Below are 139,022 nucleotides of genomic sequence, written 5' to 3' on the forward strand. Positions count from 1 at the left end.
GAATCACTTCCCTGGGACCCGACGCACTCACATCCTGGGGCCTCACTGCCGACCCCCCTGCTCCGCCCCGCCCGTGACCTTCCCCCGCTGCGCACCCCGCGCTGGATGGGATGCCTCCCAGCTGAGCCTGCTTCTGGGTGACCCCGCCAGCCTGTCGGGGGCTGGACACGTCCTCCCCAGCGGCACCGTCCGACTGTGGGGGCCGCCTGCTCCTCGAGGCCCCCCACAGGGACCCTGCGTCCATCTCCAGCGCCTCGGCCACACTGCCCTCCCACCACGAGTGTCCTTCCCGCTCGGTCACCCGGGCGGGGCTCCCGTGGCCATGACCCGGGCCTTCCCAGCGCCCCTTCCAGCTCAGACCTCCAGGCTCTGCACAGGCTGTTCTTCTGCGAGAATGCCCTTCCTCCTGTGACCCACCTCTCCAGCTCCGACACCCAAGGCACTTCCCGTGGCAAAGTCGCTGCCACACGGGGAGGGCCCTTTTAGGATCCCTGCGCCACCCGTTTCTGTAGCCCTAGCTCCTGGCCGAGCCTGGTACGCGCAGGCACTCAGTAAATGCACACAGGACTAATTAAGTGAACTGTCCTGGGCGTACAGGAGCCCCAGCCTATGCACCCAGTAGGGGCCTTGGTACCAGCCGCTCAGCCCAAATGATCCGGAGACCTAGCAGTCAGAGAGGGGTCCTCCCTCACTGCAGCTCCACGGCTGTGTATCTGGACGGTCTGCCTGTGAGGTAGTGAGCACCCGGTCACGGGAGGTGTGCAAATCGGGGCTCAGAGCGGGTAAGGGCCCTCAGGCTGCCTTGGCTCTGGAGTTTGTGTAGGGGTACGCATGGTGCCCCAGGAGACAGGCCCCGGGGTGAGGGGCCCAGGGGCGTGGATGTGGTTCCCGCAGCCTCGTGTTGGGGGAGGCCCAGAGCAGGCCCAGCCATTTCAGGTGCCAACAGCCCTCCCACCCCTCAGAGCTCGTTTCCCAAACAGCACCTCCTCCCCTCCCAGCTGGGCCACCAGGGTTTAGCAGGCCACAGTGCAGCCCAGACGGGCGGGGGCTCGCCCAGCCCTGAGGGGTGGGCCCCTCTGAGCGACCCACCGCCTCGTCCCGGCGCGGCCAGGGCCTCCTGCCTGGGTGACAGTGCTCGAAAAGCCACCAAGGAGCAGACCGCCACTCGGGCGAGCTCTCCGCCGGGGCCTCTGAAGTCCCAGGATTCGAGGCGTTTGCTGCGCAGACCTCGTGGGCCGCTCCACTCCTGGTGTCCCCCCCGGCTCCAGGCAGAGAGGAGCTGGGAGAACACAGGTGGTGGTGGGTTTGGAAGAGGCCAAGGAGCCCTTCAGGGGGAGGCTCAGAGCCTGGGGAGGACGGGGCCCAAGGCCCCTGAGCCCTGGTTCTGACGGGGAGACCGGGCAGGGGCCGAGACCTGTGGGGAGCAGACTGGCCGCCATGCTGTGCGCTCCCCAGCAAGGCGGAGCCCCCAGATGGCCCCGGCCCCACCAGCCCCCACCACAGACTCGACCTAACATACCACGCACGCCTGTGGCTTTAAGCCGCCTGGCTGTCCCCTGCAAACTGCTCATTCCACATTCTTGGGGTGGTGGGGTGGGTGGGGCTCCCGGGACGCATATAAGGCACAGGGCGGCCGGGAGGGGAGCTGGGGCCTCGCCACCGCCGGCCTCACGGCCCTGCTGCTCCTGGGGCTCTGGGGGCTCCTCCGCACCTGCACCCACACCCCCTCCCCGGCCCCCCGCTGGCCCCCGGGGCCGTGCCCGCTGCCCCTCGTCAGGCCTACATTTGCTGCGTGTGGCACAGCAGGACCAGTCGCTGATGGAGGCGGGTCAGGGCAGGCACGTGCTCGGCTGGGCTCTGCGCCTGGGCCCCTGCCGGCCCTGAAGGCACCCCAGCCCCAATTTCCAGGACCCCCGTGGGGTGGGAGGTCCGTGCCCAGGGGACACAGGAGGCCCAAGTGCCCGCGTCGCCTCGGGGAAGAGAAAGACATTCCACCCCACAGGGAAACGGATGGGCGGACCAAGGAGCAGGGGGCCAGAAGTGGCAGGCCCGGAGCGCTCACTGGAGAAGGCAGCTTCTGATGAGTGCCTGCAGGAGGACCAGGTTTGGGGGGGCCTCGTGGGACGCCTGCTGGGTGTGGCTCCTCCCACCGGGGCTGGAGGCTGAACACCCTCGCCCACCTCGAGCTGGCTGACCCGCTGAAGCAGAGGCACAGGCCTGGCCCCGCCCTCGGGGATCACCCAGCCCACTGCCCCCTCCACTGAGCTCCAGCTCCCATGATCACTTGGCTGGGGTGCCTCCAGGACCCAACCACGAGGCTGCCTTGTGGCCCCCAGGCCCTGCAGGCGGGTGGGGAGCCGCGATGACCCGTGAAGTCAGCCTGCAGGCACCAGGGTTCTCAGGCCCTGTGCCCAGTGCCGGGCCCTGGAGGCCACTGTCTGCACGGCGGTGGCAGAGCGGGCAGTGGCCAGGAGTGGCGGGCCCTGCTGCCTCCGTGTGATCCACGGCAACTCACTTCCCACCCCCAGGCCTGTTTCCCCATCTGTAAAGTGGGGAGACAACAGCCCTCCCGTCCCAGGCAGGGGTGCCGGGAGGACAGAAGGGAGGGGCCCACACAGAGGCCCAGGGGCCTCTCTGAGTCCTCCACATATGGTGGGCGGGGCCTGAGGGGCTCCCAGGGGAGCTGGGGGTGGGGCCGCAGGCTGATCCCTGCCTGTCCCCACAGCTCGCGGAACAGTACGGGCCGGTGTTCGCTGTCCATCTGGGGCGCCAGAAGACGACGGTGCTGACCGGCTACGAGGCGGTGAGGGAGGCCCTGGTGGGCACCGGACAGGAGCTGGCCGGCCGGCCCCCCATCGCCATCTTCCAGCTCATCCAGGGAGGTGGGGGTAGGTGTGTGGCGGGGTGAGGGAGCTTCCACCAGGCAGAGAGGGGCCAAGGAGAAGGGTCGGTCCCCCTACCTGCGGCAGCTGGGGGAGCGCTCCCAGTGTGGCCCAGGGGGAGCGCCAGGGTGTCCACGCGGCAAGCTGGGCCCCCCGGGGACCAGGGAACACCAGAAAGGGCTGGGCCAGCCGAGGCCAGCTCCAGGGGCCAGACTTGGGGGAGGGAGTGAGGCCCCAGCCAGGCCCCCACCCCGTCGGTCAGCCCCCCGTTGCTCCCTCCTGCATCACCCGGGCCGCTCACGGGGGTGTCCGGCCCGCAGGCGTCGTCTTCTCCTCCGGGGAGTGCTGGAGGGCCACCCGCCAGCTCACCGTGCGCACCCTCCGCGGCCTGGGCGTGGGGAGGGCGCCCATGGCCGACAAGGTCCTGCAGGAGCTGAGGTGCCTCACGGCGCAGCTAGACAGCTACGGAGGTGAGTGGAGGCCAGCGCGCCCCCTTCCCGGGGGCCCCTCAGCTCTAAGGCCTCTCTCCGCCCCCAGGCCGGCCCTTCCCGCTGGCCCTGCTCGGCTGGGCTCCCTCCAACATCACCTTCATGCTCCTCTTTGGCCAGCGGTTCGACTACCGGGATCCCGTGTTCGTGTCCCTGCTGGGCCTCATCGACGAGGTCATGGTCCTCTTGGGGATGCCCGGCCTGCAGGTGAGAGGTCGCTGCTCCCCGCTTGCTGGGTGGGGGCAGGGAGAGCCGAGCTGCCGCCTCGGGAAGCAGCACAGCAGGCCCCAGGCGCGCTTCCACCGGCCACGCGACCCCAGGCCAGTCCCCCGTGCTCCTGGGAAACGAGGGGCAGGGGTCCTCGCCGCCTCCTCCACACCTTCCGTCAGCAATAGAGGCATCTGCTCAGAGGTGCGGGTGGGACCCGGGCATTTCTTCCCCGGATATGGGGCTCGATGTCCCCCAGGCCCCCAGCCCTTGAACCGGGGGTCCTCCCTCAGCCTCAGGAATCCCAGGGATCCATCCTGGCTCTCAGAACCCCCGGGGCTACGCCATTTCACTTTCCAGAAGGTAACTGTTGTCATCTGTAGCCCCCGTTACCAGTTTTAACCATAACGTGCTCAGGCACGCACGTTGAGGCAGGGTACGCACGTATGCTGGCACGTGGCTCACGTGTACTTTTCAGCCCCGTCTCTCCGGGACCCGAGCCCGTGAGCGTGGGGCGGGCACTCATGGCTTGGGTCCTGATTCTAAGTCATCCCTTGCGGCTGGAGGAGGCTCGGACGGGCAGGAAGATGTGGCCTCCGCCCGAGAGTAGCCTGGCCGAGTCCCGCCAGGGAGCCCCAGGAGGATGGAGGCCAGAGGGTCGGGGGCTCCAGGGAGACAGAATGTTCCGTGGCCTCCCGTGCCTGTGCCCCGTGTGATGGCTCGCATTCTGGGGGACACGGCGGTGCGAGTGTAGTCAGAGGGCGGCTGACAACCGTGTCAGACAGGCTGTGCCGTGAGCCCCGTTTCACGACGTCGTGAGCTGAAACTCTGAAGTTTGCAAGTCCCCGTTTTTCTAATGACCCAGCACATTCAAAGTTACTTCCACAGCGGCAGCCCTCGCCCTTCTCCGTCTTCCCCGCTTTGGTGGGTGGGGGAACGGGGGGGCCATGATGGCAGGCTCCTGCTGTGACTTGCACGGACCCCCAGTGGTGTTACCTGTCAAGCGGCCCCTCCTTCCTGCACTCAGGTAGACGACTTCATCAGAGCCCCTGCGGCTGCTGGTCCCACTGGGAGGGTGAGAGAGGGGCCCCGTGAGCAGGGAGCAGGTGCCCCCTTGTGGCACCTCTACCTGGGGTCTGGGGCTGCGCCAGGGGACCCCGGACAGGTGAGCACAGCTGCTGGAGCACGGATCCGCCCCTCACCAGGTGGGGCTGTGGCGCCTGTGCCCTCACCCCCCAACCACGCCGTCTTGCCCCCTGCCCCCAGGTGTTCAACATCTACCCTTGGCTCGGGGCCCTCCTCCAGCTGCACCGGCCCGTCCTGCGGAAGGTGGAGGCGGTGCGGGCCATCCTGAGGAACCTCCTGGAGGCACGGCGGCCCCCCGCGCCTGGGCGAGGGCCCGTGCGGAGCTACCTGGACGCCCTGATCCAGCAGGGCCAGGTGTGGGCAAAACCCACCCCGCCACCCAGGAGACCTGGGGGGCCTGCCGGGGCCCCACCCAGGAGGAGAGGGGCTGGGGAGGCAGCCATGCTGGCCCCACGCCATACTGCTCCACCTCCTGGTGGGGGGCCTGCTGGGGCCCCCCCCAGGAGGAGAGGGGCTGGGGAGGGAACCATGCTGGCCCCACGCCATACTGTTCCACCTCCTGGTGCGGAGCCTCTCTAAGCCTCAGTCTCCCCATCTGTGAAATGGGGCGGTTGTAAGGCCGCGGGGAACCCAGAATGCCGTAGGTGCTCGGTGGATCCTGGCGCTATCCTTCCCGCCAGGCCTCTGTCTTCTATGCCTTTTTTGAGCCTGGGGCTGGGGGGGGCGGTCCATGGAGCCAGCCTCCAGCTGAGCCCAGCCCCACCCACCTCTGCAGGGGAAAGACCCCGAGGGCCTGTTTGCCGAGGCCAACGTGGTGGCCCGTGCCCTGGACATGGTCATGGCTGGCACGGAGACCACGTCCGCCACGCTGCAGTGGGCCGCCCTCCTGATGGGCAAGCACCCGGCGTGCAGGGTGAGCCCGTGAGCCCGTTCCCGCAGGGCCCAGGACCGAGGGGCAGAGGCTCCCCGGGACGCTCGCGCCCACCCTCTTGCCCGCAGGCCGGGTGCAGGAGGATCCGGACCGAGTGCTGGGGCCCGGGCGGCCCCCCCGGCTGGAGGACCAGCGCTCCCTGCCCTACACCAACGCCGTGCTGCATGAGGTCCAGTGCTTCATCACCCTCCTGCCCCACGTGCCGCGGTGCACAGCCTCCGACACCCAGCTGGGCGGCTACCTGCTCCCCAAGGTGGGAGGGCCAGGCCCCCCACCCCGGACCTGTTCCTCTCGTTCACGGCAGATGGGGCTGGGGGTCTCAGGGACTCAGGTGCCTGATGCCAGGGCTCCCCATAGGAGGCAGGAGACGGGTGGTTCATCGGGGGGCAGCCCTCGGCCGCACAGCCCCTCACAGCAGACCCGGGGCCACACCACAGGGGTCCCCTGGGGCTAAGCACGAACCCCCAGCAGATCCCTGCCAGGCCCCGCCCCGCCTTCCCACCCCCCTCAGGGCCCCCTCCCTGTGCTCCCCGCCTGGGGCCACCTGGGTGGACGGGGCGTCCATCTGCCCACCTGCCGCCCCTCACAGGGAACGCCTGTGGTGCCCCTCCTGAGCTCCGTGCTCCTGGACAAGACGCAGTGGGAGACCCCCCCGCCAGTTCAACCCGGGCCACTTCCTGGACGCCGACGGGCGCTTCGTGAAGCGGGCGGCTTTCCTGCCTTTTTCTGCAGGTACCACAGCCCCGCGGGCGGCGGCCTGGTCCCCGGGGCCTCGAGAGCTCAGGGTCCCAAGCCCGCAGGGCTCCCCCCGCCCCGCCACGGCCTCCGGCACCCACCCCGCACCCTGCGTCCCCCGCAGGCTGCCGCATCTGCGTCGGGGAGAGCCTAGCCAGGTCGCAGCTGTTCCTGCTGTTCTCAGGCCTCCTGCAGAGGTACCGCCTGCTGTCCCCACCCGGCCTCAGCACCGCCACCCTGGGCACCATGCCCGCCCTGGCCTTTACCACGCGGCCGCAGGCCCAGGCCCTGTGTGCGGTGCCCAGGCTGCAGGGGCGCTGACCACGAGAGGCCTGGCCTGACTATGGGACAAAGTCCCAGGGCCGGGGAGGGTCTGAGTCACTCCCAGCTTGGGGTGCTCGGCAGGTGATGGAGACAGGACGGAAGGACGGATGGCTCCCCCCACTGGGCTCTCTGCCGTGGCCACCACAGGCTGCGTATCCCAACCCCGGCCTGAGAGCCCCACCCAGGCCTGACCCCGTTCTGCCTCTCCCAGGCCCTACACCACAGGGCAGAGCTGGGTTCCCTCCTCCCTCCATCCCTACACCCTAGGACATCGCTGCTGCCTGTCTGCACCTGGGCCCCCTGCAGACCCTCCAGGGCGCCCCCCCACGGGTGCAGCAGATCCTCACAGGCCTCCCCGCAGCTCCCCGCTGCTCCCTCCTGCATCCCCCTCCACACTGTCCCCATCTGGTTCCCCAGCAGGGCCAGTGTCGCCAGATAACACCTGCCAGGCACAGAGGTGCCACCCACCTGCAGCTGGGGATGCAGGCAGATGGCAGGGGCTGCTGGGCCCCGGGATGACGTCCACCCAGAGGCCAGCCTCAGACCAGCGTTCCCGCTTGCTCTGTGCCGTGCCCGGCCCTGCCCCGGGTCCAGCGGGTTGCCTGCAGACCCCACCCCGTTCTCAGGGGTCCTGGGCACCGTGCTCAGGCAGCACTCTGCCCCTGGAGCCAGGCCCCTGAGCCCTGGGGCCACCACAGAGACGCCCTTAGCAGAAGACAAGCTAGTTGAGGGGCAGCAGCCACCCAGAGGGCGACGGCGGGGCTCAGGTGGGAAGGATGAGTAGGAGTTTGCAGGGAGGCCGCCTCCACAAGCCTCTTCTCTGGTCCACTCTGACCCCCCACTCCTCTTCCACATCTGCCCCCAGACCCTCCCCATGAACCGGCTCCTTGTGTCTGCGTGGAGGTCACCTCTCCGAGGAAGAGCACAGAGGGGCCAGCTGGCGGTGGGTGGAGGGCCGGGCCCGGGACGTGGCAGGAGGCTAGCGATGCTGGCGGATTCTGCACAAGGTGCTGAGATCACACCGATGCCTTCCCAACACCTTGTCCGTGAGCTGGACGGGGGCAAACAAGCCGTGGCTTCCACCCTCCTGGAGCTCGGAGCTTGCCGCCTGGACCAGAGGGAGGCACAGGGCTCGGGGCACACAGGAAAAGCCTCTGTTCCCTGCTGGGCACCAGAGGGCCTTCCTGGAGAGCTGACACTGGGGAGTGTCAGATGAGTGCAAATTGAAAAGCCTGGGACCGCGCTAAGTCGCAGTGACCACGTGGGGAGGCTACCCTTGGGATGTGAACTGGTGAGCAGGGTGGGCTGGGAGAGCGAGGCCCAGGGCTTCCAGTGCCAGCCACCCTGTGACCCTCCAGGGGCTTCACATGGAACGACCCAGGACGCACCAGTCAGCACGCAGATCTTGGGGCAGGGGGTGGGGTGTGGGGAGGGGAAGCTTCCTAATAGTGAAGGGCAGGGCTGTGGCCACGATACGTCACAGTGGGCCCGGGAAGGGGAGGGTGGTCCCCACATCCCTGGAGGGGGATGGGGCAGGGCAGCGAGGGTTCACTGTCCTTCTCTTCTTGTCGGTTTGGAACACCTGGCGTTGAACGCGGGGCGCAGGGAGCCCGCCTCACCCAGGGCACAGCCGAGGTACCAAGCTTCGTTCCGGAGGCCACAGAACTGGCCCAAAGCTGCTGTGGGAAGAGACTCAGCTTTCTGGCAGCGGGCCCTGGTGGGATGAGGTGGGTACGGCTGTAAGGAGGGAAAATGCTAACATCGCCATCGCAAGACCCCTGCTCCCTGCCGTGGACCCAGAGCAGGAACCGTGGTCGCGGCACCTCCCGGGACATCCCACTGGGCCCAGGTGCAGGACCCAGAAGCTAAGGCGCTTATTTTCTAACTTACAAGAATAGGTGACAAGACGAACCACTTTCAAAGGTGATGTTAAGTTTTCTCAAAAGAACCTGGTTGGTTGGTTGACGGTTTACGGCAGTTATTTTAATTTGCCAAAAACAAATTTGAAAAGCCGTCCTGCTGGGTTGGAAGGGGTAGATCCTGGCAGAAAAGGATTTAAAGATGTGCTGCTCCGACTTCCCTGCTGGCGCAGTGGTTGAGAATCCGCCTGCCAAGGCAGGGCACACGGGTTCGAGCCCTGGTCTGGGAGGATCCCACACGCCAGAGAGCAACTAGGTCCATGCGCCACAGCTACTGAGCCTGCGCCCTAGAGCCCGTGCTCCCCAACAAGAGAGGCCACCCAATGAGAAGCCCGCGCACCGCAACGAAGAGTAGCCCCCGCTCGCCGCAACTAGAGACAGCCTGCGCGCAGCAACGGAGACCCAACGCAGCCAAAAATAAATAAAATAAACTTTTAAAAAATAAATAAATAAAAATACAAACGCGCTGCTGCTCGGGGCAGCCCGGCCCCACAGGTGGCCTCGGCGGCTCGAACGCAGCTGAGGGGGCGGGGCGCCGGCGGGCAGAGACACAGCGACACAGCTGCGAACAACGGTGACCCCGGGGTGTCCGTGCATGGCGTTGGGAGTTGGGGAACCCTGTTTCTGGGCCGAGGCTCTGGCGAGGATGGGGCTTCACTGGGGGACGCGCCTGGGACGTCAGGCGGGGGCTCGGCGCCCTCAGGCGGTGGGCTGCTCGTCACCTGCCCCAGAGCATCTCCGCCTCCCACCCCAGGGGGCAGTCAATCCAGTCCACATGCACATCTGTGGGGCACTGGGCAGAGGGCTGGTGTGAGCGAGACCCTCGTCCCCCCCAGTCCAGGGCTTGGGCCCCACCCTCTCTCGGCAGGGGACCCAGGCCTCCATTCTCAGGCTCCCCTTGCCCCCGCCTTGAAATGGCCAGAGCCGGACCAGCTGGCTGGGGCCCAGGAGAGCCGAGAGCACCTGGCCTCTGGGGAAACCGATCCCTTCCCCCTGCTTTATGTCGACACGAACGCAGCACGTTTTGCCAAGTTTGACGTCTGTCGTCTGACCCATGAAACCAACCCCTGGACCCGCCTGCCGGACTCAAACAGTCTGAAAGCTTCTTCAGCTCCTCAGCGAGGGAGGTGGGACTAGGAACTGGGGACAGTGGACATCTGCCTGGCCCCTGGGGCTGCCCCCGACCCCTGCCGAAAGGCAGAAGCCCTCCCCCCTACCCAGTGTGCAGATCGACCCCTGGGTGGGAGCTGACGGGTCAGTCATCTCACATTCTAGTTGGTTTTGTTGGTTTTGTTTTTCTTTTTTTTTGCGGTATGCGGGCCTCTCACCGTTACGGCCTCTCCCGCTGCAGAGCACAGGCTCCGGACGCGCAGGCTCACCCGCCATGGCTCACGGGCCCAGCCGCTCCGCGGCATGTGGGATCTTCCCGGACCGGGGCACGAACCCGCGTCCCCTGCATCGGCAGGCGGACTCTCAACCACTGTGCCACCAGGGAAGCCCTGTTTCATTTTTTGAAGTATTTTTCTTACTGTGGTAAAACAGAGAGAACACACAATTTACCGTCCTACCCGCTTCTCAGTGTCCAGTTCAGGAACGTCTCGCTCGTTCACGCTGTTGAGCAACCGTCACCACCATCCACACACAGAACATTCTCGTCTTTCCAAACTGAGACTCTGTCCCATTAAACACCAGCTCCTCTCCCCCTCCCGCAGCCCTGGGCCCCACCGCCTACTTTCTGTCTCTCCAGGGACCCGCAGAAGTGGAATCACACAGTGTTTGTCCTTCTGTAAGGGTTTGTCTCACTGAGCATCATGTCCTCAAGGCCCATCGCGATGCGTCCGTTCCCTCCCCCTAAAGGCTCAGCCACGGCCCATCCTACGGATGAAGCGCCTTGTAACTGCTCACCCTTCGTCGGACACGCCAAGCTTTAGATCCTGCTTCTCGCTGGCTGTGCGGCTTTTGGGAGAAGCGTCCGCGGGCAGACGTCCATCAAGGGCCCCCGGGCATCGTGGGTCAGGAGGGGGCAGGTGGGCTGGACGTGAGGACTGGGCTCACGTGGGTTGGTCAGTCCCTGGACAGTCTGTTCCCAAGGCTGCAGTGCCCCAGCCTCTTGAGGGGGAACCTCTGGGGGCCGGCGGGTGGCTCTTGGTCCAGACCTGCCTTTGGTTCCAGGGCTGGCCCCTGCCACACCGCATCAGCCCTAAAGTACAAGCGAACCCTCCAGAACAGACATACAGGCTGCGGTCTCAGCTCCCGGGCCTGCGGGGGCTTTGACTGGAGACGTTCTTCTGTGAGTCCAGAACCCAACAGTGTTGCGTGGCCGCCACCCACCTCGCAGGGCAAACCCGTGGTGGGGGAGAGCACACTGGGGGCAGGGGTCCCGGCTCGGGCGTCTAACTTCCCGAGGCCCCTCCGTTCCAGCTTCCTTCCCGCCGTGCAGGGACACTCTGGCTGGTCACTGTATCCTTACAGGACCGACGGGACACACTCAACACCAGTTTACCCAAAGTGGACGCGAACCTCCTGGGGGTGCAGAAGCAGCTGAGTCCCCACATCCCACAGGCGAGGCCAACAGGAAACACCTGCTTCTCAGCCATAACCTTACAACTACTGGCTCCGGGGCGGTGGCTTCCTCGGAGGGCCAGCGTGCGGGGGGCTGAGGCTCTGACAGGCCAGTGAGCCTGGCCGCACCTCAGAAAAAGCCCCGCCAGCTCCATCCTGATCCCTCGGGGTGCCGTGGCCGCTGACCTGACGGACGCCCGGGACGCCCCCCACAACAGGTGGGGGAGCTCCACCTGCCCCCTCAGGGAGATGCTCCTCAGCCCACGGACGGACAAGGCGGCCGGCGAGCCTACTACCCTCGTGCAGCCACCAGGCTCAGTCCCTCCACATCAATTGACCCCTGGGGCCATCAGAGTGCCACCTATGACCACACAGGGACCCCAGGAACCGCCTGCACCCTGAGCTTGGTCCCACACCAAGCGATGCATCACCTCCCCTGTGCCTTCTGCCGGGGGGACGCCGCAGAGGACGGCACTGCACACCCTACGGGAGCCGCCTAAGTCGGTGTCCAAGAGCCTCTGTGCACAAGGGGAGCGCCTGGCTCTCCTGGGCCATTTCCCATTAACAGCAGATGAGGACCTGGTACCACCACGTTTCCCTTTTCGATTTGGCTGCCAGGAAACCCAGAGCTATGTTCTTGATCACTCAACCCGGATCCCTTAAGGAGAACCTGCCCCTTCCCTGTGTCCTGTGGACCTTCCTTTACTGTACGTCTATGCCTCAGCCCGGATCTCTTAAAGAGAACCTGCCCCTTCCCTGTGTCCTGTGGACCTTCCTTTACTGTACGTCTATTTCTCAGCCCGGATCTCTTAAAGAGAACCTGCCCCTTCCCTGTGTCCTGTGGACCTTCCTTTACTGTACGTCTATGCCTCAGCCCGGATCCCTTAAAGAGAACCTGCCCCTTCCCTGTGTCCTGTGGACCTTCCTTTATTGTATGTCTATTTCTCGTGTTTTTAAAATGCCTCAAAGCTTAGGGACAGTGAGGCTGGCACCCGGGCGGCGGCATCATCCACAGGTTACCTGCAGAACCGCGATGGCTCGTCGTCACAGGGTGCTTTCCCGTCGGGGACCTCACCTCACCTGAGGGCCTCCAGGAGGGCTGGGCCTCCTCACTCCGTCTCCAAGGTCTGCAAGGCCAAAGGAGGTGCCTGGCCAGTGGCTCCCACCCAGAACTGGACGTGTGTGCGTGTGTGCCCAGCGGGCGGGGGCAGGCCAGAGGCCCCTCAGGGAGCAGCACAGCAGCCCCTCATGGGGGGGGAGCAGATGAGACATCGGCGTGGACGAGACTCGCCACGTGGGGTGGCGTGACCCTGAGTCCGGGGTCACAGGTGAGAAGAGGGAAAGGCCCCAAGTGGTCAGCGAGGGACCTGCCCGGGCCCTCGAGACGTGTGGCCCTCCTGGGCTCGGGTCACCCCCCCTCGGGCCACCACCCCCACCTCCGCCATTCAGACACTGAATTGAACTGAACTGAACTGGGGATGCTGCTCTGAGGCGAGATCCCCGAGGGCCACGGTCGGGGCCCAGCCAAGCCAGGAGTGGCCACAGGAAGGCCCGGGACCTCATTCTGGAATAAAGGGCCCCCGTTACTCACGGGCTGTCAGCATGGAATTCACGACAGAGCTGCCCACGTGACGCAATCTCTCGGACTCTGCTTTCCTACTGCCCCCTGGTTACGTGGCTCACAAACCCGCAACCGGAGCAGGACTCCGGGCTCGGGCCCCTCTGCTTCACTCGGGGTCACCTGGGGCGGCTCCCCCCACCCCATCACGGGAGCCTCGAAGCCACGTGGTGCCCATGCGTCTCCCAGGCTGGAAGCTGACCACGCCGAGGGGCAGAGCATCACAGACTCGGTGGAGAGTTTCAAAACTGCACAGTCACCCGCCACCACGTCTGACTGTCTGTGGAGACGGCCTGGCCGCACGCGCTCCTCCGGGGATGGGGGACAGAGCAGGTGCTTCCCGGCTGGGCAGGTGCGGGAGGGCAGCGCGTGTCCCCTGCCGACACCTGGAAACATGGCCTGAAGAGCAGGGGTCAGCCTGCAGCCAGAAGACTACACGAGGGGCTCGCTGGGACGCCGTCCCGGGAGGCCACGGAGCCCACGCCCCACAGGCAGGGAACGAGTCACGCGACAAGAGCCACAGCCTCCAGAGGCCGGTTTTTATTGAAAATACACCCGGGTTTTCCCTGGAAGTGGCCAGCGGAGCCGTGGCTGCCTGAGGGGGGAGGCGACACGGATGAGCCACAGCGCGGGCCCCTAGGTGAGCGCAGGCAGGTGGCCAGGCGGCCGGCGCCGAGGGGCCGCCAGACCCGTGGGGGCCAAGCCCCCACACGGGTGGACCACAGCGGGCGTCTAAGACACCCCTGGGCAAAAACGGGCATTTCCCTTAATAAGCAACTTCCTTGGGGGCCTGAGGGCCACTGGGAGGGCAGCTTATTTCAGAGTGACTGCGTTCTGCTGTGAAGGGGTTAAAACTGTCATCCCCTATAAACAATTTCTGGCCAAGGAATCAGGAGAGAGCAGTGGTCCCTGCAAGGGTCAGGGGCCAGGAGGGCCAGGGACCCCACCCCCGCACCCCCGCGCCGCCCGCTAGGAGAGCAGCTGCAGCACCTGCCGGACGCGCTGGGTTCTCCCCGGCAGTGGGGCGTCGGCGCTTGCACCCGCTTCGTCCAGCTCCCGCATCAGCACCTCTGCCTTCCGCACCGTCAGCTCGCGGGCCTGGCCCCTGAGCCCCTCCAGGTAGGCCAGCAAGGTGGAGAAGTGCTCGTCGGGGACCTGGACGGGGCAGAGAACACTCGTCAGGGCTGGGCGGGTGGCGCGTGGAGATGCAGGATGTCCACACTGCGGGCCCCGGGCCTGCGAGGGGACCGTCCAGCCCTCAGCATCCTCAGGCCGGGCCCCGAGGAGTTGCTCCAGGACGACGGGCTGGGGGAGGTGGAAAGGGCGGCCAGCCCGCTGTCCTCTGCTGGCCCCCGCTCTTCTCCCCACACACTCCGGCTTGCGTTCCAGAGGCTGGCAGACGTCAGTTTTCACGCCCTCCTGAAATGCCACTAAATCAACAGTAAGCAGATACATTTTTAAAGAGATAAATCAGGCTTCCCTGGTGGTGCAGTGGTTAAGAATCCGCCTGCCAATGCAGGGGACATGGGTCCAAGCCCTGGTCCGGGAAGATCCCACATGCCGTGGAGCAACTAAGCCCACGCACCACAACTACTGAGCCTGCGCTCTAGAGCCCGTGGGCCACAACTCCTGAGCCCGTGAGCCACAACTACTGAGCCCGTGTGCCACAACTACTGAAGCCCACGTGCCTAGAGCCTGTGCTCCACAACAAGAGAAGCCACCGCAATGAGAAGCCCTCGCACCGCAACGAACGGTAGCCCCCGCTTGCCACAACTAGAGAAAGCCCGTGTGCAGCAACAAAGACCCAATGCAGCCAAAAATAAAAAAATATAAATAAATTTATTTAAAAAATAATAAAAAATAACAGATAAATCTCTTAGAACAGAGAGAGCAGAGGAAAGATAAGAGTGACAACGTTCTGGGGCTGGAGATGAATGACGGTGACTCAGCAGATCTGACGAAGGTGAAGCTCAAGCTGAGAAACGCCAATCGCGCTGCAGACCATCCCCGCCCCCAAGCCCGGGACTCCACAACTGGCTGTGTGGGCGCTGCTGGAAGCGAGAGTTAAAGGATGGGGCTAAAAACAGGGGCGACTGCAAGTCCACTTCGAAAGCAGCAAGTGACTCACACTGACTTCAAAAGCTGAGGGCCACAGGGAGGAGGGACAGGTGCCCTGAGCTGGCCCAGTGGGGAGTGGGCGTGGGGCTGTGCAGGAGTGGGGGGTGGTCCTGGGGAAGGAGGCCCAGGCAGCATCCCCCAGCCTGGGGCTCCGATTCCTGCGGCATCGCTGGCTTGGCCCGGCCCAGGCTTTGCACCCCGCTGTCCCCCACCCGCCCAACAGCCACGGCCTGACTTCAGAACTCAGCTCACAGGTGCCTCCTCCACGGAGGGTCCCCCACCCCCCATCAAGTGCACACAGGGCCGAGTCCGCCCTCAACTTCCCCGCCGGGGAGCCACTTAACCATCATAATGAAAGCTACACAATCGTCACAGATGGTGACAGCGGCCCCAGATAAATGGATTACAAGCCACTGAATAAAACAGCACAGTCCACGCTGAAGCGGGAAGCCACAGTCCACTGGAGCGGGGTGGCGAAGCTCCTCCTTATCGGAGACGGGATGAAGGGAACAGAAGAGCCCCAGACAGGGCCACAGCGGGCTAGTGAGAGTGACGAGAGACGGGCAGCCCCCAAAGACACGTGCCTGTTACTGAAAGAATCAGTAACTCTGTAGGAACAAACCCGACAGCCACCACCTGCGTCACGTGATCAACATCGACACCAAGCCACCACGGACCAGCTACGAGGAGAACGAACACATACGTTTCTTTCCCCGAGTCCGGGTGGGGACCTAACCAACCACGCCGGCCACGCCCTGCCACACGACTGCCCTTGCAAGCACGTCAGGGTCACGAGGGTAAGATGAGGGACGTGCCAGACACCGGGTGAGCGCGGTTCTCGACAGGCCCCCGCCCAAGGATGCCACCAAGAACGTGTAGTAGTGACGTGACGTGGAGCCCTGACTCAGGCTGGGATGTTGTCCCGTAGGACGCCCTGACGTGTAGCAGGCGCACACTGGAGTGTCTGGGGGTGACGGCAGCTCCCAGCCTCAGCCTGATAGCCACACCCCACGAGGATCCACAGGGGAGGGTGGAACTTCCAAGCACGCGGACGGTGGCCCTCCTGGAACCGCAGCCGCCTCCTGCAGCTGGGAGCCTGGAGCTCCACGATGAGTCCGGCCGCTGGGCAAACCTGGCAGGGGTTCTGGCTCCCTGACACTGAGCGGGTCCCTCCCTGAGCCCGGGTTTCATCTCTGTAAAACGAAGGGCTGGACGGGTGCTCCCACAGGGCACCCCCCCCGCACCGAGTGTGCACCCACCTGGTCACGGTCGTACATATGCAGCAGCAGCCAGGTCTGCCTCGTCTTCTGAAACCTCCAGTTCTCGTGCTGCTGGGCCCAGCTGGGGAGGCAAGGACACGACGTCTCAGGTACTGCACAGGAGGAGCCGGAAGGCCTGCACCCAGTGGCCTGGGTGGCCTTTCCTTGGCTGGGGGGGCGGGACATCTGCAGAGGACCCTCCCAGCGCGAGGGCGGGAGGGGGCTCTCAGGGTTCTGCACCAGGAGGACCGTCGCCCCTGCACGCCTGCCGGGGGCCCTCGGCCAGGACGGCAGGACCAGGGGGCACAAGGACACTTTCTTTCAGCCCTGCACGGCCATCGTTCCACGACCCTAACGTGAACACTCTGAATTTCACAAACTCAGTCCTTCTTCCAGAAACGTTTATCGTGCAGGACGGCAGGACCGCCGACTGGAGCAGGCGTGGCCTTCACGCCACGAGCTGGGCATCAGGGAGGAGCCAGGAGCCCTGACCCCAAGGGCCACGCAGGGGTCCCATTGGCCCAGCCTGCACGTCACCACCCAAGGGCCTCAGACGCACCGGGCCCCCAGATGATGAGGACGCTGCGGCAAAGCGCGGCTGGTCCCGTGAAGCCCAGGCTGAAGGGGCCCGAGGTGGAGGAAGCAGGCCACGTTGGGAGCTAGTGCCCAGGGGAGACCCGAACGCTGGGGCAGAGGCCCCGAGACGGACAGAGGTCTGTGTCTGGGACCCGGGCGCTGGCGGCGTGGAGTGGGCAGAGTGCGGGCTCTGGGGCTGCAGGACGGCAGGAGGGTCGGCCTCCCTAATCGCCCAGCCGGTTCACTCTCTCAGGACAAGCAGCCCCGTGGCTGGCGGGGCTGAGGCAGAAGCACACGCTTCACGCCTGTGGAGTTTCCCACATGCCGTGTCACGTGATGGCACGACCACCCAGGCCCCGCCCCACATCTGCCCGGGGACCATGGGCACTTCGCGTGGCAGCCACCGATGAGCCGGACCTGGCCACAGCTCCTGGGGGACCAACACCCTGCCTGTGCCTGGAGTCCCGCCTCCAGCGCTTAGTGGCAAGGCCGGGGCAATGTGTGTGCCCACGACAGGGCCCAGCTCAGTCTTCTGCACCCGCAGGGGCGCCTCACCAAGAGGAGGGGGAAGGGAGGGAGGTGGGCGACTCGAGGGAGGGAAGAAAGGGAGAGAGGAAGGGCCACCAGGCTGGGGAGTCAGCGGCCCCTGGCCATCTCCTCAGGCTCCTCTGCTGGCCCGACTGGGAGGGCACGCTCTGTGTGGGCCGCCGCCACCAGTGGGACCGCTCCCTGCTGCCAGTAATGACGTAACTGTCTCTCGGCTCCAAACCCACCGCTCATCCTCTGCCTGCGAAAGTGGAGATGGGCCCTTCAAGATGCTTCCTTCCCAGACGGAACGAAGTTACCCAGAAGATGCTGGACACACGCGGTGGGGAGGAGGGAGCTTCCTTCCGAGCGTGGGCAAGCAGCCCTCTCTGGTGTCCACGTCCACGGGGCCCCCCGTGGTTCTGCAGTGCACCGCTTCCCCGCAAGTGTGCTGGCGCAGCTCCTGTGACCTCCCTGCTGCCCGTGAGCCCCTACGCTCCCTGGGCTCGGCCCGGCCCCTCACATCTGCTCCTCTGCAGTCTCCACAGGGCTCTCGCTCTCGCTCCAGTTAAGCAGTCTTTATAATAAAGAATGCCCCCGCACTGGCCCCAGTTCAGCTACTGTGTCGTTCCACCTGCATCGCGCCCTGGCCAACTCATCTGCCCTGGAAGACCTCGCTCTTCCCAGGGTCTCAAGGTCCCTCCTGAGCTGCCAGAGGGTTTGGGAGGGAAGGACCACCTCAGGCCTGGCTCCCTCACTGCTGCATTGGTGACGCAGAGGAGCTGGGCATCGGCCTGAAGCACTCCCTCCTCCCTGACCCCAGGGCTGTGACCAGGGTCACCTCAACCCTGTGGTCCGCCGGGCCCCAGAAGCGGCTCGGGTGTCTGGAGCATCGGACTGGCTTCAGATGGGCTGTCCGGGCCCTCGGGGAGCAAAGGGCACCCGGCTGGAGGCCTGGGGGTGGTGCGGCCCCACGGAAATCCACAATGGACAGAGGAGGCTCCCAGACACACCAGGACCATGTGAATGATGACCGAGTGACCACGGGGGCCCCCAGCCCCGCCCAAAAATACCTCCCCAGAAGGCAGGGACCCACAGATGGAGCATCTGCGTGACTTTGGTGAGCAGGGGAAGTGAGAGGTCAGAGGTCAGCAGGGAGGGAGCACGGGCCCCGGGGGTGAGGGCCGAGCCCGACCCTCTCAAGGGGGTGCTGCACCGCGAGCAGCTCCCATGAGGACGCGGCTCTCAGCACCGTGAGGTCAGGGCCGAAGGATGTTCTTACGACCCAGAGGGGTGAGAGGCAGGTACGTGCGCTGCCTGCGGTGCAGGACCCAGATGTGACGGCTGCTCTGAAGCCACAGCACCCCACAGCTTCTGGTCCCCTGGGGAGCGCTGGGCAGGGCCGTCTGAGCTGCTGAGTGGGTCCGCTGTCCCCTCCCCAGGACCACCGTCTTCAGAGCAGTCCCCCGAGTGACAGCGGAGCCTGCAGGTGCCTCTCTTGGCTGCCTTGTACGGCCGTGCTCACCACGGAAAATATCACCTAAGCTGCAGGTGAAAGGTGCCGGGACAGGACCAGGTGTCAACGAGGGGCCTGCTGGCCATCCCCGTACCCCCCACCCCCTGAACACAGCCCAGGGTCAGGCCCAGGGTCAGGGGAGGCTGCCGGGCAGCTCCCTCCGCCGGTGCGCAGGCTGGGCCTCCCCTCCCGCTGGGCTCCACGTGGCCCCTGCAGTGCGAGGAAGGCACCCGGACTTCCCTGGGCGGGGAGGGAGGCACTGAATCGAAGGCGTGTTTCCTACAGGGAGGCGGGCAGACCTTAACGGGAGCAGGCCCCCACGAAGAAGGGACAGCGCGCGCGGAGATTCCAGCAGAGCCGAAGAAGGGCTGCTCCCGGGGGCTCAAGCAGGCCCAGCACAAGGCCCGAGGCTCCCCAGGGCACCCGTCCCGGTTACGGCCTGTGCCCCCTTTGCGCCAGAGCAGGCTCCGGCTGGGGGAATGGCAAGCCCCAGTCCATCCAGCAGGTGGGCGCCCTGCCCGGGCCCAGCGGGGGCCCAGGCTTGGGAGAGACGCGGGGTAGCGTCTACTGCTCTGCCGCAACCTCCCGGGCTTCAGAGACGGCAGGGGGAGCGGGGGGGGACGGGGGCACGGAGGAGGCGGAGGCCTGGACCCTGGGCTGCCTGTGCAGCTGACTCACCGGTGCTCAGCCCGGTCCAGGAATCGGGAAGATTCCGCTTCATACAGAGCCAGGGCGGCCGGGCAGCTCCTCCTTCTTGGAAGACAGGGCTCTGAAACGCCCCCTCCCAGCCTATCGCTGGGTTCACACACGTCCTCAGGCCCCCCTGCCCTCCCAGAATCATCTGCAGGGCCCCCAGGAACTCTGTTCTTGAACCGGCTCCAAGCCACCAACCCCAACCCTTGGCTGGGTCTCGAGGACTCCACGAAAGAACACAGGTTCCTGGAGGGAGATGTGGGGTGTGTGCGACCTGTGACGAGAGTGATGGTGGAGACAGCAACAATGCTGATGGCGGCAATGACGATGGGGTGGTGACGTGGATGGTGATGGTGGGGGGGTGACGTGACTGGTGGTGGTGGTGACGTGAATGGTGACAGTGGTGACGTGGGTGCGGGTGGTGATGTAGGTGGGGTGACAAGGTTGACAGTGGCGGTGCGATGCCATCCTCAGCACAGGGCCCGTGAGTCTTCCATGGTGGCTCCAAGGCCATTATTTTGTCAGGTTGTCACAACACTATGAGGGGCAGGTGAGTGAGACTCTTCACCTGCATTTTGTTGATCTGAGGTGGAGGCTGAGGGGTAGCCTTGCCCAAGCGCCCGCAACTACTGACCTGTCACCGCTGACCCCGACGGCTGAAGCTGCGCTTCCGGGCGCCAGACGCCCAGGCGGGGAGCAGGCGGCTCCCCTGGCCCCAGACACAGCCGCGGAGGCTGCGACCACCCGCCCCCCCCGGGGGCCCTGAGCCCCCAGCCCGTGTCGGTCTGCCTGCATCCCTCCGGGGCCGCGCACCTGCACAGGTAGTCCAAGGCCAGCGCGGCCCCCGAGCGCCTGGCTGCTGGGCTCTGGGCCACGGAGATGCCCGCTTCCTGCAGCCGCCTCCGGGCTTCTTTCTTCCTCTCCTTCTTCAGCTTCCTCTCCAGGACCCTCTGCTCCTCCGGGGACGCGGCTCCCTGGAAGCAAGGGCACCACCATCAGGGCTTCGGGAGCAGGTGCCACCGCGGCTCCCTGGACCCCGTGGCCCACGCTGGGCCGCTCGTCCCGGGATCCCGGGGGCAGTCCTGCAGGGTGGGACAGGTGCTGCACGCACCCGCCAAGGACCCCCCCCCCCCAGGCTCCAAGGGCGGCAGGAGGTGCCTGGGAGAGTCTCTCGGGGGCTGAGCAGGAAGGAGGCGCTGGGACCTGTGATGCGATCCCCTACCCCACAAACCAAACAAGAGCGGAGTCCAAGGTCTCCTGATCACCCCGGAGGCCAGACCCAGCGAGTTCACTGTGATGCAGGCCGGAAGCCCTGGGGACCCGGCCACGGCTCCAGCACTTCCAGGGAGGCCTCTGGCGCTGGCCCCGCACACCCAGCGTCCACAGCCCCCATCCCGGAGAGCAAGGCCCAGTGGGGACCCTCTCATGCCCCGGCAGGCAGGCCGTCACAAATGCCAATCCCTGACCACCTTTGTGTTCCCACTCCACTCCCGCTCCTTCCGGAATCTTCTCAAACAAAAGAGCTGCTTTCCCCAGCTCCTCCTCCTCTGTGAACCATCTGGGATTTACCTGCCGTGGAGCTTCAGGGCTGCACCGGGTGACTCCTGGCAGCCCTGACACGGGATGCACAGCCCACCTGCCCAGGAGGCGCCTCCGTATGGGGCTCAGGGCTCCTCTCCCGGGGAGGAGTGGCGACCCGCCGCCTCGCATGGATGCTCCACGCAGACCCGACCCACACTGCACTGCAGCCGGGCGGGGGGAGGGGGAGGGGAGGGGAGGGGAGGGGAGGGGAGGGGGAGGGGAGAGGGAGAGGAGGGGAGAGGGAGGGGAGGGGAGGGGAGAGGGAGGGGAGGGGAGGGGAGAGGGAGGGGAGGGGAGGGGGAGAGGGAGGGGAGGGGGAGGGGGAGGGGGAGGGGAGGGGGAGAGGCAGGGGGCAGGGAGGGGGAGGGAGGGGCCAGTGAGGAGAGGGAGAGGGAGGGGGGAGAAGCAGGGAGACAGTGAGGGGGAGAGGGAGGGGGAGAGGCAGGAGGCTGGAACACCCTGGAGGACAGGGCAGCAGGGGCTCTGACCACACAGCTGCCCGAAGGGTGTGTGTTTGCTTTAAAAATCACAACCATGCCTGAAACACCAACGCCAGTATCAGCCAGACTTCCGCTGACAGGGAATAAAATCAGATTTTTAAAACAAGGTATTCTTCACTGGAGTAACACTGGCTCATAACGTTATATAAATTTCTACTTCTGCGGAGGCAACAGTGTGCTCACAACCAAACCTTTAGTTTCCATCTGTCACCCTGGGGTTGAGCCTCTAACTTGCCCCGCCCTCCCCCGTCCCTCCCCTCTGGTAGCCACCACACTGATCTCTGCATCTTTGGTTTGCCTCCTTGTGTTTTAGATTCCACGTGAGTGAAATCATACTTATTCCAGCACTACTACACCCTCCAGGCCCTTCCACGTTGTCACAAATCCGAAGTGGGGTGCACTGGGGTCTAGGAGACACACCCGCTGGCTCACAGGGAAGCTGGCACTAAAAGCAGCAGGCCAGCCCTGCCCCTCTGAGCCACACAGGGGGGCACTGCACCGGCCAAGAGGCCCTAAGTCCCAGGGAAGGGTCAGGGCTGGGGATTGGCCAACACTGACTCCCGAGGGAGGCCAGCAGGTTGGGCAGGTCTGGGAAGGGAATGGAAGGGTCAGAGGCATCTGCCCCCAGGGTGGATGCAACTCCCCCCATGGCTCCCACTTGTCACTAGGACACGGTGGTGTCCTCCAAATCCAGGTCCAGGCCCCTGCTGCCCAAGCCCCTCTGACCCTATGGGGTGCTGGCTGCTTCCCCGAGGCTAAGCCTGGTCACACAAGAGACGGGAGCCAGGTCCCACTCCCTGAGGGCTCTTGGGGTACTCTGCAGGCCCAGTGATGGCCCGAGGTGCCACTGTCCCCACGGAAGGGCACAGGAGGGAGGCTGGAGGGGAACATGGCCAGGGCTCTAGTGTGGGCCTGGGAGGGAGGGGACGTGGACCCTGGCAGTCCCATGGAGGGGGGCACCTGAAGGGTCCAACTGCCTCTCCTGGGGCTGCTGGCACGTCCAGCGTTAAGGATCTAGGTCTTGTGTTAGGCACGGACTCTGGAAACTACGAAAAGAGCTTCTTTCAATCACTCTCGCTTTGGCCGGTGGTGCCCCTGACGTGGCAGTGGGGGGAGCCCACACTCCGTGGCCCCCGAGAGGAGCTGTTCAGAGCCATGAGGCCCAGGGGCCAGGCAAGACACAGGGGCGCAGCAGCCAGGGGAGCTGGGGGCCCGGGGCAAACGTTGAGCTAACTGGACTCTCAAGAAAAGCTAGAAACACATGTTTACAGGTGAATCTCCTAAACTTTAAATGCTGGCTATTCCAAGTAAACAACGTAGGCTACCGGGCCAAACCCTGGTGTGGACCACGTGAGGAAGCCAGCACCTCTGAGCCCCTGGGCTCTGCACACCTGCCCAAGCCCCAGGGACGGTCCCCCTGTGGGACCTGTGTCCTTTTCCTAAACCCACTCAGGCCTGGGGGCCCCCGCCCCTCCCGCTGGTACTGCTGGCGGGGGGACAGCCCACGAAAACACCAAGACCATCTGGAAGGAACGCAGGAGTCCACAACCGCAGCCTGTGAGGGCCCTTCTGGGGACCAAGTTTCAGGGAAAGGAGAAGCCTCACCCCCAGAAAGCCCTGCGGACCACAGCCACCCCGGGACTCCCCACAGGCCAGGCCCACTCCTGGGGAAGGCCTGGGGGCAGCAGGGTCAGTGCTGTTAACACGACTGCTCTCTGGAACACAGACCCCATCTCCCCAACTTAGCACAACCATGGGGAACTGACCGCTGGGGTCTCCTCGGAAGCACCACGCCGCGCTGCTGCTCCAGACGAAACACAGGCCCCCCACGAAGTGCGGTGAGAGCTTAAGCTTCAGCACGTAGTCCCCTCTCCAATTAGAGCTCTTCAGGCTATGTCTCAAAGGGCACAAAAACAAGCCAACCCGCGTGCAAGGCCTCTGGCAGATGTGCACCCAAGCTGGTGAGCCACGGCCACCCTGGAGGGCCCCGAGGGACCCTGGAGGACCGCGGTGGAGCCTGGAGGGCCCTGGAGTCCAGGCACAAATTGCATCCACACTGAATGTCTGCACGCGCCGTATTAAGTAACGCAGCACACGGGTGATCAGAGGTGCATTTAGCACTTAAATCCTCACCGGCCTCCGGGCAACACAGGCACTGAGTACGTCCAGGAAATGCACTAAATAAACAACAAAACAAAAGGAAACGTGCTGACTTCTTACGGGAATAGCGACACAGAGAAAACACAACTACATGAAGGAAGCATCCAGCCCCGTGACTCTGGGCAAGAGACACAGAGCAGAAACGGCATGACCTCGATCTGGAAGGTTTCCACGGGCTCACTTCAGGCAGAGAGCCCTCTGCTTTGAAGAAGGACAGGCTCGGGTCCTTCAGGCCAGGAGGCCCATCAGCCCTTGTCCACAAGCAGGGCGCCTGGACCCCTGGCGGGCCTCGTGCTCTGGCCACCGGCCCTGCCCTGCCCCCGAGACAGGCAGTGTCGCCGGTCACACCCCAGCCAGAACCAGAAAGTGAAAACCCACAACCCTGCCCCTATAGGAGGACCCCGGGGAGCCCAGGGGGTCCTGCAACTTCAAGGCACTGGAAGCACCAGCAGAATGTGCAGGGGGAACCCCTCTCCCTCCGTGATCCCTTGAAGCGAGGCTGGCACCGACCACTGGCGCCACAGACTGGACTTCAGTCTCCAGTTCCTTCGTTGAGGACTGGCCAGGAATGCAGATGAAAACGGGACACTCTGGAAGGACGGTCACCGTGGGACCGCTGCCACCACGGGAGGACCCCTTGCCTCGCACCTCCCCAGCCACTTCCGTGATGGGGACAGGCCTGCCCTGCCCCTGCCGGTGACACTACGGGGGTGGGGGGCTGGGGCCAAGATTCAGGGAGTAGCACCACAGCCTCAGTCTCTGGCCTGTGGGCGCGGGGCCATCAGGAGACACTGACAGGGCAGGCGTCCTGCAACGCTCCATCGACCGGGCACAAGTGGCCCCCCGTCCCCACTGCCTTGTGAGGGTGTCCCAGGTTACAAACGGGCCTCTCTTCCAGCCACCTTTTTCCTTCCCTCCAGTCTCAGGGAGCAAAGTCTTCCTCTATGAACCAAGGCTGACCCGGGAGGGTGGGGCAGGCCCGGCACAGGCCCGGGAGGGCACAGAGGGGCCCATCTACTAGATGGGTCGGTTCTCCTTCTCTGGGGTCCTCCTGCACCCCGACCACGTGTCAGGCTTTCTCGAGTTGTGTGTGCATTTGGAGGCGGGCGGTCCTGGGGACCCTTCTGTCCCACTGTGGTTCCCCCCAGGGCCTTTCAGGCCCCACTCTGGGAGGGGCGCCTAGACCACCACGACCTCCCCGACCTCCCGCGTGGGCTCCCACTGGCCCGCATCGGACCCTCTAATCAGCTCCTGCCCAGGGTTCTGAACTGGATTCTCCCGGAGGCCCCAACACACAGGAAGGGGTGGGGGTCTGGCTCTCCACACTGGGGGTCACGGGTCTGTGGGGGAGCCAAGGAAGGAAAGGTCAGCTGGGGTGGCCTGAGACGGGCCATGTTTGGGGGGCCCCTGCTGCCTCGTGCTCACAGGTTACACTACACAGCTGCGGGGGACAGTGTAGCCCGGGAGAGGGTCTCCTGCCTGCAGACCCTCTGGTCCCCCACCAGCTCAGGAGGAGAAGCGCGGGGAGCCAGGCAGTTCTGAGCCCCGTGCTGCCGGGGCTCCGTGCAGGGGCCGTTCTCTCCGCCTCCGAGCTCAGGCCCAGAGCCAGGTCCTGCTCAGCTGGGAGGCAGGGGGGGGGAAGGGGACGACTGACAACGGGATCTCTGATCCTGATGCCAGCAGAGCTGGGGGAGCCCCAGGGGCGTGGGCTCAGAGGGGCCAACACGGTGGGGAGAAGGCAGTGCCCGTCACCCACGTGTTCCTCAGAAGCCTCCTACTTCAAAGAGCATCAGACTCAGCGTCGGGGCCCAGCTTCCCTTCTATCACCCGGCAAGTACCGCTGGGCAGTGGTGGCCGCGGACGTGCTTGAGGAGGGGGCTGCACTTGGCTGGAGCCAGCAGTGCAGGGACCACCCCCCGGTGGGACTTCCCGGCCGGGGTCGGGGGGGGCTGCTCCTTGCTGACCACTGACACACGGGGACAGGGTCATCGGCCAGCCTGCTGACAGCAGAGGCCGGGGTGGGGCCCCTAACCCACCCACTCCGTCCAGGCGAAACCCATCAACCACAGAATTAGGGGACTAGAAAGGTGTGCGTTAAAAATCCTTGCCAATGAAACATAAGCCTGAACCAGGGATGAGCTGTAAGGCGTGACCTGACCCCAGTGGGAGGGCAGGGTTTAGGTTCAAAGTGACCCTGAGGTGGCAGGGGCAGGGGCCCGGGCAGCACAAGCAGTCCAGCCACTCGGCTCAGCTGTCTGTCCACAGGCCAGACAGCGTCCCCAAGGGCACGGCGACTCTCCAGAGGTGGTCAGAGCGCAGGTCCCCGCCAGGCGCCCCCCCCAGAGTGATCCTTAACCACAGGTCTCCGTCCAAACACCGCTGAGGCCAGAAGCACCGGCTTCTCTCCCGGAAGTCCCATGGAGCCGGCTGAACCTTGAAGCGACGGGAGCTCAGGGGTGGAAGGGAGGGCACCTAAGAGGAAACTGGTCCCAGACTTGGCGCCTCCCCAGGCCACACAGCCCCCTCTTCCTTCCGCTTCTGAAGCCAGGCATCCGCGGGCAGGACGCCCAGTCCCCGCCTGCAGCTCCTTTGAGACACCGCTTCAGCTTGAAAACTGAACCTTAATCAGGAGCATTACTGCAATTATTAAAAGTCAAAAGGGAAACTCATGGTAGCCAATCAATTCCTTTTTCCTTTCCTGAAAACGATGAAGAACAAAAGAGAGAGTGTTTCCTATAATATTTAAGTAAAACTTTGTGTTTTGAAATAATTAGACGCAACTTGAAGGGCAACACAGACGCCATGAGCCTTCCCCCCCACAGCTTCCCTGCAGAACAAGAGCAGAAACACACAGGAGACACTAAGATTTTAGTTACAAATTGTTAGATTCTTTAAACGCTCATTCCCCCAACCTGTGAGCGATGCTGAGTTTCCTCTGCTGATTCAGAAATAGAAACAGTGATATGTACCCTCCTCATTTTATTTGCAGTACTCTGATTAAAACTAGACCAATTCCAGGGAGTTCCCTGGTGGCCTAGCGGTTAGGATTCCGGGCTTTCACTGCTGCGGCCCGGGTTCAATCCCCGGTCAGGGGACTGAGATCCCACAAGCCTCGCAGCTCCGCCAAAAAAAACCAACCCAATTCCAAACAACTTCAGAAAGCATGCACACAACGCAGGACGCTGCTCTGATCAACCCAGCGAGCGGCTGGGCCGGGCAAGCAGGGACGCTGCGAGCACTGTGGGCCGTGGGTGACGGGCCCGGTGCCCTGCAGAGCTGCCGCTGCTGCTGCCGGTGCCGGTGCTGAGGCAGACACGGGCTCTGGCCTCAAGGAGCGCACGGCCGGAGGTAAGTGAGCTCCTGGAGGACAGGGACAGCGGCTGCCCCGGGCTGAGCGGCCGTTCAGAGCAGGGCACAGCTCCTCCATCCAGATGCTGCAGACACCAGACGTTTCCAAATGCCTGAACCAGGATACACAAGCACAGGGGCCCACGCTGAAACAGATACCAGATCACAAAATACAGCCTCCGCGCTTCATTACCGTCCCCAGGGCAGATCCACGTGAGGTGACGCTGTGAGAGGTCCCCGTACAGTACATGAGAGCCTGGCCCCGCCCCCGCCCGCCAGGGCCACCGTGGTCTGCTGTCAACACGCACAGCACAAGGAAACGCTCAACCCCAGTGGGTCCCAGAATCAGTGAGATGGAGCCCCCAAGAATCCTGCCCAGCGCCGCCCCGCCTGCAGCCCTGGGCTCTACCACCACACAGCACCTGGGAGGAAGGGCGTCCTTTCCCTGGCCCACGTCTCTCCCCTTCCCAGCCCATCACCCCCTGGTCCCCTTCCACGTGGGTCTTGGACATTATGACGAAACCGTCAGACGCTCTTGGCCAGAAACACACGCGGACCCCGCTGGAGCCCAGCTCCTGGGTTACAGAGGAAGAGGTGAGGGTTTCGAGGGGTGGGGGGGTCGCCACGGCCACGGCCCAGGCGGGGGGCTGTGCCACCGAGGGACGGTGGCCCTTGCGGACAGGCCAGGGCTCTGGGAAAGGTCTTCCACATCAACCGTTTCAAAGCCTGTGGCCTTGGCTGCCGGCAGGACCTGCTCCCCACCTGGGCTGGAGACACTGGCCCTTGTCAGAGACCAGCTTCAGAACAAAAAACTCTGAGCACGGCTGCACGCTCAGCGGGCCGGGGGCATCGGTGACCAGAAGACTTAACTTCTATTCTGCTCCTCTCGTAACCCAAGGATTCAAATGAACGTGTGTTATGTGCCACCGTGCACTTGAAAAGCCAAAAGACACACGAAACACAGATTGGGGTGCCAAAGCCAGGGAGCAGATGACCACCCAGCGCTTCAGCCTGGATGACGGCAGGACTCCTGGCTCTCCCGAGGCCGTGCTGTGATGACCAGCCTATAAAACCCTCTCAAGGTCCCCCAGAACCTCAGCCTGGATGACGGCAGGACTCCTGGCTCTCCCGAGGCCGTGCTGTGATCAGCTTCTCATCTCCTCTGGACGGGGGTCACGGCCAGCAAGGACAGCCTCTCTGCAAGGCCCACACCTGCAAGAGGAGGGGGGGCGGGCAGGACCCCCTCTGGCCTGTAGACAGCAGGAGGCCTGGTTTAACTGCCCTGCGACAGGAACCGTGTTTACAGAGGTCAAATTCGTTTCTGGAAGCAGAAAGTCCTGAGATATTTACTCATTTTACCTTTTCACAGGCTGTCCATCCGTTCCTGCCCTTGGATGGACAATGGAGCAAAGCCAGGCTACAGCTTCAGGGGAGAGCCAGGATGGGGGAGATCCCTCGGCTCCCTTCAGAGGCTGCGGTCTAGGGAGGAGCCGGGGGGAGAGGCCGCAGGGACACGTGGTCAAAGGAGAGCCAAAGCCAGTAGGTGCACGGGCAGGTCAGCACCAGCACGCGAGGCCCAGGGCCTGGACGCGGGAACCTGGTGCACCCAGCACCTCCCCCACCAGGCACCGTGTCCGACAAGCCCGGGCCTGGGGCCTCGGGGGACACAGGCTGAGCTGTGGCCGAGCTGCCGCAGGCCTGTGGGGGAAGGGTGAGGAGCACCCGGCTCAGGTGTAACAGGGGCACCACAGGCTGGGGTCGGGGTGGTCACGTGCTGCTGAGGTGCAGCACGGGGACCTCAGGGCCACTGAGGTCTTAGCTGAGACCCCAGACCCCACGGCAGAGGGGGCAGGAGAACAGAGAAGATGCAGCACATTCCATCAGGGAGAGCTCCAGCCCAGCAGGAACGAAGCTGGTAGGAGGGCCACACGACCTACCCCTCCCCTGGCAGCACTTCCATTTCCAGAGCAGCTACCCTGCTTCCCCATGAGCCCCGGGGCGGGGGTGGGCTGAGGAGGTCCACCGACTCTTCTTACCAGGCATTTATGGGGGGTGGCTTTCGTTGGCTGACTGTTAGCAGGAACCTGGCTCCTACACACCCAGTCTTTAAGGCCTCCTGAGGACAGGAAGAGACTGTCACCCACCCCCACTGCCCACTGGAGACCTTCATTCACAGCCCCAAGGTCTCCCACCAGCAGGCCCAGGACCCCACACCCCCTCCTAGCTGCAGACGGCACAGGCCTTCGTGGCCCCCAGATCCCAAGGGCCACCTGCTCTCACTGCTTCCCAGAATCTCGGCTAAGCTTTTGGGTTGATCTCGCCCATATGCAGGGAGCAAACGGGCCCTGGCTGGTTGGCCTCTGCAGGAGCTCTGATGTCCACGCGCAGCAGGACCAGCCCACGGGCCCTCCTTGGTTCTAGGCAGGAGGATGACGTACAACCCTCCCCATCGCTGTCGCTGCTGAGAGGCCAACACAGGCTTGGGGCCCAGCTGCGCTCTGCACGGTCAACAGCCTAATGTGGACTGTCCCGTTATCGGAAGGCAAAGATCACACAGGGTCTGCTTCGTGTATTCAGAGAAGCTGCCCCCGGCTCTGCAGGCCCCGGCCACGCCCACCTCCTCCCTGCAAGAAGCTGCTTTCCTTCCATCTTTGGAAACGTGTGACTGACCAGGAGTTCAGGCTGCATTTTGTGTGTAACCTGGAAATGCAGTTCCGGGAGATGGACAGCCAGCGTGGGCGGAGCGGAGCGGAACATCAAGCGAACGAGCTGCGAGTCTAGACATAACATTTAACACACAGAGAGCGTAACTTCTAGCAACTTCTGAAAGACTAGCAGACAGTCGTTCCTAATCTGACAGTACTGATCTTGCCATTTTAATGAAAAGCATACCACAAGACCACAAAGACCTCTCTCTCCCCCATACTCGAGGTGGGCCTGGGGCGCCAGGCTTCCCACAGCGTCCGACGCTGCTTCCCTCAAAGCAAAAACAATCCCACTTTTGCTCAAGATTTTCAATTACGTTTTCACCCCGTGTCAACCCAGCAGACTCTGGACTGCCTTCCCCAGCGGCTTCTGCGCCTTGCGTCCTTGGGAGAGAAAACTGCACGGCCGGGCACAGAGTGGATATACCCGTTTGGGGCCGCGTCCTAACCCACCTCCACCGCGGGCCTTACAGGGGCCCAGCTGCCCTCCAGCCCCACAGGCACCAGGCTGCAGGCTCTTCAGGCAACAAAACGAAACAAAACATGTTAGTGGCTCCAAAAGAAGGAAACAGGAAAATCCAAAGGCTTCGTTAAACGTGCATGCAGCGCCGCACGCTGTCAGCTCCATCCGCTGTTAAGTGTAACTTCCAAAGTCATTTCATCACACTAGGAAAATACCCCCACACTTTGTAAGAATTCCTGAGCGTAACAGTGAATTAAAAAACTAAACACTCACATTGCCAAGCAAAGAGCTACGCACACCCAGGGAACTTCCCAAGCAAAATGGTAGATGCCCTGGTGGGTTCCGCCCCCAAGCCCTGACACTCAATGCGCTCTGTGGCGGAGGACCTTGCAGGGCTAAGGCCTCCGGCTATAAAGGCCCCGAAGGCGGGTCGCCAACGGTGATGACAGCCCAGCCTGGGGGAGGGGGCAGCGACGTGGTCCAGACCGCTCCCCGTTCTTACAGAGAGAAGGTGGGGCCGGCAGAGTCCAGGGAACTGGCGTGGGTCCCGGGATGGAAGAAGCAGCCCACGGTCGGCGGGCACCCAAGGCCTCGACCGGGGAGAGGGAGGCGCGTCGAGTCGCGTCTCAGAGCCCCGGCCCCACGCAGCCTGTCCGCGGTTCAGGACCCCGGGCCCGGAAGGCGGGGCGCTCCGGACCCTCTCGTCTGGAAGCGGGACTAGGCGGGCCGGGCCCCTCCTCCTCCCCGCCCCCACCCCGGTTTCGGGTCTCCAGGGCGCCGCCGAGACCCCGCCCCGCCCTGCAGCACGGACCCCCGCGCCCCCCAGCCCCCACGGCCCGCTCCCGGCCCGGCGCACTGACCTCCGCGTCCCAGGCCGCCAGGTGTGCCCGGGAGCGCGGCACCTCCCGGCCGCCGCAGCCCCCGCGCACTGCGCATGTCAGGCCGGCTAGGCTCGGCTGGAACCAGATCCAGCCGGCTGGGCGGTGACGCAAGCACGCGGCTGGGCGTGTGGGCGGGACTCCTGGCGGGGCGGGGTCAGGAGGTGGGCGGGGTCGGCCCCGCACGGGGGTTGGGGGGCGAGGACCACCCCTCCCCTCCAGGCCGAGTGGTCGGCGGCTGCTGCGCGGCCCCGGGCGGGGGAGGGGGAGGGGAGGAGGAGGGCCCTCCGGGCCAGGGGAAGGCCCAGCCCAGGGCTCCGGGCGCTTCCCGGCCCACAGCTCGGCCGCCGAGTGGCAGACGCTGAGCCCCCGCCCAGGGGTCTGCCTGTGGCTCTCCTCACGGCGCGGCTCCCTGGCAGGTCCCCACAGGGGAGGCAGGAAAACCACGCGGTGCAGTTAACACGGACGCGTCTGCCGACCACAGGCTCGGTCCCCACCCCCCATCTCCACCCCCTGCAGCCGGGTAACCTGGCCTGCTGTCGCCTCCCAGGGCGTCTGCGCATGCGCTTCCCCTGACTGGAGCGCTCACTTCCAGCGCCTGTCAACCCTCAGCTTCGGGGAAGCCTTCTCTGCCTCACCCGCTGAACCCGCTGTGTAAAGCCCCTAGAGCTCCACGCCCCCAAACTGAGCTCCACAAGCGTAAGGCCGGGTCTGCCCACCGCAGACCCACCCAGCAAAAAGCAGGTGCTCAGTAAAGGCTCACGGAGCAAATGAATGAAGGTGTCCTTCTCCTAAGACAATACTGCAAATCAATTTTTATAGTCCGAGGAAAACCACGCTCCCGCAGCCGGAGCCTGCTGAACCCGCCCAAGGCCTGCAGCAGGCTCTGGAGGCGGGGCTGGTTTCGGGGGGCTGCTCCGGCACCCTGGCGTGAGGACACGCTGTCCCCTGGGTGCTGAGGCCGTGCGCTGGCTGGCGGGTGTGGGTGTCCCAGCTTCCCAGCCCGATGAGGACCTCCCAAGGTCCCAGAGTCATAGAGGATCTGCGTGCTGATTTCCCAGTGCATTTCCTGTGTCAGCCCTGCAACCCAAGAACCCCCAATCTGGTTTCTTCACGGTACTATTCTGGTGACTCTAATGGGCCACCGTGGGAGGCTGGACAAAGGAGAGAGCCGGAGGGGAAGAGCTGGCCTGGGGCAGGGTGAGGGGCGGACACCGCACACAGGGACACGCAGCGCAGAGGGAGCTTCGTGCCCGCTCGTCTCACACTCCCAGCTGCCCTGTTACCTACGCTGTGCAGACGACGTAAAGGGTGTGAAACGGGCCGGGTCTGCCGCTCCCGACCCAGCTCCTTCCCAGGCCCTTCTCTGCCCAGGGACCTGCCTGCAGGACACACTCTGTCCCCGCAAGCCCTCACACAGAGGCAGGTGGGGCTCACCCCCAGAAGGTGCTGCTGGGCTGTGCTACCCCCTGGTTGTCTGTTTCTGGCCTGTGTCAGCAGCAGGCACAGGGCCACTCCGTGCACCCTGGGGCTACCTGTAGGGACCCCAAGAGAAAGGGCGCTCGGTCCAGCCCCGAGGGCCTTCGTGGCCAGAGTCCAGCTGGTGGAGCGGGACAGTGTGGCTGAGAGGCCTGCCTGCCGTGTGGCCCCGGCCGCAGCACACTGGGTCTACCTCTGAGGGGCCACCGAGGCCCTAGAACCCCATGCAACTCGGCCCAGCAGCTCCCGGCCAGGAAGCATGGGTACATAACAGACCTGGCTGCATTCCACATACATTCGTTAAGCAACACCTTCACATGAGATGTTCTTCTAAGTGCTAAGCTTACTGTGGGGAACGCCTGCTACCACAAACCATGTTCCAGTGCCCCCACAACTCCTATATCATAATGCTACCGCCCACCCCGCGATGGCACTAGGAGGTGGGGCCTTTGGGAGGTAAGTACATCCCGAGGATGGGGGCCTCGTGAAGGGGATCAGTACCTTCATAAGGGAGGGCACTGGCTGTCACTAAGAGAGCTAGCTCCTCACCCCTCCACCACGTGAGGACACAGCAAGGAGATCAGGGAAGAGAACCCACCGGACACCAAAACGGCCAGTGCCTTGGTCTTGGGCTTCCAGCCTCCAGAACCGTGAGAAAGGCATCGGTTTCTTATAAGCCACCCAGCCTACAGCATTTTGTGATAGCAGCCTGAACTAAGACCCCCCTGCCATAGTTAGACTGCCCTGAAAGGCTATAATACTAAGGAGGAAATAGGGACAACAGACAGAGAGTCGGTTGACTTACATTTTGTCATTTTAAATGGCTGGAGGAGGACGGAGGTCAAGGAGACAGCGTCAGGACAGTGACACCTGAGACCCAGAGGTGAGGGCACGGCCGTGGATATTTGGGAGAGAGGTGGTCCAGGCAAAGGGAGCAGGCAGCCACATCCCGGGGAGGGGGCACAGAGGCCCACGTGAAGCAGAGGAGAAGCCAGGATGGCTGGAGGTGTGGGGGGCAGAGTGGAACACCTCTGCTGAGCTGGTGCTCCAGAAGCATGAAGTTGCCACCAAAGCCTCCCCCAAGGCAGGAAGAACAAGCTCTCGAAACCAGCACCCCAAGATCACGGGGATCATTCGGAGTCATTCAGCAAAGAACAAATATGTCCCACGCAGACATTATCAGCCAGAACGTCCGGCCCATCAGCAAGCACAGTGTTCCCGGGCTTGGCACCTCCCGAGAACCAACCACTGGTGAAATCACAGGAGATGCTGCAGGGGGTTTGGAACACCCGCCTGGATGCCCGCATCTGCTCGCAGCCCCCAGAGCTCCCGCACACACCCCTTCCCTCACACGTGGCCCCGCCAGCGGGTCAGGCCCTGCTTGGAAGCATTTGGCGGGTGGAAATCGTGAGTGCGCGTGTGAGTATGGGGGGAGCCCCCGCCCCGGGGGAGCAGGGTCCGCCGTCGGCCACAACAAGAGGAAGCAAAGTGCTGCTCAAGGTCTTGGTGCAGCCGGCCCGCCAGCCCCTCCAGGGACGGCCATCGCAGGGCCTGGCTGTCACTAAAGCTATCGCAGGCCTGACTCCAGAACCTTGTGTCCAAGCCCAGATGGTTTCGCTGGAATTCTATCAAACACTTAAAGAGGAATTAACACCAATTTTATATAAGCTCTTCCAGAAAACGGAAGCAAAGGAACCATTTCCCAGTTTGCTCTGGGAGGCCAGTGTTACCTTGCCACCAAAGCCAGACAAAAATAGTACCAAAGGAAAAAGAATGAAAGAGAAAGTGAAATATAGACCAAAATCTCTCATAGATGTAAATGCAAAAATCCTACTCAGCAACACATTAAAAAAACTATACACCATGACCAAGCAGAGTTTATTCCACAGACGCAAGGCTGCGTCAGTTTTCAAGAATCAATCTAATAAACCCATCATATCAACGGGCTGAAGAACAAATATCACATGATCATATTAACTGATGCAGAAAAAGCGTGTGGCAAAATTCAAAACTCATTTATGATGTACATTCTCAGAAAACTAATCATAGAGGAGAGCTTCCTCAACTCGGTATGTAACATGTAAAACTGCCCCTCCCCCCACCAGCTTGGGAACAAGGTGAGGAGACCCACCCTCACCACTGCCATTCAACACAGCACTACATGTTCCAGCCAGGGCAAGAAAGCAAGAAAGTGCAAGCGAAGGCACTCGGATTGGAAAGGAAGAAATACAGCTGTCTATATTTACAGATGGCATGACGGTCAACATAGAAGAGCCCAAGGAATCAACACACTTTTCCCCTGTGTATGTCTTATTACTGCAGCACGGTTTGTTGAAAAGACTCGCCACTGAATTACTTTTACACCTCTGCCGAAAATCAAGGTGCGGATGTGGGACAGTTTCTGGGGTCTCTATTCAGATCCGTGTCTCTCCCTCCATTAATACCACACTGTCTGTTTTTGCTTACCATTAATAAACAGAGATTTATTTGGAAATTTCTAAACCTGCCATAAGTGGCGCTTGCCAAGCCCTAGGCCCACCCTCCTTACCAAGCTCCGAGGAGCAACAGTCCTTCCCCCCTCTCCCCTTCACCTCCCCCTGCCTTCCACCAAGCACGCCCACCCACACCTCAGGCCACGGCAGAGAACTAGAGTGCGGTCTCCCTCTAGGAGGCATTACCCCTGGGCCCAAGAGCCTGGGTGACAGCCCTCCGGCATCCCAGGAGATGATGGCGGCCAGAGGTGCTTGCATAGGGTTAGGAAAGAGAATAAGGAAGGAGGCACCTGAAAAACCCCAACTTACCCCTGAACAAAAGCTCCTGCGTGGAAAAACCTGCTCCACGAAGAGTGCAAATGCCCAAAGGGTACGGAAAACCAGCAGCAAGGCTGGGCTGGTAGGAATGGTACCACACTGCCATGTTAAATTCAGTTTCAGCATTCATAGCGAACGCACAGAAATACGGTTGACTTCTGTATGTTGATCTTGCGTCCTGAAATCTACTGCACGTCTCAGTGATGGCCATCCGTCCAAGGCAGAGGGAGCAAGGCCATGGGTGGGGAACCAGCCTGCACGAATGTCCAGCGTCTAGCCTCGGCCCTGAGCCCACGCTTTTCTGTATTGGGGAGCCTGCCAGACCCAGCCCCCATCATTTCCACAGGTCACGTGGGGTAAAACCCCCGACCCCCACCCGCCCTCCTCTGAGTCCTCGGGCAGGATCCTGGCACGGGGCAGACTGCCTTCCCCACATGGCTCGGCCAGACCTGGGCCTGGGACCCTTCACTGTAGTGGGGATGGTGCCCTGGCTTCTGGGGCCACGCCTGAATGGCAGGTGGCCAGCAGACTCCGGGATGCCCCCGGCGCGGGCTGCTGAGAGGAAACCCCGGGCCATGCACCCCTCCAGCGACCCTGCTCCTGCTCTCCAGGAAGCACTGTGTCACGTGCACTATTTTTTTAAATTAAGTAATTAATTAGCTTAATTTATTTTTGGCTGTGTTGGGTCTTCATTGCTGCACGTGGGCTTTCTCTAGTTGCCGCGAGCAGGGGCTACTCTTCATTGCGGCGCGCGTGCTTCTCATTGCGGTGGCTTCTCTTGTTGCAGAGCACGGGCTCTAGACGCGTGGGCGTCAGTAGTTGTGGCGCCCGGGCTTAGCTGCTCCGCGGCATGTGGGATCTTCCCGGACCAGGGCTCGAACCCGTGTCCCCTGCATCAGCAGGCGGATTCTTAACCACTGTGCCACCAGGGAAGCCCCACGGGCACTATTTTTAATGTCGATTAAAGGTTTGCGAAGAGAAAAAATAAACTCCCAGAATAAAAACTCTGGTTCTTTCCCCTCCTAACCCCAGATTCGAGGTGCGTGCCTGCGAGGTCCTACCCGGCAGCAGCAGCAGCAGTGCTCAGTCTGGCAGCGATCGACGGGCTCCCTCGAGGGACAGGGCATGACAGAGGCTCCCCGCCAACCGTCAGCAAGACAGCGAGTCCTGCTTTGTGAACCCCCTCCTGCAGGAGGAGTGGAGGGGTGAGCGCACATGGGGCAGGACGCAGGTCCCAGCAGGCGGCCCCGGGACGTGCTCAGGCCCACCACCCTCCCTCTTTTCTCCTCTTTCTGTTATTAAGGGAAGTGTGGTGACCCCCTGTGTCCAACGGTGTGGCCCATCTCCCCGTCCGCCCCTCACTCCCAGACATCTCATCATTTCTTCACACGCACCTGGAACACTTCAGTGTGCGGCTCTGATGTGATCCGTGTGTTTTATACCACACGCACACACACGCAGTTCACACAAATAAAAGCACACATAACTACAGCGGAGCAGCTTTTTCTAAGTAACGGAATATCGTCATTGATTGCGTTATTTGGAAGCCGGACCGTGAGCTCTTCTTGGCTAAAAGTGTGGCAGAAAAGTTTCGTCAGCAGAGCTGGGTGACGTGCTCCCCGACTCTGGGGAGCGCTGACTTGACTCCTTGGGAAGGAGCCTCTGAGGCTGCACCGCGGAGGCCGGCCTCCCAAAGTCAGACGACGACTGGGCGTCGCACGGGCTCCCACCATCAACTTCCTCCACGTCCTCGGCTCCGAGGGAAGATCCAGCTTCGAGAAAACCACCGAGCGGACGTGGCCCTGTAGCCACGCTGGCTCTTCCCCTCCAGGACCGCTCAGACGGCCCCGGGGAAACCCGCCCTATCCAAGCGGGGGAGCAGCCTGGGGCCCACGGGCGGGGCTGCACAAAGGCTGAGGCGCTGCGCCCACCGCAGACGACGGACAGGGAGCACGAGGGGCCACCAAAGCCCACCGACCTGGTACTGACCTGGGCTCCAGCCCACGAGCGTGGCAGGACCCTGTGTAGGTCAGTTCCTCTCGGGGCCTTGGTCTTCCCACCTGCAAAGCGGAGCTGCCGAAGCATCCCCGGGAGCTGGGAGGCGCTCTGACGAGGCTGCCGGGCCGCACGGAGCCCCAGCTGTCTACTCTGGCCAGGGGTCTGTTATCCCCTGGACCCCGGCCTCTCTAAACCGGGCCTGGTGGCCACCGGGAATCCCACTCAAGTGCAGGAAATCACTCCGTAAAGACTGTGGCACAAGGCCAGCCATCGGGGCCCCTTCCCAGGTCCCGCGGGCACCGCGGGCGACCTCGCCCACGACTACCCGCTCGCCCTGCACCCTCGTGTGGTGCAGAGAATAAGCAGGCTCAGCGCCTGTTTCTCTTGGACACAAGAGCCGACGTGGCTGAACAGCCGGGGCCGCGACGAACCTCAGTTAAGCACACCGTGGGTTAACCTACAATCCCCGCAACGATCCGCGCTGCTGCTGCTGGGGGAGGCGCCCAGGTGCGGAGCCCCCACGTGCCCGTGCTCCCCCTGCATGCGCGTGCCCCGTAGCGGGGGTGGGGGCGTGCCCTCGTCTCCCCACCCGCGGCTGGAGCGGCCGTGCGAGAGCCGGGGCAGCTGAGCTGGCGAGGGCTGCAGAGCAGCGGCAGCGCGGGGCAGTGCGGCGCCGGAATCGGAGTGGGCAGCGGGGCCCGTGCGGCGCGTCCGTAGGGCGGCGTCCTCGCCACAGCCGCCGGCTCGGACACGGAAGAGACACAGCCAGGCTCGTGGCCCACCACCGTGGGTCGGTGGTCCCTCGCACATGGAGGCCAGGATGAGAAGACGGCCACGGGGCAGGGGAGGGCAGGCCGCTGTCGGGCGAGCGTCGGGACACCTGAGAGCCGGAGGGGCCGCCCTATTGCCTAGCCGGCTGCCGTCAGGCAGCCGCCCAGGGGCTCTCGGGAGGGGCCACATTTTCCAGACCTAAGAAGCACCACGAAGGCCGTGCCAGGGCTGCTAGGTGTGCGGGGCGCTCGTCGGCCTCAGGCTAGACGGAGCACCGGGACCAGGCCTCAGCCTCGGTGGCCCTCCTCCAGGCTGGCCCAGCCGCACCCCTGCCGACTGCCGGCGTCCCTGGTGCTCGCCGTCGGGGACCAGAGCCCCGGCTCACGGCCTGCCTCGCGCCGGCCTGGGGCTCCTGGAGGGCGGGCCCCGTCAGCGTGCTGACCTCTCAGAGCCACTGGTCTCCCCCAGGCCAGGAAAGGCGCAGCTCGGGCAGGGCTGACACCGGGTGCCGCTCCACTGCCCTCCTGGAGTCTGGGTGGTCCCCGTGCCAGGCCCTGCACGCTGAGGGCAGGGACCCTGTCACACACCCACCCCGGGCACCTCTCACATTAATAATGGGGAGGATCTGCTTCCACGGAGGACAGAAGAGGTCCCGCAGAGGCCGAGTAGGGTGGGATTTAGAAAGGAGGGGGAGGCAGTGAGGCAACTGCGCTGACAAGGGTGACGACCCAGGACGACCACACAGAAACCACGGGCCCAGCTGTCAACTGACGTCCACCCCCGGCCCCTCCAGGGTGGGACTCGGGTTCTCACCAGACCCTCACGCTTCCTTACCAAAGTCAACTACCGGGGCCTGAGCAACACGACTTATAGTAACAGAGCCACAGAGACATCAAAACACATAACCTCACTACAAGAACTAATAAGGGAACTTTAAACGTTCCTTGCCCTTGACCCACGTTTCACATAGAATCACATTTCCTCGTAGGTGTGAAACTCCTAAAAAGGTGCATCTCCTAAACGTGCAGAACTCCTGAAAAGAAGGGCCCACCTGCCTTGTCGGTGAGGGCAGCCGTCACCCTCCCCGCCCCTGAGGGAAGGACCAAGTGCGGCCCCCGCAGCAGGTGACCCTCGAGTCCCTGACCAGCAGTCCAGAGTCCCCGGAGTGGGATCGACTGCCGCTCGAGGACAACCGGGGAAGACGAGTCTCAAGACTGGTGAGCAGTCTCCATCCACGGAGAGTCATGTCCGTGACCCCAGCAGAGCACGGGCCGGAGTCTCTGCTGCACAGTGTGGCGCACAGTTAGGGCACCAGCCTTGTGAACACGGCGTGTGCAGCTACAAAGGTAGAGGCCTGGGGCCTGGGAGCACCTGACTGCTCCTTGGGGGCCTCAACCAGAGAGCAGGGGAGGCCAACTCCTCGCGGTTTTCAAGTCAACACCAGACGATGCAGTTGGAAACCCAGGAACCAGGACCAGCTTCCCACACCTCCCACCCCCAGGACGGTACAGCTGTCCCTGCAGACACCTGGGTCTTGCCCAGGAGTTGGCCTGAACTCTGGGAGCAGCTAGCAGCAGGCCACAGAGCTGGGGCCCCACGGAGCGTGTGTACATTCCCCAGCTAGGGAACGCTGATCTGGGCTCAGCTGGAGGGTGGGTCCTCTTTGAAGATCCCCCGACACACACAGACTCTGCCATTCTCCCTGGCCGGGGCCTGCTTGGTGGAGGAAGTCTTTCTCTGCAGATAAGGCAATGGGGTGACCCGAGGGCTGAGGGGCTGGGACAGGGCTGAACGCCTGCTTTTCCCAGTTACGATCAGCAGCTCACCAGGCGTGGGCACCCGTGGGCAGACCTTGTTGAGCCTGGCATTCCAGGGACTCTGACCAGGAATTCTGGGGTCCTAGGGCTTTCAAAAAAGTAGACGACAACACGTCTTAGGCAGATCGCTAGGACGACGCAAAGTCCCAGGCCCTGATCGAGAAAGCAGAGACCACCTGAGGGCAAATTCCGGCTCCACTCTGCTGCAGGACCCCGGCGCGCTGCTCAAGTTTTCTGAACCTCAGTACAATTTAAAATGAGCAGGGCGCCGCACTCCGTTGATGGTAAGGCGCATTTCCTCACTTTGACGACCCTAAGAGCAGCAGGCTTCTCACAGCAGACAGCGTCCGACTGTTTTCTTGTAGCGGTCCATAACGTTTTGGCGTGCGCAGCGCGCACGGAGTCTCCGACTTGATGAAACATGGCGCATATACCTTGAAAGGCTGCTCTGAGGGCCCAGAACAGAAGCTGGCACACAGCCCGTAGTCCCTCGCTGCTGGATGTCAGTGCCGGCTGACGGGACTAGCCTTCCCACGGCTGGATGCCTGCCTGCTGCCACAAAGACCTGGTGTTGGCATGGCGAGCAAGTTACGGTAATGACAACGGGGCCAAGGGGAGGGTGGGGGCCCCAGGGGTCTGTACATGACCCTGACAGAGAGCGAGAGGCAGTCTGGTCCCCCAGCTGACCCCCAACTTCCCTCTCCGATCCCTTGGTCAGGAAGCTGTCCTGTCAAGCAGGATGGCCCAAGGTGGAGCCCTGAGCCCAGCCGGCAGGACCATGACACCCAGGGCCAGCCTTGGTTACTATTCCCATCATTCCTGTTCCGTCCACCCCTGGTCACACAGCACACGTGGATTTTCAGAAATGTTCTTAGCTCTGGAGCCAGATCGCGTTGCCAGGAGCACTATTACAGCACAAGCCTTAGAGCAGAGAAAACGACCTTGTTCTGTAACTTTCCCAACACCCAACTAGAACAGCAGCTACGGAATTAATGAGGCTGCAAACGCTGCACTGTCTCTTTAAATGGTTTTCCTGCGGCCAGTTGTTTACAAAGAAATTCCTCAGGCCAGGAAGTAGGAGGTGAACCTGGAGCCAGCAACCACACTTGGGGAAGAGGAGCAGGTGCGCCTGGCAGGCCCCGATTACAACCTCCGAGGGCGGGGTGTCTGTCCCCTGCGGATTAGAGCGCGTTCTGACTCAGCAATCTGGCCCGCCCAGGACCTCGGCCCGGCCACCGGCGCGCCCCCGGGGGCGGGGCGGACTCCCGGGGCGGGGCGGGGCGGGGCGGGAGCGGCGCGGTCACGTGTGTACACAGGCCCGCGCGGCGTGCGCGCCGTCAGCCCCGCCGCCTCTCTCGGAGCCCCGAGCTGCCCCACTCGCGGCGACTGCGCGGTCCGCGGCCCAGCGAGCCGGTGAGTGGGCGCCGAACGCGGGGCGGGGGCGGATGGGCACACGCGGGGTCTCGGCCCGCGCGGCAGTAGCACGGGACGCAGCGGCCCGGGGCCGGTGCTCCGCTCTGAGCTCTGACTTTCGGGTCCCCTCGGCCCCGCCCGGGCACTGTCCCCCGGCGGGTGGGAGCGCTGTCCCCGCCCGTGGCTGCCCTCCAGCCGTGCAGAGCCCAGCCGGCCGGGGCCGCTGCCCTGCGGTCATTCACCTGTCCGGGGCAGCTGAGAGCTGCTGGCCGCGTAGGAGGCTCAGCAACACCGCCGGCTCCTCACATGTCCTGCCGGGGACCGACCGCCTGCTCCCGGGTCACCGTGGTTGTAACTTTCGTCCCCTTTTATGATTACAAAATCTTAGGAACTTCTGGAGCAACGTCTAAATGGAAATATCAAGTGTCGTTAATGGTCTAGGACACTTGATAAAAAGATAAAACCCCCTGGGCATAAGGCTCCTTCAAAACTTGAGAAGAAGGCAGTGCCCCAGCCTCTGAGCGCCCATCTACCCAGGACCAGAAACCCAACACCAAGTTAATGACATGAACACGGTAGCCGGGTTCATGGTCTCAGTGGGGCCCTGGTCTCAGTGTCGCAGTCTGTCCGGGCTTTGGGGAGACAGAGGGTGCGTCTGGACCTGACAGACTGTTCCCCCATCGCTGGATGTGCGCTCACTTGGCAGCCCCAGGCCACCTGCCGACAACCAGCTCCGTGCCTCCGCGAGCAGCGGCCCCCTCCTCCCCGCTCTGTTTGCAGCATCTAGCGGGGCTGGCCTCCAGTCACCCGGGGGCGAGCAGCCTGCTTTCCAGGCCTCTGCACACGCGAGAGTGTGAACACGAAGACTCTGACCATGCTCCAGGCCGCCCACGCGTAAGGGGGACCAGACACTAACACTACCGTCGCAACTGGCTCCCCACCAGGGCGCCACTGAGAGGGAAAAGAGGCCCTATTGAAAATTATGCTGAGGGGACGGCCACACACTCCATGACCCGCTGCAGGGTCCAGCTCCCCACACCGGAACCCCTAGTATCTTCCTAAATGAAGAAGTCCTCTCTAAGATAACAGGCTTTGAAAAACCATAGCTTCATCTGGTGAGTGCGTACTGTGCCGAGTCACGGAGAGGAAGCTGGGGGGGCCCTGCCCTTGACCACTGCTGTCCTGCCTCCCTGGGGGGTAGGGAAACACCCTGAGACGAGCACAGCATTAGTTCTGCACTGACTTGGGGTCCCTGGAACTCAGAAGCCCCTGGCAGGCAGGTGACGGGAGAAAGGCACGCAGAGCCGCCGGATGTGGGCGTGTGGGGTTTTAGGTTAGAACGGAGAGCTGCTTATACCTATTATATAACGAAAAAGTGACATGCTTGCAAAGATCCCTGCCAGGAAGCACGCGTGCATGATTGCCGGTGGGAAGACGGACCGGCCGCTTTCCGGGGCGGGGAGGGGAAGGTGCTCCTTGGGCAAGCTGCATCCATCCTCCAGGCCCTAGCATGTCATCTGGACCCTGAAAATACAACCTGCCGCCGGCAGGTTGCACCCCAGGGCTTGTCTGGGGTGAGGGCTGCTGTGCTCTGCGCAGGACACACCCAGGCTGCTCCCTCCTTCGGCAGAGCGCCCAGCTACCTCCCCCTGCTCGCCGCCGGCTCCTCAGCGCTCTATGGCTCAAGCCTCTTGCACGACTGGGCCACACCAGGCTGCGTCTGTCCACGGGGTCTCACAGGCCCGGGACCCCAGAACACCAGCCAGGCATCAAAGAGCAGAAGGGACTCAGTGTAGGGAGGAAAAGCAAACTTTCTAATTTGAGAAGCTAGAACATGATGCTGCCAAGGGGCCGAGTTCGGCCCCCAAGACCTGCCAACAGAACACCCCTTGAGTAGCGGAGGGACAGGGGGGCACGGGCCGCCTGTCCCATGCGACCCCGCGGGTCCCCTTCCTCCCACACACGTGGTGGGAGGGCGGAGCGCACCTAGGAGGTTCCCAGTTTTAATGAGAACCGAGGAAGGCTATTACACCAAGTGTAATGGGCGTTCCTCCCTTGGAAAGAACCACGGGCAGCGATAAGATCTGTGGCTCCGAGCACCCCCCAGGTAAGAGCACACCAGGGAGAGGCAGGGCGGGGTGGGGGAGCCCAGCAGGGTGCCGGGCTGCGGAGCCTGAGCGGAGGCCCGGTCTGTTCTCCGTGTGGCCATTGAATTTCTGAGCGAGTCTTCCTGGTTCTGTTTTCCCCTGGTTGAGATTACCTGGAAGGAGCACTAGCCTCAAACCAAGGTAGTCAGTGGACAAGAAAAAGGCAAGAAACCAGAGCTCCACAAACAAGAGAACACGTGTCCCATATTCTCCCAGGGTGAAGAGCCTGGGAGCCCGGGCGGGCGTCCCGGGCCGTTGGTCCCCGTTCCTGCAGCCCTTCCCGAGCGGCGGACGTGCCGTTCTCTCCCACGGAGAGCCAGAGGCAGCTCGGTTTATGCCTGAGGCAGGCTGCCTGGTTCACACTCACCACTCTTCGGTTCAGAACCTTAAAAAGCAACAGGCTACAAAAATCAGGACACCCCGTCTACATAATGGACCGTTTCTTATCACAGCCAGGAAGGCGCAGCGTCTGTGACAGGAATCAGAGGCGTAAGCTCTCTACATTGAAGACCTATGAAAACATCAGCCTTTCCGGAGCGTCTGGCTCCTACCAGCTGCATGTTAATTGTAGCTAGAGCCTCTGTCCACTGTTACAAAAGGAAATAAACATTCAGGAGTCGTTTTCAAAGCATTTTGAGGGCTCCAGAGCATTCAGCTGAAGTCCAGGTATTACCGTGCGCGCGGGTCTCCAGGACTAAAGCCAGGCCGAGCCGCAATGCCCAGGCACTTTGGGGAAAAGCCTGTGACACCATCTCAGGCCTCCTCTTCCTGGACACAGCCAGCCAGGCTGCAGGGCACGGATCAAGGAATGCTCCCCCTTCAGGGAGCTCTCGGCAGGTGGGAACAGACGAGTGCAGTGGGACAAGTTCAGCGACCTCGGACGGGAGTTAGCTGGTTCTGCGGGCTGTGTGCGCGCACACGCTCACTCAGGACCCCCTGCCCACCACAGCCGCCCGCTCCCCGCCCCCTGCCAGGTTGCTGCTCTGACGTGCTCCTGGCATCCTCCAATTTCCACAGAGATCACCGTGCACTGTAGCCCTGAATTTGAGCAAGGTTTTTAGTTACCTGTGGACATTCGCTTTTCAAGGGTTGGTTTATACCGTTCTGGGTTCTTTTTTAAAAAAAAAAAAATCATGGAAGAAAGACGCTGACATCGGGCCTCAAAACACTTCCAGCAGCTAGCCCAACTGACGTGCAGTCCTTGCCAGCAGAGAATGAAAGAAGGGACGGCGGAGCATCTGTAGGCAGGGGTGCCACTGGGGTGGAGACCAGCCCCATGGGGCTGGGACCCCAGCTCAGCGAGCGCAGCCCCAGAGACTCGCCGCCTGTGTTGTTCCCGAGGCCCTAGTGGGGTCCCAGGGACTCTGAGCTGTGATGTGGGGTCTGATGGGGCCCGCAGCCTCTCCCCGTGAGAACTCGCGCTCAGCCTGCGCCCGCGCTCAAGCCCTCTGTCCTCTCTCCGCCAGCTTCCTCTCCCCACGTGTCAGCTGGCAGAGAGTCTGAGCGAGAGTTCACGCAGCAGCTTCCTCTGCAGTAACGGACCGCGGGGGAGGATGAGGAACTGCAGCCCGCTGCGCACGCCGGGGGCTGGCCAGGCTCATCCGCTGACCGCACGTACTCCACCCTCGCGACAACCTCCTGACCCAGGGACCAAAGCCAGGCAGCTGTGAGCAGGGTGCCCAGGGAGCCCGGTCCTCAGCCATGTGGAGTCCCGGTCTCGGCCCCTCGGCCCAGTTCACAGGCCACTGCTTGGTTCCCTCGCAGCCCTCGGGCAAGAGCTCTCAGCAGGCAGTGTGGGTCCCTCCGAGGGGAGGACTGAGTCAGGCAGGGGGCGCACCCGAGCTGCCTTCTCTAAGTATAAAAGCAGGGCCCTCGGTGCAGCAGGGCTTGGACGTGCGCCCCGTGGCCCCAGGTCCCCAGGTGGGCACCGCTTCACAGCTGCCCCGGCTGTTCCGCTCCATTGACCAGGCCTGTGGCCAGTCCCCCGCCAGGGCCCCGCAGTCACCGATCATTGGGAGGGAGCTGCTGCCTCACTGCGCTGCCCCCACGCCCTGGACACCGCGGCCCCTCCTGGGCTTCAGGGCTTCCTGGGCCGCTGAGCAGAGGCTGGCCTGTCAGCTCACTTTCCCTGAGGCCTAGCCACACCCACCTAGAGCGGGCCTCCACACTAAGCCCGCAAGACCCTCTCGGCCCACATGTGACTCCAGTACCCACCCAGGCCACAGGGCCATCCGACGGCCTCCTGGGTGCCAGAGAGAGCGGCAGACATCCTGGAAGTGCCTGCTCAGGGCCCAGAGCAGAGCAGGGACCATCTTCTCCAGAACTGAAGACAGCAGGAGAGCTGCCCTGGGGTGCTCGGCCAGCGCCGCACACTCTGCGCTCATGTCAGCATGCACCTTGGAGCCCGGCGGCCGTGGGTTTTCCTCTCGTGGTGTCTCCGCTCCTCCCCGCCCGAGCCTGGAGCAGACAGCTCTTCAGTGCCATGCCGACGACCCCGCCAAAGAGCCTCCCGCCCAGCACAGCCGGGGGAGCTCCCACCCGAGGGGCACACAGCGTGACCACGGGGTGGCTGAGCCTTCCCGGGGCTGGAAGTTGGAGAGTCTGGGAGAACGTCTTCTTGAAAGATAATTATTGGAACCCAGAGAGGGTCTTGGAAGAAAACTATCAGTACTTCTGTGCACGGGAACATCTGTGATGAATGACACTCACTCCAGTTGAGGGTCAAGGAAGAGAGGGGGCTCTAGAGACAGCTGAGTCCTCAGAAACGGGTGCGGTGGGACAGAACCCCGAAACGGCTCCGTGCCCTGGGCCTCCCGTGGAGACAAAACCACTACTTCCACGTCCGGCAGCCCCGAGCAGGGCTCGCCCTGCCCGCCCCGTTGGAGGTGGCCGCCCTATCGCCATGCCCTTCCGATGGGCTAGCTTGAGGTCAGTGGCAGTGCCGCTGCCCAGGTACCACAGGCGGATGCCAGCTTGTCTGACCGTGAACCTCTGGCCTTGGGGCCTCAGCCTGGTTCCCTCCAGAGGGCAAGGCCACTGGGGCCCGAGAGGGGACCCTCTGTGCTGTGGCAGTGGTGACCTCGGCTGTGTTCCCTTGAAGGCTTCCCTCAGCCCCCGGTGCCGCACACGCAGCAGGTGGGCAGGGAGGCCTGAGAGCGTCCCCATCACACTCAGAAAGCAGCAGCCCCAGCAGGCCATGCGCAGGCCAGCTCGTTGATCGGGCCCAACGCCGCCCGACTTCCTGGTCCTCTCAGATTCTCTGAAAAAAGCATGATTTTTGAGCTCCAGCCTCTCCCGAGGCTACCCTCTTGTGCCACGCGTGCAGCCAAGCCTGCAGAGAAAGACCCTGAGCAGGTGCTTCAGTGTCAGGGGCAACGTTCTGAGCCAGCTGAGCCCCCCGCCCACAGAGATGACCTCCACCCTGGAGTCTCAGGCCGGCGGTGCCCTCCCGCGGGCGAGGTACTCTCTGCACTGCCAGGCTGGCCACCCTCCTCTCTCCTCTCCACTGCTGGCCCCAAGCCTGGAACCACCCTGGCCCGAAGCTAAGGACCTCTCCATCCCCTCGAACAAGACTGGCCAGACGCCCGCCGCACAGCAGCCACGCCGGGACCAGGCAGGGGAGCGGACGCGGTGAAAGCCGCCGTGCTGGCAGGGCCGAGGCTGCTGCTTCAGGAGCATAATCAGAAACAAGACAGCGGGGATGCAAGTCACCTTTAGATCAGTGATCAATCCCCTTATAGGAGGAACAGGATAAAGCTGTAACGGGACCACCGCGGACAGCCCGAGGCGCATGCCAGGCCCAGCCTGCGGAGCTGCTTCCCGCTTCTCTGCCGGGCCAGGACACTGGTGCCGACCAGCCCGCTCCCCCGGCCCAGGGCCACACGCCGGCCGAGCAGATGATCAGGGCTCGGCGGTCCTCCCACTGGCATCGCTGTGATCCCCGAGGCAACACGCCTGCACGCGTCAGGCGCAGCCCTGCTCTGTGGACCGAGGCTGGTTGCAGCCCTGGCTCGGCACGCCTGCCGCAGAAGAGAGGCGACCGCGCACACACCTGTATGTTCCCTGGGCCCAGCGGAGGGAAGTCAGGCAGGGTCCCTGGGAGGAGGCCAGGATCCCAACCAGGCAGAAGAGAGGTTCGGGCATTGAACCGGGACCCAGCTGGGCTGGCAGGAGTGGGAGTCCACGGAGGGCCCCTGGGTGCAGTCCCGTGGGAGGACAGGAGGTCGGGGCCACTCCTGGTGTCTCGTCTGACGAAGGGGCTGTGGACGAGACCTGGTGTGGGCGCTGCAACTGGGTGCTGGTGCCGGAGGAGGCATGGGGGAGATTTGGAGAGTGGAGACACAGCGAAAGCATGAGAGGAAGGTGGCCACCCCGGCCAGCGAGTCTGGAGGCGGGCCCAGAGGAGGCGAGGCGGGAGGGCAGCCGGACAGGACAGAGCCGGGAGGACAGGACAGCTGGGAGGACAGGACAGAGCTGGGAGGATGGGGCAGAGCCGGGAGGACAGGGCAGAGCTGGCGGGGGCGGGGGCGGGGGGGGCGGGGGGAGGGAGTGAGGGCACAGAAGAGGGCAGGCCCGGGAGCATCGAGGGGCCCAGCGGGCAGCAGCGCGGGCAGCTCTGACCAGGAGGTGTCAGGTAGGCCCCAAGGACAGGGCGACAGGACCAGCCTGTTCCTAAGGCCAGCCTGGACAAGAGGCCACTGGGGTCCTTGCTTGCGCTGACCCCTGGAGCTGAGAGGACTGCAGCAGGTGACGGGGCCGTCAGAAGTTGGATTATTAATCCTGCCACTTGGGGAGAATGTGGCAGCTTTCAGAATGAAAAGCGCCAAACGCTCCACATTCGGCACCACCAGGGACAGCCCACCGAGGCACCGGGGAGAAGGAGCCCAGCCACTCGGGGCCTACCTGGCCTCTTCTCTCCTGCCTCTGGGAGGGGCAGGACCACAGAGAGGGCCCTTCCTGGAATCCTGGTCTCTGCGCTGGCAGCCGTTCCAGTTCCTCTTTCTCGGGAAGGAAGTGAACAGAGCTGGTAACTGGAAAGACAGCCCAGCCCAGCCCAGCCCTGTGGAGGGGGTGAGCCAAGCCATTGTTCTCAGGCCCCCTCCTCACAGGGCCTGGGGGTGCGGGGGTGGGGAGGAGGGTCTTGTTCCCAGATTCCTGCACTTGCAAAACCAGAGCACAAAGGGAAGTGGGGGGACCGCAGGCGGCGAGGGGAGGAGGCAGGGCCAGTCTGCGGCCAGCAGGGCAGGGCACCCTGCAGGAGTAGCACCGGGACCTGGACAGGGCAGGACGGCCGCCCCCACCACCGTCCTCGGGATACCCGGCTGGGCTTCGAGCGGGCCTGACCGGCTGCCCTGCCGCCGGGGCGGGCAGTCACTTCCCGACACGACCGCTGCTCTCCCGCCAGGCTCACTGCCGCTCGGCAGGTCTGGGGGTGTCACAGTGCCACGTGCCAAGCGTCCCCAAATGAGATCCCCCAGCTCCCCTGCAAGCCCACAGGCACCGCCCGCGCAGTCTTGAGCCAGGTGGCCCCCCACCCACGGCCTGCAAGTGTCCCAGTGACACGTCCCCTCGGTGCCAGCGGTGTCACCCGTCTGCTTCCTTCCCTTCTTCTCACTCTGCGTGCCCACGCAGGTGAGGATGGGCCTCCCCACTTCAGAAAACGCCAGGCACCTTCCTCTGTGCATGAGGCGGCCCCCCCAGCAGGTGTCCCTGCCCTGGGCCCTCTGAATGACACCTGGAGACCAGGGGCCTCCAGGAAGAACGTAGGAACAAGAAGCAAAAATGGACGGAAAGCAAGTGCAAACTGGTACTTTGAGCTCGCGATCTGCACCTGAAATCAGAAGTGTCCTCACGGTTCATAACTAAGAGGACGCACGCAGAGCTGCTTGTAGCTCATGGGGCAGGGTTTCTAAGTTCTGTGTTTATGAACTGCCGGAACACAAACTCGGGCAGGTTCTTAATCTAAAACCCGGCACTGACTCCTGAGACACTCACAGCCCCTCTCGGGCCGAGAGAGCCGGCCGTACGAGCACATGAGTGTGTGAAGGAAATTCTCAGTAGGCTGACTCCACGTGACCACCTCCCAAGAACGGAGCCATTTTTCAGCCAGGGCAGGGCCCCTGGCAGCAGCTCTGCCCCTCCTCCGACAGCGCTCCCCCTGCCCTCCTTGGCCGTGGCCCACGAGCCCACAGGGCCCCCCTTCTGTCCTTGGTTTCCGAGAACCTCTGCTCAGTTGACTTCCCCTGGCTGAGCCCGCCCTCCACATGGATGGGGACCCCCAGGAGGGGCGGGGGCGCCAGCGGACCCGCCGTGGGGCCATGGGGGGAGCCAGAGGGCAGGGCTGCCCATCCCACACGCTGGTCCTTCCAGACACAACCCTCGCGCCTCAAACTGGCTGGAAACAGAGAGGGAAGAGCCGTTGCACCCGCCCCGGGAGGAGGGGCGTCACGAGAACCCACAGATGGACGCCCACGCGTGCAGAGATGTGGCCCAGGCACCAGGAGACGTGGGGCCCGGAGTGAGGCAGGGCAGGCATGGCAGGAGAGTGAGAGTGTGTGGACGGCAGGAGGGTAGGGACTGAGGCCCAGGGGCCGCTGGACGCCCTGCGAGCCATGTGAGGCCAGAGTGGAGGGGGACCAGGCTGCAGGCTGGTCACAGCATGCACAGGCCGCTCTGGTGGACAGGCTCCCCGGCCCCCAGCCACTTTCCAGGCCGTGGCTCAGCAGGCAGGAGCCTGCAGGCATTTGGGACAGAGATGGGAGAGAGCGAGCCAGCACTGAGTCGGCAAGAAGAGGACGCAGAGGGCTCCGAGGACCCCATGAGGGCGTGTCACCTGCCTGGAGCGCCCGCCGGCTCCCCTGACCCCAGGACTCTGGAGGGAGGACCCGTGTCCCTGCAGCGGCCGTGCCCCTCCCAGATGTGACGGAGCCGGCAGGAGGGCAGCAGCTCGGGACCCGCGTCACCCCGACCCGGCACGCCTCGGCCCAGACACAGGACGGCGGGGAGGGTGGAGCAGGGTGATCGCAGGATTCCGCGACTGATGTGGGAAACCAGGGATGCGCCGGCAGGGCTGCAGCTCCCACCGAGGGGGCTGACGGGGCCGCGGGAGGCCAGGCCTCGGGTCCACCCCCTCCTCTCCAGGCTTTTGTCACCATGGCCCACCCAGTCACCCCCCATCACCAAAAGGTGACAGCAGGCACGTTATGGCTCCAAGAGCTGTACGTTTCCCTGGCAAACGGGGCCAGGGAGGCTCCCGCGGCCAGTAGGGTCCTCACAGCTTCCAGCCACACCACCTTGCGACCACAGAAAACACGCATGCGGCAGTTTCTGGCCGTCCCAGCTGGTTCAGGGGGCAGGGAGGGGCCCAGGTCCGGTGGAGGGCAGGACTCACGCGCTGCTTTCCCCACAGCCCGCCATGTGGAGCTGCCCACTCAACGGCACGGGCGGCGAGGACCAGCTCCCCTGCCAGCACGTCCAGCGGGCCCTGTCCGCCCTCTCGCTGCTCTACCTGCTTGTCGGCGTCCCCCTCGGCCTCGGCTACAATGCCCTGCTGCTGCTGGTCAACCTGCACGACCCGGGCGGTATGACCATGCCCGACGTCTACTTCGCCAACATGGCCGCGGCCGGCCTGGTCCTCGGCGCCCTGGCGCCTGCGCACCTGCTGGGCCCCGGCGCCGCCGGCTGGGCCGTGTGGGACGCGGGCAGCGAGGTCCACGTCACGCTGCTGGTGCTGTTCAACGTGGCGGCGCTGGTGACCCTGTACTCCACGGCGCTGCTGGCCCTCGACTGCTACATCGAGCGGGCGCTGCCGCGCACCTACATGTCGAGCGTCTACAACACCAGGCACGTGTGCGGCTTCGTGTGGGGCGGTGCCCTGCTCACCGGCTTCTCCTCCCTGCTCTTCTACATCTGCGGCCACGTGGCTGCCAGGCTGGCCGAGTGCTCCCAGGTGCGGCACACGGAGGCGGCTGACGCCATCATGCTGCTCAGCGGGTACCTGGTGCCCGTCCTGGCCATGCTGTACGCGCTCGTGCTCCTCACGCGGATCCGGAAGGAGGACACGCCACTCGACCGGGACGCGGGCCAGCCGGACCCCTCGGCGCACAGGCTGCTGGTGGCCACCGTGTGTGTGCAGTTCGGGCTCTGGACGCCCCACTACCTGACGCTCCTGGGGCGCACGGTCCTGGCTGCGCGGGGGAGGCCAGCGGACGGGCACCACCTGGGGGCGCTGCTCCTCGCCAAGGACCTGTCCAGGTTCCTGGCCTTCGCCAGCAGCGCTGTGGTGCCGCTTCTTTACCGCCACATGGACAGAAACTTCCCCGGCAAACTCCGGCGGCTGATGAAGAAGCTGCAACGTGGGCCCCAGAGCTGCTCCTTGGACGAAGCGGGGGCACAGCCGGCGATGGCGTAGACGCTGCTCCACGGGCCTCGGCCAACCGGGGGGCAGACGGCGCGTGGCAGAAGGCACAGCCCGCAGGGACCGGGTCCCCCGCGCCCGCTGCTTGCTCCCCCCCCCCCCCGCGTCCAGGAGACTTGCTGGCCCTGCATCACCCGCTCCCTCCCTCCCTCTCCCCAGGAGACCAGGCAGAGCCAGGCGAGTCCCCCACAAGAAGCCACCCTCAGGCCGAGGCCGTGATGTCCGAGCAGCAGGTGCCAGGCGTGAGGATGAGCTGGGCCATCGGGGTACCTGGCCGCCCGCAGGGTGTGTGCTTGTCTCCTACGGGCGCCTTTCTGGTCCACGCCTGCAGCAGCCTGCTTCCCTCAGCCTCACGTCTGGCTTTCAAATGAGTGATGAAAATCTAACGCCACTATTTATACTTTGTATTGTTAAAATACTCCATCCCCCCTCCCTCTTGTTTTGTTGTGTATGAAGAGACGTTTGGTAGGAAAGTCAGAAGGTATTAAAATGAAGGAGACACACACGGAAGCGCACTCGGGGGATGGGTGGGTGGTGGGCTCGCGGGGCCGGAGCTGCTGGCGACTTGCGTGCATGTGGACGTGGTGGGCGAAGAGTCCGGACGGGGCCTCTCCTGACCCTAGGTGTGCCCCCGGGTCACGTCTGCTGTCGCTGGGCCTGCGTGGGTCTGTCCTAAACAAGTCCCCAAAGCGCACAAAAGTAAATAAACTGAAGGAAGAAAAGTGCTGTTAGGATTTCTAACCTAACCCGAAAGCCGATGGGACTGCCGATGGGAAAGAGGGATTTGGACAGGCGGGCGTCACTGGGGCCACAAGGGTGCTGCCTGTTCCCGGGACAGACAGACGAGACGGTACAGACCAGATGACCTGACCAGACGGGGCGGGGCGCAGAGGAGCCTCCCTTCCCCCACCCCAAGTCTTCACGAAGAAATTACTGCCCCACAACCCTCTGACCCTCAGTTCTGAAACCCCCAAACTCCCTAGAAACAAAGATTCATTTTTCAAGTTCGCAGCAAAGGTACGAGGGTACCTTTCTGAGGAAAGATGAATGTGATGGTGGGCGCTGCCCCAGCCCCTGGGCTTCTGCCACATAAATACATGCATGTTCACTTCTGACCACCCAGCTGCCCCGAGGAGGAGGCTCGCTCTTTTCTGTGGCATCTACCGGGGAAATCGCCCCATTTGGTCCCAGTCTCTTGGGAAATTGAGCCCTGAGTGAGCTGCAGTGCTTTTCTACGTGCAGACTGTTTCCCCTCCCGGCTGAAGAGCCTGTGCAGAAAAGCACAGACACACACTGGATGCCGGGGATGGTCCCCACCCTGCCCGACGTGGCCCTGGGGATGGTTCTGGACAGTAAACCTCGGGGATGGGGAGGGAGGGACTGAAGAGGTGTCTGGGTGGCTCCGGTCCGTGACAAGAGCACAGCCGCCTCCAGGGCCCCGGGCTGTGGTGGGATTTGTCTTCAAATTCCCCATCCCCTCGGCTCCTCCAGCAGCTGCCCCAGCAGTGGGCTGTGCTGAGGGCGCCCCACAGGGTCCCGGCAGGTACGGCAGCCCCGTGGGAGCTGAGAATACAAGCCCCCCCCCCCCACCCCCCGCTTCCCTTTCTGCTCTTTGCTCCCACGGCTCCTGGGAAAAGGTAAACCCCCAGCGCCCAGATCTCTGCCTGCAGTCCTGCACCGCTCAGCCCAGCTGGTCTTCCCCAAACAGGACGGGGGGCCTGAAATCACTTTATTTCTGATCAATTTCTCAGTGGCTTTGGTCGCAAGCTGTCTAGTCTCTGGGGGCCTCCTGGGTGGGGAGGTGTCAGACAGCAGCAGCCACGCGTTTCTGTCCCTCCCCCGTCCCGGCGTCCACCTCTACTGGTGACAGAGGGACATAGTGGGGTCTCAGCTGCAGGCCCCTCTGCTGCATCTCAGATCCCCCCCCAGGGCCCCCGCACCTCAGGGCACAAGCCCACCTTTGCCTCGGCCGCTGGTGCCACAACACAGAACCTACTTTCTGTGGACATTTGCTTGACGATCTCATGCTGAATTCACCTCGGTCACTTCCTGCCGTCCCAGTATGTTTGGTTTGATTCCCAGTACTCCTGCCACGTTGCCAAACACTGCAGTGAACTTTTGAGCCCTTCTGATTTGGGGGCTCGGGGTGGTGTGGCCGTGGACTCGAGCCACTTAGAAGAGAAGGAGGAGCTACTTGGAAAAAGCCAAGGTGAAGGGTACACTCAGTCCTTTTTTTTTAATCTCTCTGTGTGTTTTAATTAATTTATTTATTTTGGCCGCACGGCATGTGGGATCTTAGTGCCCTGACCAGGGATTGAACCCATGCCCCCTGCAGTGGAAGCAGAATCCTAACCACTGGACCACCAGGGAAGTCCCTTCAATCCTGTTTTCTTAACTTACCAGTCCTATATTCTTCAAATGCATTTGCAAGATACCAGAAGTTTTCCAGCTTACGTTCTAAGGTCTGCTGACACTTCTTGACTATGATTTTAAAGTTAACGATCTTATTTTTGTCAGTAGACAAAAGGTCACCTACCTTGCTTGCCATGCTCCATTATTTAAGATCCCAAAGGTGAATTTAACCTTGAATTTATTTCATGAAGGTTATAAAATTTAGTGTAGGAAACTGGATCTTTTGCTAATTGTAGCAGATACATCAAGACATCAAACGTTTGTTCCATTATAAAAAGCACCTGAGGGGCTTCCCTGGTGGCGCAGTGGTTAAGAATCCGCCTGCCAATGCAGGGGACATGGGTTTGAGACCTGGTCCGGGAAGATCCCACATGCCGTGGAGCAACTAAGCCCGTGAGCCACAGCTAGTGAGCCTGTGAGCCACAACTACTGAGGCTGCATGCCCTCAACTACTGAAGCCCGCGCGCCTAGAGCACGTGCTCTGCAACAAGAGAAGCCGCTGCAATGAGAAGGCCGCGCACAGCAACGAAGACCCAACGCAGCCAAAAATAAATAAATAAATAAATTTTTTTTTAAAAGGCACTTGACAAAGGATAAACCAGGAATAAGAAGTTAAACTACACATCAAGCTATTGAATTTAAAGTCAGTTGGGAAATTTGGGGGCTTTGTCATTTCTAACGTGTTACGTCCGCCCAGATGGCCTGTGCCTGAGAAAGAGGAAACTGCTGAAGACGACTCACAGGCTTGAAGATCAAATTATTTGCTCGTTATCAGCCAACTTCTGAATTCTTCTGTGTGTATTTCCAGGGGTGCGTGACATGTCGGCAAACAGCAGAAAGTATCACAGAAACAGGTTTTTCCTGTCGTGACTTAAACCCCAGCCTCTTCAGTTACCCCGTGGCTCCTCCGTCCTCCTCCCAGCTGACCCTGCACCACGTGGGTCTGGACGCCTGCAGCCGTGGGGCCCGTAAGTCCTACGCGGGTCAGCTGCCGAGCCGTCCAAGGGCCCACGGTGCGTCCACGGGGCCAACGGAGGTCGGATCCCACATGCCTGCGTCACTGCGGGGCCAAAGCCGCGGTACAGACGGTGACAGAGCATCTCACTCCCGCTCTGCACGTCACGCACACAAGCCTCCAAAGGGGACAGACACCCACTGGCTCGCTCAGGGCTCCCGCGAGGCCAGGGCTCCTCGGAGGGCTGCTCACACGGCTGTGCCATCTGTCAGCACTCCTTGCCCTGGACACTGAGAACCCAGCGCTTCCTTCACGCCTGTGGGTTTCTCAGCTGTTCCATGGGGAGAGGGGGCAGGGCCACTGCAAAACCGCCCGCCCTCACCACCACGTGAGCCCACGAGGCAGGTCGTCGATGGACTGATGGACTGCGCTTTTAGGTTCTAAGCAGGACAACAGGCGGCTGGGTGACCGACTGCCAGCCTCCAAGCAGGCGTGTTCGCGGGGCGCCCTCCAGTGGCCGCCGCGGCCCTTCACTCTCTGCGCAGGCGGGCCTGCGGGACTGGCCCCGGGCAGCTCCTAACAGCGTGAAGCGCTGACCCCAGACGAGGAGGCCCCATCCGCGTCCCGGAGTTTCCTTCAGAAGTCGGGCTGTGCAGGTGCTCTGGCCCAGGAGCCTTGGGGCTCTCAGGACTCACAGCAAATCCTGCTTTTACAAGACACGCCCTCACAGCAGTGGAGGTGAGCTCAGTCCATGGGGTGCCGCTCCGCGTGCGCACGCACACGCACACACACAGCCCCCGGCGGCACTGAGCCCATGGGGCCCGGCTTTCACGGGGGCAGCCCGACACTGGACTTCGTGCCGAATCTCTGACCTCCAGCAGTCGGGTCTCTAAGGCAGAGCACTGCACGCAGGGGCCGAGCCACGGCAGGAAGGTAAAGAGCGAGCAAAGCAGTCAGGGGACGTGGACGTGTAAGAAGTGCTGGAGCTTTTGTAGAAAAACTTTTTATCGAGAAAGAGGCAACAGCGACTGGTGCAACGGGAAGGGGCCTGCTTACGCTGGCCAGCTGCCAGCCCCGCGGGGACTGCCCGTCACCTGTGCACACAGGAAGTTTCCAGATCTACAGAGGGTCACACGAAGGGTCAGGGTTCCTTAGAGATTTGGCCTCGGGCATCTCTCTTCACCGGAAAGCAAGAAAGAGCTAGAAGACGAATGGGTCGTGTCAACAGGACCGGGAGCTCTCCCCTCAGCCTCGCTTGGGACTATCTGAGCATAAAAACAACAGCGAGCGTGGAATTAAAAGTCTATGCAGGGCTTCCCCAGTGGCGCAGTGGTTGAGAGTCCGCCTGCCGATGCAGGGGACACGGGTTCGTGCCCCAGTCCGGGAAGATCCCACATGCCGCGGAGCGGCTGGCTAGGCACGTGAGCCATGGTCGCTGAGCCTGCACGTCCGGAGCCTGTGCTCCGCGACAGGAGAGGCCACAACAGTGAGAGGCCCGCGTACCGCAAAAAAAAAAAGCCTATGCAGACACTCAGAGGGAAGGAGGGAGGAAGAAGAAGCAGCAGGAAGTCGCCACCTTGTGACCCAGGGCCACCTACCCAGGCAGGACCCGTGAGAGACCCGGGGTCCGCGTGCATCCCATCAACCGCGCTGGCGCACCTGGCCTCTCGGCCCCCGGTCTGTGTGGCACAGGGGACTTGAGCGGACATGTACGCAGCCAGGAAGGCCCTAAAAGGCCGAGTCCTGCCGGTGGGCACGGGGCGGGCAGCGACTGGCCGAGTGGAAAGGGCGAGAGAGCCATGTGGCCCGCCCGCCCCCTCCCACCAGCAGGCTGACACGAAGGGTGTGGGGGTGGTCACCACGTCTCATGCGCCTTCAGGGTTACAAGTCAGCGTGCTGAGACCCTTCAGAAGACGCAGCCCAAGACAGTTCCCAAGAGGTCAGCATGCGAGTCAGATGGGACCACAGGGCAGCGTGGTGACAAGTGCTCGCAGGAGAGCCTGGCAGAGGCCGTGCCCTGTCCTGGCCAGCTGAGGACGCACAGAACCACTGGGGCGACCCTGACTGCACAGGTTCACGCTCAGGACCCAAAAGCACCCATGACGGCAAATATTCAGAAGCACGCGTCCACAGAGGCCGTGGTTAGTAAGTGACGGTCACCGCGCTACCGGAGCTACGTACCCACTGAGATGTCTGCAGAACTGCGTAGGAGCACACAAAGCACCGAGGGGCTTGGCCGCACTCCCGCCGGACGTGGAGCCTGCTCCGTGTAGACACAGGACCACCCAAACCCCACACAGAACCCCCACCACTGGGACGGGCTCGTCTCCCCACCCTCTGACCCAGGCAATCCTGGTGAGCGAGGCCCGCTTTGTAGACCCTCTCAGGACTGTGTCGGGAGCGGCGGCCAAGAGCTGCCACGGAGGGCACAGCATCCTCTGGGCTCGGGCCGCGGGCACTCCCGGGGAACCCGGGGCTGGACCTTGGTGACCCTTTTGCAAGGCTGAGGGAAGGGCCCCAGAAGCCCTGGCCCTTGGTCTGAAATTGGCACCAGAACAAGCCGGGGGTCCGTCTTCCTGGGAAATTCCAAGCCTCACATAAGAGCCTCCAAGGGAGGCTCCCGGCAGGAGGGCGGGTGGCCGGCCACGTGGGAGAATGCTGGCTGCTTCACGTGCCTCAAACGCTTCCCCTGTGAACCCACGAGCACACCCTCAGGCGCTCACCGGGGAAAGGAAACTTACGCTCAGGTGAAAACCCACCCACAAATTCTGATGGTACCTCTGCTCATAGAGCCCAAACCCAGAAACGACCCAACGTCACGGCGAATCCTGCTCGGGCCGCATCGCGCGGCTGCCGAGAACAGGCCCCACCTGGCCAGGCCAGACGCCGACCGTCGAGGACCGGCGCCAGGATGCCAGGCGCCTGGCGTGGGTTGCGCTCACAGGCCAGATGCCCCCCGATGACAGACCTCACGTGGGCACATGCTGACACACCCTCCGGCTCCTGGGTCCGGCAGTCCAGGCGCAGGGCTGGACGCCACCAGCGACCCCCGCGTCATCGCTCTGACTCACAGCTCAGCTGTAAGGTGGGATCACGCCTGCACCGCCTCGTGTGGACCACCGTCAGCTCGGAGCAAATCCGTGCAGAAAGTGCTACCACCGTGTCTGCCCGTGGTGGGTGCCCCGACTCCTGAGAGCTCATCCACCCCTCTCTGTGCCCTGTCCCCCCGCTTCTCGTTGGGGGTGAAGGGGAGGGGAGACCCTCAAGGCTACAGTGGATCCCAGGCTACAGAGGGGTGGGAACGGGGGGGTGGGACGGGATCGTGGACGATTTCCGGAGAAAACGTCTCCAGCGTTTCACGCTATCTTCCCAAATACACCCAGGAATGGCGCTGAGGACAGCTGGTCAGCCCGGCTGGTGAGGAGGCTGTCGCTCGGTCAGGTGTGTGGCCGGGGCCCCGCTGGGAGGAGGGCTCGGAGCCCCTAGACCCACCATGCTGCCCCAGGCGGGCCCTCCAAGACCAGGGACTCAGGGAGCCAGGTCCCAGGTCCCACCCGCCAGGACACCTGGCCCCCGGGCTGGATTCTGAAAGCAAAGGAAGGCGTGGGCATCCATGTGGGTCTGCAAGGCACTTGAAGCCACGAACTCTACCCTCTGCTCGCGTGCCTGGGGAGGAGAGGGAACGGAGCCCTGCCGGGTGGGCTGGCCGGATGGGGAAACCAGCGCCCCAGTGCCCACCCCTGGCAAGGGGCTCTGCAGGGTCTTCCTGTCCGCGAAGCTTACCAAGCCTAGGAAGAGGCTGTTCTGGTGTCCGCTGTGCAGATGGGGAGGCCAGGACCCGAGAGTTCAGGTGGCCCAGGCGCAACAAGCCGTGGCCACGCCAGGACACCAACTCCCATCTGTGGACCCCACGTCCACGGCCCCCCGCCAGAAAGCCCACGGCGTGGGGGAAGAAAGATGATGCTGTAAAGCTGGGGTTCGCTCTTCTTAAGTTAGCGGTGGAACGTGGAAGAGCTGCGTCCTCCAAAGCGGTAAACCAGCACCTCTGTTTGTTTGCTTTGCCTTAGCTCCACCACTCCAAACCCACCCACCAGGACTCTGAATCTGTCCACCCCGGGCGAAGCGAGACCTTCCGGCTGGGTCCCCCGGATTTGGGCCGACTTTGCCCCTCCAAACCACCTTAGCACGATGTCTTATCTTAAGCAACCGCCTTACGCAGTCAGTGGGCTGAGTCTGACCACGTCGGACATGGGCTTGCTGCACCCCTTGATGGGCTACCCGGCCACCCCTTGGGAACAGCGGCGGGAGAGGACGACGTTCACCCGGGCGCAGCTAGATGTGCTGGAAGCGTTGTTGGCTAAGACCCGATACCCAGATGTCTTCATGTGGGAGGAGGTGGCACTGAAAATCAACTTGCCCGAGTCCAGGGTACAGGTGTGGTTGAAGAACTGAAGCGCTAGGTGCCGCCGCCAGCAGCAGCAGCAGCAGCAGCAGAATGGAGGTCAAAACAGTGAGGCCTGCCAGAGAGAGGACGTCTCCTCTCGGGAAGTGAGCTCAGAGGGTGGAACAAGTGGCCAGTTCACTGCCCCCTCTAGCACCTCAGGCCCAGCCGTTTCCAGCAGCAGTGCTCCTGTGTCTATCTGGAGCCCAGCTTCCGTCCCCCCACTGTCAGATCCCTCGTCCACCTCCTCTTCCCGCATGCAGAGGTCCTGTCCCACGACCTATACTCAGGCTTCAGGTTACAGTCGAGGATGTGCTGGCTCAACTTCCTGCTCTGGGGGCGTGGACTGTGGATCTCATGTGACCCCTATGCATCACCAGCTTCCCGTGGAGGGACCACACTCAGTCCCACGGGCACCAGTGCAGTCCACCAGCCGTCTCAATCCGTCCCCAGCTTCTCTTTCCACCCAGGGATATGGAGCTTCAAGCTTGGGTTTTAACTGAACCACCGACTGCTTGGATTATAAGGACCAAACTGCCTCCTGGAAGCTTAACTTCAATGCTGACTGCTTGGATTATAAAGATAGACATCTTCGTGGGAATTCCAGGTTTTGTGGGGACCTGCAGAACCTCTTTTTGTGGGTGCTTTTTAAATGTGCTGAGCTAGACACTCCAGTTTCAGCCGGTTTTACCAGGCACTGGTTAGGCACGTTAGATGGTGCGATGCTCAGACTCATCTTCTGATCGATGTCCCGGGAGGCAGAGAAGGAAAAATGAAAGGCCTTAGGGGGCCTGCCAACCAGCTACCTGAAATGGACCAACCATTCGATACTTAAGATCCTACCATAGTTATAGTTCATTGGTTTTGCTGATTCGCAAAGTGATCGAAAGCATTCTAGCCACGTGCAACCAAATACCACCAAAGGTAAACAAACAAAACGAAATTGTGAGGGAAAGGCGGGAAGGACATAGCCTTCTCAAGCAGAGGTTCCAACGTCTCAGCCAATCCTTGGGTGGATCTTAGGAACGGACAGGGTCTCAAGCTCACTCGCGCTCCACGACCAACTGGTAGTTGGCACTGAAAACTTTCCAGGCTGTGCGAGTTGTGCGACCGACTGTCCTAGACGCTCTGCTTTCAATGTTCACGAGGAGTCAGCATGTGCTTACGAGACAGTCAGTGCGCGTCTCACACACACGGTGCGCCTGCGGTTTCTAGTCTGTGCTAGGCTTCAAAACGGGGATCTCCTGTTATCGTGGAGCAACCTTGAGCTCCGCCTCTGCAGGGGTTCTTCTGTGCTTAAACGGGTTATGATTACAAGCAAATTCAGAGCAACTGAGTACTTACCTAGAAAGATTACCTTTGGCCGGAGGTGAGCCGCACTGAAACTTTACAACTAAATGTCTCTGGACAAGGAGAGTGAGAGAAGAGAAACAAAAGGACACTAACTCATCTGTACGTTGCTGCTGGTAAGCCCAGCAGTAAAGAGATGTTGGTCAATTGCTCTGACCCTGATGAATTTACAAGCTGAGATCCTCGCTGTTTATGCTTGCAGGTGTTAACTGGGAAAGTTATACACGAATGAACCTTTCTTTCTGGATTTCGCAGGTGTGTATAATCATATTAAAGTGGTTCTAGCACGCACACACACGCGCGCGCGCGCACACACACACACAAACTGGGGTTCTCCTCACCCAAGGAAGGCCCTGGCCTTGGAGGGAAGGCCGGGAGGCACTCTGGGGCCAGGTTCGGACACACACCCTCCCCCTGCCCGGCCACCAGGTGACAGCTGACAGCCACAGCTGCGTGGCCCTGACCCCACACCACCGGCAGGGACCAAGGCGCATGCCCGAAGGGGCCTGAAACGCCGGCCGCCGTGGAGATCAGACACCAGGACAGCCTGATGCCGTCTTCCGACCTGGGGTCGACGTTCACGAGATCTTTTTTCCAATTTGCCTTAATTAAAGAGACAGGCCAACTCATTTCCTCTCAGTCTGGTCACCAATCTTAATTCTGACGTCACCCAGCATCCTGGCAGTCGCTCACGGCCTTAAGCACTGGCACATGGAAAACATCACTATGCACTGTGTCTCTCGGACGGAGAAAGCCAGGCACATACCTGGGAACGAGCGGCTCCAGGGTCCAGACACCCCTGCCCGCGCGTGGGGTGGAGAGCAGGGTGAGGACGTGGGCAGTGCTCTCTGCGGGTCAAAGCAAAGCCAGCACACCAAGCAGCACTCAGGCAGGGCATCGGCGTTGCACACACGTGTACAGGCATGTGTGTACAAGCACACGCGTGTGCCAGAGACAGCAAGGAGGAGGGCCACAGCAAACCCGCGGATGCAGAGACCGCAGTCAGGCAGCCAGTGTGCCCGAGGACGCCGTCGCAAACGCAGGGCCTGTGCCGAGTCACGCAGCACCGGCAGCGCGGCCGCGGCCCTTCCGTGGGTGGAGCCGGCCCCCCTTCGGCGTCTGTGGAAATGGTTTCCAGCTTACTGCCTTCAGTTTCCTCTGAGCAACAGCAGCGCCCTCCCTCCTCATCAATTTAGGTGAAGTTTGCGGAGGGGAGACATTTACGTGGAAACAAGATGATTTCCAAGCCGGGAAGGCTGAGCCCGCGGGCACTGTCACTTCAAGGCCTCCCTCTCCAGGACTCAGGCCTGAGCAGAGCCCCCATCCCCAGGGAGAGGCCAGAACTGGTCAGAACTTCTCTGGCTCCAAAGGCGGCGACACCCCGCCTTCAAGCAGCGTGGACTCTGGCTGCTCGTTCCCGTCACGAGGGCAGAGGCCCCACGAGACCCGCAGGACGCGCCGACGGGCTGGAAATGGAGATCCTTGAACCCCATCCTGGAAACCTTGCACTGAACCCTTCTGCGGCGCACACGCTATAGTGATTCTCAGAATGCGCTCCATCAGCACCGAGGGAGGTGGAGGGGGGTCCTTGTATCCCACCCTGCTCCAGTGCGACCCAGCTTGAACCTGCCCGGGATCCACCACTTCCCATGGCCGCCCACCCTCCTCGGGAATCGGGGTGGGACCCAGAAAACTTTTCAATGAGGTCACAGGGCGTCCCTAACTTAGGGCAGCCCAGGTCCCCCTGGTGAGAGCTGGCTCCCATGACGTGTGTCCACAGCCAGCGAGGACATCGTGGCCGTGCAAGGTGTCGCGTTGGCTACGCGGCTACGTGGCTCTGTCCCTGTGGGCTCTTTAACCCCGACCACCTTCCTCCGGGGCCTCGCCAGGCTGGGGGGCAGAAGCCTGCCTGCTGGACCTCACAGCCCCGGCCTGCTAGCGACGATGCTGTCACTCGCGGCCGTCGGCCGACCAGACTTCCTGGCCACGGCCGACCTGGGCTGTGCCGTCCTCTCCTTTCTGTCCAACATCTGCTACCTCAACACGCAGGACGTGCAGCTGGCGATGCCATTCGCATTCCTGCCGTGGCGCCCTCTGTCCTGTCCGCGGGGGCTGGCCTGGTGGCCGTCGGGGGCAGCGGCCCTGCCTGGGCACGTCTGGGGAGCTTTGCGAAACCAGGCTGTGTCAGGCAGACCAGCTGACAGCCTGGCCTTCGTCCCGCTGCCGGCGTTCGGCGTCCTGCTCGGCGTCCAGTGGGCCAGGCAGGCAGCTCCTACCCAGGGGGCGCGGCCTCCGCTCAGCTGGTGGTTCCTGGTCGCCCTAACCACCATCGCCCTCCACCTCCCCTACCACAAGGCTCTCCTCCAGCAGGCCAGGCTCGAGCTGCAGAGAGACGGAGGCTCCCCCAGGGACGAGCCGCTTGGGAACCTCGCGGAGCTGGCCCTGCCTGGGGAGAGCTGTGCAGGCTCCCGGCCACCCTCCTCCCCACAGCCGTGTGGCTGGGCCCTGCTGAGTGTCGGAGCATCTCTGGCAGAGGTGCAAGCCGGGCAGGCCGGCAACAGCTTCCCCCTGAAGGGGCTCTAGTAGGAGCCCCTGCCCGTGGACATAAGCCACACAGGCCAGCGGGGGACTCTCCCAACCCTGCAGAAACCCAGAGCGGCGCGCTGAGAGCCAACAGGGATGCGGCTGTCCGGAAGGTGCTTACTGAAAACGAGCTTTATGGCTTTCAACTCCGTTTATACAAAAGCATGACACCTTAGCCCAAACCAATACTCACACCTGAGGCTGGTGTGGGGCGTGAGTGTGAGCTGACACCTGACCAGGTGGAAGGTTCTAGCCTGTCTGCTGGCCAGCATCTCTCCCCTACCCCAACCAAAGGGCAAGGAAGGAATCTTGAAGATAAAAACATTACTCAAGTAACTTTATGGGCTTGTCATACCCTGGCCCTGAACGGTCATGGCTGGTTGACCTCCAGCTCTGCCAGGAAGCAGGGGCCGCACAGATCTCAGCAAGAACAAACATTGGTTTTGTCTTTTTAATGCAGCATCACTGGGGGTCTGAGGACATCACCCACAGGCACAGGTGTCCAGCACTAAGACGACGGGTGTGAGCCCGTGGTGACCGTCGCACACCTGTCATGCTGTCCGTGACCCGGCGGACAGCGGGGGCCCGTCACCAGGAGCTCTGGATAGACCGGCAAAAAGCCGTTTCAAAAGCCTCATCTGTTCTATTCGACAGTACGTGCAGAAAGGCTAGTAACACAGGAAACATAAAAATCCAAGGGAGGTAATTAGTCTCATTCCAAGGCTACATCCATCAGTCTCACTGCGTTTACATCATGGTTTTCTTGGTTGAGCAGAGAACAGGGACACGCCAAGGAAAGGCATCTTTCTGGCTTTATGAAACGTCTACCTTTGACAGCTTCGGTTTTTAAATTTTTTATTAAGGCCTTGCTTTTTTAGTTTTTAGATTCACAACAAAAATACGAGGAATTTTAAAATTTTGCATTTATCTCCTGCCCCCAAACAGGCACAGCCGTCCCTCTCCAGGTGTCACGACTGATGAAGCGGCACTGACACACCTCCACGGCCCCGGTACAGCCTCTACACTGGGGCGCACTGGGTGTGTAATGACATCTACTACCTCTCTGTCACTTACTCACATATTCGTGAAACCTCTACCATGGACCCCATGCAGCACGCCCACAAGGGACAGAGCTGGGGGTCAGGGGTGAGCCGCCCCCCGACCCAGACCATCAGCAGGACACGCAGCGTCGGCGCCGACGTGGAAAGCCTGCTTCTTCGTGTGACACACTTACCACCAGATGCTGGATGTGACGTTTTCCTTGCTGAGCCGTCCTTCCAGAGCACTGGCTCTGTCTGCCTGGGCGGGCAGGGCTCTCTGGAGAGCTGTGCTCGGGCTGTTAGTCGGGGCGCAGAGCAGCCTCATACGCGGGTCCATCCTAGGGTCTCCGCGCACTGTCATGACTGCTCACAGACGGTGCGGGGCTAGAACAGGCCGCCTCTGGGGGCTGGGGCGGCAGGGGAGGCTTCAGCCTGTGGCTCCAAGGACGCTCGTGCCCCGCAGGCAGATTCAGCCAGAGTCCAGGGGCTGCTACCCAGACCCGGCCCCTCCCCGCCAGGACCGTGCTCAGCCTCCCAGAAGCCCAGCCCTGTGCCCCCAGCGCCCGGGAACAGCCCCTCCTGGCCCAGGGGCAGGCACACAGACTCCCCAGCCCACCTCCCTTCAGGTCCACCCGCTGCTCGGCCTGTGGTGCCAACACCTGAGAAGAGCCCTTTCCTAGAGTCCATCCAGTTTTCTACGGTGTGTGGCAGGAGTGCAGGCCAGAAGGGAAAGGACCTCAATCAATCAGTTCCCAGTAACAGACGCCAACGGCTTGCCAGTCTTAGAACCAGACGAGGCGACGGCAAGTCCACGAGTGCGCAGGGCTCCCTGAAGAAACGGCGGCCAAGCCTGGAGGAGCTGCTCACGCTGCGTTTCTAAGTATGTCGGCTAAAGGAACCATCTTAGGACCCGCCACAAGAATGTAAACTGGTGGCTCCCAAACTTTCTTTTTAGCAGCAGGAGCCTTTCTTTAAACAAAGCCTGAGACGACAAAGGGCTGCTCTGGCTGGAGGGGGGGCGGGGCTGACCGCTGGAAGGTCGAGGCCCCCAGCCCCCCCACCCTGTCCCCGCCCCCGCGGCTCTGCCCCACTCAGCCCGCATCCTGCACCCCGTGAGGACACACAGAGCCGGAGAGAGAGCTCCAGAGCCAACCGAGAGCTAAGCAAACACACAGGCTCTCTGGCGGCGGGGGGCACCTGACTCCAGGAGAGGGTGTGTGGGATAAAGCGGGGCTGACGGGGTGGGAAGCCACCTCCTGGGGCTCCTCGCCCCTCCCAGGACACTGCTGGGGCCACTAGCATGGGGCTGGGACAAGGACCTGGGCCTGCAGCCTGGCCTTCTAGAGCATTCCACCCAGAGCCCCCAGGGACGGGACAGCCCCTCCCTGGGCAGACCCCTGTTCCCATGCCACCGGCAGGTCCTTCTCAAAGGCCAAAAGGAAACGTCCAGGAGGCTCCTGGCAACGGCACAGAGGAGCCAGCTGCCTGAGAGTCAACACCAGAGCCGGGCCCCGGGCCGCTGCCTCGAGTACGCTGCCTCGAGTCGTAAATACCGTAAATACCGTGGGGCCATGCGCGCAGTGGGCGCCTGTGCTGGGGCTGGGGAGCAGCAAACCCTTCCCACGGGGCTGCCCTCCGGGAAACGGCCGGGCCGCAGATACGCCGGCAGCTGTCGGGCACACGCACTTGCGCACGTGCAGGACCGGGACTCGCGACACCAACAGGGGCATGACGGCTGTGTCGAGAGGCGAGGAGCCCGGTGAGGGGAGCGCCAGCCGCGGCTCCGGCCGCCCCGCCCCGCCCCGCAGCCCCACACAGAGCAGAGAGCTGTGTGAGGCGGGGCAGGGGCGGCGAGGGGCACCACCCAGCTGCTGACCCAGTTCGGGGATGGACAGGAAGATCCCAAGAACTGCAGTTCTGCCCCAAGACGAGCACCCTTCAGGCCAACGGTCAATGTGGGAGGCTCCCGGCGAGGAGAGGAGACCTCGGGCTCGGAGGCCCTCAGATGGGCCGAGCCCCAGCTCCGAGGCCCCGGTACCGTTCCTTCTGAGCTCGGTTTTCCCATCAGTACACAGGGATACCGCCTCACCTGACAGGGAGCTCACGGAGGGTTCCGAGACGGTGGGCGCCACGCTGCCCAGTGCGGAGTACGCGCTCTTTCAAGGCTGGATGTTAAAACGTACAGACGGGCTTCTCGCCTCACGAAAACGTCTACGAGGCCTCTTGGGCCCTGCCCGTGCGAACATCAACTGGGGTTCAGTGGCCTGACGCCCCCCCAACACCGTGGGCTGGCCCTCACGCTGACCAGCTGCAGGAGGGTTGACCATTACTTACCCACCCGGGGCCACGAGAAAAGGGGGCCCGCGGCCTAGCGGCCCCAGGTGAGTTCGGGAACACACGGACGAGAGGCGGGGCTGCAGGGCGTGTGTCCCGCCAGGAGGGAGCGGCTGTGCTTCAGTGACGTGACTCGGCTATTTCAGGGTCTGAATTTGTGTTTTAGTCGTTTATTTAACTCAAGGGGAAACTGTACTTTCTCATGACTCACTGCTCTCAAAATGGTGTCTCCAGCATTTCTAGTGTTGAAGCCATCTTGCGTGTGTAGCTGGCCAGAAACAGGTCTAAAATCAAATCAGCCCCATTTATGTGATCGCGCCATTCTTTAAAAAGCGAACCTATTAGAAGCACAGCTGGAAAGAACCCTGAACACTAGTACTTTTCCATAAAAAATTCAACACTGTCTTCTGTGGAAACGTGTACATTTCCCAAAGGATGTTAAGTCAGCATCGCTCAAAAAACACCTTCAAGCTCACGCGCACTCAGCTGGGAACAGAGCAGAAGGTTCGCAGCACGCTGACCCCGGGGCTCAGGGACCCCGCCCTCGCCCCACACTCCGTCCCACCAGGCGGGGGCTCACACTGCAGCGGTGTGCTTCGTTCCTCCACTCGGAGTTCAGTCTCACAGCTTCAAAAACCAACGAGGTGAAAACAGGGACACCCAAGAGGAAGGTAGGAGCTGGATTAAAATGCAGTGCTCATGACAACCACGCAACTCTCCCGGCGGGCCTGCAGCGCTCTCAGCCCCGAGCTGAGCGTGTCCGGGGACGCTTGGGGAGGTTTTGCCAGCCTCTCCAGGCCGATGGTGACATCCATCCGCCGGCAGGTGGGGTGCATGGTCAGTCGGCACTGGAAGTGGGGTCAGGCCGGTCCTGCCGGCACCAGGGCAGGCGCACAGTGGGAGGGCGGGAGGCCTGGCGAAAAGAGGGGTCTTAGGCAACACCTGCAGGACAGGCACCTCCAGGGACTTCGGGAGCAAAGGGAAGGGGAGCGGAGGCTACTCATCTACCCGACTCTGAGCTCACCTGCCGAAAATACCTGCTACTTGCTGGGTTTACATTTCTTTCTCCAAGTGTCTTGTGAAACTCCTAGGTGAAATTCTCTATGTATAATTCACATACTACTCTCCGAACTTAGGAAATCTAGTTTTAGTTTTAAAGGCAGTCCATTGCTAAAACAAGCAACAATATGTAAGCTTCACCAAAGGATGATAGATTTTTATCTAAAAGATAAGACCCATTTACAATCCCTTCAAACTTAAAAAGAGGTTTGTATCAGTGGGTAAAAAAAAGCTGTTCAACTGGAAACTTCCCTGAAGACTCTTTGGTGGGACTGAGCTCAGTGCCAGAGGGGGAGAAAAAGGCCCAGCAAAAAAGGGGTTACATCCGGACCTGTGGGAGGTGCCCGCCCGCCAGCCGCGGGCCTATAAAGCCTGCCTGCGGCCGCCAGGGGCCAACCATCCGACAACCGCCCGGGCTGCCTGCCGAGGACAACGGGCTGGCCTCCGGAGCCTCCACGCTCCTCTCTGGCGTCCCGCGAAGGTCCCGATTCCACTCCCAAGTCCAGAATCGCTGCCGCCCCCAGCCGTGAGCGCATCCCGGAGGCTGGCTGAGCTGCCCTCCCAGGGACGGGGGACGGGTCTGCTCAGAGGACACACGCAGGTGGCCAGCGGCAGCCGCGCAGGTAAGCGTGACTGACCCAGGCTCTGGGTCTGTGTTCGGGTCGGCACCGGGACGGAGACGGGCCGGGCAGACAGGGCTGGATGTCTCGGCTGGGCGCAGCACAAGACGGCGCACAGCCAGAGCAGATGTGCACAGACCGGGCACGTTCAGTGAGGGCGGCTCAGCAGGAAGGGTCTTCATGACGCTGGCTGAAAACAACGCTAGCTGCTTTCCGTCCTGTTTTGTTCAAACGAGCATCTTCTCCAAGAAGATCGCCAGGGCTCTGACGGTGGCGCGTCACTTACTCCCTCAATGAGGATGCCCGCCAACCCGAGATTAATTTAATACACAAAAGATACCTCGTAGATCGGACCAAAATGTGGTTCATTCTTCTAGCTCTGGACAAGCAGTGGCAATCTGAAACAAAATGATACCTGACTGCTTTATACTCAACTTTCTATTTGTAAATTCGTGGCCAACTTTCATGAGGAAAGTGTGTCAGCAGTAAGATTCATGCTTATCTTTTCATCAAACCACCATGAAAACAGCATTGGTCAAGGATCAAAGACCCATTTACCCGGGAAAGAAGTGACGGCCAACACCTAACGAGCACAGGGGAGGGCAGGTGTGTCTCAAGGGCTCTGCTCGCCTTGGAGTTTCCTGAGAATCAGTCCAAAACTTGCCAAAATTCCCACGTTTAAAAAGCAAAACAAATACTCTAAGCGGTTTTTACAGAGAAATTTAAAAACAGAGGCTTTAAACATTACAGATGGAATCTGAGAACAATGGCATTTATGTGGTTCAAATTGGGGATACCTACCAAAGATGAATAAAGAACACAACACAACTAGTAAAATCCAGTGGATCAACCCCAGTGAAGCAGAGGTTATTGAACCCTTTTAAAATAACTGACACCAAGGTCCCGATCCATCTCTTTCCTCCTTTTTTTTTAGAAACTCTATTTTCAAGCAATAGGTCAGTAAGCACCTGCTGCTCTGGCAACTTTGAAAACGCTCCCTGGCCACCTCCCCGGAGAGGCAGAAACTCTCCAAGGTGGTCACTAAGGCTCCTCCGCCCCGGCCCTGCCGACGGGGCTACCCCACAAAGCTGGGGCCACCTTGCCGCTCCCCAGCCGTGATGCCCGAGACCGCAGATCCTGCCCAGGGTGGCCCGTCAACGCCGCAGAGCCTCTGGGGAGCGCGCTGAGCAGAGCCTGTGTCAGGCCGAGCGCGTGAGCGGCCACCAGGGCGAGACGGTCAGAAGCAGAGGTCTTGGAGGATTGCTCTCCCCAGCCTCCAAGTCACAGCGTTTCCAGGTTGCAAACAGCAGTGGAGAAATACATTCGGTTTTACAATAATTTGTCAAAACAGTTAAAAAAATTCAAATCTTATTTCCTAAAACAATGACCACCTTTATTTCTCATGTTCTCTCATTCCATGTTCTGAAAACAGTTCCGTGTTCGGCACCCAAACTTAGGGTTAGCCGAAAATGCTAGACTTCTTTGATCTGTATTATTGCAAGAAAAAAACCTCTGCTCCACCTCTCACCAAGCGTGCTGGGCCCGCTCCCTTCCAGAAAAGGCCGCTTTTCCCCTTCCCGTCTTGGTTCTCTTCCAGCAGCCGCCGAAATAAAACCATTTCGTCTCCTGACCACAACCCTCCTAAGGCTTCCACGCGAACATCCAGCCGTGCGCCCTCCTGAGCTGCGTGCGGGGGCCTGAGCACGAGTCACCGCCAGCTGCACTCAGACCCACTGGCCCTGGGAGCCCTGGGGAGAGGACACGGGCCGTGTTCTGCGCTTGACTCCCCTGCTCCAGCACAGGGCCGGCCGGCCCTCCAAGCGGAGGGGACACGTCCAGGCCTGCCCCGCGCGCTCATGTGCTGCACCCGTCCCGCATCATCAGCAAGCCCTGGAGCCGCCGGGCTTGAATCCTCTGCTCTTGCTTCCCCAGGTGCCCGGGAGTGAGGGGCTCAGGTGTGGCGTGGACACAGCCGCAGACCCAGAGGCCAGGCAGAAGCACAGGCCAGAGCGCAGGCGCCGACCTCCACCTCCGGTTGCACAAGTGCCCCTGGGGCCTGCTCCGCTTTTCCAGATGCCTGGCTCGCTTCCAAGAGCATCCCCTTTCCTTCTCAAGAGGGATTTCCTGTTAAAAAACGGTTTCTGGGAGCCTTGCGGCAAATCCTGAGAGGCCGGCTGTCCCTCCGGGCGCCCGGCCCAGCATGGAGACGCCGCCGGGCGCCTCCAACGGCTCCTCCAGCGGCCTCGGCCTGCCCCGCGCGCTGGCCAACAGCTCGGCCGCGCTCTCGGAGCAGCAGCAGCGCGCCGTCGGGCTCTTCCTGTCCTGCCTCTACACCATCTTCCTCTTCCCCATCGGCTTCGCGGGCAACCTCCTGATCCTGGTGGTGAACATCCGCTTCCGGGAGAAGATGACCATCCCCGACCTGTACTTCACCAACCTGGCGGCCGCGGACCTCGTCCTGGTGGCAGACTCGCTGATCGAGGTGTTCAACCTGGACGAGCAGTACTACGACATCACCGCGCTCTGCACCTTCATGTCGCTCTTCCTGCAGGTCAACATGTACAGCAGCGTCTTCTTCCTCACCTGGATGAGCTTCGACCGCTACCTGGCTCTGGCCAAGGCCACGCGCTGCGGCCCGTTCCGCACCAAGCCCCGCGCACGGCTGAGCTGCGGCCTCATCTGGATGGCCTCCGTGTCTGCCACCCTGGTGCCCTTCACCGCCGTGCACCTGCAGCACAGCGAGGACGTCTGCTTCTGCTTCGCGGACGTCAGGGAGGTGCAGTGGCTGGAGGTCACGCTGGGCTTCGTGGTCCCCTTCGCCATCATCGGCCTCTGCTACTCGCTCATCGTCAGGGTCCTGGTGACGGCGCACCGGCACCATGGGCTTCGCCCGCGGAGGCAGAAGGCTCTGCGCATGATCCTGGCCGTGGTCCTGGTCTTCTTTGTGTGCTGGCTGCCCGAGAACGTCTTCATCAGCGTGCACCTGCTGCAGCGTGCGCCGCCCGGGGCCGGACCCTGCCAGAGGTCCCCCCGCCACGCGCACCCGCTGGCCGGCCACGTGGTCAACCTGGCCGCCTTCTCCAACAGCTGCCTCAACCCCCTGGTCTACAGCTTCCTCGGGGAGACCTTCCGAGACAAGCTGCGGCTCTACCTGGAGCAGAAGACCAGCCTGTCCGCCCTGAACCGCTTCTGCCACGCGGCCCTCAAGGCGGCAGTCCCGGACAGCACCGAGCAGGCCGAGGTGAAGTCCAGCAGTGCCGTGTAGGGGGGTGGGGTGGGGTGGGCGGGAAGGGCCGGACACTGTGCCCCGCGCGGCCCTAAGGCACCCTCCCGCTGGCCACTCACACACAGAGCTGTCCATCCATCTGGGTCATGAGCACGGGGCACGGACCCCCGCACACACTGGATCATGTGGCAGACGTTTCTGACACCGCCAACGAGAGCGAAAAGGAGGGGGACACTGGGACGTGCCATAAATTTGCCATTTTAGAGGAACAGAACTCACGCAGCTAGCGTGAACTGGAGGTGGCGGAACACTTTCCGCGCCTGCGTGTGTGTGTGCGTGTGTGCTAAGTGGGAGGACGCCGGGTGCCCTGCACCTCCTGCCAGCCTGGGGAGGGACGCTGCTGTGCGCCTCCTGAAGGGCAGAGTGAACGCAGCGGTAACAACAACGACAACGCAGACCCCTCTCGTCAAAACGTAAAAAAGAAAACCAACTGAGTCTGGGAATGTCCAGTCTTTGTCAATAAAGTACAGCCATGCTGCTTCTTCCGAATTCTCCACCTGAGCAGCTCCCTAAGGGGCCGGGGGGGGGCACTCAGAGCCCCAGCAGCAGGACCACCCCTTCCTCACCAAGAAAAAGCTCCCCAGCGTCTGGAGGCGCCCTCACTGCCCGGAGGACCCCGGGGACTCCAGCCCACGCCCCGGATGCTCCTGGCACCTGGACGGTGCCTGACACGGGTGCCGCACGCTCTCTGGGCGCCAGGATAATCTCTACTGCGAACGCATCACACAGCCTCGCTCTTCTAGCAGTTCTGCAGGGCTGGGCCCCCTCCTCCCCAGAAGCACCACCAAGACGGGGCGCGGCTGGCCTCGCCGGGAGGACGGTGAGCAATGTTTAAGTGACAGGAAGCGAGCCATTTTTAGTTTTAACAGTTCTCGATGAGTGCAAACCTCCGACAGAGTATCTGTCCCAAGGAAATATCTGCGTTCGACAAGCGCCGTCTCCAGCGGCTCAAGCCCCACCGAAGCCTCGCTTTCCACACAGACTCGCATCTTCCGAGGTGAGAGCTGTTATTAAGTTCCCTGACCCCCGCAAGTCCCCATCGCAGGAGCCCCAGCACTGAGGGCTCCATCAAGTGCACACTTGCTCTCATCTCCGCTGGGAGGGTGGTGATGGCCAGGACAGGGACAGACAATGTGTTAGTGAATGGGGCCTGTCCCCGACCCTCCAGCAAACCCAGGAGGTGCACGCGCGGCCCCAAGAGTCTGACTTGACCGCTGGAAACCTTAAGCAGTAACGACACAGCCGGGAACCAGGCCCCCTCCCTGTGTGCTCGGCTTCCCCTGGTCTCCAACAGGTAGGAGCAAACCACGCGGAAGCCATGCAAAGCCACCCGAGGTCATAGTCCCCGTCCTTCCCCAGAGGTGCCCGACGTCAGGATATCTGGGTGGGAACTGCGTCCGATCGAGGGCCCAAAGTGTTGATCAGGGATGGGGCAGCCCTCACTCCGTGGCTGGCTGGGTGTTCACAGAACCACCCCCCACCCCCGCTGGCTAATCAGAGGCAGCTTCCATCCCGCAGTCCCTGGTTCACCTGAGATCACAGAGCAAACCTGTCCTCCTCACACCCGACACACACCCAAGCAAGCACCGAGGCCTCGAGAGCTCTGTGGGCAGAGACATGAGTCACACAGGCCCCCGCACAGCACCTGCCGCTCAGCTCTGGAAGCCCATTTCCTGACCTGCAAAACCAGCGGCACAACGGCTCCGAGGGCCCAGCGGGGGGAAGGCAGGTACAAGGCAGAGGCCCCGACTTAACCAAAAGGGGTTCTTACTGAACCAGAGGCTGGACCCGGTGCTCCCGGAGTCCCTTCTCACCCGAGACCCTAGAGCCCTGGCTCCGGGGGCAGAGCCACGATCAGCGCCCCCAGCGGGCTCCGAGCACGCACAGCCGCCCGCCGGCGCGCACACATCCTTCCCGGGCGTTTATCTGAGAGCGGAGGCTGGTTTCACGATTTTCGCTGGAGCAGCACAAGGTAAAGTCAAGGCGTCCGACAGCTTTGCTGTTTCCTGGTAACCCCGCTCTCCTGGGCAGCAACGCTCTCCGAACCCCACCAAGAGCACAGAAGTGGAGAGCAGCCAGCACGGAAGGCACGGTGTCAGCGCCGAACGCGACTTCCTAACGTCCTCTGTGCTTAGTAACTCACTCCCCCGAGCCTGGGAGGGCCCTGGCGGGAGGGCTGTGTACCCACCCCGTCGGAAGGAAGGCTGGGCCCTAACCTCCCTCTTGGCCGGGGTGTTGGGGCACCTCTGAGACGACCCTAAACCACCATGACCGAGCACATTAGCGAGGGCGCTGCCCTGACGGACGCGGAGACGGGAGGGGGAAGGGCAGGCGGCGAGCACCCGTGGGCGCGGGTGGGAACTGGAGTTTGGGCTTCAGCCCCAGTGTCTGTGGCGGGAACGTGCACGGGGGCGTGTGGTGTGCGTGTGCCTGCTGGGCGTGAGCACCTCAGACGCGGACGGGGTGTGTGCGGACACACTGCCACGGGCACCTGTACCTTCTCCAGCCCACCCTGCCCAGGCCTGGGCCTCCAGCACCCATACCCTCACAGGAGGCAGGCGCCTCGGGGTCCTGGACAGGGTGTCCTGCCAGGAGGCGAGAAGCATCAGGACAATGACAGGGTCACATCACCAGGACACAGGGACCCAGCTCAAGGGTTCCCACTGGACGACCTGGGCAGTTTGAGCATCGAGATCATTAGACGGGTAAGTAACCCTCAACTATTGAAAAATGAGAATCCCCGAGTCCATCCGGTAACAAACATAAATATCACCTACATAAACTAAGCAATGAAGTAAATACAAGAACCCACAGGAACGAAGGAAGGACTGAAGGGAGGAGCGAGTGACTAGACGGGAAGGACCCTGCTCAGAGCAGAGGCCGGCTGACTGGTCCGGCAGAGGGTCCTGGAGGGCTCGTCACACACGACTGTCGCGCAGCCTGGGACAGGCGAGACCCCTGACGTGGCTAAAGCAGGGGCACTCGCTGGACCAGGAGCAGGATGCCCGACCGCTTTACCGCGGGGAACAGTGACCAACAGCACAGAGATGGGACGGCCCGCAACTCGCGGCTTCCGAGGAGCCCACCCGACGGGAGTCCAGACGCAGACCCCAGAGCAGGGAGTGCATCCCCACGTCCGAATCTGGGATCACAGCCAGAATCTAATGGGGGGGAAGCACCACCCGGTCCGAAACAGGGACAGGAGGCAGCCTCCACCCACAACACCACGTCACGAGAGACAAAGGAGGCGGAGGGCTGCTCCAAATTAAGGGACGGTCGGGAGACGAGCATCAACCAGAACGTGGTCCTGGGGAGGACGGTCCCAGGAAGAAAAAGTGCTACAAGCAGGGGGTCAGCTGGTGGAAGTGGACCCCCCAGTAGACTAAAGTATCACCTCGACGCTTGACTCCCCGAGACCGAGGGCCACGCTGCCACTGGGGGAAGTGAGGTGATGCCCTCACGCTAAGAGGACACACACAGAGCGAGAACGCATGAGCACTTTAGGCGGCAAAGCAACTGGGACAAGTGTGTGCAGTGTCAATTCCATGCTGGGGTGCACACTCAAAGGGGTCGGAACAGACGCTCCAACAAGTACTGTGCACGAGTGTCCACGGCAGCTCCCATCACAGTAGCTGGCGGTAGAAACAACCCAGCTGTTCATCCACAGGTGAACACAACTTGGTCCGTCCACACGGCTCCTTGGCCCCAGGAGGGCATGAAGCACTGACACCTGCTGCAACACGGAGGAGCCCTGAACACACAGTGCTCCGTGAGAACCAGTCAGGAAAGGACCGCACCGGGTGAGTCCGCTGACGTGAAACGCCAGAGCTGGCAAATCCGCAGACAGGAAGCAGGAAGTGGGTGCCCGGCGCTGGGGGACGGGTGGGCAGGGGCTGCAAACGGGCACAGGGTGAAGCAGGCGTCTCTCGTTAGTGACCCTGACGGCCACACCGCTGGGAGCCCCTGAGAATCACCGTCGCACCCAAGTGCAAAGGGTGCGGGGACCGCAGGCAAGCTGCACCTCAGGGAAGCTGCTCCTGGAAAGAACCGGGCGCAGTACTGGGTCCCCTCCCACGCTGCCTGCCCCGGGCGCAGTACTGGGTCCCCTCCCACGCTGCCTGCCCCGCTGGACGTTCAGCCCTGCAACACGCCTCGATGCCACCGTCCGCTTCTGCCCACAGAGGGGAGACAGCCTGAAAACGTTAAGGTTTAAGCCGTCTGGAATCTGAGAAGCTTCCGCTAACGTGTACTGCAAGTGTTCTCAATAAAGTTCTCTCTTCTTCCTTACTGCCTAGTAATTCAAGTTTTCTTTTCTTTTCCACAGTGGGAAACTAAGCATCTGGGGTGTCTTTTGATATGTTTTTAAATCAAAAATAAAGGGAAAAAAGTCTTCAGTAAAAACTACAGCTGAATTTACTAGGTCACGCTCCGGCGCTTCATCAAGCCACGAAGGCCGGTTTTGTCCCTGTGACGACTCTCTATGGGGCACCCAGGGACCTGCGGGCTGGCAGTGCGGCCAGCACCCGGGCAGGGCCAGGGGGGCATCCCTCACCCACCGCCTCCCCAGGCACCCCCAGCTCTCTGCGGCACGAAGGAAGGGCGCGAGGGCAGAAGGGTGCGGATCGACCGCCGTCTCGCCGGGGCGCTGGCACCGGGGCAGCCTGCTCAGAGCCCCGGGAAATAGGCACGTCCCAGCTACTCCTGTGCCACTTCCTCGCCAGCGACTTCCTATCTGTGATAGAGCGCGTCCTGAGCCGGGGCGCGGCGGCCACACAGAGCGCCTCCTCTCCGGCCAGGTGCGGTGTCTGTCTGAACACCTCCTGCATCAGTCGTTATCACGGAGGCCTGCCTGCCACGCACCCTTCTGGGGCATCACCGAGGCCTGTCTGAAGATGATGTTGGCACTTAGCCTCGCAGCTGGGGGGACTCCAGGGACAGTGGAAAGGGGGAGGAGGAGGGCAGAGTCACCTGCGCCAACCCCGCTCCCCACTGAGTGCCCACCAGCCTCCTGGTCAAAGGTGTCTGAGCCTCTGAGCCCACCTTGCCCGCTGGCACAGCCTGCATCAACCAGCAGGCCCTCAGGGAACGGCTGTGGGTCCCCAGGAAGTGGGGACAGTGGCCATCAGAGCAGGACCCGCCCAGGCTCCTCAACAGCAGGCGCTGGGGCCGACACAGCACCACGAGGCCTGGAGAGCCTGGGAAAGGCTCTTCCGTCCAAGGACGCTCCACGCGCCCCACGGGCACCTGCTGGAGCCTTTGCCTTCAACGCCCAGTTCAGTGTCATCAGAAAAGGTCAGTTGCTCTGAGTTCATCTGATTTTTGCCAATGTCCAGTGGGTGGGGATCTCATCCGGGAACAAGGGTTTTAAAGGCCAAAGGAACAGAGAACAAAAGTGGATGAAAACCTGACTGTAATTCTAAGCCTTTATAAGTGGGTGGAATCGATCTAAAACTTATCACAAGAAATCAGCTGTAGGGAGTCCTGGAGAGTCCAGTTATTAGAAAGAGCGCCGTCCCCGTCTGTCCAGGGGGCTGGCCCCGAGTACAGTGGACATCAGATACGAGGTCTCTGAAGAGGGAACAGACCCTTCACGCAGAGTCCCTGTTCCCGCACTGCTCCCTCTGCCTGGACCCCACTACTGCACTCTCCCACCTCCTGCCGCCTGGGCTCCGGGAGAGAGTGGGCCATACCCTGGTCTGGACAGGGCTCCGCACGACTCGGGCCTCCTGTACAGGCTGGGCCCCTACATGGAGGGAGCCTCGGTCCCATGCTGGGCCGCCCCCCCCCCCGGACACATGTGGGTCCCCCGCCCCCAGGAGACTCGGGCTCTTCCAGGGAGGTCACAACAAACTCCCACAGCCAACCAGACAGGAGGTGGGCCCCACGCCCTGCTCAGAACATTCAGTCTTCAGCAGATAGGACAGTTTTCTTTGCCGACTCAACAATGTAAACCGCCCAGAAATGAGGAAAATCACAGCAGCCACGGTTTCAGGTCGCTAGTCTCACCCTTCACAGAGTCAACAGCACGGTTTTGTCCCTGAAGCCACAGCGCAGAACTCTCCCCAGGGCGGCTGCCGTACCTTCCCTGGGCGTGAAGAGTGGCTTGCAGGGCACGTCCCGCTGAGCAAGTCCAGTGAGGTCCCCCGGAAGTCCCATCATCCCACCCTGACAACCGTGGTAACCTCTGCACTGGGCAACATGTGTAAAAGTCAGCCCCTTAAAGACATGGAAAATCGGAAAGGCCAGGGTCTCCCAGACCAATTTCTGGAAGAAAGCTTTAAACAGGGGATGTGAGTGATGGAGTGTGAAGCCACCACAGGCCTAGCTGGGAAACACCATTAACAGTTTTTCGAAAGCAGCGGCTGCGGGTGGGCGTGGGGGAGGGGGAACTGGATGAATGGTCCAGCGGGTCCAAGGAGAGGCCGCTGCGGCGAGTGGGGCGGGGCTTGGACCAGGAGGGGGGCACTTGGCGTGGTGAGGGCGGCTGGACTCTGGGTACATTCTGAAGTCAGCAGGGCTCGGCAGGACGCCCGGATGGAAGAGACGTGGAACATGAGAGACAGAAGGACAGACTGTGTGGTTCTACTCACGAGGCTCCGGGGGAGTCAGGGTCACAGAGGCACAAAGTAGAGGGTGGGGGCCAGGGCTGGGGGAGGGGAGGGGGTGTCCGTGTTTCATGGGGGCAGAGTCTCAGTTCGGGAAGATGAGAAAGTTGTGGAGACGGACAGTGGTGACGGCTGCACAACAGTGAGAGTGTACTTAATGCCCCCGAACTGGACTCTGAGAAATGGCTAAAGTGGTTGATTTGATTACGTTATGCATATTTTTACCAGAATAAAATCAAAAAGAATAGAGACAAGGGTGTTTGCCTGAGCAGTGATGTTGCCGTTATTTCTCTGGGGAAGGTGGTGGATGGAACGCTCGGGGAGATGGAGACCTGGATTTTGGGCAGCTAAGTCTGAGGTCACGGTTAGGCACCCAGGCGTCCGCCGAGGGGCGAGGCTACAGGTGTGGCGCACGCGGAAAGTCTGCGGGAGCCATACACGCCGGGCATGTGGCAGCAGCCCCGGGAGCCAAGATGCCAAGGCGAGCGCGGGGCGGCGTGGGGGGAGAAGAGGGCTCCTCATGTGGAGGGAGCAGGCGCCATGGAGCGCGCACCCCTCGGGGAGGAGCGGAGGGCAGCCTGTGGCTGACAGTGGGCGAGGCCCTTGGTCCACGGCAGGCGAGGAGCTGATGGGGAGCGAGGGTGGGGTGTGGAAGCAGATGGTCCCCGTCCATCCCTCAGGCGAGGCTGCAGCCCAAGGGCTGAACCAGACAGTGTAGAGAGGCCCCACCCAGACCGCCACGCCCAGCTCTTTGAAGCCCCAGAATTGTGCAGTAATTTGTTACACAGCAAGAGGTGACTAACATATAGGGCTTATCCGGCAGAAGCGAAGACCTGCAAATCCCAAGACCTTGCAATTCCACCCCAGGCCAACACCCCAGAGAAGCTGTGTCTACCTATGAGGGCGTCACCCATAACTGCCAACAACTCAGAGGACCTAATGGATGAACTATGTTCCTGCGCCAATAAAAAGTAACAATCTAGAGCTGTAACAACAGCATAGAGAACGCTTACAATAAACGTTAGCCAGAAAAGCAAAATACAGGGGCTTCCCTGGGGGCGCAGTGGTTAGGAATCCTCCTGCCAACGCAGGGGTCACGGGTTCGATCCCTGGTCGGGAAGATCCCACAAGCCGCGGATCCCACTAGCCTGCGCTCTAGAGCCCGTGCTCCACAACAAGAGAAGCCACCACAATGAGAACCCTGCGCACTTCAACGAAGACCCAACGCAGCCTAAATAAATGAATACATTTATTAAAAAAAAAAAAAGCAAAATACAGGAAAGCGGGGATGGTGGTGGTGGTGGGATGAACTGGGAGGTTGGGATTGACATGTATACACTAACATGTATAAAACAGACAACTAATAAGAACCTGTGGTATAAAAAAAAAATGATAAAATAAAATTTTTTTAAAAAGCAGCAAAATACAAAAGTAGAATGCAATTCCAACCATGTAAAGTTCAACTACAAGCAAAACCAAACTATTATTTAGGGCCGCACCACAGGAAATACTGATACAAGCCTAAAGAAAAGCAGGGGGATGAAAGAGGCGCTGAGTTTTGTTTCTCGACCCAGCTGTGGTTTCCTTTAAGCTGTATGGACCTCCTATTTGCTTACTTTACAATAAAAAAGGAAGGAAAGAAATCCACCATACAAAGTATGCCTGTCTGCGGCCATAAATGAAATTCTTCCATGTAAATCACAGCTGCTCAGTTTAAAACTCCAGGCTCAAATCAGAATTTAATACCGAAAGTCACTACCATTTCCCAGGTAAAGTGGTCACCTTCACTAACCCACACTCCCTGCACCTGTTTCTGAAAGTTAGGTCAAGTAAAGGCTAGAAATTAGATACGACGCTGGTAACACCAGACCCAGAATTAGAAACTTCAATGAGAAAAGGACAGCGATTCTTTTTTGCCTCAAAATACAGTCTGAAGGAAAGAATTTCCCCTAAATGGGTAAGCTTGAGAAGAAAGAGCTGCACATGAATAGAGGAGCGACAGGGCAGGAAGATGGACTGGGGTGCGGGGGTAGCAGCCCACCACACTGACTTAACCCAAGCCCCACCCAAGTCCCCGGGGGCCCCCCAGGGCTCCAGCCAGGGGAGAACACGGGGCAGCAAGACACACAGAAAATGGCACATGGGTGAGTGTCTTTCTTACAAACTACAGGGAAATGCAGTTTACCTGCACGGGAATCTTGGAACCTCCCCGCCAGTTACAAATTCCCACTCCCTCTTCAGACACACGGGGCACCTGGGCGACCAGAGAGAAGGGGACGAGCGTGCCAGCAGCCCGGCTGCTCAGAAAACCCGCCTCCACCCCGGGGACCCCGATGGTTGGCAGGGCTCTGGCACCAGCTACACAGCCCAGGCTCCAGGGCCAGGAGCCCTGCTCGGCCAGATGGGGCGGAACGCACGTCCATGCCCAGGGAACACAGACTCTGCCAGGGCCGGAGCCCAGCCCACGCTCGCCAGTGTGCCTGCACACACGTGCACACGGACACAGCCACACACACATGCCCTCATGACAAAGACCCGCAAGCACACGCTCGTGCAGACGTGCACACACGCACACGCTCCCCGTGCGCTGTCCACATTTTGGCTGGCAGGGTCCCTGAGCCTGCCCTGGGGGACCCTCCGCGCCATCAGGAGGCACATTTCGAAACCCCCCTCTGGTCCCCCAGGCGTGGTGCTCCACTAACCTCTCCCGAACAGAGCCCACCGCGGAGGGCCCCGTGCTGACCACACGGCAGACATTCAGGGCGAGGCCAGCGGCCGGCCTGGCTGGAGGGCTCGGGGTGCAGCCTTCTTTCGGGCGAAGGAAGAGCAAGAGCTGCCCGTGTGGAGAAGCACCGTCTGCCGCACGCGGGCCAACAGAACTCACTGCGCTTTACCTAAGCAGGAGGCCCCAGCCTCCAGGGTCGCCAGCGGCCACCAGGCTGCCACGGCGGCAGACGAGCTGTGGTCCCCTGGAGGCTCCGTGCCCGAAAGGTCACTGTCACACAAGTCACCCTTCACCTGTCCGCTGGCTTCCAGCACTCAGCTGTATCGTCAGGCATTTACTGATGAGACTCTTGCCCAAGGCTGACTTCCTGGTATGAAGTCCAGGACGCACACTTTCATTCATTACTTACGTTAAAACACAAACCGCCCTCCCCTGCCCTCCCTCCCGTGAACTCCTGGCACCGACACAGGCTGTGACTCCTCTGCAGCACAGGGCCGAGGAGGGGGCCGGGGGCTCCTGGGGGGTCTGACCCCGCAGCCAGAACTCAGTGTAAACAGAGGACTAGTTCATAAAACTGCTAAATCCCAACAAATGTAGAAATTTGCTCCAATCAGTTTCTATGCCCCCTACACAAACATTAGTTCCACCCTCCAGAAAGGATATACGCTAACACGTCTCCCGCTCTCATCACCACAGAACACACACAGCTGCTGCATACAAGCGTGTCCTCCAGGCACCGTGTCAGCTATTTAGCATGTTACCTCGTGGCAGCCTAGGCGACCCCGTTGATCAGGCCATACTGTCTCCACTTGACGGTGTCAGAGAGAAGCGTGGTGCCCAAGGTCACGACCACCCGGCGCCCTGTGTAAGCCTCTGTCTACCTGAGCCAAGTGGTACCACGTCCTACCCCACAGCCCTGCTCTGACCTTGGAAGTGGGGCGCGAGCCCGGCACCCCCTGTCTTTCCGGTAGCGGGTGCCTGTTCTGACCGGGCTCCTTGCTGCCCAGCTGGAGGTCACAGGCCCAGGCGGCCCGCAGCTTCCCGGTCGGCTCCGGGAGATGAGGCCGCTGAGCCTCACTGTCTGCCTCCGCCCGGCACTAACCGCACACGTGGGGGGGGCTCCCACTGGCCGCACACCAGGGCAGCAGGCCAGGGGCGTCAGGACGGCGAGGCCAGAGGAGCCGGGTCCCTGGACGACCCCAGGAACCAGCCGCGCCAGCCCGGGCCGCTTGCCTCCGCGCTGTGAAACTTCCATCCTGTGTACGGCACTGGATGTTGGGGTCTCCGCGTCACGGCAGTTGGCCTGTGCCCTGACACGTGTCTGCCCGTAAGCCTCCATCTGCGTCCAGTTCTTGGTCCTTCCTGCATGCTGAGCCCTGTGCTGGCACCCGCCCCATTCCCGGTCATGGAACCACTACACACACCCCAGACCCAGGTCGCTCAGTCACACACTTCCGCCCCTGCCCCGTGCCAGGTGGGGCCTGCTGCCGGCCGTCCCGCACCTCCAGGCCAGGCAGCTGCTGCGCGGAGGCGCCCGGCTTTGGCGGCCACCATGCTAAGCCCTCAAGCACGGGCAGGGCTCTGTCAGGCCAGCAGAGGCTCAGGACGCAAAGACAGCATCATCGGGCCAAGCCTGGCGCTGGTGGTGGGCAAGGACCTCAACCGCCGCTTTCCTCTGCCCTTTAAGACATCACCTCTGAGCACACACTCAGAGCTGATCCATACCTAGAGGCCAGGGCCTCCGGTACATGCAGGTGTGTCCTGACACCCACACCTGCACAGCCGCGCTCAGGTGTGCATCTGGGCAAACGTCCGTCAGTGTATGTTCCTGGGGTCGGCCCAGCTTAGACCAGCCATCCTCGGCCAGCAGAAGCCCCCCAGGGGCCATACGTTTGCACCAGACGCCACTTCTGCCCCTCACAGCGGGAGACATGAGCGCTGTGCCTGGGAAAACCATCTTCAAAGCAGCAACTGTTTTCCCAGCTGTGAACACCCCATCCTGGGAAAGCTTTTCATTCCACTGCAAAAATACTTTTGAAAAGACTGAACAAATATTCGGCTTCATCTGTCCATTCTGGTATTTTAGACCCCAAACTGGAGAACTTTCTTGAGTACGTGGTCTGATGAACCAGTGACTAACATTCCTTGTAATCATGAGTGAACCTTCTAACGAAATAAGCTTCCTGAACTAAATGTGGTGTCAACTCACTTAACCGAGGACGATAAACCAAGTGGCTTCCTGTCAACGGCGGGAAGTGGAGGTGATCTCAGCAGAGACAGAACCCCAGGCCAGGGGGTCACAGTGACGTATAAGTTCAGGGAGTGACTGCGGCCCCCTCCCAACGCCAGGACACAGAAGACCCCCCAGCAGAGCCCCCCGGGAGACCAGGCTCCGGGCAGCCCTGCCATCGCCGCATGAGGGCCCTCCTCGCACAGAAGGGGGTGGTCCCAACCCCGGCTTCCCTCGGGGACGAGGGGGGGCAACCCTGGGCTTCAAGGGATGTGGCAGAAGGATGGGGCTGCCTGACCCCAGGTCAGAGTGTGGTTCCGACCCCAAAATGGCCAAAGGACCACACAGCAGTGAGAGTTTAATCGTTACTCACGTCACGGACCGTCTGGGCTAAAGAGGGGTGGGGAGGCCTGCAAGCCAGGCGGGAGGAAGGCCCCGGCTCAGTCAGTGGGCCGGCCCCGCTCTGTGCTCCTTCACGTTCCCTGTGTTTCCCACAGTGGGGGTGTTCTGCTTGTATAAGGTGGTTTTGAAAATTCAATTAAGGATGATGCTGGAAATGACGCTATAAACCGAGCCTGCACCAAGAGGCCCCTGTGGCAGGTGCGCTTCACAGAGGGACCTTCACAGAGGGACCTTCACAGAGGGGCCTTCACAGAGGGACCAGAGAGGGACCTTCACAGAGGGACCAGAGAGGGAGAGAGCGGGGCTTTCAGGGCGGAACTGGGGGGCAGGAGGGGGAGCGTCCCTTTTTCAACTTTCCTTTATGATTTCGACGCTCTTTATTCAGAAAGTAGGCACAGCGGCGCAGGGCACGCAGCACGAAGTCCTCACTGGGATGAGGGGCTTTCATTCCCACAATCTTAGATGCCGGGGTAGTGGCCCGTGGGGACGTTACAGGACCTCCCGGACTCCAGGGCGCATGTGGGCACCAGCGGGAGACCCGCACCAGCCAGAACGAGGACCTGCCTCCTCGTCCCAGGTCTGCACTGGGGGAGGGGACAGCAGAGGCCATCTGTCCTGGCTGCCCATGGCCAGAGGGGAAAGCCGACAGGCAGGCGGAGGCTGGAGGCCTCTGCTCACGTGGGAGGGAGCGTGGGCCAGGGCGCGCGGAGGGAGCGTGGGCCAGGGCGCGCGGAGGGAGCGTGGGCCAGGGCGCGCGGAGGGAGCGTGGGCCAGGCTGCGTGGAGGGAGTGTGGGCCAGGGCGTGGAGGGAGCGTGGGCCAGGGCGCGTGGAGGGAGCGTGGGCCAGGCTGCGTGGAGGGAGAAGAGTCGGGAGGAGCGCAGTCTGAGTGGAAGGGCTTGGGGGGAAGCGGTCAGATCTAGGACGTCCTTTACCATAGAGAAGACAGTGCAAAAGCGGCCAGAGAACATGCTACCCGGGGGACAGGGACCCTGAGACCTAGCTGCTCGCTCAGACACGCGCCCCGTGAGCACCTCCAGGCAGCCCCCCACGCTGGTCTTTGGGCAGCTGGACCAAGTGAGAGACCGGTGGAGAGGAGCCAGACCACAGTGCACCCAGGCAGCAGAGAGAGGTCACTGGCGGGGACGAACAGGCCACGTTCTGACAGGGGGCGGGGCGGGGGGGGGGCGTTCCTCCAGACCTTACAGAAAACGGAGCAGCTGGCGCTCCTGGGAGCCCCCCACCTTCCTACACTGACCAGGGAACCAAAGGGCCGGCACAGGCACCAACCTGGCGGCCGGCAGCTGGGCCCTGCAGCCTGGGAGTGGCCAAGGGGCTGTCTGTCTAGGGCAAAAGCCATAAAAATAACTTGGCTGGAAAAATATCTGAACCATTAGGACAGAGCTCTCAGCACAAGGGTTTTCTCAAATCTATACAGAAAAGGTGAACTTTGTGACAGAACTGGTAAAAACACACAGGCAGCTCACAAGAGAAAAACAAGTGACGGTTCACGGTAGCAATCAAAGAAACCGAAGTTACAACAACCACGAGTGACCTTTTTCTCTCTGTCATACTAGGAAACGTGAAAGACGTTATGACACCCAGATCTGGTGTGGGCACCCTCACGCACGGAGAAGACACTGTATCCACTGGAGGACACAGCCCAGAGTATAAACCAGAGCTCTCTCGGGGTGGCAGGATTCATCTGTCTGGTTTCTTCTGTATGTTTCTATTTCTTTTTTCCATTTGGCCATGTATATATAACTCAGGAAAAATAATAAACATTCCTTTTTTAAAAGTACATTTTGCTGAGCTATTTTCTGCTGACCACGAGGAAGCAAAGCTCACAAACACAGCCCTGGCTGACCAAGCGGCAATTAAAGCATTAGAAACCGACGTGTGGACAGCTGGACTTGGGGGCGGGGAGGGGACAAAGGCGATGGGTCTCCACGGCAGCAGGACGCTGAGCAGTTTCCAACTCTTCCCTAACGGTTCAGAGTCAACAAATGAGCCGACAAAACCCATTTGAGAGACAGAGGTACACAAGCTCGCAGCCAGCCTCCTAACAGAACATGGGCCCTGGGGCCGCAGCCGCGAGGAGCTCCTGGAAAAGGGGACAAGGACGTCACACAGCAGGGATGACAAGGGCCACATCGAGCACGGACGCAGCAGCACGGCGCCGCCAGCAGGCCGGGAAGGCTCTCCCGTACGGCCCACCCAGCAGCACCCAGAATTGATAAGGCCAACAGCGCACATATCACCAAACTCTGGAAAAAAGAGAGTTTAATTCTGCTCCTGCCAGTTCCCAGGACAACTCCAGCCGTCCTCATCAATGTGAGCGCCGCGATCAGAAAGACTGAAATATTAAAGCAGCGAGACGCCAAACACCAGTGGAGATGCAGAGAAGCCGGATCCCTCGCACGACAGGGGCACGTACGGGGCGACCGCCCCGAAGGTGGGTAGCTGCCGAGCACCGACACAGCACGGACCACACAACCAGCCGTTATGCTCCCGGGCAACTTCCCCAGAGAGAGGAACACACGTTCATGGACGTTCACAGCACTTTGGTGGGAAAGCCAAGACGGGAAACCACCCGAGTGTCCTTCACTGAACAGCGAAGGGCTGCAGAGCAGTGGCCCAGGAGCCAGTGGTGACAGCAGCTCTGTGTCACGACACCTGCGGTAAAACTGCGCAGAAACACATGCGCGCCCGCAAAACTAATGGCATGTGAGCGAGCTCTGTGGGCGGCATCGATGTCCCTCCTGGCTGAAACACCACAGTCTGTTACCAATGGGGCAAACCGGGCACAGGGCACACGGGCCTCCCTATAGCTTCTGCAACTTGCTACGTAACCTACAGTTATTTCAAAAATAAATTCTCTTTAACAAAAGCGAGAGCCCCAGGCCCTCGACATGAACGCTGAGCCCCTCGGCCACCCGTCCAGGACCCTCCAGGCAGGCCTGGGGCTCAGCCCGGCGTTCAGAACGCGGCTCCTGTCACAGCGAGAAGAGTCCGCACCAACACCACCCGACGCCGTGATGCAGCGCTACGCTCCAGGGCACACGTGGTGGAGTAAGATCTGGAAGGACCACGGCAGCCCCCTGCCCACCGGGCGTCTCACCTCAGTGCTCCCCGGTGCCGCGGTCCTCCTGTCATCAGCCCTGTTGGGGCGGTGCCCGCGGCAACCTTCAAACGGCAGCCAAGAGCCCAGAGGCCCCCGACCTTCCCGGGGAGGCGGCAGGTCGGTGAAGCCACGGGCCCAAGGAAGGGCTTCCTGCCGTCGGAGACCAGGAGAGCCCGGAACTCGGGGCAGAAAGATCTAGTGCCTGAGCAACCTCGGCTGGGGAGGGGCTGCTCTGCAGCCGGGGAGCAGCTCAGACTCGGGATGCCCGGGAGGGGGTGTCCTCCCGGCTGTGGGGGGTACTCCGGCCAGACCAGGGCCCCTCCACCGCCAATCTGGGGGCGTCAACGTCGTCCCCACGCCTGGCACCGCCAGCCTGCCCCTGGGGGCTCCTGCCCCGGAGGCAGCGCTTGGCTGCGACAGAGACCCCGGGCCACCGAGCCCCAGATGCCCCCCAGGAGGGGCTCCCCAGATCCTGAGCTGACTTAGACTGACTCTGACGAGGGGGGAGAGGGGACGGCAACCAAAACCATCGACAGAAGTACAAAACCAACCATTTCTGGGAAGCGAAGAGCCGGCAGGAGGGGCGGCTTCTGGAGCCCAGGAACCACGGGCCGCCACGGGGCTGCTCCAGCCTGAGCGATTCGCAGGGCCGGGAGTTTGCCCTTGGGCTCAGGTGGCCTCCGGCAGCGGTGAGGGGCCGGAAGTGCAGCTCAGGGCCCCCGGGTGGAGGGTCAGAGGGCGGGACTGATCCACCTCATGCCTCCCGACCGGCTGCAAGCACCCAGCCCCCAGCTATGCCTTCTGGCCAAGGGACCGGGGCTCCTGTGTCACCCCCGTGTCACTGTGCGCGCGTGTAAGACATGTGTCTCACACTGGGCTACGGTCAACGGTCAGCGTTTCAGAGTGAACGATCTGGCGGAATCACATTGAAGTCTCTGGTTTCTTGAGAAATGCTCACCTTTTGAGATAAAAAAGATTCGAAAAGATGTATCTGACTTTATAAGCCGTAACTGGTTCTTTGGGGAGAGGTTTTTATTGAGGGGAGGGGTTGTGTGTTTTCCATCGCATTGGTAGCTTGAATCTTACCCCGTGCTCTCCAGGCGTGTGTGGGGACAGAAAAGCCTGCCACCATCCTCGCGGACACGTCCGACCTAAGGGCTACCGGTGGCCAGGCTCAGCTTCCCAAAGCCACCCACCCGCTGTCGGCTACTTAGTGCAAATCAGAGGCAACTGGCGAGAAACAGCCACTACTTCCGCGGTCGGAAGCCGCTCGCTGTCAGATTTTCTGTGTTGCGTGAGATTTTCCCACCCAAACAGGAACCAACGTGCTTGTAAACCCGACATTAAGCGACGTGGTAAGTTAACCACAGCTCCATCTAAAAACGAGTAGAATCTGACATACCTGCTATTTTTTGGCTTACAAGTATAGGCTGAAAAAGCCACTGCAAATCACTATCACTAGGAGGACACCCTGAAGCTCCCTAACCTCTACCCCACTCCCCACCTCACCTTATTCCCTGCCTTTAGAAAACTCTCAGCAGGTTATCAGAATTCGTTGAAAAAAAGATGTAATAATTAACACTCCCACAACCTATTACATTTATATTACATATAAATTAATGCAACATTAAATAAAATCTGTTTTTAGCAGCACAAAAATCCCAATTTTTAATATGTATTTGCTGAACACGTGTCCCAATTTGATCTCAGGGAGCTGCTGCTAAGTTTTATCGGTTAAAGAAAACTTAGGTTAAGGGTCAACATGGAGAATGTGAGAAAACGGAGAAGAAGAAAAATCAGAAGGTTGGCCAGGCCAAGAGGATCAATTCCAGAAAGGAACTGGGGCAGAGGGAATGTGCCGGAAGGTGGAGGAGCACAGCACGTGGCTGAGTCAGGACTGACGGGAAGAAGGGGGGTGTACCGAGAACCCCAGGACATCTTCCACCCTGGATCACAACAGGCGTGCAGTCCTGCACAGACCCGCCTTCACCACAATGGTGCATTTTAATGGTATGTTACACAGAAAACAGACAAACGAAGTCAACGCCAGGTGTGCTACAGGGACACTGTCCAGGTCACGTGCTCACTGAGAAACAAGTTAGATCTCTCCAGAGAAAACCATAAAACTTTCCTGAATGACATAAAAAAACCACCTCAATAAAGCATGAAAGATTTCTCAGGAAATCTGAAAGTGGATTGCAGAATTCAAACCAAAAAGAAAATATGACAAAGGCCCAGAACCCTGTCCCAAAAAACAGTAAGTACTTAGTGTATTAGATATTAAAACGTATTTTTAAGAACTAAAGTATTAAACAGTGTGGCAAGGAGCAAGTTATATTATGGTACAACAAGGTAACAGAATATTATACAACTTTTTAAGAGGATATAGGCTATTCCAACAAGAATTCTAAGACAATTCAATAAGAATAGTATTTTCAACAACTGGTGTTGGGACAACCGGACACCCGTATGCAAAAGAATGAAGCTGGACCCTTACTTCACACGATACACAAAAGTTAACTCAAAATGCATCAAAGACTAAAATGTAAGAGCTAAAACTATAAAACACAGAAGAAGGTACATCTTCTCCTATAAATCTCCACGATCCTGGATTTGGCAATGGTTTCTTAGATATATATGACACCAAAAGCACAGGCAACAAAAGAAAAAACAGATTAATTAGACTCATCGAAATTTAAAATGTCTGTGTTTCGAAGGACAAGAAAGTAAAACAGATGGGAATTCCCTGGGGGGTCCAGTGGTTAGGACTTGGCGATTTCACCGCCAGGGGCCTGGGTTCGATCCCTGGTCGGGGAACTAAGATCTCCCAAGACGTGCAGCCAAAAAAAAAAAAAAAACAAACAACAACAAAAAAACAAAACAGAGAGAAAGTAAAAAGGCAACGGACAGAAGAAAATGTCTGCAACCCACATATCTGATAAAAGAATTGTACCTAGCAATCATAAAGAACTCTTACAACTCAATAAATGAGACAGGTTTTTTTTTTTTTTGCGATACGCGGGCCTCTCACTGTTGTGGCCTCTCCCGTTGCAGAGCACAGGCTTTGGATGCGCAGGCTCAGCGGCCATGGCTCACGGGCCCAGCCGCTCCGCGGCACGTGGGATCCTCCCGGACCAGGGCACGAACCCGTGTCCCCTGCATCGGCAGGCAGACTCTCAACCACTGAGCCACCAGGGAAGCCCCAAAATGTGACAATTTTTTAAATGGAGAAATGTCTATTCAAACCCTTTGCCCCAAGAAAATATACAAATGGCCAAGCAGCACATGAAAAGATGCCCAACGCTATTGACCACTGAGGAAATGCAAGTCAAAACCACAAGAAGACACCACTTCACACCCAGCAGGATGGTGAGAATCAGATAGAGAACAGTGCTGGCAAGGACGTGGAGAAAGTGGAATTCTTACACGAGGCTGGTAGTGGAACGAGACGTAAAACAGGGCAGATGCTGCAGAGAAGTCTGGTGGTTAGGAGTTAAGTACAGAACTACCATACGGTCCAGCAATTTCACTCCTGGGTCTAGAGCCCAGGAATTGAAAACAGGTATTTAAACAACAATGGGCACATGAATGTTCCCAGAAGCACTGTTCACAGCAGCCACAGGTGGACACAGCCTGACCAGTAACGAAACAGAATGCAGCGTATTCACATAAAGGAATGTTATCCAGCCACGAAAATTCAAGAGTGAAGCTCTGACACACACGACCACATGGATGAACCTCGAAAACCTGATGCTAAGTGCGGGGACTCAGACACGACGTGTGACACAGGTCACATACTGTACGCTCCCTGTACAGGAATAGGTAACCCAGGGAGACAGAACGTGGGGGAACCGGGGCTGGGCGCAGGGTCGGGAGGGAGCGCCCCGCAAGTTCAGGGTCTCCCTCCAGGTGCGGACGATGTTGTGTGGCTAGACAGAGGGACGGTCACACAACACGTTCGTGTACTGAAGTGCTGCTGTAAAATGGTTAGCTTTATATCCGGCCTGTCAGCGCCCATCACAACCCTGGACGTTTAATTCCGTCACCACACCCTCCTGAGCTCCGCCTATGTTAGTGCTGCTGTGTCCGTCTCTGTGCACCAACAATCCCCATTTCAATTCTTAAATATATGCATTGAATATCCTGGCAACCAGCACTTTATAAAACAGAACTGCCCTAAAAAGGACGCGTGACTGTCTGCTTAGAAAAAGCCTCCACAGGGTCAGCCTGGATAAACAGACGGATGAGAGATTCAAAAGAAACTAAGACACTTCTGATCTTACAAATCAGCAGTAAAAAGACAAAGAACCCAGTTCAAAAATGGACAACGGGTCTGAACAGACGTTTCTCCAGAGAGAGATGACAGCCAATGAGCAGCTTAAAAGATGCCCAACATCAGTCACAAGGGAAACGCCAATCAAAGCCCAGGGACACGCCCCACGCCCAGCAGAGGGACCATAGCCAAAATCAACCATGGACAGCAGGGCTTGGCAGAGAGGTGGGGAAAATGCGACACAAAAACTGTACTCCTGGAAATATAAATATGAAAATACATGTCTCATATAGAGAACAGACTTGAGGACACAGGGTGGAAAGGGGAAGCTGGGATGAAGTGAGAGAGTGGCACTGACATATGTACACTACCAAATGTAAAATAGCTAGCTAGTGGGAAGCAGCCGCATAGCACAGGGAGATCAGCTCGGTGCTCTGTGACCACCTAGAGGGGTGGGAGGGAGGCTCAAGAGGGAGGAGATATGGGGATATATGTATACATATGGCTGATTCACTTTGTTATACAGCAGAAACTAACACACCATTGTAAAGCAGTTATACTCCAATAAAGATGTTAAAAAAAAAAGAAAGAAAGAAAGAAAATATACGTCTCACAAAAACATGTGTTCATAGCAGCATCACCCATAACATATAAAGTGAGAAAGAGGACGGGACAGACAACATGCTACCATTTGTGTAAACACGTGCACAGACATGGCTGTGCACAAAAAAATGTCTGGAAAGAGACTAACACCCATAAAAGTGCGAGGAAACAGAAGAAACTGATGCAAGTCTGGCCTAGTGGGAGAATGTTTTGAATTTTGTATCATGTCCTGCATTACCTAATAAAAACATAAATATTGTTTTTAAAGCACTATAGAAAAAAACAAGAAAAGAAAAACAGATTAGTAGAACACAATGTAGACCCTAGAAAATTTGGAGGGTCGAACATGTTCTATCAAAAGGACAGAATATTCAGTAAATGATACGGGACAACTGAATCTTTCTTTAAGAAAAAAAATGTCAGATCCCTGCCTCACATAACACAAATTTCAATTCATTTAAAAAACTACAGGGCTTCCCTGGTGGCACAGTGGTTGAGAGTCTGCCTGCCAATGCAGGGGACAAGGGTTCGTGCCCCGGTCCGGGAAAATCCCACATGCCGCAGAGCGGCTGGGCCCGTGAGCCATGGCCGCTGGGCCTGCGCGTCCGGAGCCTGTGCTCCGCAATGGGAGAGGCCACAACAGTGAGAGGCCCGCGTACCGCAAAAAAAAAAAAAAAAAAAAAAAAAAAAACTACAAAAAGTGGAGAAAAATATAAGAAAACGTTTGTAACTGTGCAAGAGAGGGCTTTTTAAGGGAACAAAAACAGACACCACAAAGCAAAACTGACAGACACTCGCCTGCACTACTGAAAGCCCCACGGAAACATCAAATTCAGGAGACAAAAGACACATGGGGAGAAAGTCCATGTATTAGACACACAAAAAGTCCTTTTTTACAAAAGGTGATCAATTCAACAGAAAAAAAAGCAAAAGATGTGATGAGGAAATTCATAGAAGACAAATGATTAATAACTAATCAAAAAATGTCCATCTCACCAAGGATCAGGAAAATATAAATTAAGAACAGATTCTACTCTTCACCCACCAGATTGGTAAGAATAAAAGATGGAAGGTACCCAGGGCACGCTATAATGCCAGGACATGAATTCTGGGGCCCTGAGGCATCATGTATCAGATTTCAAATGCTGCGTCCCCAAGAGAAGCGTCACACAGGCAAACAGACCTAAGTGGGCCTCTCTCCAAGAAGACACACAGACGGCCGACAGGCACGTGAAAAGGTGCTCAACACCACTACTATTAGAGAAACGCAAATCAAAACCACAACGAGGTACCACCTCACACCGGTCAGAATGCCCATCATTAAAAAGTCTACAAACAATAAATGCTGGAGAGGGTGTGGAGAACAGAGAACCCTCCTACACTGTTGGTGGGAATGTAAATTGGCGCAGCCACTATGGAAAACAGTATGGAGGTTCCTCAAAAAACTAAAAATAGAGGTGCCCTATGATCCAGCAATCCCAGTCCTGGGCATATATCTGGAAAAACACTAATTCGAAAAGATACATGCACCCCTATGTTCACAGCAGCACTATTCACAATAGCCAAGACACGGAAACAACCTAAATGTCCATCGACAGATGAATGGATAAAAATGTGGTGCATATATACAGTGGAATACTACTCAGCCATAAAAAAGAATGAAATAATGCCATTTGCAGCAACATGAAGACCTAGAGATTATCATACTAAGTGAAGTAAGTCAGACAGAGAAAGACAAATACCATATGATATCACTTCTATGTGGAATCTGAAATATGACACAAATGTACTTATCTACAAAACAGAAACAGACTCACAGACATAGAGAACAGACTTGTGGTTGCCAAGGGGGAGGGGAGGTGGGGGAGGGATAGAGTGGGAGTTTGGGATGAGCAGATGCAAACTATTATAAATAGAATGGATAAACAACAAGGTCCTACTGTAGAGCACAGGGAACTATATTCAATATCCTGGGATAAACCAGCACGGAAAAGTATATGAAAAAGAACGTATATGTATAACTGAATCACTTTGCTATACAGCAGAAACTAATACAACATCGTAAATCAACTATACTCAATAAAACTGAAAAATAAATAAATATATACAGTCTACTCTCTGTCAATTACACCTCAATCAAGCTGTTTTGAAAAACCACACACACAGTAAGACACAACTACACCCACAAGAGAGGCCGACAACACCAAGTGGTGGCAAACGTGCGCAGCACCGAGAACCCTCCACGTGGCTGGCGGGGTGCACAGTGGCGCAGCCTCCTTAGAGGACAGCTTAGCAGTTTTGTAAGGTAAACACACACTTCCATACGATCCCTCCCAGTCCTCGGAATCTACCCAAGAAAAATGAAAACAGAGGCCCTTGTACACAGCACACTCAAAATGGCCCCACGCTGGCAACAACCCAAATGTCTAGACCAGGTGATGGAGAGAGCAGTGTAATGAGTCCAAAGGAAAGGGGGACACGGGGAGCGGGGCAGGAGGGGGCGGGCTAGCGGGCTGGCTCCCCCAGGCAGGAACAGGGCCTCGGGGCATCACAGAGCCTCTCCGGTCTCAGGGTCCCAGTCTCGGAACCCCTCTTAGCCCCGCAAGCCCACAGCTTACAGCTCCCACGGGCTGACCACGAGCACTCAGTGCTCACAAAGTAGGAAAGGAAAACAGTGGAACAAGGGAATTTCTGCTAAAGGAAAACAAGTCAGGCTCCCAGGGGGCTGTCTGTAAAGATCACACCCCCTCTCCCGGCTAGTTTAACGACCAGGAGTCTGCCGCCAGACCAGAAACGTTTCTTGAGGCAAAATACCATCGGTATGCAGTCATCTTGCTGAGCAAATTCTCAAGGCCATGAAGTTCACAACCTCCGCTGATGGTTTTGAAGCACTTGTGGGCTTAATGCCCATGTAACTCCTCTGATTTTTCCAGGTTGAAAAGGAAGGAGAAAAGATGCCCCATGTTGAGCTTTGCTTCCTTCCCACACGAAGGACACGGCGTGGCCTCCTACAGCCCAGCTGCCCCTGTCACGTGTCAGCAGGACCCACGAGGACACGAAAGACACACATGGCTGCGCTGGGCCCTCGGGAGCCCGGGGCTTGGGGGTGGCACACATCATGTTCCAAAGGCACAAAGTGGCGCCCATTCCTCCAAAAGTACGCGTCACTCCCCACTCCAGAGGGTCACTCCAACCAACGGAGGGCCATCTGGTCAACACGTGCGAGCTCTTCCTCCCTGGACGTCAGCGCTTACAGCCAAGGGCGAGCCGGACGCACTCCCCACACGGTCTGGGCCAGGCGGCCGGGGAGGGCAGTGACACCTCAGCCCGTGTCCTTATACGACCACAGTCAGGAAACCCAAGCAAGGGCCTCTCCTCTCCACCAGCTGCCCAGGGACCATGCCCGTGACCCGGCCTCTGGGGCCAACTCCCCTGTGAAGCGGCAGCGCACCCACACCTCCGCCCCTAGCATCTCAGGGCTGCCAGAACCCAAGGTCAAAGTGCTTCTGTGAACGGAAGCGTGCTTTGCAGACATGAGAGGTTCTTCTTAGCGAGACCCGGAGCCAAGAGCTGAGCTAACCAGCCCCTGGCTCCCCCCACTCCCCCCCCCCGCTCCACCCCCAGCTCCCCCCACTCCCCCCAGCTCCCCCACTCCCCCTACTCCCCCCAGCTCCCACACACACCCCCCAGCTCCCCACTCCCCCAGCTCCCCCCACACCCCCAGATCCCCCCACTCCCCCCAGCTCCCCACACACAACCCAGCTCCCCCACTCCCCCCCACTCCCCCCAAGCTCCCTTCACACCCCCCAAGATCCCCCCACTCCGCCCCCCCCAATCTGCAGACAGCCTGAGTGTATTTACAGCAGCAGGAGGCAGCCAGCTCAGCCTAGGTGCCCGTCCAAGGCGGCAGTCACTGGCTCCAAGGGTGACCGCTGCTCTGGTGTGTCTCCCCACCCCCTAGGACCGGCTCAGCATCTGGGGCGGTACCTCCCCAGGGAGGGCAGGGTGGGGGGGCTGAGGCCTGCAGACCCCTCACCGCCACACAGCCGTGCTCGCTAGACCAGTCCGCCCGACCCTGTCAAGCCGGAGCCTCCTCTGGAAGGGGTCCAGGGACGTGAAGACAGAACCGGACCCCATCTGCCCAGCCCTAAGCCCAGCTCACGGGGAGGGTTAAGAAGCTACCAGACGGGCAGACATGGGCCAACTCCGAGAACCCTGTGCTCGAGCACCACCCTGGGAAGAGGGAAGACCCTCGAACCCCCCACCTCGCAAGCCCCTCCAGCAGGACAGGGAAGAGGACAGGCGCGGGGCAGGGCCTCCCGGGAGCAGCAGCCGGCACCACAGAACCAGCGCCGGGAGGACTTGTCCCCGCCTCGGCGGCACCACAGGCCACCCCTCCTCCACCGTCCCAGCCCACGCGCCTCGGGTCAACGGCAGGGGCAAGAGGTGGACGGGGGGCTCAGCCACACAGATGTCACACGCTGTGGACAAGGGCACCAGGGCAGCGGGGACTGGACAGGACAGGAGAGGGATGGGGCCCCCCCGCCGAGCCCCCCCACCCCCGTGGGGCTCCCAGTGCATGAAGCATCCCCCCTGGGGGATCCTTCAGCCCTCCTGGCGCAGGCTCAGGGCCTGGGCTGTGGGAAGTGACTGCACAGGGACCTGAGGGTCCCTGGACGGGCATTTCCGGGAGGACAGCACCATGGCCCAAGAGGGGGCAGAGGCTCCTTGGGGCTCCTTGCGGGGGTTGGCGCAGGAGCTGCGGCGGGGACGGTGCAGTACTTTTCCATGGGCTCCCGGCGACGGGAACGCTCTCTCCAGGCTCTGGCCACCCACCCTCTGCAGACGGAAGGGTCCCTCCTTTAAAAAGGCCTAACACAGCAGCTCCCCAGCTTCCCACGAGAACCGAGAACCGGAGAGAGAGCGGGTGAAGAGGATTTTGATGAGCAGAGACCAGGATGTGGTCTCGAGGAAGCACAGTCTCCATTTCCTCAGGACACCAGCCCCGAGTCCAGCACTGACCGCGCAGGGACCCACCCGAGCTCCCCCAGCACCCCTGGGGGCCAAGGCGAAGCGGCAGAGCACAGACCCCATGGGGACCATGTGCACAAGTTGCTAACCAACCAACCAGAAACCGAGGCAGCAAGAGACACTGGAAGGAAACATACCCAAATTCTTCTTCCTGCTTTTGTTTTCCAAATTTCTTTTAATCAACATGTACTCAAATAACAACAAAAAAAATCACTTTTTAAAAAATTGCCTGAATTTAAGAGTCATTACCCGTCTCAGGTAGAACCTCTAAGCTCTGCCATTACTTATCATAAACCCACACAGTCTGGGGGGTCCCGCCAGTGACCAGCAGCCGGCAAGCAGAGACCACTCAGAAGCCTAGAGATTCATAACAAAATTACAGGCCACCAGGACTTGTCACTTGGAGTCACTTAGAGTTCGTTTTAAAGAAATTGGAGGAGTCTAGAAAAAGTAGGAAACTGTCCAGGAAAGGCCCAAGAAATTCACATGTACTGGAGGTTCTGGGATTGGGGGCCAGACCACCGAATGGGAACTGGAATAGCTCTAAAAAAACAGTTTCCCTCTAGGGTCTAGAAACCAAAAAGGCCTGACAAAACTGGGGCTCCAGTGGCACAGAAGGCGAGGACGACGAGAAGGGGCCCAGGGGACATGGGACTGGCTACGAGCCCGGGTGAGAGCAGGACGTGGGGGCCAGCGATGCGGCCCGGCTGGCTGACCTGGGTCCTGTAAGCGCGGGCCTTCTGTGCAGGGAGAGGCGCCCGGGCTCGGGTGGCGCCAGACCTGCGGTTCTCAGCCGGAGAGAAGGCAGAGAAAGGGGCACCCAGGACGGGCCTGAGTGCTGGCCTGGCTTCCTCCCCGACATCCAGAGGTGGCAGCTGGGAGACAACCCCGGACCCAGTGGAGCCGCTCTCTGTCGGCACAGGCCCTGCACCTGCCCACCCACCACAGAGGAAAAGTGCCGTCACGCGTCCCCCTGGCACAGAACTGCCCAGCCAGCCGGTGTCCTGGGGGTCGGACCAGCAGTCCTGCACGGAGCCCGCAGCACAGTGGCCTGGGATCCACCCCAGGGCCCGGCTGGGCCTGCAGTCGAGGAGGTGCTGGCCAACGGGCAGGCCCTCCTGCCCCAGCCCCTCTGCTATATGAAGGGGGTACATGCGCCCCGAGTCTCAGCAGCGTGCACGGCCCAGGCTTGAAACAAAGGCAGAGCTGGAAACACTAGGGCGTAGGAGTGACCAAACCGGGACTTCCCTGATGGTGCAGTGGTTAAGAATCCACCTGCCAGTGCAGGGCACATGGGTTCGAGCCTTGGTCTGGGAAGATCCCACATGCTGAGGAGCAACTAAGCCCGTGAGCCACAGCTACTGAGCCTGTGAGCCACATCCACTGAAGCCCGTGAACCTAGAGCCCATGAGCCACAACTACTGAAGCCCGCGCACCTACAGCCCGTGAGCCACAACTACTGAAGCCCGTGCACCTAGAGCCCGTGAGCCACAACTACTGAAACCCGCGCGCCTAGAGCCCGTGAGCCACAACTACTGAAGCCCACGTGCCTAGAGCCCGTGCTCCATAGCAAGAGAAGCCACCGACCGCCATGAGAAGCCCGCGCACCACAACAGAGCAGCCCCCGCTCGCCGCAACTAGAGAAAGCCCGCGTGCAGCAACAGAGACCAAACGCAGCCAAAAAACAAAAAAAGAGTGATGAAACCCACCAGCCACACACCACCCATCCTGTCAGGGGATTTCCATCGCTTCCTTTCAGAAAGACCCAAACGAGGACCTGATCTAGTCGCCGATTAATGGTAGATACTCACAGGCAAGTCTGACAAGGGCCCCAAGTCACTCGACAAGCTATGCGGCGCGGCTCCGACGACACTTCCCTCCCCGTGGACCAAGGATGAGCACAGGGTCACCGGGCGCTCACGTGGGATGTGGGCTCGAGGCCACATCAGGCAAGCCTCATGCACGGTCGGCACCTTCACCCACCGCTCAGGGCCCAGCAAAGCCACCCCTCATGACATGAGTCACCCACCAACTTTTACTTCATGTTGAATAACTTGTCAAGATTTGTAACATCTTATGCCGTTTTGATCAACTACACACTAGGAATTGCAGAGTCAGCTCAATACAGAAGAAAAACATGAACACTCAGAACCTGAGAGGTAACAGCCAACAAATTCAAACGTAGACACGTGTTTCTGTGGTGGAGCCTGACCACTTTTAGCTGTGATCTCGTAAATACAGACCCCAGGCCACGGCCCATGCAGCGCCATGTGAAGGGCCCTCCCTTGTCTGACAGGCTCAAAGGCCCGGCTGCGGCCAGGCCAACAGAGGCCTCCACCGGGCCACCATGCCATCGAAACCCTGTCACACCTGGGACACCAACAGCAACCTGAGGTCTGGTAGCTGAAGAATGGCCGTTGTGCGGTTCCAACCTACAGTTTACTGCAAGTCTTATTTGCCCTACAACTGCCTCTAAAAGGCACTGGGCATGTCCATGGGGGCCTGTCCACCCCCTGACGCCTGCCACGTGACCACTGAGTCCCCCTCCAGGTCCAGAAACAAGGCGAGGCCAGCGCGCCCACGTCACCTACCTCGGCTGGGGCCCCCTCAGTGCCCGGCGGGGCCGCAGGTGCCAGAGGCATCTCTCTTGCTACCGCCTTCTTCAGTTTTTTGTTCTTTTTCTTTGTCACTTGGCTATCTTTTCTCTTCTGTTTTGCCATCCTGCAACAGAGAAAGTCAACTATAAAGACACAGGAAATAAAAATTCTCAATTAACAGAGAGGGGAGGGCATTATAAAAGATACAAAGCTATTTCAGAAAGTGTGGGAAACATACAGTCACTGTTACAAATTCCAGCTCTCGTTTCATCACCTGTGGACAACTTAACCATTGTGGTGGATTTCCTGTCTTTCTTCTGAGTGTTTTATTTAACACAGCTGCCATCACACACAGATTATATACTCTGTTTCTAACTCAACATGAACATAAGCTTTTAAGAGTAAAAGAAGGGACTTCCATAGCGGTCCAGTGGTTGGGACTCCACGCTTCCACTGCAGGGGGTACGGGTTTGCTCCCTGGTCGGGGAACTAAGACCCTGCATGCCACGCAGTGCAGGCCCCCTCACCAAAAAAAAGAGGAAAAGGAATAGCATTTTTAGTGACAGTATCCAAATTTTCCAAAAGTGAAAACTGCGAGCATTTGTCTATTCCCTAATTGATGACTATCTGGGATTATTTTCATTTTCTACTATTACGGAGTAACTCACTTCCCCATCAACTAGGGATGCTGCAGCCCCACACGGGCTGGCAGTGACCACCATGCAGTCACTAGGCCCTCGGTCACCTGTGGCTGGAGGTGGCCATGATGAGTCTGGGGTGGCCTCCTTGGACTGTGGAAGCAGCCCCAACCGGGGCCGCATTGAAGGAGTGACACAGGTCCAAGAGGCTCTGATTACATCTCCCTCCTCAAGCACAGCAGTATCTAGAACTCCACGCACAAGGACAGAAGAACGCCCGTGAACATGAACTGCAAACCCAGCTTCCCCTGTGGGGCCGGATGATGGGAGCCAAGGGAAACGGTCACGGCACCAGAAACTAGGCAGGGGTCGGGGGAGAGGCCTCCACCCGAGGGTCACTGGCTGCGGGGACCTCCGAGGGGCGTCATGAGGGCTGGGGATGGGGGGAGGCCGCCCGCAGGGCCCCAGGCCCACCCCGAGGGGGACGTGGGAACTGACCGGATCCTCCCCACCCCGCCCCTTTGGATGGAGCCCAAAAGGAGCTGAAAACACAGGAAAGTTTCGGAGTCCCAGCAGCTACAGCGTGAGCACCCTGAGGTGCAGGGTAGAAGGCGCTTTGGCACAGAGGCCATGGCCAGCTCGTACAAGCCACACACACACACACACACACATACGCGCGCGCACGCGCTTCTCGTCACACGTCAATCAAGCTGGGGGTGAGTAAGTCAGCATAAACCTGGAAAAGGAATATCACTCAATAACTGAGATCAATGAGGCAGCGCTACATGTACAGGATGGAACAGAACACGACGAGCAGTATCACACTTTTGTATTTGTTTAAGAAAATAACAACAGAGAAAGCTATGCACGTACTTACAGGCAAATGTCTGAAGGACATAAGCCAAAGCTCTCCTTTTCTGTCTCGGGACGGGACTGCGAGGGACTCCCCCACACCCACAGCTCAGTCTCATTTTTTTAATACTAGTCCTTTAAAACTCTATCTACAAGGGCTGCTAGTATCAGCTTTTATTCTAACAAGTTGCAAGAATGTATTTTGCTTTATTTATCCTAAAGTCACTCCACTGGCTTCATCTGCATGTATGTGTACTGTATGTATTATACAGACACAAGCATGTAACATGGATGTTACACGCACCCACAACATTCACGCTCATGTCGCTATAACACAGGTGTTTTCACTTCGGACACGCTGTCCCAGGCTGTCTGCACAGGAATGGACACACAAACCCAATACCTTCTTCCTCTGACACCAGAGTTCATCGTGGACTCCATCCACAGATGCTCGAAAATGCAGCTCATTCACCCCACAAGTGTTTACCGAGAGCCAGTTCCGTGCCAGGCACTGCTGCACACTGGGCACAGAGCCAACAGCAAGGGGAGGAAGAGCCTTGGTCTCGGGAAGCCTCCTTCTGGCGTGAGATCCAGACCTATTTAAGTGAACGAGCCAGCGCTTTCACACAGAGATAAACACTGCCGAGAAAGGAGAACCGGGTTGAGTGAGCAGGCGCCCCCGAGGCTGGCAGCCAGGGAGCGGCGGCTCAGGGGCCTCTGAGGGGCCAGAGGCAGACAGAGGAGGCAGCGTGTGAAGAGCTGGAGGGGGCCCCGGGCCAGGTAGCGTCCCGAGGAGCAAGGTCCGCAGGTGGAGGAGGGGCGTCCGGAGCAGAGCTGCCTGCCCTCAGGTCTCTCACCCAGGCATCAGTCTCACTGAACCACTTACTGAGACCTTAACTTCCCCCAAAGCAAAACTTTCCACAGGGACAGACGGACAAATGACATCAACATGGGGGGGAGGGGAAGCGCGCTCAAGTCACCAGCAGCCCCACCCCACAGGCCCCTGCACTTCGTCACTTGTCGGTCACCGTCTCCACCGCAGAGTGCTGGCCACGTGCAGGAGCGGCTCCAGGCTGGACCACGCGGTCCAGAGTGCCCACCCACATGCAGCTCACATTCTGATGGGGGAGACAAACATGTCAGAAAATGAGAATGATGCTAGGCAAAAAAAAAAGGAATGAAGGAAAGGGCTATGGGAAACGGTGATTATGAAAAGGGTGATCATAGCGGAAAGGGCCCAGAACCCAGATTTGAGTTCTAAATACCACTCTCTATAAAAAAGAGCCAGACTGCCTTAAGATTCCCGTCTGGAGCAAGGAACGTGTAAGGTGAACCAGCGTAACAAGCCGCACCACAAACCAAGCCAGGCAATCACAGGGCCACGGCGGAAAGGACACGGAGCCAGGGTGAAGGGCCCCTCTGCCCCCTTTGGGGCCATGACTGATTACGGCACACCGAAGGAATATCACTACTGTGCAATCAGAAAACTGCCAGGCGCCCAAGGTCTTCAATTAAGCCTTATCTTAAGAAAGCATCCCAAGCCAGAGGCTGCAAGCTTCAATTAGCAGTGTAATAAGAAATCTTGAAAGAATTAGACTGTTGACACAGGGTTTTGAAAAGACAAAGGGCTCTGCCAGCCAATTACCTTGTTGGAGAGTAAGAAAAGTTTAGCAAATATTTACACACCGGTTACCATAAAAGTTAAATCTACATTCATTCTGAGAGTTATCGTTAAAAAGTTTAATCGGGGGCTTCCCTGGTGGCGCAGTACTTAAGAATCCACCCGCCAATGCAGGGGACATGGGTTCGAGCCCTGGTCTGGGAAAATCCCACATGCCGCGGAGCAACTAAGCCCATGCACCACAACTACTGAGCCTGCGCTCTAGAACCGCGAGCCACAACTACTGAGCCCATGTGCCACAACTGCTGAAGCCTGCGCAACTAGAGCCCGTGCTCCACAGCAAGAGAAGCCACCGCAGTGAGAAGCCCATGCACCACAACGAAGAGTAGCCCCCGCTCACTGCAACTAGAGAAAGCCCACGCGCAGCAACGAAGACCCAACGCAGCCATAAATAAATAAATAAATAAATAAAGTTTAATCACTAAGTCTATTTGCTAAAAAGGGGGAGAAACTTTTCCATATTATAAAAAGCCTTTGGGCTTCCCTGGTGGCGCAGTGGTTGACAGTCCGCCTGCTGATGCAGGGGAAACGGGTTCGTGCCCTGGTCCGGGAAGATCCCACATGCCGCGGAACGGCTGGGCCCGTGAGCCACGGCCGCTGAGCCTGTGCATCTGGAGCCTGTACCCTGCAACGGGAGAGGCCACAACAGTGAGAGGCCCACATACTTAAAAAAAAAAAAAGCTTTCTTTTTTAGTCCCAAGAGACAGTGATTCATACCTTTGAGACAAGGAGTGTTTGTTGCAGGAAAGACATTTCCTTACATTTACGGTCAGCTGGTCTTCAACAAGGGGGCCACAACAATTCAATGGGGAAGAACAGTCTTTTTAACAGGTGGTGCTAGGACAATTGGATATCCACATGCAGAAGAATGAAACTGGACCCCCTACCTCACACTACACAGAAGAATTATTCAAAATGGAGCAAAAACCTAAATGTAGAGCTAAAGCTATAAAACTCTTAGAAAACATAGGAGTAAATCTTTATGACCTTGGATTAGGCAACAGTTTCTTCATTACACCAAAAACATAAGAAGAAGAAAAAAAGATAAATTGGATTTATGAAAATTGAAAATTTTGTGCTATAAGTGATGCCAGCAAGAAAGTAAACAGACAACCAACAGGAGTGGAGAAAATGTTTGCAAGTCGCATCTGACGTGAGACTTGTATCTAGAATGTATGAGGAACCCATAACTCAACAAAAAAGGCCAACAACTCACTTTAAAAATGGACAGGGACTTCCCTGGTGGCCCAGTGGCAAAAAATCTGCCTTACGACACCGGAGACGTGGGTTCAAGCCCTGGTCAGGGAACTAAGATCCCACATGCTGTGGGGCAACTAAGCCCGCGTGCCACAACTACTGAGCTCCCGTGCCCCAACTAGAGAGCCTGCGTGCCGCAAAGTACAGAGCCCATGCGCTCTGGAACCCGCGTGCCACAGCTACAGAGCCCACGCGCCCTAGAGCCTGCGCGCCACGACTAGAGAGAGAAAATCCGCATGCCACAACTAGAGAGAAGCCAGAGCACCACAACTAGAGAGAAGCCCATGCACCGCAGTGAAGAGCCCACATACTGCAAGAAAAGATCCCGCATGCCTCAAGGAAGATCCCATGTGCCAGGACTAAAGACCCGACACAGCCAAAAATAAATAAATAAAAACAAATAAATCTTTAAAAATAAATTAAAAATTTACAAAAAATGGACAAAGGACTTGAACAGACAATTCCGCAAAGAAGAGATACAAATGGCCAGGAAGCCATGAAGGAGCTCAACATTGGTCCTCATTAGGGAAACGCAAGTCAAATGACACACTTCACACACACGAGGATGGCTGAAATCAGACACATAATAGGGAACGTTGGTGAAAATGTGGAGGAATTGGAGCGCTCATCACTGCGGGTGGGACAGAATACGGTGCGGCCACTTTGCAGAACAGTCTGGCAGTTCCTCAAAAGGTCAAACAGTTGGGACTTCCCTGGTGGCGCCGTGGATAACATTCCACGCTCCCAATGCAGGGGGCCTGGGTTCAATCCCCGGTCAGAGAACTAGATCCCACGTGCATGATGCAACTAAGAGTTTGCATGCCACAACTAAGGAGCCCACCTGCCACAACTAAGACCCAGCACAACCAAATAAATAAATAAATATTTTTTTAAAAAAGAAGTCAAACAGTTATGTGACGCAGTACTACCTACAGATGTAAATAATCAGTGAAATGAACAGATCCACATAAACTCTGAACTTGGTTGTGCCCAGCAGTGTAAGTCATAACACCCATAAGGGGGAAACAATCTAAATGTCTATCAACTGATGAACAACGGAATTCTATCCACACAACAGATTATTCAGCCAAAAAGGAAGGAAGCACTGACACCTGCTACAACATGGATGAACCGTTTTGAAAGCACGCTAAGAGAGAGAAGCCAGTCACAAAATATTACAGACTGTATAATTTCATTTATATGAAATGTTCAGAATAAGCAAATTACAGAGGCAGAAGCAGATTAGTGTTTGCTTAGGGCTGGGCAAGGGGAGGAGTGGCAGTGACTGGTTGGTACCAGGTTTCTTCTGGGAAAAGAAACATGTTCTAAAATTAGCTTGTGGTAATGGTTGCACACCCTGTGAATATACTTTTAAAAAACCCCTCTAGGGCTTCATTAGTGGCGCAGTGGTTGAGAGTCCGCCTGCCGATGCAGGGGACGCGGGTTCGTGCCCCGGTCCGGGAAGATCCCACATGCCGCGGAGCGGCTGGGCCCGTGAGCCATGGCCGCTGAGCCTGCGCGTCCGGAGCCTGTGCTCCACAACGGGAGAGGCCCCAACAGTGAGAGGCCCGCGTACCGCTAAAAAAAAAAAAAAAACAAAAAAACAAAAAAACACACCTCTAATCCCAAATTATTTGCTGTAAATTAACACACATAATGCCCCAATACTGTTTGTAAAAATAAACAGCGAAAAATACAGTTTCCTACCACCACCACTTCAGCAAATGTACATACGCCGTCAAAGGCGTTCCTTGCGTCCCCCAGCCTGTTGGGACCTCGCCGCCCTCACTCTGTCCACTGGCCGTCATGGGTGGCCTGGCGTTGCTGTGTCACAGCATCGAGACCTTTATTGTGTTTTCTTTCCTTACCGGCCTTTCTGCAAAAATCCCAGTGACTCAGGTTAACTTCTATGAGCAACACCAACTTAAGATTTCCCTGTACCTGGTGGTCAGGAGAACCTGGGGGGCAGGAATTAGAGCTGGTCGGCATCATAACCATCACTAAAACTGGCCTTGACTGAGAGCTTCCCGTGTGCCAGGCCCTGTTCCTGGTGCTTTCCACGTGTTAGCTCGTGTACTTCTTGTGACTGACGAGGTGGGCACACAGGTGAGGTCACGGAGGCACACGTCTCAGGGGAAATCAACAGATTGGGCCTAAAATTGGTAAATCAAAAAAAGTCACCCAATTTCCCTATTATTCAGAAATATGGAAGTAATTCCAGTAGAAACAGTGGAAAGATGAAACTGTGCTCGCCTCTGAGGAGCAGTCTGCCTGCTGGTTTGTGGTAAGTTCCAGGACCACTGAGTTTCTTAGCCATATGCACACATCACTTAGTTAATTTGACAGATCAAATGTCTTTTACAAAGATTTTTAAAAATTACATTATTCAGCGTTAGCCAGAGGATGATGAAAAGGACATGATCATGCCCTGCTGATGGAGAATAAATCGGTACAGCCGTTCTCAAGGTAATTTGATAACATTTAATCAAGTGCTTTGGCCCAGTGGTTCCATGTCAAGGAACTTACCCTAATGAAATAATCACAGACAGAGATTTATGTAAGGATGATAATGACATGATATAAAGGATGATACTACCTCTAATATTAAAAAGTGGAAAACACTGTAATTGTCCAGCAGCAGGCTGAGGAACGGCTGACTCCTTCGTGCCGGGGGACGGGCCCATACACCCATCAACAACTGTGATCTCAACTGTTCCATCACTCGAGTGGGCGCTCACGACACAACGTAAAGTGGAAGGATGGACTATAAACCTGTGTACGTGCAACACGACCCTCGTCTTTAAGAACAATTATATGCAGATATGCACAAAGGAGAAAACTAGAAGGTAATACATTAAACATCAACATTTTAGGGGGTAGAATTATAAGTATTCTTTTTTTCCTTTATACTTTCCAGCAATTTCTACAATAAAAGAAAAGACATTTTGGGGAATTCCTTGGTGGTCCAGTGGTTAGGACTCCGCGCTCTTACTGCCAAGAGCGCAGGTTCAATCCCTGGTCAGGGAACTAAGATCCCGCAAGCCATGTGGCACAGCCAAAAAAAAGAAAGAAAGAAAAGCCATTTTAAGATATCAGCTCAGAAGTGTTCAGTGAAGCAAAATAAGCTCACCAGCAGAAAGGTGCTAACCCAGGTCAGACCGACAGGAGGAAGACAGCAAAGCGCCGGGCTGGGCTGGAGTCACTGATCAGGACAAGTGAGCACCCACAGGCTGAGGCTGCCCGGGCTCCACGGGACCTAAAACAGAAATCGGCCTCAGGGAAAACATCTTTTTTAAAATCTGAAAGTATCACTCGTAGCCCCTAACATCCCCTCTCACCCGGTGCATCTAAGTCACCTCTGATGTGAGCCGGCAGGTCCAGGGAAGGCCCCCTGAAGGAATCCACAGGAATCAGTGCCTGGAGCCCCAGCTCGGGCGCCCAGGACACGGCCATGCTCCTGTCCACCCTGACCCAGGACTATTCAAAGTTCCCACTCGGATGAACGGCCTCCAGCTTCTGCTCTTCTGCTACCTGACCCCACACCCTCCCTCCTGTGGCCTAAACCCCGTAACACCAAGCATCCCACCCACTGAGCCCACCTCCCATCTTGCCAGCTGGCCCCCCTCGGTGCCCTGGGGCTCAGCGATCCTCCAGCCTCACCAGGACCCGCAGTCCACTGACCCTACACGTTTCAATGCCCCTCACCTCTCATGTTCCCGTTCCCACAACTTCATTTCCACGGCCCATCATTACAATCGTGCCTTTACAAACACTCTCAGCCCCTCACCTGGCAAAGCCCCAACTCTAGCTCTGGTTCCGGCCTGGCCGGGAAGTCCCCAGGGCCATGCGGTTGGTCTCACTGTACATGGCACAGCCCCAGCCTCGAGGGGTGCCCAGCAAGCCCCGCGGCCCGACTCCGGCCACTCGCCCGGACGACCAGCTCTTCCTCTTGCCTCTCAAGCTCTCCGACCTCCAACACATCCTCGCCTCCTCCGTTCATTCCTGATCACTGAGCTTCCAGAAGCTCCCCTCAGACCCTCCCACCGTTCCCTCGTGCGACAGTGCAGAACCGTGCCTGCTCCGAGCAGGGCGGAGCCTCTGCCGCGCTCTGGTCCCAGGGGCATGCATGGCTCTAAGCAATTCCCCTTCCCCATCAGCTGTCCTTCTACAGAGTCAACTACAAGGTCCCACAACTAAAAACCCTGATTCCACGTGCTCTCCACCCCGTTTCTGGTGCTTTCTGCACGAAAACCCTCAGGAGCTGTCCACTGGCACGGTCCCTACCTCCTTTCCAGCCACTCTCCCATTAGGCTGCCATCTGACTTGGCCAGATGGTTCTTACTGAAACCACCAACGACCACCAAGGACACCCGTCTGCTAACGACAGACTCTCTGATCACAGCCTGGTCGGGGCCCCTCTAAGCCCTCCTTCAACAGGCCTCAACCTGGGCCTGTACAGACTTGAAAAGTTTCTAGCAGCTCAAGGCCACATCTTTACAGTGACTCTAGCCCCCCTAAAAAGCTCCTGCCTGAGAAAACTCAAGGCTACCAAGAGGATCCAGCCCACACCTGAAGACAGAGCCCCATCCTCACCCCACCCCTGCGGGAGGGCAGGAGCCTAACTTCCCGAAGCACCGCCCCCCCAGGTCAGCAAGCCCCGAAGGGTTTCACACCACCGACCCCCTTCTGCTCACTGTAATTATCCAGTTCCCAACTCTACAGAGTGCCACCCCCGCCCCCCGCCACTCCCTCACCCTCCCTTTAAAACGCCCTCTCCCCTGCACAAGTCCAAGGCCCCTGCTGCAGTAGTTACCCCTGATTAAAATGCGACCTCACCACTTACACCACCTCCAGTCTGGCTCTGCTCATCTCTGTTCATCACTGACTGGACATAACTGACCTCGCAGCAGCATCTGCCACAGCTGGTCCCTCCTCTTGACTCTGCCCTTTCCGCTCCGCTTCCCAGACACACCACGCTCTCCCGCTTGCCTCCCACCTCTTCACCTCCCCGCCCCCTGGACACAGAAGGGCCCTGAGCTCAGCACTCCCCCGAGATCTCACCTAGTCGTGTGGCTTTAAACACCAACCATAGGCTGATGACGTCCCCATTTCTCCCTGAACTGCACAACTACACTGTCAACTCATGTGTATCACCTACACACACATCGTCTCAAACTAAAACGTGTCAAGTCCACACTCCCCATCATCCTCCACAAACCTGATCTTCCTGCAGGGTCTGTCCCCTCAATAAAAGACCAGCTGGTGAAATGCGTATTTCAGCTCAAGTTAAAAACCGTAGTGTCACCCACAACTCCTCTTTCTCAAACACCCGTCCATCCCACAGTAAACCCCGGTGGCCCCACCCCCAAAGTACATCCAGACGTGGACCTTCACTGCCCCTACCGCGAGCCTCCTGGTCCAACCACGTCTCCCACCTGGATCATTCGAAAGTCTCCAACGGGTCTCTGGCCTCCGCCCCGCCCCTAGCCCCTCCAGGCCATCTTCCGACTCAGCATCCTGAAGGGGTTGTGAAATACCTAAGCCGGGTTAGGTCCCACCAGTTGTGGGACCCTCCCCCAGGGCTCTCCTCCCCTCCCCTGGTCGGAGCCCCGCCCCGCTTCACTTCTCTCCGCCATGCTCAGCAACGTCTCCTTTCCTCATCAGGACCACTCCCCCCAACCCCAGGCGAGCTCACTGGCTCGGGGCTGCCGGTCGCGCGGACGCGCGGCAGGCACCCATGGGGCTGTGGGGAGGTCCGGCGCGGCCGGCGCTCGGGGCCCTGCGTCCTCCTCAGGCCGCCGACGGGAGGACAGCCAAGCCTCCCGCGCGCCCCCGGTTGCCCGGCAGGCCTCGCACCCAAGCAGGACACCGCAGACCCGCCGCCCTCGCCTACCTGCGCGTGGCTGCCGACGCCGGCTTCCGGCAGACGCGGCGCCCAGGTAACGCGGTCCCGCCCACCGGAGCGGCACCGCCTATTGGCCGGGGCCCGCCTCCGTCTCCCCGCCGACCAATGGCGAGCGGCAGCCACGAGGGGGGTGAGGCGGGGCCGGGCGCGGGCCTGCGGCGTCATCGCTGGGCGCCGCTGGGCGCCGCTGGGCGCCGGGAGCCGCCGGTTGCCAGGCAACCCTCTGGTCGCGGGCTAAGCGGGTTTTTCCCCAAGGTTCCCGGGACTCAAAGCGGACGACGCCTGTCCGTCCACGGGGATTGGTCTCAAACGGGATGTAGATTATAACTGCTGTCACTTAAAAAGTGGGCGCAGTGTTGCGAGGTCGCCAGCGTGACACCTGCGCGCAAGTTTGCCAGTGCAGCGGTGTGTCTGCAGACACCTGTAGACCCAGGTTAGGTCACCTGGGGAGGGGATGAAGGCAGACGCGGGCCCAACCGCGGAGGGTGTCTGGGGTCGGAGGCTACGCCACGCCGGTGAAAGTAACCACGAGTTAAATCGTTGTTCGGTTCTTAGAAATATTTTATAGTCTCGACACCGAAAACGGGAGAGAAGGGAGAGCGGGTGCGGCGGACTTTTAATCTGGGGACAGCTGGACGGGGTTGTACCATCAAGGGGAGGCTCTGGGGGTGGGAGATACGACAGCAAGCCAGGATTCTCTAGTTCCACTCTCTACGGACAACTAACTTGTTTCTAATCGAGTAACAGACACCCTGCTTTTCTCTTGTGCACATACGTGAGAGTCTCTGAAAGGCACATGGAGACTGGGCCACAGGTATAAGCATGTCCAACTTCACCAACTCCAGGAAAAACCATTCCGTTTTCAAACTGCTCCAACTGGCTTCATGACCACTGAAATAGAAAGTTCTCATCCATACCTAAGCTTAACTAATATAGAATATAAAAATGTTTACCGTCTATTGTTTACTTTTGCTTTTATTTTCAGCTCTGGTAACGTAGGGATGTAACCAAGCAGAACTCTATGGAGCCTTCCTGGAAGGGAACAGACCCCACTCACCCAAAGTCCTCTGCCTGCCTCTTGTCTGTAGAAAAGCTTTAGTCGAAGAATAAGTTTAATCTGAGAAGTGAGAAAAGGAAAGGAAAGGAAAACAGTCAAGCAAGACAAAATAATAATAGTTTAGCCATTAAAGTCAAGGACCTTTCGTTCCTCCTCAAGGGCTACGGATAATATTCTGAGCCACGTCCTTTGAGCTGTTTTGCCGATACTGAAACCCCACCAGGTGGAAGAAGGTAACTGCCTGCTGCCCGCGAGCACGTAGAGCCCAGACCGGTTGGAACCAGAAGGCTGATGATGTTGACTCCCGATGACCTCACCACCAACCAATCAGAAGAATGTCCACGAGCTGGTCATGCACCCCACAACCCTCTCCCTCACCCTGTTTTTAAAAACCTTTCCCTGATTTGTAGTGAGGTGGATGGGCCTAGAGTCTGTCATACAGAGTGAAGTAAGTCAGAAAGAGAAAAACAAATACCGTATGCTGACACATATATATGGAATCTAAGGGAAAAAAAATAAAGTCAGGAAGAACCTAGGGGCAGGATGGGAATAAAGACACAGACCTACTACAGAATGGACTTGAGGACACGGGGAGGGGGAAGGGTAAGCTGGGACGAAGTGAGAGAGTGGCACGGACATATATACACTACCGAATGTAAAATAGATAGCTAGTGGGAAGCAGCCGCACAGCACAGGGAGATCAGCTCGGTGCCCTGTGACCGCCTGGAGGGGTGGGATAGGGAGGGTAGGAGGGAGGGAGACGCAATGGGAAGAGATAGGGGAACATATGTATATGTATAACTGATTCACTTTGTTATACAGCAGAAACTAACACACCATTGTAAAGCAATTATATGCCAATAAAGATGTTAAAGAAAAAACAAGAAAAACCTTTCCCTGAAAGAACTTGGAGAATTCAGGTCTTTTAAACACTAGCTCCCAGGCCCCTTGCTTGGTGCAACGAGTCCTGCTTCTTCCTTCACCACGACCCGGTGTCAGTAGCCTGGCTTTGCTGCCCCCCCCCACCCCGGGGCAAGAGGACCCAAGTTTGGTTCAGTAAAAGGGAGAGGTGACTCAGGTCAGCCTTCCATTGAGAACAGCTTACAAAAATGTTCAAAACTCTATGTAACAGGGCTTCCCTGGTGGCGCAGTGGTTGAGAGTCCGCCTGCCGATGCAGGGGACGCGGGTTCGTGCCCCGGTCTGGGAGGATCCCACATGCCGCGGAGCGGCTGGACCCGTGAGCCATGGCCGCTGAGCCTGCGCATCCGGAGCCTGTGCTCCGCAACGGGAGAGGCCACAACAGTGAGAGGCCCGCGTACCGCAAAAAAAAAAAAAAAAAAATCTATGTAACAAATACATATATATTGATGACATCAAAGTGCTAATTTGACAGTGAAATATTATGGGGCCAATAACATGGGAAGAAAGAGGAGCCCAGAGAAGTGAGCCTTCCAGTTGGGGCCGTTCTTCCCTCAAGGGTCAGTCAATCCGGAAGAAACAGCTGAAAGGCTGAGAACCTGAACAAAATTTGGTCAGCTTTGCGGGCTTAGGGCTGCCAAGGGGGAGGGTTCTTGTAAGTGTCCCATCTTTGGGTCGAAACCCTGAAAGGCTACAATGTCGGTGTGAATATGAACAGAGACCAGCCCTTGCAGGAACTTCATCAAATCCATTCCGAATTCATTTCAATTTCTGAAACTGTATTTAAGTGAGTCAGGGTTTACTGTCGGTGCCTCTAGCCTGCTGAAGGAAGAAAAGTTAAAGTCTTTGTAGAAGACCATAATGTCCTATACCCCAAATTATAATCGCTCATATAGCATGCCCCGTGCTCAGTAGAAAATAGCTATGTACACGAGGAGACAACGTGATAGAAAACCAAGAAAAACCACCACTGTCAGCATGCACGGGATTGCTGACACACCCACCCAACGTGGCTTCATGGATCCGAAGGCAGACCGCCCCAGTCACTACTGGACCAGGTGCATTTTGCCCGAAGCACAGCAAGCCGAAACGCTGAGATGCTGCGGTTTGCAGGAAATCAGCCAAGCAAGGAGGTGGGAGAACAAGCCTCAGCTCCACCTCCCTGAAGGCAAGGGGCTCAGGGTATTTACGGGATAAAGAAGCAGGGCGGTCTGAGGCCTGGGAAGGGCGGGGAGCGTGGGCAGAGGCGACTGGAAAAACCTGGGATAATCTCGTTCCGCAAAGGTGGAGCTGAGCCACAGGCCTCTGCATGTTCAAAGATGGGAGCACGGACTGGAGGGTGGAGTGTTCAGCTCTCTGACGTCAGAAGGTCACGGAGAGGACCATGGCCATTGGAGGGTCGGTGGTCCTCCCATCCGTTCTTAACCAGCTCAGCTGGAACCAGACACAACTGACTCCAAGTTCCTGAAAAACAACGCAGGCGAGCATCTCATCATGCCGCTTGGAGGACATGCAGTCTTAAAACGACCTTGACCAGTGGAGCAGGGCCCTGACCCAGGGCCTCACAGTCACGTGCTAACATGACGCCCCCGGTCAGGGGCTCCGTCTCTACTAAGCCCTGGAGCTTCTTAGCCTGGCGTGTGATTCTCTGCAGCAGAGGCCTGGCTTCGCTCCACACTCTGGGGGCCTGTGCCAGACACCACCCCGCACCCTGCTAGGGTCTCACTCACCGCGTGCGCCTCTAGCACTGTTGGATCTTCCAGGTTATGTGACCCAAGTGCGGGACCACTTGTACTACAAACTGGATCTCTTGCTTTGGGCGCCACTCAAAACCAGCCCATAAATGGGTGGTGGTCATATTAAATGCGGTCTATGCTGCCTGCAACCCGAAGGGGCCAAGCATGGGCAGCAGGGCTCTTTCTTCGTGACGGAAGATTGCGTTGTTCTCTGTTTCTGCACAAAATTTAGCAGCTGAAAACTACAAACATTTAGTAGCTCACAGTCTCCGCAGGGCAGGCATACGGGCGCGACTTAGCTCTGTGCCTTGGCCAGAAGGGCTCCCACAAAGGTGGGGTCAAGGCGGCCGCCAGGTCTGTGGGCAGAGGTGATTGGAAAAACTGGGATTTTTCCATCCTCTCCATCCTTTCCTACAGCCTCCTGGGCAGGCTGGCCTGGGGGACGTCGCTACCGGGAGGATTTGCCCCTCGAAGCTCGTGGGGCCGAGGGTCACCTCCTCGCTGGCCGTCAGCCAGAGGCCTCCCTGAGTCGCCTGCCCCGTGGGCCTCCCCACAGGGAGGCTTGGAGCACGGCATGGGCTTCCCCCGGGGCAAGCGAGCAAGAGGGGCCCAGAGATGGTGGAGTCCCAGTCTCGTAACCTAACCTCAGAGGGGACACCCCATGATTTTGCTGCATTTGGTTCACTAGCAGCAAGTCCCTCAGCCAGCCCCACTCACAGGGAGGAGGTTGCAGAAGAGTGGGCAGGTCATGGGGGTATCGAGAGGCTTCCTAGCTAGGGGGTGGAAGGTGCAGTAGCAGCGGCCTGGCCTTGTAGGGGTGTTCTAACTAGTCCCCCAAACCTCAGTGATGTGGCAGACGCAAAGCTCGGGGCTCCGATGCACACGTCTCAGGGGGCATCCACAGCTCACACCACTCATGCCCCACCAGCTCCACCCAGCCTGACACCATCAACACAGTGACCAGAGGAAGGTGAGGTCCCGTCCATTAGACCCAACAGGGAGCAGAGACTTACCATGGCCCTGAGCCGACCCACAAGCATGGGCTCTGTCCCTCCCACGGGAACCCAGACAGGGACAAACCGGGTGCCCAGTGCTGTGCTCTGTCTGGACAGACACAGCACAGCTTATAATCGTGGCAGCTGTGGTTTGGGGCTGCCGCTTAGCCGCCTGACAGAGCTGACTGCCACCCACCGCAACCCAACTGGAAATCACTCGTACCTGAGGGGCCCAACCTCTCAGCTCCACCCAGGACCAGGCACCGCGTCTAATGGACACGCCCGGCCGGAGGGCAGATCCGAGTGGCTGCCATGTGGCCTCTGCTCCGCAGACCGGAGCGCTGACGGGGAGCTTCTGTCGGCTATTACTCAAGCACTCCCCCCATCAACCGGCATTTAGAGACGGGTGACCCGAGGGGGTCTGTGCGGCCACAGGACCTACCGTGAGACAGGCTCGGGCCAGGACCCTACTTACCACCTGGACCCTGTCAGGTCACGGGGACCAGTGTCAACTCCAACCCTGTGTCCACCAGCCAGCAGCTCCGGGCCACGCCCTGCTCCACCCGGCGGTGCCTCAAGGCGTCGGTGCCCGCGGGGAGGGGCGAGTGCACACAGACGCCCGCCAGCGGGTGAACGGAGGGACGAAACGTGCCCCATCCGCCCGACGGGCTGTTACTGGGCCACGGAAGGCATGACCTTCTGCTACGCGTCACCCCGAGGATGAACCAGGAACGGGTGACACCGTCAGGAAAGCCAGTCCTGAGGACCAGACAGAGTACGATCCTGTCCCTAGGAGGCGTCCGGAACAGGCGAATCCACAGAGGCGAGAAGGAGACCGGAGGTGGCCGCGGGGGCAGGGGGGACGGGGAGAATGGAGCGAAGGCTAACGGGTACAGTGTCTCCTTTGGGGGTTGAGAATGTTCTGGAACCAGATGGTGGCGCTGCAACATTGTGAATGTGCGAAATGGCGCTAAATGACCCACTTTAGGATGTTTAGAGTGGTGAGTTTCATGTGTTTACAATAAAGTGTTTGTTCCTCCTTTAATGTGGTTTTGTTGTTCACGTGAAAGAGACCTGTGTTCATCTGTTTCTGTTCGTCTCCAGTTCTAGGCGCCTCCGGCCCTCTGCGCCTTTGTTGATTTTGTTGAATACAGAAAAAGCTCCCCGGAGGGTATCGTTCCCTCCCCCGCCTCCGACTCAGGTGCCCAGTTTCATTCGTTTCTGCTTTATCCTGTGTTTCTCCCGGCAAAAGTCAGCAGGTGTTCGGGTGTTTATCCCCTCTGTCTTGCCCAGAAAAGTAGCATGCTACGCACTCCTTTACACCACCAGTACATCATGGAAATCTTGGTCGGTTTACCGACATCCTCTCCGTCCTTTCCTACGGCCTCACAGTGCCCCGTGGGGCGGGGGGGGGCTGCCACCATCACTTAACCACTGTCCACGTGAGGACAAACGTGGAGATCGTCTCCAATTCTGCAACGGTACAGGCTGCAGTGCACGTGCCTCTGAAGATTGCTGGTGGTAAACCAGGTTGGGTTCCTAGAAGTGGGACCACTACGTAGACATTCATTTTGCCAGATTTTGCCAACTTTTCCTCTGTAGCGGTTGTGCCATCTGGCATCCCCACCAGCAGGGTGTGGAAGCGCCTGCCGCCTCCCAGCCTGGCCAGCACGTTTGCTAATCTAACCTGAGGAACAGGAACCCGGTGTGGTTTCCGTTCACATCTCCCAACACGTGTGAGGTCAGACACCCCTTTAAGGATTCACCCTTTCCGGTCAGTTCACGTCCTTCACCCATCGTTCTATCTGGCTTCTGATCCTTCCTCCTCAATGTTCCAGTCCTTTATGTGTTAGAGAAATCCACCTCTATCTGCGATGTGCGCTGGAAACACCATCTCCTGATGCGAGCGTTCCGCATCCCATGAAGGCCTCTCTTCCCCTCACCTGACTTCTGAACCTGAGTGAGAAAGCCCTCCCACACCCAGGTTCGGAGAGACCACCTGTGTTTTCTTCTAGGGCTGGCTTGGTTTCATTTTTTACATTCAGATTTCTGATATGAGTCCTTTTTGGTGGGTGATGTAAGGTATATGTCGAATTTTACCTTTTTCTAAATGGCTGTCCAGTTGAACCAACACCAACTTTGAAAAAATCCATGTTGGCCCCAGTGCTCTGAGACAGGCCTCCTCTCACACACTCTGTCCTGACGCACCCGGCCGGGCTCTGCTCTCCCTCCTGCCTCCTGCACCAGCAGGACACTGTCGTGATCACGGAGGCCGCAGGGGCCCTCACGGCCCCCTTTCCAGGGCTGCCTTTGCTGTCCTATCACGTTGACTTTCCCTGTAAACTTGAGTATTGACTGGTCTAGTTCCAGAAAACAGCCTGTTGGTATTTTTATTGGGATCATCTTAGACTTAAAATTAATTTAGGCAAAACAGACACCTTATAAGGTTGACTCTTCCTAAGAACAAGGACTTTTTTCCCACTCATTTGTGTCTACTTTTGTGTCTTTCATGAGTGTCTTAAAGTTTTATCTCATCTAGGTCTTGCATATATCTTGTTTATTCCTAAGTATTTAATCTTTTTTCTGTTGTAAAGAAATGAAATTCTTTAGTTTATTTATTTTTGCTGTGTTGGGTCTTCGTTTCTGTGTGAGGGCTTTCTCTAGTTGTGGCAAGCGGGGGCCACTCTTCATCGCGGTGCACGGGCCTCTCACTATCGCGGCCTCTCGTTGCGGAGCACGGGCTCCAGACGCGCAGGCTCAGTAGTTGTGGCTCACGGGCCTAGTTGCTCCGCGGCATGTGGGATCCTCCCAGACCAGGGCTTGAACCCGTGTCCCCTGCATTAGCAGGCAGATTCTCAACCACTGCGCCACCAGGGAAGCCCCCTAAGTATTTAATCTTTATTGCCCTTGTAAATTGGATTTTCCTCTTCCATTCTATCTTTTTTTTAATAAATTTATTTTATTTTTATTTATTATTTTGGCTGCGTTGGGTCTCTGTTGTGGTGCGTGGGCTTCTCACTGCAGTGGCTTCTCTTGTTGCGGAGCAGGGCTCTAGGCGCACGGGCTTCAGTAGATGCGGCACGTGGGAACTTCCGGGACCAGGGCTTGAACTCGTGTCTCCTGCATTGGCAGGCGGATTCTCAACCACTGCGCCACCAGGGAAGCCCCCCATTCTATCTTCTGCTTATCATTTGCGGGAATGAAGGCTATCGGTTCCTGGGAAGCAGGCTGCCTGCCCGGCCCGTGTCTGTGGTGGGCAGTGCAGGTGGCACAGCTTAGGCGGACGTGAGGAAGCAGACACTCAGCTAACGGCAGCCAATCACCACCCAGCAAATGATTTACAACTGGGCACGGTGTATGCCAACGCCTGGCGGCTCTCCCTCTCCCTGGGGTCCCATAAGCTTCTCCTTGACCGTGACGGGCACAGTGACCTTGCTAATAGCTCTTTCTCCAGGCAATGTCTGCATAAATGTACAGTAGCTTCAGTTTAGTTCAGAACGACGAAGAACTCTCCAGAACGTGAAAGTAACCAGCTGCTCTGCCATCGGCATGGGATTTGAAAAAGACCATTTGTAAAGGTAATTTGTGTAGCATTTGTCGAAAGATCTTAGCTTTTAACGCATTCTAAGGACGGCTCGTCACGGAGATAGGGATGTGTGTGAATTCTACAAACGTGGGTTTTAGGGGAGCCCCCAGACGCCCTAACGACAGGGAGGGAGAAATCAAAGGAGAAGAAACTGAGGCAAACAGCAAACACGCTCTTCACACAACATTTAACCCCTCCTGCAGCACCGACGCTCTCCTCTCGGCTCTTCCAGGGCATCTACTCACCTCGTACAGCAAACTGATTGCTGTTCTTACAGCCTTTCAGTGAAATAAAGCAAACAAATGAACACTTATTTATGTTCATTTGCAAAGGTGAGTAAGTGTCCACGGTCCTCATTCTCAAGCTTAAAACTTGGAAAACTACGAACATTTCAGGAACTCGTTTCAGAACCTACCTTTCAGATTTGGTCATAGCATTACTGCCAAGAATGAATGGGGAAGCCGGATTAAAGATACATTTAAAAACACCCCCGATCACTTTTAACATGAATGACCTGCAAACACTGACTTGGGGCTGACGGGCTGATCGTGTCTGTCCTTCCCAGGATCCTGGGCCCAGTTTCCAGCAAGAACTAAGGTCCTACCTAGTCCACCAGCTCTCAGTTCTCGGGAGGCCCTCTAGTGACACCTTGTGGGCACTTCTGATACCGCAGCCACGCACCACCTCGGCCGGGGGACCAGTCACCGGACACTGGGCAGGCAGCCTGGCCTCTCGCCCTGCTCGGAACTGAGAGGCAGGACCGCAGCCTCGGCAGGGAGGGCGCGGCCGCACGTGGGTGAAGACCCCAGCCAGTGGGAGAAAACGCTCAGCTGCTCCCTGGCTCTCCCTCCCCACGAGCCAGACCCTCTCCAGAGACACGATGGACTCCCTGAAAAGGCCGACCTGACGCCCACTCGTCCAGTAGGGCAGTGGTGGGCCCACCGCCGGGCACCGAGGCCTAGACAGAGCCTGCACACCTGGAGAGCCCTGTGCCTCGGGGCACCTGTTAGAGTGCCTGTTAGCCTCGCCCCATCCCACCTGAGGCTGCCATTTGTAGGTGAAGAAACTACAGCCAATGCTACACAACATGCTCAAGGTCACTCAACAAGTGGCCGCACCACGACCTCATCATCCCACGTCTTGCAAACATTTCCACTGAAGCGGCCCAGCAGCTAAGGAAGTGAGCCCTTCCCGCCCGACGGGTGACCACAAACCACGCGACTTCCTGCCAAGCCTTCTCTCAAAAATGCATGCAAACTTGTGACACTCAAAGGAATTCTCTGAACTTTCTCATGTGAGCACTCTCTACGAAAATTTACTTGTGGCTTCCCGGTCCCTCGGCCACGCCCACTGACGCCCTTAAACTCCTCGAATGGGCAATTCTCAGAAAATGCTTAACTTTACTAATATAAGACGTACCCATTTAAAGCACGGCGACACCATGTTTTCATCCCACTAAGAAAAAACTAAGCCAATGAAACACCTGATGAGGGTGTGGGGAAACTGATGGAGAGGAAGCTGGCATGACTTTCTGGATGGCAACTTGGCACCTTCCACCAAACTCTGAAACACGTCCCCTCCCGCACAGCAAGGCCGTCCAGGAAACCCTCTCTGAGCAGCCGGGCAGAGGAGCGATGACTCGCCCAGGTCCTGGGAGACCACGCAGCAGCAGCAGCCGAAAGGATGCCCGTGACTGCTTTCCTGACCTTTCACCCTCTGCGCCACTTCAGTGTCTATTCACACAGGTCCTTAAGGAAAATACTAACTTCTCAGAAAACTCTTAAATACACTTAAATACTCCAATCACAGTTAAGAAACACGAGTGGACTCCTAAGTTGATAATTCCTGATAAAACGTGCACGTCTTTTGTCCTTTAGTTTGGATGATCAAGAATGGCGCTAAAAAGTATGACGTGAGCCCCGCCTTTTTTTTTTTTTTTTTTTTGTGGTACACGGGCCTCTCACTGCCGTGGCCTCTCCCGTTGCGGAGCACAGGCTCCGGACGCGCAGGCTTAGCGGCCATGGCTCACGGGCCCAGCCGCTCCGCGGCATGTGGGATCCTCCCGGACCGGGGCACGAACCCGCATCCCCCACATCGGCAGGCGGACTCTCAACCACTGCGCCACCAGGGAAGGCCCCGTCTACCTACTTTTAAAATTTCTAGTACCCACAATTAAAAAACAAAACAAAACCAGGTAAAACTCACTTTAATGTTTTATTTAATCCATCATATCCAAAATACTATTTCGACCTGTAAATATTTTTAACAATGAGATATTTCACTTTTTTTTTGGCATTGACTTCCAAACCCAGTGTCTCAATTTGGACATTAACCTCACTTGAGAAAGACCTGATCTGTACTTAGATTTTATAAAATTTACAGCTGAAAAACCAGATTCACATATTCATGTTCTTGACATACTCAACACGGCTTCCTAATGACTGAATGCAGGTGACAGCTCTGCGGCTACGCTGGACGCCGGCCCCACGTGCTCCCCAGCGGCCAGTGGCCGCTGCACTGGCCCTGGACCGCAGAAAGGGCTCCGTCCACGTAGTCCCCAGACCCACAGCGTCAGGAACTCCGCTGGGGTGGGGTGGGGGGCGGTGGCACTGCTCTACCAGGCCCCGCACGATTCTGGTGCACCTGGACAACCACGGGTCCAGATCTAACGCCACCAACAGGACAGAGTGTAGAAAGAGCTGGATAACCCGCCCGTGGGCTGGGAACTGAATACACCCCCCAACCACTATATATATATATATGTAGAACATTGTTACTGGAGTATGCCTGCTTTACAACGCTGTGTTAGCTGCCGCCACACAGCAAAGTGAATCAGCCGTGTGTACACATGTGTCCCCATGTCCCCTCCCTCTTGCACCTCGCTCCCACCCTCCCTATCCCACCCCTCTAGCTGGTCACAACCATTATATTTTGAGGCTATGAAACCAAACAAGGAAGAGAAACTGCTTGGATTTTTGTTAATCCGCAAGCAGTGGGATGTCTGGAGCGCATGGCTGGGTGCCCCTGGGGCTATGCCTGGGATGGCATTTCTCTTCATCCGGTTCCCTGAGGTCCCAGGAGATGACGGCGCTCCTGACAGGCCCCAAAGCCCTCGGTGTCACCCCAATGCTTGCAGTCAGAGGGTCACAGGCTGTTCTCTCAGTCAAACAGGAGCGGTGGGCTGGGGGCCACCTCTGGACAAGGACCCCTAACAGGGTAGGTGTAGTCCTGCCCCCGTGCCTGGGCTCAGATGCCACGTGAGGAAGACACAGTGAGATGCACTGTCGGTGCTTTAAGTGACAGAAGCCCCTGACCAGCTCAGCTCAGGGCAGAGCTGCTCGCGGCGGGAAGTAGGGAAGTGCTAGAGCATAAAAGTATCCACAAAGTGCAAATCATGGACGGAAAGAGGCCAGTTTGAACAGACACAGTCACATCAACGCTCTACTCTCCACCTGAAAGAGAAGAAAACAGCTATGTTCTTAGGTTTGTCTTGATTAACTAGAAGCGGGTGATCGTACAAAAGACATTCGCCAAACACAGTGCTTCAGAAACCAGCTACAAAGTGTTCCTCTCGTCACCCTGTGCTGGCGGGACCTGCGTGTGCACCCGGGGTTGACAAGGTCCAAGGCCGGGCGTGCGTCCCCCTCCATCCCATCCAGCTGTGACGGAGCGCGGAGCTCCAGGCGGCCAGTCATGAGCGCTGAGCACTCCCTGGCAGGACGGAGAACCGCCCCGCCCGACACGAGGGCAGCAACACCGCGCGCCCCCTACCAGTACCTGAAGCGCCGAGCCAGCCAGCCGCCCGGCCCCTCGCGTGAAGCCCCCGACGGCCCAGGTTCCGAGTCCCTTGCTGCCGAGCACCTGCGCGGAAGGGTCAGGTCAGAGCTCAGCCAACCCCTCACCGGTGCCGAGAGCCACGCATGCAGGGACGAGGTCACCCCCCAGCCCTGCTCGGGCACAGATACCACGAGAAACGGCCGAGTGGAAGTGACAGGTGACTCGGGCTTCCATTTCTACCCACGGAAGGTGGGGGCAGACCTTTCCACGGACCCGAGGAAGGTTCTCCCTGTAAATAACCAGTGAAGGGGCAGAACTGCCTCCATCAGAAGGTGGGGTGGAGTCCGACACCCAGGACCTATCTGGAGGGAGGGTCGCTGGAGGCTAGGGGGGGTGAGCTCAGTGCGCTGACCCCACAGACCAGTGTCCTCATGCGAAGGGGACGCTTGGACAGCACCGTGCACGGGGAGAACGCCACAGGAAGGTGAAAGGCCAGGGTGACGCGTCCACAAGCCAGAGAACCCCGAGCCTACGGGAAGCACCCTCGCGAGGGGGAGGCCCCGCGCGGTGAGCAGGCATTTCTGGCTCCAGAACTGCAGTCCCAGCAAACAACGACTAGAATCCGGCTTCGATTTGGAATCCGCTTTTAATTAAGATCATATTCACCCAAACCCCTACAGCGAATGGTCAACACCAAGAGCTGAGCGTGCAGCACGGGTCCAGGTTTCCCAACGCCATGCAGGCCGAGCCGGGCCTCTCCTCACCCCGCCGTGCTGGCAGCGGGGCGTCCGCGGGTGCAGCCGTGGTCCTGAGGGTGTCTGTGCTGAATGCAGAAGCTGCCGCGACACTCGGCGCAAGTCACCCGCAGCATCTCTTTCCGCCTGCAGCCCTCTTTTGAGCAGCGGTACGTGAAAAGCTGAGAAAGTACAAGTTGCTTCAATGTTCCAGCAGCCTCACCGAGCAATCATTCGACAAGCCCCGCCCCCCCATAAGACCATCGGCATTTAAACTAGAAACGGTCCTTAGCTAAACAGAATGAAGGCACCGGGGTTTCACTGAGATGTCTTTCTGTCAGGTAAACAAGGAAATACTAGTTTAGGAGACAGAAAAGTTTTAACAAGTGGTAAATACAAAAGCGGCATTTTAAGTTGGGGTCTCATGTGAGATGCTTGGGGGGGTACTCCAGGAAAAGAACAAGACGGGGGGCAGGGGACGGGGACACGGGAGGGAAGGAGGCCAGGCCCGAGGCGTGGCGCACAGCCCTAGGGGGAGCTGGTGCAGGCTGTGTCCCGTCAGGGGCAAGGGAGCTGGCACAGCCGTTAGTTACTGCGGGGTCTTTGCGGTGATATAAACTCCCGGGCACTTGCGACTCTGTGTGGGTGACGGTGTTAGGGAGGAGGGGTCCGGCAGCTGGGGGGCAGCCCTCTGGCCAAGAAGGGCGAGTGACCCGGGTGCGTGGAAACAGTGCAGGTGCCAGTGGAGCCCGGAAGACGAGGAGGGGCAGAGCGCGGTGGGGAAGTGAGGGTGGAGCCAGGAGGGAGGAGGGCCTGGTCACCGAAGCTTCCGGAAGGCTCGGAGGCATGGCAAACACGAGCAGCAGCAACGGGCTGGAGGAGACGGGCCAGGAAGGGGTCGGGGGTGGGGGGGGGCTCCAATCAGAGGGTCTGGGCTGGAAGCTCAGGGACAGACTTCACCCTCTCCTGTTCCAGGTTATTTGTCATAATTGCATTTGTTCTGTATTTAGTGTAACATACAGAAACCGTGAGGTAAGGTGGTCAGAAGCCAGTGCCCTGGAGATAAGCTCTAAAGGCCAAGACAGCAGGGGGCAGCGCAGCCCGCATCCTAGGGAAACCACCCAAATAAACCCGGAGGCCCCAGGGAGCGTGCAGTGCTGGGCTGGGCCTGGGGACGCGTGCAGGGCTCCGAGAGTCTCCAGTCCGAGGAGTGGACCAGCTGCCACGGGCCATGTCCAACCCGAGTCTCCTTAGACTGTAGTTGAGGATGGAGAAGTGACCACAGGTGGCGGCTCCGATTCCGCCTGAAGTTCTATAAAAGTGACCACAAAGAGATGTTCTGAAAAAGGATGGATGAACCCCAAAGGGCAAAAGATAAAAAGAAAACAGCCACAAGATTTTAATTTTTTTTTTTTTTTTTTTTTTTGCCTGTGCCACGCGGCATGCGGGATCTTAGTTCCCTGACCAGGGGATAGAGCCCCCTGCAGTGGACGTGCGGAGTCTTAACCACTGGACCGCCAGGGAAGCCCAAAACAGCCACAAGATTTTAGAAAAAGCACGTGGACGAGCAGTAACGGACTCAGCAGACATGAAAAAGCTGAACTATGAGCCGGCAGGGAGGGTCAAGAAGCAGCGTATGTGTGACACAGAATCCCCGAAGGCTCAGAAATCGACAGCAGCAGAGGCAGCGCGGGTAACGCGGGGCCCGGGAGGAGGCCGCGCGTCTGGGAGGACCCCCGCCCACACGGCAGAGCCGCCCTGTCCCCAGCGCGCGCGCGCGGTCAGCTGTGGACCTGGCGCGTGGGGACGACTGACCACGACGTAGGAAAGACCACCTGTACGTGGGTCACACAGAGAAGAGGGAACTTGAGGGGAAAAAGGAGGCCGGCCCGGGAGGTCCAGCCCCACAGAGCGGGAGTCCAGAGGAGACGGCGACAGGGTCAGCCAGGGGGAAGCTGCCACACCCGGGGACAAGGAGGACAGCCGGCCCCTTGCGGGAACTCCCTGAGCAGCAGCAGAAGCGGGAAAACCCCCGACGCCAGCGAACGCCCAGGCGAGCCGCAGCGAGGGCGCCGCAGCGAGGGTGCCGGAGCCCAGCGGCCGGCGCACCGCGGGGACCGGGCGTCACCCAGCACTACAGGGTGAACGAGACGAACGCGAGCTGGATTTCAATGCTCTGCTTCAGTACATGGTACCACGTATTTAAGGAGAGGCAGGTGGCCACTCCTTCCACCACAGCCGACTCCAAACGGACAGACGCGGGACTTCAGAACGAGCACCAAGACGACCAGAGCAGGAACGCCCATGTTTGATTTTACATCGCTGACATTTCCCAGGTGGAGCTTGGGAAAAACCACACACTAACAGAAGGATTCTAGAAAACCACATTAACTTTCCATCTTGGGAGGAATTCCTGTAACGAAAGCAAATCCTAACATAGGCCCTAATATTTAGGAAATATGCTCATACGACTGTAAAAACCCACGCTGTTCACAACCCAGGAAAACACCGATCAACGTTAGGGTTTTATTCTGTACAAAAACTATTAAAACTACTTAGCCTCGCTGGATAACTGACCTTCCTTCCTCTGAGGAGAAACCAGCCCCCAGAGGGCTGACACAGACTCTGTCCTCACCTTCTCTTTCTTCTTCCCGGGGTGGTGCTTACAAGCTCCATCCATGTGCTCACCGACCACCACGTCTGGGACCTCTCCCGTTTTTACTGGGATGGGGCTGTTACAAAGTGGGCACACTGGCACCTGAACATCCTAAAAATAACAAATACAAGATGATATTCCAGATTCAGACAATCAAACCTCACACACACACACAAAGGCACAGTGGTACAGCACATTGAAAAGCAAACAGAGTACAAGCACTGACATCTGCCCCCCACGAGAGGAGAGTGTGGTTGGCACAGGGGATCGGCAGCAAGGCATCCCTAGGGCTTGCAGACAGTTGCCTGAAGTGGAACCCAGGAGAACTGAAGAAACAGACTATTAACCACCCGCAGAAATGACCCTGAGACAGAGGTCAAGTGCAGCCCAGGAAGGCAGCTGGTGAACCGATCCAGAAGGACAGTCTCAGGGCGGCAGGGCTATCTGTCCAGCACCATGTAGTGAGCAGTGAAGCTGCCCAAACACCTCGAGGGTGGGGCTGCCAGGAAGAAACACCAGCCGTGAAGAGCCTCAGCTCCTTCGCCTGCCAACGGCCTCCCCGATGCTCCTTGTAGCTTCCGCCGCGGCCACGCAGGCAGACTAGCTCATCAGTCAAGGGCGCACGTGGCCAGGCTGAGCTCTCAGGCTCAGAACCACCACCAAGCCCAGCACTGGGGGGCTCTGGAGGGAACGCCCAGCATGGTTAAAATCCCTCTGGGCCAGGGCAGGAGCTGAGCTAATTTAGCTCAAGAACACTGAAGTGACATGTGGACGAGTAACAGGTAATCACAGAATCGCGATGCCAGCTGTCTGGGAACTGAGCTGGAAAGCCACCCAGGGGTGCTCCTGCAGCTGGCAAGTTGGCCAAGTTAAGAAATAAAGCATCATTCAGTCACCTCTAGGCAGACTCTCCCTATCCAGGGACACAGGAAGGTCAAGGCAACAGACCAGGTAGTTTGACCTGGTCATCGGTGCCGGGTGAACATGAGTCACCCTCCCCCGCCCCCATGAATCAGCAAAGGGCCAGACCCCAGCCGACACTGGTCAAAGGGTGTCGCACTGTCACCCGCACTTCTAACTGCCACCCTGGGGAAGCAGCAGAGTGCTGACTGAAGAGCTCACGAAAATGCTCCCTGAAGCACCCAAAACAAAGTGAGTTCAGGCTGGGACCACCTGAAAAGTCAGTAACCAATGTCTTAAACCTCTGGACTTAAGCAAGTCTGTTTCCTTGCAGCCACCCTCCAGCTTCCACCATGAACTGTCTGAATCACCCAGGGAGGATGCCAAGGCTGCAAAGTTGCCCAGACAAGCAAGCATTTACAATTCTGCCCAGACCAGAGCTCCCATCAAGCGCTGCGCTGCGTTTCTTGTGCCCCATGAAGACAGAGCTGTTTCTCCTTGTGTGTTGAATAAAAGGAACTAAGCGTTTTAACATGTAAAGTAAGCTCTGTAGGTTTAGGTACAACAATTTCATTCCAGGAAAATAATCTGTTGCTTTAGAGCTGTGCCGTCCAGAGCTTTCTGCAACGATGGAGAAGCTCCACAGCTGCTCTGTCCACACACGGCTCCCGGAAACCTGAAACGTGGCTGGCGTCGCTGAGAAACAGGACTTTTAGGATTTATTTAATTTTAATTAAGTTTTCTCTACATGTGGCTAGTGTCCACTATCTCGGGCAGCGCAGTTTTGGAGAGTGAGGATGAGAATCTTTAGAATGAAGTATGACCAATTACCTTCTTGAATGCAAAGGGACATTTATGTGCAGCACAGGTAAAGTGATCTTTACAGAAATCTTGTTTACATGCATCACATTCTAACGGAAGAAAATCTAAAAAAAAAAAGAACAAAAAACACACAAAAAACAGTAAAGTGTTTGAAAGACTAGAACAGAAGAATCATAGATCGTATTAAACAGGTATTTACCTTTGCTGAGTTCATATTATGCCTATCAAATACATCCTCGAGGTACCACATGAGAAAAAAATTAGGGGCCATGAATTTGACAATGCCAGCAACACTGCAGAACCGGCATAGCTATCCTTTCCAAAGAGACCCCACCTCACGGGGTACCACGTATTTAAGCAGAGCATTTAAATCCACTCCGTGCTGGCAGCCAGCCTTGTACCTAGCTGTACAGAACCAAAAACTCAGGCCAGCATCTCATTACTGAAAAGCCGGAAAGGCCAAGGCCCAGAGAACAACAGCTAATGAAGACAGTGGCCAGTTCTTCTCCCAGATAGATGACAAGACACCCATTTCCTGTTAACGTTCTCCTAGAAGTGCTTACCTAGCTGATTGCAGGTTTTTTCTGAACAATGCTTCCCCAAATCAGGGAACTCCATTATGAGAAAATGTCCAAAACACAGATGACAGAGTGAAATGTAACCTGCAAGAATTAGAAATAATTAGGAGGAAAGCAAGGATGGTCCGAATTTCAGTCACCAGGGTTAATATTGCACAGCTGATATAAGTAAACACGCAGGGAGCATCAAATGCCCAAGTCATCTGGGCTCCTGCAGGGGCCTAAGTGTCACAAATTCTTGTCTTTCAGCAAACAGAAAATGGGACTTTTACCGTAAGTAGAAAAGCTCCTTCAGAATCAAACCCCTTCGCAGACAGATTGTTTTTCAGTTCTTTTAATTCCTAGTTTATCAAGCTCAACCCGAATTTAAGTTTTCATTAATCCATATTTTGACCCATATTGACAGGGACGTCCCATATTCAACTACACAGCTACTAGGGAAAGTTACAGCCTCGGTGAACTTTAAATCGCAATTTCATCTACTGAATATACTTGACAAAAAAACTCCGTTACCAGGTGCTAAGTCACGTTACTTAACTACACTCGACTCAGTCCCCTGTTGCTGTCTTTAACTCCCTTATGCATTGAGCTTTACTCAGAATTTATTCCTTAATGACAATCAACCTGGAGTTGACCAGGGGAAGGGGAAGTCGTCAACTCACCAGTGGAAAACAGGTGGACAAACGGTGATGCCACTGCACCTGAGAGAAAACTGAAGTCCACGGCACGCCTCACAGGGGCCCCTCCGTGATCTGGCACCCACCAAACCTCTCAAAACTCTTGTCCCTCCCAGAATTCACGTCCCCGGGGCCTCTTCCGGACCTGCCCATCAGCTCTCCCGCTGCCGGGAGGCCTGGGATACTCCGGCCACAGCTGACACCCGCTCATGCCCTCAGGGCCCGGTTTAAAGCGTCACTCGGGGCCTTTCCTAACACCCTCACCTGGCCCCACCCAAATCGCGCTTCCTCTACTCTGTAATTCCTTTCCCAGGACCCGCTCGCTCGGCTTCCCACTGCAGCTTCGTTCCCTACTCTCGGCTCCGCGAAGCGCGGGGCCCAGGTCGGATCTGCCCATCCTGGATCAGCAACACCCAGCGGACGTTCGGGAATCAATCGATCGAGGACCGACGGGAAGCCGAACTCAACCCCGACGTGGTCGCGCTCTCGGCGCCGCAGCCGCGGTGTGAGAGCCCCGTTCTGCTAGGACACTGACGCCCTGCCAGTCCGAGGTTCGCGGCCCCGTCCGACCCCCGCCCGGCACCCCCAGGCCGACCCCGTACCTGGCCCTCGTCTGAGGCCTGCGCAGCCGCAGAGGGGAGCGGAAGGTGGCAGAGACCAAGAGCTGTCTCCCTGTCCGCGGTCAGCCGCGGGGGACAAGGCCAAAGGGACGAGGAAAACAGGATCCGAGCGACGGCCGAGGCCGGTCCGAGTCCGCGGGAGAGCCCAGCATCGCGCCGCCAGCACCTCCCGGCCATTTATTCGTAGCCGCCGGGTCAGAGAGCCACCGCCCGCCGGGCGTCCCCGGCGCGCCCCCGACGACGTCTCCGCCGAGCCGACCAATCGCGCCCTCCGCGGCCAGGCGTTCCCGGCGCGCCCCTAGACGTCACCGCTAGGCCGACCAATCGCGCCCTCCGCGGCCCCGTCGGCCCGCCCACTCCTCGCCTCTTCTCGAACTGTCCGGCGGCTTCTCGGGCTGAGGAGTCAGGGTGAGGCAGCTCTGCGCAGGCGCACTGGGCCGGCACCCGGAGCGGGGCGCTGAGTCAGGGCGGGCTGGGCCGGGGTGCGGGGGGAGGATACCCCGCGCTGGGCGCCACGGAGGCTGGGGGCGCGGGCGGCCGGTACCCGGCGCGAGGCTCCGCTGGAAGTGCGTCCAGCCGGCTCACGCACACAGGCACTGATTTTGCAGTTACAGATGAACTTTAGCGGGTGGGCAAGTTCACAGATGTGGAAACCACAGCCATGAAGTATCGACCGTGTGTGTGTACGTGTATGTGCGCATTTTCCTTACCCTTGTTCTGGACCACGTGAGAGCGTGGTGTGGACACGATGCCCCATCACCTCCCCCCCCGCCCCCAATACTCCCTACGTGACCACTCCAGCCACCCAGCACGGAAATCGGTGGTGACACTATGTTAAGATCCGACCCGCAGACCCCATTTAGGTTTCTGCCAACCGTGTCGTGGATGTCTCTTTCCTCTGTGCTCCAGGAGCCCGTCACCAGTTACCCGTTCAGTGTCTTCCTGTCCCCGACAGTTTTTTATTAAAGATCACAGACTTTCATTCATATAACGTGACCCTCAGGCAGTGTACATCCACGTTTCCTCAGGAGCAGACTCGGGTCATACTTTCTTGGTGGTTACATCACAGAAATGGTACTGCGCGCATCGCCGGCACAGGATTGCAACCGCTCCTAGCGTGGGTGACGTTAATCTTGACGACATCGTCATCCCGTTGTTTACTACGTTTCTCCACTTTTTCATTTGTGAATTAATTAGTATCTCGTAGGGAGCGATTCCGAGATTCCACCATTGTTATTCTTCGTGAACCTCTGACAACCTTGACTCCGTCAGTCGCTTCTGCCTGGATCCCTATGACCATTGCCAAACAGTGCTTTTGAAAATTGCCATCATTTCCTCTACATTTATTAGTTGGCGTTCCACTATAAGGGAATGATTTGCCTTCTCCATTTATTTTTTAACCCTGACTTTATAACCCGAAGAACCAGAATTCACACCCAGCATCAGGGAAGGTCAGGAGAAGGTGTGAGAGCGGACACCCCGGGGGTGTCACAGGCGAGCACTTGGCCCACCTCTGCTGTTCCTGATGCAGCCAAGATGACACCAGACTGTCGTGAGAGCAAAAGACCATCAGTCAGAATTTTTAAATGCAGTGTTTTTGTCATTAACTGAACATCTGCCTTCATACAAAGAGAGATGCCCAAAGCGTTAAGTTAGGTGACCACCATCCGCCTAAGTAATTTACCACATCACGATGAAGGGGAGCAAGGACCTTGTACCACTGTGACCCGGGGGATGGGAGGGGAGGCGGACCTCGGAGCCTTAGTTAGCAAACCGCAGGAAGTTCTACTTGAGAGAAGAGGCCAGAGTGCATGTCCAGACACGTGATTCTCTATCAAGAGACCACAATGCCCTTCACCAATAGCTCACTGTTGTGATCCCTGTTTTACCTGCAAGGAGACTGAGGCACAGAGGTGACAAGGGACACGCCCAAGAGGAGCCAGGATTCAGACCCCACCCCAAGTCCACATTCCTCTCTGCTACCTTCACCAGCCAGGGGTGGAGACGGAGACGCAGCCAGGTGCCAGGTCATAGGACCCAGAGCGTCATGAAAAGATTTGGGGCTTTATTTTGAGTGCAAAGGGGTATTGCCGAAAAGCTTGAAGCATGACCTTGAGGGGTGGGCAGGAGACAATATGTATAAAGTACACATACTTTACACAGCTGAACGAAAAATAATTGCAACTTTCTCAGTTTTCTAAAATTGAGCTCCACTTTCCTTTGGAGCCCCGGACGCCTGCCGCCGGCAGACACGGGCCCTGTCCCGTCACCAGTCTGTTCAGATCCGGTTCCTTTGGTGACCTTGGTCACTGTCCAGCTCAAACCGCAGTCATTTCAAGCCTTCCTCCTACAATCCCTCGTTCCCGTCTCCTTCCGTGGCGCCGGGGCTCGGACGTGCGCATATAACCCCGTGGCAGTGAAGGGTGGAGGCTCTGGCCTCTGCAGGTGATGCCCTGTCCACAGCCTTTGGTCAGGGGCTGGCACCTGCTGCCGGTGTCAGGACTTCCATCGTGACCTCTGACCCCAAGCTCATCACGTGCACGGTCCTGACCCCCGGTTTCAGGTCCAGTGACCCTGTCCACCCTCCACGCCAGGGCACGCGGGGCTGGGGACTCCTCTAGCTTGTGTGTGGGGACTGTGGCTCTGGGGCACCAGCTGAGGTCCTCTCCCTGCCTGGCTGCACCCCAGGCATCACCCACTGCACCCTCCCTGTGCTGGCACAGAGAAGGTGTGTGCCTCTCCCAGAGGTACAGGTGGGAGCCCCACGCCTTCAGAGCACCCCGTCCAAGCCCAGGTTGTTTATCATTGCAAGTCCCACATCTGAGGACTGCAGGATGAGCCGGGGTCCATTTCCAGGGACCCAGGCAGCATGACAAGCTTGGCGTCTCCCTTTCAAAGCCCGTCAGATCTCTCCCCAGCCCTGGAAGTAATGTTCTCCTTATGCTGCGGGGCATTTCTCTCACATCATCGCCTTGGGTTTCTTGCTCTAAGGGTGAATCTCACAAACTTTGGTTCATGGTTCCCTTTCCTCTCTCTTGAAAGCCTTGCTTCTAAGACTAAGGCTTGCTATGAGCTCTTAAAAGTTTAGGTTTAAAACTCAAATCTGAGCAATGACTTCTTGGGTCTAGATGGACCCTTCCGTGCAGCCATGAGTGTCACTGCAGGGCCTAGCCTTTTTTGTGCTTTTTAAAATTATTTATTTATTTATTTGGTTGCACTGGGTCTTTAGTTGCGGCTCGCGGGCTCCTTAGTTGTGGCGTGCGAACTCTTAGTTGCAGCATGCATGTGGGATCTAGTTCCCTGACCAGGGATTGAACCCAAGCCCCCTGCATTGGGAGCATGTAGTCTTAACCACTGAGCCACCAGGGAAGTCCCAGGGCCTAGTCTTGATGGAGAAGAGAAAACACATTGACGTTATACTGGCTGCACACACTATACTTTAAAACGTGTTCATCCACAGTTTGTGGCAGACAGGCAGATGGGGGAGAGGCCGGAGCAGAAGCTGGGCAAGCAGGTAAGAGGCTGTGGCTGCAGTCCAGGGGACAGAGAGGACAGTCACCATGGAAACCATGGAAACACAGAAGCCTTACCCACCTTCACTGCTCCCCTTGTAGGCAGGGGATCAGCGTGTGGTCCAGGGAGAGGGGCTTCTGGGAGAAGATTTCCTTCCTAATAAAAGAGAGACGTCCATTAGGACATAGGCCTCTTCTAGAAGAATCTTTTGTGTTGCTTGAAAATAGTGGCCTCTCGTTAACACGAAGGGCAAAGCTTAAGGATCTAGTCAAACAGAGACAGCGGCGCAGGAAGTGGAGAGAACCTGGGCGGTTGATTACATCGCTGCGCTGACCATCAATTTCCCCGCCTCTGGGCTTCTTGTAACCTGAGACAATTTTTTTTTGTAGCCAAAGGATTCTTACTGACACTTGGGAAAAAATGTTTCAATTTAAGATGTATCGGTATCTGCTATGGGACAAAAGGGGAGAGTTGGCAAATAAGCACATGGATACACGAGTGGAAGTCGGAGAAGAGGTCTGGCCTGGAGAAACAACGTTGGAAATCGACAGCATAAAGATGGCAATTAAATCCATAAGTGCCGAGATCGCCCTGGGAAAGGACACCCGTGGAGGAGGAGAGGGTCCGCCTTAGCAAAATGCAGCGTTTAGAGATCGGAGAGAGACGCGCAGGCCTAGCTGACCGGGAACGAGAGGAAGGCCTCGGGGAAGCCGAGGGAGGAGAGAGAGGCTGGGAGGGAGCATGCCTCCTGCTGCTGGGGGACAGAGGGAAGCCTGCGTGTCTGTGTTTTGTGACAGGTCGGTCACATGTTGGTCACTGTTGCCTTTAGAGCGGCCCCAGAGGTAGGGGCACGAGGCAGGCTGAAGCGGGGTGAGGAGCAGAGGGGACAGAATGGTGTCTGTGGTAAGGAAGCGGGGTACAGGCAGGAGAAGCCATTGTGACTGAAGAAACCTGTTCCCTGCCTGCCTGCGTGTCCAGCTGCTGAAACAGGCGACTCTCCGCTGCCCGTTTCCCCCAGGACTCTCTCTCCTCGGCCTGGACACAGTCAATATTACCCTTACGTTTATAATTCATATCCTCAACAAATATTTATTGGGTGCCTGCTCTGTGCACAGCACCCTGTTTGGCCTCAGGAAAATATAAGAACGATTCATCTGGGTCCCTGTCTCTTCCCATGAGCTTACAGTCTCAATCTTGGAGGAAAAGAAGACGCCCCTCCTGAAACAATGGGGCGTTAAGTCTAAACACCGTGTTTGCGAGCTTGCAGGCCACAGGCAGTCATCACTGGGACTCAGGGTGACCAGCCGCAGGGCGAGCCTGGAAGAGTGAGGCCAGGTGTCTAGGAAGGGCTCCTGCCGGCCCTCGGAGGTGGGGTGGTGGGCTGGGGAGGGGAGGGCTGCCCAAGCCAGAGCCGTGTCAGCAGGACTCCTGACTGCGGGTGACGGGAACCCCCTCAAAACAGACTTTCCCCAAAGGGGAGTCTACAGGCTCCTGGCCTCGAGATGTGCTCGGATCCAGGAACTCAGATGGGGCCCTGGACGCCCTCGCCTCCGAAAGCCCCTCCACTCTGTGTGGTGGGGACGGAGCTGCCAGCAGGGTGAGCCACTGTCTCCCAGCATCCGTGCCAGAGTCCTAGGGTGCACGCTGACGTGCTTTCATGGGTCACGTGTGAGGTGGCAACACGTGATGCTGAGACGCTTTTAAGAGTGAAAATGGGGCGCTGTTGGTGATTCCGCTGGGACAACAGGCACACCCAGGGACTCTGCTAGGAAAACTAGAAGACGAAGTGTCCTGTATCACATGTAATTGACGTGGCCACTGCCGCCCCTGGCAGACACCCCACCAGAATCACACACAGTGGGGAGGGACCTTCCTCCAGCGTAATGGTGCCGATAACAGATGAAGGATGGGCCAGGAGGCTGGGACCGTGAAGTGAACGCGTCCACCATTCACAGCGAGGTGGCGATTCAGGGAGAGGGCGAGAAGACTGGAGAGGGAAGCTCAGTGCTTGACGTGGAGCTAAGCGGACACAGACAGAGACACCTGAGCCCCACCTGACGGGGGAGAAAGGCAGGACGTGGTCCAGGAGATCGATAGGTGAGACCGATGCTCGGGAGACAAGGCTGGGGCTGAGGTGCAGGACGTTTCGAGAGGCTCAGAGGGGAGCTCAGGTCTGTTAGTTCGTCCTGAGCCGTTGCGGGTACTAGTGCGGAGGAGGTGGAAGGAAAGGGGTCTATTCTCAGCAGAACTTCCTGGCTGATGGGCAAGGAGGACGGAAGGAGGAGGGCGCCCCGAGTTTCAGGCTTCGGGAAGCAGAGGAGCCGGCAGGAACAGGGAGGTGACCGAGGGTAGCAGTTTGCAGACGAGATAAGTCTTGCTTCAGGTCACCCTGATCTGTGGAGAAGTTGTATGAATAGAGAGAACACGGAATTAGAGTTGGAATCTGACTTGAAGCCAAGACAATGGATAAAGTCTCCAGAAAAGAGAGTGAGAAATGGCCGGAGTTGAGTGTGAGGCGAGTGGCAGACAGGCCACGGGAGGGAGAGGAAACAGAAAGAAGCCGTGGGAGATTCGGGGGGAGGGGAGGGGACCGAGCGCCAAACGCTTGGCTGAAATCCAGGGGGACTGGAGCTCCTTCCAGGCGTTTGGCCAGAAGGACATCGATGACCTTTGGGAAAGTCATTCCTTGCACTGGTGCAGCTCTCGGGACAGGCTGGGTCACACTGGAACAGACGTCACTGAAAACATCAAGGCTTATGTCTCGCTCAGGCTCCGTGTCCTCAGTGTTCAGACAGGCTCTGCTCCACGCCGCCCTCACCCTGGGAGGATGGAGCCGTCGCTGTCGGAAGCCCCATCGCTAGCTGCTTCGGCAGAAAGGAAGCCACGGCGCTGGGGCCTCACGCTGGCCATCAGGTCCTCCTGCAGGCGAGCCTCCCAACTCAGTGGCCCCAGCCAACCGCAGGGGCCAGGCGTGCAGGCCCCCACGCACCTGGGGCAGGAACGCAAATAGCTGTTGAGAGGAAACGACCCGCCAGAAAGTAGCGGAGGCGGAGGCCAGGCTGCGGGGGTGGGGTGGGGTGGGGTGGGGTGGGGTGGCGCCTGCTCTCTCAGAGACACTTTTTTTTTTTTTAATATTTATTTGTTTTGGCTGCACTGGGTCTTAGCTGCGGCACATGGGATCTTCGCTGCAGCATGCGGGCTCTTAGTTGTGGCATGTGGGATCTAGCTCCCCGACCAGGGATCGAACCCAGGCCCCCTGCATTGGGAGCAGGGAGCCTTACCCACTGGACCACCAGGGAAGTCCCTTCGACACTATTCCTGAGGTCATACCACAAGCCTCCTGTGCCCTTTAACCCCTTGCAGGTGACGCTTACGCACCTCGCTGTGGTAACCAGGTGCCGTCAGGTGGCAAAACCAGGGAGAGACGCTCTGATGATTTAGGACTTTCCCATAAGGCCTCGGGGAAGGTCTCAGCACGGGCTCCCCGGGAAGGAAGGTGTCTCTGAAATTCTGAGTAGCCACATATGCGTCTGCGTGTTATGGCCTCATAACGGATGTAGTGATGAGGATGACCCGAAGGAGGCCGGTTCTCCTACTGGAGCCTGTCCTGGGAGCCCTGGTTTCCTAGTGAACAATGCGTGCTTTGGGGGCTGGGGGCATGCTACCCCTGCAGCTCTGGGCTGTGGCCTCGGACAGTGGAGATGCTCTGACCTCTCCCTGACATCCTCCTAGGAAACCTGAGCGTCTCGGGGAGATCGCTACGTGGATAGAATTGCCAACAGAAGCCAACCTCTGCACCCCCTAGACTCGGTGCGGAGCACCAATATTTCATAGACACAGTCAGCTAGACCGAGAATTTAATTCTGGAAAGTGATTGTATGATAAACTGCAGGAGATGCAGCACATGATTTGCCTCACGACACGTTTTTAAGAAAGCGGAAGCCCCGTGGAATAAAAATAAACTCGTTCAGGCTCCCAAGCGAGCAGGAAGCAGCTGAATGCAGCAGAGGTGACCCAATGTTTTCTTTTTCTAACTCTTAATTTTGTGATGTGATGTTATCCAGCTTATGGGACCCCTTTTATCCCGGAATCTGGGTCACATGATTCTTGCCTACTCCATTATTCGATAATAAGCCGGTGCAAGGGCTTCAGTTCCAATATCCTCCAAGTATTGTCAGGAAAGACGAGCCCGCAGAAGCCTTTGTTCGGTGCCTATTGAGTCCCCAACAGTAAGGGGTGAGGGGCTGCCTAGTACATTCTGTATATGAGCGGAAATGCCGATACAATGTTAGAAGAGAGAAGAACGATAGAGCGTTGAGAGCGGGGTCAAAACACTCACCCTTGTAAGGACTTCTTAAACCTCCTTTCAGAGTCAGTCGTCCATTGACTGAACGACCTGCTGCTCAGGGATCACATCCTTTCCATCTGGTGGTCACTCATGTGATGGGAGTAGATCAAAATTCTCCTCTTCCCACCAAGAGGAGTCTTGGGCCCAGTCCCAGGCCCTGCAGACCTTGATGTGGGCTGTGTGTGCCTCCTCTACCCGCTGCCCGTGGAAGACAGGCAGGGGAGTCTTGGGCCGCCGTGCACGAGTGGACACGTGGGAAGCCCAGACGGGACCTGCAGTTCTGTTAGCAGTGTTACCAACGCTCACCTCCTAGTTTTCAGAAATGTTGGCACTGGGGAAGCTGTCGCGGGGCGGGATTCGGGATCCTCCGAGCTGTCTGAACAACATCCTGGCAATCTGAAATGATTTCAGTGTGAAAAGTTGAAAACGAAGCTGCCTCTGTCTGCAGATAATAAAACTTGTTTCTTTTGCAAGCCTGCCTGTTGAAAAGCACCCAATCACTGTATCCTGGAGCCGAGCGGGAAGGGCAGCTGCCGTTTCTACTTGGTGGGAAGTGAGACTGTATTTCCCCTCGTAACTACTGGGGGGAGACATGGGAGCACCTTGTGAACTGTATAGGTCAACCCGAAACTTCAACATTCCGCAACTTTTGTAACTGCAGCTAAAAACATCTTGATCACAATTACAGGCAATTATTGTACTCTGATGCTTTTGCAGAAAAAAAAAAAAAGTTTCATCTTCAAAAAGATTCATAGAAAGGACTTTTTTTTTTTTTTTTTTGCTGTACGCGGGCCTCTCACTGTTGTGGCCTCTCCCATTGCGGAGCACAGGCTCCGGACACGCAGGCTCTGTGGCCATGGCTCACGGGCCCAGCCACTCCGCGGCATGTGGAATCTTACCGGACCGGGGCACGAACCCGTGTCCCCTGCATCGGCAGGCAGACTCTCAACCACTGCGCCACCAGGGAAGCCCGAAAGGACTTTTTGACAGGTACAAGTTTATGATAACTTTCAGATCATACTGCTGAACTGGGTAATATTAAAGAATTCTAATGGAAAACCTGATGGCTTCATAAAACTGTCAACAGAAGATTAAAATCAAGGATTAGTCACGTAGGACTGATCAAACTGATGAATATGTTTATAACTTTTTGGGTTTTGTCTGAAATATTACTGGGTTTTAATCTGTGTTTTCCAGATATAAGGAAACCCTTCCCCTCAAGATAATTATGACCTACAGCAATTTGGTGAATTGTACCTTTGTAAGTAGAATTGAAACATTTATCTTTTCTGTTTACCTGATCCCTCCAGAAACTGGAAACTCTTAGATTCCCAGCAGTTTTATCAGGCAAATAAGGAAGGCCACCTCCTAATAGGTACAGGAATCTCAAGGCAATTTGGGGACATCAAAAAGAGAGGAATTCACCCAAATCTATAGATGTCACAGGTGGAATCTGCGAGAAGCCCTTGGTGTGGCTTTTCTGGACTTGAGAGACCTTTTAAAAGTTCAGTCTGAGATTTCTTATGAAAAGTTCCAGCACAGCCAATTTAAAAGAGCCTATGTGGTCAATTAACCAGACTTATTTTGGAAACAAATTAGTCTTAATATGGCTATATTTGGTAGAAATGAGGGTAATTTTAAAGAGAAAAAGATTATGTTTCAGTGGCTATTAAATCCTAGTTTTGTTAATTGAGGTCTGTATTTACTGCCTGGGACTTACTTTCCCAGATAGCTCCTTGCTGTCCTGTTATATCATTGTAAAATTTGATTGAATTATTAAAATCCACTTTAAGTTTGTTTCTGAAGCTGATCACGGTAATCTGTCTTTGGATGAAGATCAGATGCCCCATGACTGACAACCAGGAGATTATTTATACTGGAAAAAGACATCAGATAAAGGCCTCTTTACAGCCATGCTGGAAAGTACCATATCAGGTCTCTCCTGAATGAACTCCAATTCCTGTTTCTGACATCTGACTTCAACTAAGACCAGCACTGCCAGACCAGGACAAGAAGAAGATGACATCTGAATAGACAGCTGACCCGAGATGCTGGACCAGGCCTTTATGCTACTTACTTTGACAACGGCTCACACCTCTCCCTTATGAACCAAATGTATTTCTTCCTTGGCCTCAATCATCTGCAAGTTTCAACAAATCAATCCGATTGCTGGGTTTG

General features: G+C 58.7%; 5 protein-coding genes and 1 pseudogene across 37 annotated transcripts; 3 read left to right on the forward strand and 3 right to left on the reverse strand.

The window, feature by feature from the left end:
• Window positions 1-1,514: 1,514 nt before the first annotated feature.
• CYP2W1 (cytochrome P450 family 2 subfamily W member 1) lies at window positions 1,515-7,134 on the forward strand (the record flags this gene model as incomplete). Its single annotated transcript, XM_033840032.2, is given in 11 exon segments — window positions 1,515-1,774; window positions 1,776-1,824; window positions 2,726-2,888; window positions 3,203-3,352; window positions 3,420-3,577; window positions 4,844-5,017; window positions 5,439-5,575; window positions 5,661-5,847; window positions 6,184-6,243; window positions 6,245-6,326; window positions 6,454-7,134. Coding segments are annotated over 11 exon segments (1,617 nt in total), but the record flags the coding sequence as incomplete, so codon positions are not given.
• A 6,130-nt stretch (window positions 7,135-13,264) lies between these two features.
• CHLSN (cholesin) lies at window positions 13,265-109,935 on the reverse strand. Of its 9 annotated transcripts, none has more exons than XM_073791811.1 (6): window positions 109,915-109,935; window positions 107,152-107,277; window positions 99,588-99,717; window positions 20,253-20,413; window positions 19,425-19,499; window positions 17,479-18,775 (listed from the first exon to the last, which is right to left on the reverse strand). In XM_073791811.1, exons 3-6 carry the CDS (start codon window positions 99,714-99,716, stop codon window positions 18,490-18,492), a joined length of 651 nt encoding a protein of 216 aa, XP_073647912.1. In that variant the 5' UTR covers window position 99,717; window positions 107,152-107,277; window positions 109,915-109,935; the 3' UTR covers window positions 17,479-18,489. The 9 variants fall into 9 exon arrangements, with proteins under 9 accessions (XP_073647913.1, XP_073647917.1, XP_073647916.1 ...); XM_073791810.1 differs by lacking the exon at window positions 109,915-109,935 and adding an exon at window positions 107,378-108,657; XM_073791812.1 differs by lacking the exons at window positions 17,479-18,775; window positions 19,425-19,499; window positions 107,152-107,277; window positions 109,915-109,935 and adding exons at window positions 13,265-13,907; window positions 16,130-16,211; window positions 101,487-101,527.
• Window positions 26,647-95,546, reverse strand: LOC117308170 (uncharacterized). 18 transcript variants are annotated; one of them, XM_073791807.1, is made up of 4 exons: window positions 31,057-95,546; window positions 29,729-29,805; window positions 29,065-29,144; window positions 26,647-27,141 (listed from the first exon to the last, which is right to left on the reverse strand). In XM_073791807.1, the coding sequence occupies exon 1, from the start codon at window positions 72,078-72,080 to the stop codon at window positions 70,830-70,832; it is 1,251 nt and encodes a 416-aa protein (XP_073647908.1). In that variant the 5' UTR covers window positions 72,081-95,546; the 3' UTR covers window positions 26,647-27,141; window positions 29,065-29,144; window positions 29,729-29,805; window positions 31,057-70,829. The 18 variants fall into 18 exon arrangements, with proteins under 18 accessions (XP_073647908.1, XP_073647903.1, XP_073647907.1 ...); XM_073791802.1 differs by having other exon boundaries at window positions 26,647-28,507; XM_073791806.1 differs by having other exon boundaries at window positions 29,699-29,805.
• Window positions 41,239-52,428, forward strand: GPR146 (G protein-coupled receptor 146). Of its 3 annotated transcripts, none has more exons than XM_019940315.3 (2): window positions 41,239-41,362; window positions 50,918-52,428. In XM_019940315.3, exon 2 carries the CDS (start codon window positions 50,924-50,926, stop codon window positions 51,917-51,919), a length of 996 nt encoding a protein of 331 aa, XP_019795874.2. In that variant the 5' UTR covers window positions 41,239-41,362; window positions 50,918-50,923; the 3' UTR covers window positions 51,920-52,428. The 3 variants fall into 3 exon arrangements, with proteins under 3 accessions (XP_019795874.2, XP_073647890.1, XP_073647891.1); XM_073791789.1 differs by lacking the exon at window positions 41,239-41,362 and adding an exon at window positions 48,561-48,579; XM_073791790.1 differs by lacking the exon at window positions 41,239-41,362 and adding an exon at window positions 50,647-50,694.
• LOC117308169 (homeobox protein OTX2 pseudogene) lies at window positions 59,481-60,385 on the forward strand (annotated as a pseudogene).
• Window positions 109,936-120,408: 10,473 nt separating the features above from the next.
• ZFAND2A (zinc finger AN1-type containing 2A) lies at window positions 120,409-129,239 on the reverse strand. 6 transcript variants are annotated; one of them, XM_019940321.3, is made up of 8 exons: window positions 128,966-129,239; window positions 128,349-128,387; window positions 127,672-127,770; window positions 127,118-127,212; window positions 125,308-125,497; window positions 122,761-122,912; window positions 121,997-122,080; window positions 120,409-121,671 (listed from the first exon to the last, which is right to left on the reverse strand). In XM_019940321.3, the coding sequence occupies exons 3-8, from the start codon at window positions 127,724-127,726 to the stop codon at window positions 121,648-121,650; spliced, it is 600 nt and encodes a 199-aa protein (XP_019795880.1). In that variant the 5' UTR covers window positions 127,727-127,770; window positions 128,349-128,387; window positions 128,966-129,239; the 3' UTR covers window positions 120,409-121,647. The 6 variants fall into 6 exon arrangements, with proteins under 6 accessions (XP_019795880.1, XP_019795881.1, XP_073647920.1 ...); XM_019940322.3 differs by having other exon boundaries at window positions 128,349-128,398; XM_073791819.1 differs by having other exon boundaries at window positions 128,349-128,438.
• Window positions 129,240-139,022: the final 9,783 nt, after the last annotated feature.

Source organism: Tursiops truncatus, chromosome 15, assembly GCF_011762595.2.
Source record: "Tursiops truncatus isolate mTurTru1 chromosome 15, mTurTru1.mat.Y, whole genome shotgun sequence".
NCBI classification, from domain to species: domain Eukaryota; kingdom Metazoa; phylum Chordata; class Mammalia; order Artiodactyla; family Delphinidae; genus Tursiops; species Tursiops truncatus.

Bases quoted from the DNA above. Each gene is read 5' to 3' on its own strand.
- GPR146 (XM_073791790.1), top strand. From the start codon at position 50,662: ATGGCCCACCCAGTCACCCCCCATCACCAAAAG. The intron at 50,695-50,917 runs GTGACAGCAGGC...CTTTCCCCACAG, and splicing joins TCACCCCCCATCACCAAAAG to CCCGCCATGTGGAGCTGCCC.
- LOC117308170 (XM_073791808.1), bottom strand. From the start codon at position 72,080: ATGGACAGCTCTGTGTGTGAGTGGCCAGCGGGAGGGTGCCTTAGGGCC.
- CHLSN (XM_073791809.1), bottom strand. From the start codon at position 109,760: ATGGGTGCCTGCCGCGCGTCCGCGCGACCGGCAGCCCCGAGCCA. The intron at 99,718-109,716 runs GTGAGCTCGCCT...TCTCTGTTGCAG, and splicing joins CGACCGGCAGCCCCGAGCCA to GATGGCAAAACAGAAGAGAA. The intron at 18,776-19,424 runs GTGAGTCAGCTG...TTTCACCTGCAG, and splicing joins CTGGACCGGGCTGAGCACCG to CTTAGGTGATATTTTCCGTG.
- ZFAND2A (XM_019940320.3), bottom strand. From the start codon at position 127,726: ATGGAGTTCCCTGATTTGGGGAAGCATTGTTCAGAAAAAACCTGCAAT. The intron at 125,498-127,117 runs GTAATTGGTCAT...TGTTATTTTTAG, and splicing joins GTCCCTTTGCATTCAAGAAG to GATGTTCAGGTGCCAGTGTG. The intron at 122,081-122,760 runs GTGAGGAGAGGC...CCTTCCGCGCAG, and splicing joins CCCGCTGCCAGCACGGCGGG to GTGCTCGGCAGCAAGGGACT.